Here is a 144,179-nt window from a genome sequence, read left to right as displayed (position 1 = left end):
GTGTGTGTGTGTGTGTGTGTGTGTGTGTGTGTGTGTGTGTGTGTGTGTGTGTGTGTGTGTGTGTGTGTGTGTGTGTGTGTGTGTGTGTGTGTGTGTGTGTGTGTGTGTGTGTGTGTGTGTGTATATATTATATAATATTTTAAAAATTAAAAAAAAAGACATGTGCGAATAAATTATTTATTAAAATTGTACAACTTTGAAAAATATATGCACGCCGACACATGCATACGCATACACATGCATATGCATACACACACACATGCATACACACACACACATGCATACACACACACACATGCATACACACACACACACACACATGCATACACACACACACACATGCATATACACACACACACACACACATGCATACACACGCATACATGCATACACACGCATACATGCATACACATACATGCATACACACATGCATACACACACACACACACACACATGCACACACACACACACATGCATACATGCACACACATGTGCACACACACACATGCACACACATGTGCACACACATGCACACACACACATGCATACACACACATGCATACACACACACACATGCATACACACACACACATGCATACACACACACACATACATGCATACACGCACACACACATGCACACACATATACATGCACACACGCACATGCACACACACACATGCATACAAACACACATGCATACACATACACGCACACACACACACACATGCACACACACATGCACACACAGACACACACACACAGGAGACATGGATCGGGGCAGAAGGGGGACAGGGATCGGGCAGAAGGGGGACAGGGATCGGGCAGAAGGGGGACAGGGATCGGGCAGAAGGGGGACAGACCGTCAGGGGGCGGGCCGGGGGCGGGCGTGTCACTGGCCGGGGGCGGGCCAGTGACGTCACGGAGCTGGTTCGCCCTCATTGGGCGAACCGCTCACGTGACCGGCCTGTCTCGCCGGCAAGCGGGGGGATTTTAAATTCCCCTAAGACCTGCGCTTGCGGAAGCGCAGGTGAGCCCCTACTAAAGCCGCTCTAATTGCGGCTGTAGGGGCTCAGTGCTGAGCGGGAGCGCGCGTCAGCACGCTTCCGCCAGCAAGCGCCAAACATGGCCAAGGCCTAAGATAGCAGACTTGTAATGTGATTTGCATGTGAGTTACATTTGTATGGCGGGACTCTGTGATTTAATCAGCTGAGGTTCCTGCAGAGAAATGAGTATTGAGACAAAGGCTGTGAGCATGGAGGTGTTACAGACATTTGGCGAGTGGGAAAGAGTGGACAATCAGGTCTGCTCTGATTGGCCAGCAGCCCCTGTCCCATGTAAAGGATAGCAACAGAGGGCTATATGAGAGGCACTGCGGATCTGAGAGACAATCTGTGTAGGAGTTTGGATCTTGACTGTGACCAGCTGGAGATACATGTCAGAGTGTCTGCTGTGTGATCTGCCCTCTGATATCCTGGACGAGAAGCGGACAGGGCTAGCCTTGAAGCAGGCCCCTGCACCTAGCAAGAATAAAGAAACAGATCGATGCCGCCGTCACTCCTAGGTACACAGACTCACCCGGAAGTGGTTGAAGATTAAAAAACACTCCTTGAGAAAGAGCAGTCTTGCTCGAAACGCGTGGAAGGAGGAGGTCTCTAGTCTGTTTGTCCAGATATCCATTTTATGTAGCCAATAAAGTTTTTTTTAATCATCAACCACTTCCTGGTGAGTCTGTGTACCTAGGGGCGGCGGCGGCATCGATCATATGTTTCTTCATTCTACTTCCGGATCGTGGCCACGCCAGGGGATACCGGTCACCAGCCGAGGTGCTCCGCTACGCGTCAGAGGAAGGGGAACTACGGTTAGAATAGTGAGTACTTGCACTCCATACCGTCACTCATTGCAGCCACATCCCGCATAGATCGGGCCTGCTTTCAAACACTCCCCTCACGGACAAGCGTTTGACCGTGTATATCCCTACATACTCCGCTTATGCCACATACTCCAGAGCAGATACAGCTCATAGGACGTGATTCCTTGAGTCACAGACGGCTCACACTACCCTGCATCTAGCGAGGCCCCCAGTCTCCCCGGGCCCCCAGTTGGTATTGTATCTTGTTTTGTACATCTTTGTTTTGTCTGCTGGCGTGCCAGAATGAACCTAATTTTATTCAACAACCTTGTCCTGCCTGGTGTTGGTGATCCCGGTGGTTTCGGTATAAAAGTACCGTGACAGGGTGATTTTAATTATCCAGACATACTGGGGCAATGAGATTAGCGTTACAACAAAAGGAAACAGGTATTTGGGGGTGCTTAAAGACAATTAAATGACCCAAATTATTGAGGAACCAACCAGGAGAGGGGCAATGTTGGATTTGGTAATATCAAACAATGTAGAAGTAATAACCAATATTCAAGTCCTGGAACATTTGGGTAACAGTGATCATAACATGGTCTCATTTGAAATAAATTATCATAAACCAGATTACTTGGGTTCAACAAATACTTTAAACTTTAGGAAGGCAGATTTGAATAAACTGAGGTCTAATCTACAAGTAATACACTGGGATGGTGTTTTTACAGGGAAAAATATGGAAGATAAATGGTCAGTCTTTAAAACATTGTTAGAAAAGCACACTTATCAGTGTATAACCCTTGGGTAATAAGTATACAATAAACAAGTCAAACCAATGTGGTTAAATAAACAGGTAGGGGAGGAAATGGACAAGAAGAGGAAGGCGTTTAGATTCTTTAAGTCAGAAGGGACAGAGACATCGTATCAGAATTATAAGGAATGTAACAAAAATTGCAAAAGGGCAATCAAATTAGCAAAGATGGTTAATGAAAAAAAGGATTGCAATAGAAAGTAAGGTCAACCCTAAAAAGTTCTTTTAAGTACCTTTCATATCAAAAAAATTAGAAAATAAAATATAGAACCCTTTCAGTGTGAGATGGGCAGGCAGATTATTGGAGATAATGAAAAAGCAGAGGTATTAAATGTATGTATGTATTGTCACGGTAACTTATGACAAGATATAACAAATACCAAATATCTGGGTTGAACTGAATGAGGCTTAGATATAATAAAATATATTTATTCCTTAAAAAGGTGAACACAGCAATATAGTACAATTAACAGGCAAGAAGGTAACACTTACTTAGGGTTGGTGAATGGAGAAGTATCAGCTAGCAATTCTCCAGCAATTCAAGATGAAATCAGAAGAACAAAAAAAACTGTAGGGTTGACACAGTTTATATACCTTTGTAACCCTATTCTTAACATTGAATACAGACTATTGGTGAACAATTATCTGTATCCAATCCCTAACGTGGAAACATAGTTTAACCCATGCCCCCCAGCTAGTTAGCCCATGCGTAATGGGACTCTGAGGGTCTTATTTCTGTAGCCCCATAATTAAATCAGGGGCGACGACCAGTCTACCAGATGAAGTATCTGGCAGGATCTTCATTGTTTGTAGGTGTAGATATAACACTTACAAACCACTCCAGTTTGATGCTTCTCCACCCTCAGGTAACAGTTAGAGTGGCAGAGTCTTTTGATCAGTACTTGGTTCCTAGTGTAAACAATCAGGGCAGTTAACTTTTGATCACAGGGCTTATGCTATATCATCCGGCTGCCCTTCCTGACCTATTAGCATAGCAGATGGAGTCTGCATTTTCAGAGCAGATTCAAAATACCATATATAAACTTTAATATCTTCACATATTAATAAGTTCCGTTCTGATGGGCTCAGTGGGTCGAAATTTGCCAGTTTTTAATTCCTACAGTGACTCTACATATTGGCCAAATTTCAACTCTCTGCGACCTCCAGAACCGGAGATACAGAAATGCACTTTAAAACATTTTTAAAATACAGGATTATAATGAAACATGGGGAACATACATTTTCCTGACATGACAAGGTGTAAGCCACATACCTGGACCACAGTCCAGTTAACCTCCCTGGTGAGGTCAGGGGGTGGCCATATGGGGTGCAACCCCTTTAATACCGGGCCAACCCCCTCTCCCTCTACATGTATGTATGTCTTTTATTTATATAGCGCCATTAATATACATAGCGCTTCACTGTAGTAATACACGTGACAATCATATAAATAACAAATAATACAAATAACAGATCATGGGAATAAGTGCTTCAGACATAAAAGCCGCAGAATGAAGCCACAACGTCCATATTAAAGAACAATTGGCTACCTGAGGAAGAAGCTCATAGGTGGCTTGATAAAATGAAAGTAAATAAGGCACCTGGCCCCGATGGCATACATCCAAGAGTTCTCAAGGAGTTAAGTTAAAAAATAGCCAAACCATTACATTTAATATTTAAGGACTCCATTTCCACAGGCTCAGTACCACAAGATTGGCGTAAAGCAGATGTGGTACCTATATTTAAGAAGGGATCTAGGTCACAACCAGGGAATTACAGACCTGTAAGCCTGATTTCAATAGTGGGGAAACTACTTGAAGGTTTAATATGGGATAATTTTCAGAAATACATAATGAAGAAAACAAAATTATTAGCAATAGTCAGCATGGATTTATTATTCAAGCCAAACTAACCTTATTTCCTTTCCTGTTGTCTGATTTTGCTGCGCTTAATGTATTTTAATTCCGTGTGCTGTATTCTTTGTGAAGCGCTGAGTACACTTTTGGCGCTATATAAATAAAGACATACACTTTGTTTCTTTGAGGAGGTAAATAGGAATTTAGACCAGGGTAATGCAGTTGATGTTGTCTACTTAAATTTTGCAAAGGCTTTTGATACGGTTCCACACACGAGGTTAGTGCAGAGGGGCGCAAACTTTTACCCGTGCGCACCCCTGTCTGCTCTCGGCGCCTCGCACCCCCCCCTGCTCGACCCCGGCGTCAATTGATGCGTGGGGGTCATGTGATGTCACGTTGCCATGGTAACATGCCGTCACGTGACAGATGACGCCAGGTTACCAAGACAGCGCGTCGCTGGAAGCGAAGTCAAGTGTTTTATGAAGGCCTCGCATGGTCCTCCGGCATCTAATTTAATTAAATGCCTGGGGGGAGAGCGGGGGACCTCTATAACTGCTGTGTTCCCTTCCCCCCCCCAGAAAATCTAGCGCCCCCCAGTTTGCACACAGCTGGGTTAGTGTACAAAATAAAGTGTGTGTATGTATGTATGTAAGCGCCGCCTGCTCAGCACTAGCGGGTACGCAGCCTAAGAGGGGATATGATAACTATATACAATATATATTCAGGGGACAATACAAGGAGCTTTCAAAATAACTATTCATCCCCACGGGCAGTACTAAGGACTCGGGGGCCATCCCTTAAGGTTGGAGGAAAGGAGTTTTCACCAGCAACAAAGGAAAGGGTTCTTTACAGTAAGGGCAGTTACAGTGTGGGATTCATTACCCATGGAGATTGTGATGGCAGATACAATAGATATGTTCTTTTTAGAAAGGAGAGGTATACAGAGATATACCTAGCAGTGGATTTCCAAATTTGCCGTCCCTAGGCACTTGCCTGTGTCGGCTGCCTCCTTTCTATCGCCCCCTGCTCCTTTGGAATCCCGGCATCAAATGACGCTGCGACGTCAACATCATAACGTCATACGGTGTCACGTTGCCATGGAAACGCGACGTCATTTGGTGTCACAACGTCATGTTGCCATGGCAACCTCATGGGGGTGTCCGCAGTGTCATTTCACGCCGGGACTCCAAAGGAGCAGGAGGGCGGCAGAAAGGAGGCGGCCGACACAGGCAAGAACCTTCCCATTAGATCTGATATGCCCGAGAGCGCGGCTAAATTATATAGGGGTGGAAAATTTTGCCGCCCCCTTAGCCCCGGGCCTAATGGGAAATCTGACACTGGATATACCAAATAAGTATACATGGGAAGGATGCTGATCCAGGGAGTAATCTGATTGCCAATATTTGCAGTCGGGAAGGAATTTATTTTCCCCTTATGAGATTATTGGATAATATGTCACTGGGGTTTGTGTTTGCCTTCCTCTGGATCAATATACTGTAAGTATGTATATAGGATAAAGTATCTGTCGTCTAGCATAGGGTAAATTTGATGGACGTGTGTCTTTTTTTCAACCTCATCTACCTTGTGGCACTGTGTATATATCTATATCTCGGATGGGAATAAATAAATTATACAAATGAGCTTGTTAGCCTGCTGTAAAGAGCATCGCTTTCAAGATGGGTATATATTTTTTTGGCTGGGGGGCTGCATGCGTTGCAGGTGCTTCTGGCATTAAAGGGTTAATCATGCAATCAGACATTTGGTTGCGGCCGTCTCATCGCGTTCAAATCTCCGCCGGTGTTTGGCCGCCGAGGGACCCTTTGTCTCAGCCGTTCCGCGCTGGACACACCGCTGCCAGCCGTTTCTCCAATTAGGTAAGTTAAGGGGGTTTAGCTGCTGGGGTAAGGGGTTAAGGATAGGGGTTTTAGGGTAAGGGGTTAAAGTTTTTATGATAGGGGGTAGCGTTGGTATTAGGGGTTTTTAGGTTAAGGTTAGGGGCTTACCTTGGAGTCGAATCGGCCGGCGGAGGTGTTCCGGCGGCGAGGTGAGTGGTGACTAAATGCTGGTGGCGTTTTGATCTTGGCAAAATGGCCACGACCAGATGTCATAGACCAGTTTAATCGTGTCTGTGTTTTGGTTCAGTGGTCGCAAGTGGTGTCTGCACAGACCGAGCAAGGTGACGGGTGTCTGTCTCCCCACCCAGATCTTCTCCATAGTGGTCTTCGGCTGCATAGTTAACGAGGGATATATAAATCGTTGGAATGAGGGGGAGGCACACTGCATCTTCAACCGGAATCGCAGCGCCTGCACCTACGGGGTGACGGTTGGGGTGCTCGCATTCCTCACATGTCTGCTGTACCTGGCGGTGGATGTGCACTTCCCACAGATCAGCAGCGTCAAGGACCGCAAGAAAACCGTGCTGTCTGACATTGCTGTGTCTGGTGAGCACCGACGGTCCCCAGCTGTCTGCTGTGACTTTCCCACCCTCTGTCCACTAGCACTGTCTGACCGCCACCTCTTGGCTCCACTTGACCTGACCTCCCCTGAGGCTGCCTGACGGGTTTCCTTTGATGTTCAAGTTTTCACCTCGGCCTGACTCGACTCAACCAATAATTTATCCGTGACCAATTTCCCCTCTCGCTCTCTTCTTCTCCTCTTCCTCTCGCTCTCTTCTTCTCCTCTTCCTCTCGCTCTCTTCTTCTCTTCTCGCTCCTTCTCCTCCTCTCGCTCTCTTCTTCTCCTCATCCTCTTCTCGCTTTCACCTCTTCACCGCTCACTGGCTTTGTCTCCTTCCTTTCCCACTTGCTCTCTTTCCACCTCTCCTTGTAGTCCTGTGGGCCTTCTTTTGGTTTGTCGGCTTTTGCTTTTTGGCCAATCAGTGGCAGGTCTCGAAGCCAGAGGACAACCCGCTGAATGAAGGTGCAGACGCTGCCCGTGCGGCCATCGCTTTCTCATTCTTCTCCATTTTCACCTGGGTAAGTAGCTCTTTCTTGAATCGCTCTGACCTGGGACTGATGCTCCAGGGAGACAGAGAGCTTATGGACACTAACAGCTGCGTGAGACACCAGATGTCGCAGCACTTTGTATGACATTAGAGGTAATGTTCTGAGTACCCTTTTTTATGACAAGTTGATCAACAGACTTTCTATAAACAGCGTGGTGGTAGAAGTGGGATCCTGCTGTTTATTTGCTTGGCCTCTCAGTCAGAATTCGAGTGGCTTCAAAAATAATTTATTTTTTACTGTGCCCTAGTATCATCACAGTTTGACCACCGGGGCACTCAATCCTGCTCATAGACTTGCTCTTGAGCTCTGAACGTGCTGTTTCTAGTGGGATCCTGCAGTACGATTGCTGTGGGGCACTCAGAGTGGTGTGAGAATTGAGATTCTGAGGTCTTCCTGCTCATTTTTACCACTGGGGAATTCCACATTTATTTATTTAGTTATAAAATGTTTTACCTAGAAGTAATACATTGACGGTTACCTCTAGTTTTCAAGTATGTCCTGGGCACAGTTATGATAAAAATACACGGTCACATTAAATGAACAGGGTTACACGTTATATTTTAAAGATGTTTCATGAACAGTTAAAGATAATATATGTTATAGGCGTATGTAACAGTTACAGAAAATAATAAAATGTGAGACATGGTCTTAGAACCAGGATCCCGCAGCCAAACTGCTCAGTGTAACCATCCCGATTGGTGTTTGAAGGGGGATCTCACTGTCTCATAACTTTATCCTTCTCACAGGGCATCTTAGCAGTGCTGAGGTTCCAACAGCTGAATGAAATTGCTTTCCAGGAAGAGTACAGCAGACTTTTCCCCACTGTACCCCAGCCTTTTCCCTAACGTCTACGTTAAACACAAGAATGGCAGAGGATATGACTCCATTCCTTAAAACACTCTGTCCTATATGTGCCAGACTTGGTTTCCCTGTGCCAAATGTCATAGAGCATCTAGGCCATTGCGGTTCCAGACTCTATATCCGAGTGCCATAGCCTTAAATTATCCAGCCCTAGAGATGCCAGTCTTTTTATATCCTGGTATCCTGGAGGTTCCAGTCTCTATATACTGGTGCCAGAGCCTTACGCGAACTGTCTAGCCTTGGAGGTGCCTGTCTCTATAGCTGGACAGTTTAAAAGTCATTGGTATCAGGATATAGAGGCATCAGTCTCTATCCTAGTGCCAAAGCCTTAAACTGGCAATCCCTAGAGGTACCAGTCTCTATGTCTATGCTAAAGTATCTTGCCATTCTTGTAACATACTCACCATATTAACCCTTGAACCATCACACCCCAGTTTGCTTTCTCACAATCTTGCCCTCTCCACTGCCCATCTCCTGGTATATTCTTGGGCCTGCCCAGCACGGAGGTGACAACGGCACCTCTGATATTTATACAGGCGCACTGCTTTTTGTTTGTTTTTATCTGAGCCACCCATGTGAATCCCAATGGAAATGTTATATTATTACAGCTACTGTTGCTTCTTGCTTTAACAGCTACTAACCACGGTGATTGGTGTCTGTCTCTCTTTGTCTCGCCCTCCCCCCCCCCCCCCCACCTCTGTCTCTTTCTCTCACCCTCTCTCACTCTCTGCCTTCTGCCCTCCACCCTGACCACATACCTCAATCCATCACCTTTCCAATGACCCAAGGCTGGACAAGCCCTGCTGGCCTTTCGACGCTATCAAGTGGGCTCCGATTCTGCACTATTCTCCCAAGACTACATGGACCCTAGCCAAGACCAAGGGCCTCCTTACCCTCCCTACGCCGGCAATGAAGACCTTGATCCTGCTGCGGGCTACCAACAGTCGACCACAGATGCCTTCGAGGCTGCCCCACAGGGCTACCAGACCCAGGATTACTAAAGGCCTCCTCAAAGACCCTTTCACTGCCAGAGTGGCTACCAGCACATTGCTTTGCATTGTGTGACTGTCTCTCTGGCAGCCAAAGGCCCATGAAGCCTGTCCTTTATTTTTTTATGACCAGGGGTCCGGGGAAGTGTCTGTTTTTTTTACTACTTCAGTTGGTTTATGATTTCTTGATATTTTGGCATTACAGGTATTTGCATTTCTGTCAAGCTGACTCCCATGTCTTTTCAAGAGACTCGTGGAGTCTCTGTAACTTTCAGTGAGTCTGACTTGTTGGGAGAGATCTTTAGTTTCCTAGACTTCAGTCTTACTCTTTAAAGTCTGGACGTTTCCATTAAAATATAAGTGTTTTTGGACTCATCCCAGTGTATTATGGGTCACAACAGACCACAATTTCTATGGGAAGAGCCACAAAGATAACCCATTAGTGTGCATTTCTTCCACAAGTCCCCACACCTGCTGTATTCAACTCATTGTCTTGTCACCCAGTGTTTACGCTGCGGGCATGGATTCTGGGTAGCAACATGCCAATAATCCCACTGTGCGGGTCACTTTCAGCTTCCTTCCAATTTAGTAAGCGGATTTCCTACAGCTTTTGCACAGCTAAGGAAGAATAGAACCAGATGAACCACATTCTGTTGGATATTATTACCCAGAATCCCTGTGTTCAGCATTAGTGACGTGACGATGGCGTGAATGAAGCAGCTATGGTTAGTAGTAGTAGAACACACTCATGGGTTCTGTACAGCGGAGAGTTTGTTGCCATTTTTTTTAACCCACCATAAACTAATTGTGTCTGGTATTGAGAGCCCGAATCTCTTGGTGACATGAGGTTTTGTTGGCAATGCTGTAATTAGCTATAATCCCTGCTGCCTTCTGGGCAATGAGTAGGACAACCTCACTATGTGGCTTATCCATGAAGGTCTGTTAACGCGTCCGAACCAGCATTGACTGCCATTGAAACGCCGCCTTTGGTGCGTTAACCAGCAGTGGACCTTTTTGTGGATAAGTCCCTAGGGTAGAGGAAGCCAGGTCCTTCCCATTAGTGAAGAGATGAGCCAAACAGGCCCGTGCAACTGGTCAGGTTACGTCACATGACAGAGTAGGGGAAGAAGCAGATCGTGGAACCGCAATGCATTCTGGGAACCGTAGTTTTGCCAAAGCGGAGTTTGTAATAGGTTAAAAAAAATTACTTCTATAACGCAAAACCATTCTCGGGTGCGTTACTTGGTGGAAACTGAAGCAGCAGTACTAGATACATGTAGTACATTTCATATATACAATGTATATATTTAATATATTTTTTCTTTTTGCTCTCGATTATTAACATTTTGAAGTTGTGTTTTTTTCTTTAAGTTATTAATGTTTACATAATTACATTTATTAATGTTTAAGTTACTGCGGTTGAATAAGGCGATTACGGTTGTAATAGCCTTTTCCCCAAGTATATTGCTCCCGGACTTCTGAGAATCAGGCAAAATTATCCGTTTGACTTCCTGTGCCCGCCCTGGAAATTGACTGCACAGGAAGTGAGGTCATCGGTACTAGCAGGAAGTTGACAAACACAAATAACAGAGCAGTTTTGTTTACATGTAAAACTAAACCCCAAAGCGTAATAAAAAGGAGATTTAAACTTAATGTGTGTGGGGCTAGATTTATTTGTAACCCTCACTAGTACTGCTAAATTGATCCACAATTAAGGGGTTAATGTGCCGCAGGCACCTCTAAACTGCTGCAAATGAAATTAACTGAGTGTATTATGATAATTATAATTTATAAATGATCCCCTGGAAGTTTTTTTTTCCCCCTTCACTGTAGGATGTCTAATTTCACCTACGCCTAAATTAATATGGCTGCTACGCCTCGCTCAATTAGCGACAGCATTGAATTTCAAAGATAAGTCACTTTGTAGTCTGCATTGAAAACAGTGCTGTGCTGCCTGGTGAGAATAAAAAGCAGGAGTTGCCATGTGAATAACTACTGCAGACTTTGGGCCTTTTTAAATATAAATATACAAAGTCGGTGTTAAAGAGGCAGGTATGTTTATACGCATATGGAAAGTGGCACGGCATCCAGGAGCAATTCATGGGCTTGTAGGATTAATGCTGCGCTTCTGTGTAAGGGTTTGCTTTTGCTCTGTTAGGCCATTCTTAAATACGATCTATTTATTTTTCATACTTGAAACCTGGGCGAAATGAAGGATGAATCGCGAGACCTTACCATGGTTTCGCGGAAATAAAATCCATACGTCCATGCACTGAAATGGCTGTTCCCGGTGAAAGAAAGATGGTGACACAAAGCAGCCATCGGCTGCATCTCTGGGGCATCCAATGTTATGCATTTTCTGCCCTATTTCCAGCAGTTCCATAACCTCTGTTTTATAACCTCTGGATTATTTACGTTGGGTTTTCATTTTCTTGTGTTATTTTTTACCTTTGTTAGCCAATCTGGATGGAAGTGATAGGAACATCCCCCCTCCCTCCTCTCCCCCCACCTCTCCCCTCCCCCCTCCCCACACAAACAAACAAATACTGCCTGTACATTGTGCATTTTCTGTATATATCTGCTTTATATCACACGCCATCTCCAGAATCCACACTGGAATGTTTTTAAAGGATTCATTTAGAATGGGAACCTGTTCTCATTGGCTACTCAAGTTGTGATGTCATTGGTTTAGAATAGAAGCCCCTCTCTGCCGGCGACGGAAGGACCGCATTGGTTGATGTGCAGTGACATCACTCAGGCGCACAACCTTGGTGCACAAGCGTTGCTACTAAGATACTCTGCAACATGTATGTTGGAGCAGGGTGGCGGTTTCCCAGACTGCACTGCAACAGACGCTAAGCTAACCAAGACTTTTGCCAATGGACTCCCAACTAAAACTTAAATGAATAAAGAGATGCTTTTGGGTCTTTGGTGTGTCTAAAAAAATGTACAAACCCTTTGTCGTTGTCCTTTAAGCAATATTGTAAATACGTAATTGTGTTGTGTCTGTGACGGGGTCGGAAATGCCTCTTAACCTCCTCACTGCCAGATCTTATACGCAGTGGGGGGGGGGGGGGGGGAGAAAGTGTCCCAATTTTAGCTTTATCTGCAAAAACACGGCCCAACTTCCAGTGTACAGAACATACCTGGTTCATACTTGCTGCAATCACTGGGTGGCGCTCTTTACCTTTGTAATGCTAGTGGCAGCTACTAGTTGAAGTTCCTCTACCTTTGTAATGCTCATTGCGGCCAGTAGATGGAGCACTTTACCTTGGTAATGCTCAATGCAGCCCATGCAGATGCGACGCTTTACCTCGGCAATGCGCACTATAGCCACAAGATGGAGCACTTTACCATGGTAAATTTATACTCCAGGCGCTAGATGGCGCACTTTACCTTTGTAATACTAATTGAAACCACTAGATAGAGCTCTTTCCTGTTTTGTTGCACATTACAGCAAATAGAAGGTGCTATCTAACTGCCAGAGTAATAGTGTACATTCCCCTGATAACTGCCGAATATATTCACAATGGTCTGCAACCCCCCCCCCTAAACTTCGACTTCACCACCTGTGCTGAAGCAGGAATATCCTGAATACCTGACCTGTTGGTGGCCCTTGAGGACAGGACTTGGCCACATCTGCCCTAGAGGATGCTTCTCTTGTTGCTCTTCCCAATCCAGCCATAGGGACACTGATTCAGATAGTCCCACTGGTGGCATTTAAACGCGCCCCTTTATTTTCACTGGTAATAAAGTAATACCGTGGGCTCTAAATAAGCCATGTGCAACACTCGTTACAAGCAAGAGGTTCCCCCCAATGTCACTGCCTATCAAATGTATTTACACATAAATATATATCATGTATAATATTGCTTAATATGTTCTGCGTTTACATACATGTATACATGTGTGACATGGTTTATCCTGATGGTGTGTATTCTCAATAAATATATTGCACATGAAGTTGACGCTGTGTTTCTCTGAAGGACTGGGGGAGGTTTTGCTATTGCATTTATATCAATTTATTTAACGTCAATAATAAGTTTTCATTTTTTTTACGTTAAAAAAAAAATGTCCCCGATCAATAAGAGGAGCTCTGTTTTACTGTAACGAGGACCACGCTGTATATATTTAGTGCGTGCTGGTTCCTGCTGAATCCCAGTATGTTATCTGCTGTAGTTGCTTTGAATTACAACATAAAACGTGATGTTCAACAACAAAAAAGTTCACATTTTCCTCAATTGTATTTTGTTCTGTAGAATGTCGCTTTTTATTATTATGAATAATAACTTATTTCATGTCGCGCTTTTCTCAATGAAACTCAAAGCGCAGCACAATGACAGTATAGCAGGAGATCCGTGAAGGTAAAAAAACCGGAACCCAGCAGCGAGAATTCAAAGGGCTACAATACCACAGCGACATTAAAAACCCTCTACTGAAAAGAGTGCCAACCTGCAGTAAGCAGAGAAAGGTTACTTCCAACGCGTTTCACGCATTTTCCAGCGCTTCGTCAGAGTATATTACAGGCAGGGCCGCCAACAGCGGGGGAGAAAGGGTACTGTCGTGTCGCGGGCCCCGTGGGTCAGGGGTGCGCAGCCGGGCACCAGTTAATTAGATAAATTAAAAAGTAAAACAAAAATGGCGGCGATTTTCCCTCGGTCCCGGCGCGCATGCGCAGGGCCCACTCCCCCCGCGGGACGGAGGGGGAAGTACCAGCTCCTGCGGACTGCTTCCCGGCTCCCCCCGCGGCCAGATTCCTGAGCTCACCTTTCATGCCCCCCCCCCCCTGAGCCCACCTCCTTTGCTCCCAAGCCCACCTCCTCTTCCTGACAGCTGCCGCGGGGATATCGGGGGCAGGAGGGGAAAGAGTCCGGTGGCAAGCTGCACCCACCCGGTCAAGGTAAGTCACCGTCACCCACCCAGTCACTGTCACCCAGTCAGTCTCCCACCCACCCAGTCACTGTCACACCCAGTCACTGTCATCCACCCACCCACACAGTCTCTGTCATTCACCCACCCAGTCACTGTCTCCCATTCACCCACCCACCGTCATTCATCCACCCACTGTCATTCACCCACCCACCCACTGTCATTCACCCACCCATCCATTGTCATTCACCCACCCACCGTCATTCATCCACCCACTCATTCACCCACCCACTGTCATTCGCCCACCCACCGTCATTCAACTGTCATTCACCCACCCACCAACCCAGGCAGGGTGTCACCTGTCTTTTGTTGAAAATATAAAAATAAACAGGTTGCATTGTAATGTTTTTTTCTATCACAATAAGAAAACAGTTAAGTAAAAGTTGCGCGCTAAAAGATATTTTTTCGTGGTAGGTGCGTTATGGGTTCGGAGGGGGGGGTACGCTATGGGTTCGGGGGGGGGCGGCTCCTTTCATTTGTCCCGGGCCCCATGATTTCTGTTGGCGGCCCTGATTACAGGTATATATAGCCCACCCCCCCACCCGGAAACAAGGTAACGCCAGGTGCTATAGCGTAAGTGATATCAGCATGGCCAGCACCAAGAAACCAACTCCCACCCGCTGATCACAGTGACCCCCTCCGGATGGAGCATGAGGGGGGCGGTCCATAGGAAGAGAACCAGCCAGTACTGTACAATCACAGGCACTGACTGCACTATCAGACACCTGGACCTCATGGTCACACACCTCCCCCATGTTTTGAGCATTCCTTGTTCAAGTTTATAGCTTTCTCTGATGCATTTAAACTCAAATTCTTCAAGCAAGTTTAGACACTTCCATCTATTACATCTATTACAGACTGTCACTTTGTGCTCATGATTTGGAAGCAATGAACAACTTGTTTCTATTTTTGTTACTATTTGTATACAATTACAGTATAGCGCACGATACACAGAACATAGGAATGTTACACACACCGTCACTGCCCCGCAGAGCTTACAATCTGTTTTGAAGTGTCTCACTCGGAAGATTCCTTGAGATATTACAAGGCAGTCTCGTTCAGTGGAAAACCATTACACTTATTTGAAATCAGTCTAATTTATTAAGAGGTAGTCTCATTCATTAGAAGGGTCTCGCTCATCGGAGGCAGTCTCATTCATTAGAAAGGTCTCGCTCATCGGAGGCAGTCTCATTCATTAGAAAGGTCTCGCTCATCGGGCTGTCTGTATACCAATGGATACCTATCTAAATACATTGGGAACTTGAACCCTAAAACTTGGTCCCTAGAAATTGAACCCTAAAATTTGGGCTCCGCAACTAGGTTCTGAAACAGGCTCCTGCACTGTCTTTTAAAACCCAATTGCAGAACTTGCTGGCGGGGCAAAAATATCCCATAGAGTTACATTAACCCTCCATACACACAGCGTCTTTATGTACAGACGCGTACCCGCAAATCATACACTATTTGCGGGTAAAATATCAGTACATGCAGTCCTCGTTTTACAACGAATGGCTTATCCAACGCTATGCAATGCATACCTATATTCATTTTTACAGCCCCAAAACGGCTTATCCAACGCTCTTACGACGCTTTGCAATGTTGTTTATGTGTGTGTATATATATATATATATATATATATATACACACACACACACACATAAACAACGTTGCAAAGCGTCGTAAGAGCATATATATATAATATTATATTATACTATATAATATTATACTATATAATATATTATTTATTATGTTATATTATATATATAATACAGTATATACACCAAGCATGTCAAACTCAAATGCTAACAAGGGCCAAATAAACAAGGTTTAAGTCTAGGTGGGCCGCAAAAAAACAAAAACTTAAATTTTCATAGAAACGTAGGTTTATTTCGAAAAGTACAGTGTGTGTGTGTGTGTGTGTGTGTGTGTGTGTGTGTGTGTGTGTGTGTGTGTGTGTGTGTGTGTGTGTGTGTGTGTGTGTGTGTGTGTGTGTGTGTGTGTGTGTGTGTGTGTGTGTGTGTGTGTGTGTCGGATGACCTCAAAAAAAAAGCCAGATGTGAATGATTCTGAACGCATTAACCAGTGTCAGGATGTCCCCGCTTAACAATTTCCAAAGCAGCAATCCCACCTGGGATCTTACCTGATCCGCAGTCTCTCAAGGTACTATACTGGAGGGGAGGTGTTCCTTACCTGTCTTCTAATGTCCCCCGTGTGAAACTTGAGAGTCAGATCTGGAAGAAAGCAGATTAGGTTATTTCGGTGTAGGTATAGGGCAGTTAAGATAAAAATGAAGAGAGTGGGTGAGGGTGACAGACAGAGAGAGGGTGACACAGAGAGAGAGAGAGGGTGACAGAGAGAGGCAGACAGAGAGGGAGGCAGACACAGGGGGAGGCAGACACAGGGGGAGGCAGACAGAGAGGGAGGGAGGCAGAGAGGGAGGGAGGCCGACAGAGAGGGAGGCAGACAGAGAGGGAGGAAGACAGAGAGGGAGGCAGAAAGAGAGGGAAGCAGACAGAGAGGGAGGCAGACAGAGAGGGAGGCAGACAGAGAGGGAGGCAGACAGAGAGGGAGGCAGACAGAGGGTGGGAGACAGAGAGCGGGTGGGAGAGTGAGAGCGGGTGGGAGAGTGAGAGCGGGTGGGAGAGTGAGAGCGGGTGGGAGAGTGAGAGCGGGTGGGAGAGTGAGAGAGGGTGGGAGAGTGAGAGAGGGTGGGAGCGTGAGAGAGGGTGGGAGAGAGAGGGTGGGAGAGTGAGAGAGAGTGGGAGAGTGAGAGAGGGTGGGAGAGTGAGAGAGGGTGGGAGAGTGAGAGAGGGTGGGAGAGTGAGAGGGTGGGAGAGAGAGAGAGGGTGGGAGAGTGGGAGAGGGTGGGAGAGAGAGTGTGGGAGAGTGAGAGAGGGTGGGAGAGAGAGAGGGTGGGAGAGTGAGAGAGGGTGGGAGAGTGAGAGGGTGGGAGAGTGAGAGAGGGTGGGAGAGTGAGAGAGGGTGAGAGGGTGGGAGAGTGAGAGAGGGTGGGAGAGTGAGAGAGGGTGGGAGAGTGAGAGAGGGTGGGAGAGTGAGAGAGGGTGGGAGAGACAGAGAGAGTGAGAGAGACAGAGAGAGTGAGAGAGACAGAGAGAGTGAGAGAGACAGAGAGAGTGAGAGAAACAGAGAGAGTGAGAGAAACAGAGAGAGTGAGAGAAACGGAGAGAGACTGATGGCGAGTGAGAGAGACAGGGAGAGTGAGAGAGACAGAGAGGGGGAGAGAGGGTGGTTGACTGACTCACCGGGCCCGGGACGTCAACCCCGGCAGACCCCCTGTTGGCGGCCTTGTCCCTCATTCTCTCTCTACTTCCCCCCCATTTTCTCCCCCCATTTTCTCTCCCTTCCCTCCCCACCCCCATTCTCACAATCCCCTCTTCTCTCTCCCCACCCAACTCCCTCTCCCCCCCTCCATTCTCTCCCCCCCTCCATTCTCTCCCCCCCTCCATTCTCTCCCCCCCTCCATTCTCTCCCCCCTCCATTCTCTCCCCCCCCTCCATTCTCTCCCCCCCTCCATTCTCTCCCCCATCCATTCTCTCCCCCCCTCCATTCTCTCCCCCCCTCCATTCTCTCCCCCCCCATTCTCTCTCTGACCTGCACAGACGCACACAGCCACTGACCTACAGACACACACAGACAGACCAACAAAGACACTGACCACACACAGACACCCACACAGTCACTGCTGGCCTGCACAGACATACACACACAGCCACTGATACACACACACACTCTCCCCCCCCCCCCCCACACACACACACACTCTCCCCCCCTTACACATGGGCAGGGGGTGACAGGGGCAGGGGTTGACAGGGGGTGAAAGGGGCAGGGGGTGACTGGGGGTGACAGAGGCAGGGGGTGACAGGAGCAGGGGGTGACAGGGGCAGGGGTTGACGGGGTGACAGAGGCAGGGGGTGGCAGGGGGTGACAGGGGCAGGGGGTGAAAGAGGGTGACAGAGGCAGGGGTGCCACGGGGTGGCAGGGGTTGGAAGGGGGTGACAGAGGCAGGGGGTGAAAGGGGCAGGGGGTGAAATGGACAGGGGGTGGCAGAGGGTGACAGGGGCAGGGGGTGACGGGCAGGGGGTGACAGGGGCAGGGGGTGACAGGGGCAGGGGGTGACAGAGACATGGGGTGGCAGGGGTTGACGGGCAGTGGGTGACAGGGGTCGGGTGGGTGACCCCAGGCTGGCCCCCATGCCCCATCAGCATCTTGTCCTTACCTTATTCCCAGGCAGGAGGCAGTCCCACAGACGTCTCTGAAGCTTTCTCCGCCGGGGAGTTGGCTCCGCCCCTGCTGTGCTCTCCACATCCCACACATGGCGCACACACACACACACACACACACACACACCACCCCCCCCTCTTCCCCCCAGGTTTAACAGGCTTCAAGGAGAATGTCCACACGGGGGTTTTGACTCCGCCCCCGTGTCCTCCCACACACGGCTGCACACGGCCACCGTACGCCTCCAGCCCCTGCAGGCCAGATTTTACTTCCGCCCGTGCTACTCTCTTCCCCCACACCCGCGCTCGCCTCTCCCGCGGCCAAAACTTTTAACCGCCGCCCACGCGCTCGCCGACACACACGACGGCTGCGCTGGTTGTGAGCGGGCCGCAAAAATATCCGTTGCGGGCCGCATGTTTAACATGCCTGATATACACTATATAATTTATGTGTGTGCTGCATATCTTATTGCCTGCATAAAATATTTGGTGTATTTTAGTGTTAAAAATGCCTTCAGGAACGGAACCTTTCATTTAAACAGTGTTCCTATAGGAAAGCGTGTTTCGCTTTAGAACGTTTCGCTATCCAACGCCATTTTGAGTAACGCATTGCGTCGGATAACCGAGGACTGCCTGTACTCCCGGTATAACCGGTCAGCAACATCTTACACAGTTTTTAACCCTATTTGCCCCCCAACATCCACCCTTAAACTCCTGTTCCCAAAGTCCTGGTCCTGCAGCTATTTCCTATGAGGGTCACTAACCACACATGGCAACCCTAGCGTATAATGCTACAGGGGACAGTATAATGGGAACATGGTTACAGGGAAACATTAATATACATCACTGAGCCCAAGAGCTGACATTCATGGCCCATTACACACGGTTTCAGGGGCAGCAGGTGAGGGAGTAAGTGCTGTAGATGGCAGTGCTCTTCCTCTCCCCTCCTTTTCCTCCCTCTCCCTTTCTTTTCCTTTCCCTCCTTTGCCTCTCTCCCCCTCTTTTCCTTTCTTCCTTCCACCTCCTTTTCCTCTTCCACTTCCCCCTCCATCTCCTCCCTCACCCTCTTTTTCCACTTCCCCTCCTTTTCACTCCCCTCCATCCTTTTCCTCTATCCCCTCCCACCCCTTTTCCCCTCCCCACACCCTATCCCCTATCCCCTACCCCTCCTTTCCTCCCCCTCTCTTCCCTCCTTTTCCTCCCACTCCCCCTCACTTTCCCCTACTCTCCTTTTCCTCCACCCTTCATTTCCCCTCCCCACCCTTTCCCCTCCCCAAACCCTATCCCCTCCTCTCCCCACACCCTACCCCCCTCCTTTTCCCCACCCCACACCCTATCCCCTCCCACTCCTTTTCCCCTCACCCTTCCTTTTTCTCTCCCCTCCCTCGTTTTCTTCTCTCCTCTCCTTTTCCCCTCCACCCTCACGCCTACTTTTCCTCCCCCTCCCTTCCCCTCCTCCTTTACCCTCATCCCCCTCTCCTTTACCCCACCCGCTCTTTCCCCCCCCCTCCCCTCCTTGTCCCACCCTCTCCCCTCCTTCTTCCCCCCCCTCTTCCCTCCTTCCTCCCCCCTCCTTTCCCCCCCTTCCCCCTCCTTCCTCCCCCCTCTCCCCTCCTTCCTCCCCCCTGCTTTCCCCCCCCCTCCTTTCTCCCCACTCTCCCCCCCCTTTTTACCCCTCCCATCCCATCCCCCCTCTCCCTCCCCCTCCTTCCCCCCCTCCCCTTCCTTTCCCTGCACTCCTCCTCCTTTCCTCCCCCTCCTTTCCACCCACCCTCCATTCCCCCCCCTTTTTCCTCCCCCCCTCCTTTTTCCTTCCCCCTCGTTTTTCCTTCCAGCTCCCCCTCCTTTTTCCTCCCCCTTTCTCCCCCCTCCTCCTTCCCCCCTCCTTCCCTCCACCCCTTTCCCCCACCTCCTTCCCACCTTTTTCCTCCCCCCCTCCATTCCCCCCCTCCATTCCCCCCTCCTTTCCTCCCCTCCTTTCCCCCCCCTTTTCCTCCCCCTCCTTCCCCCCCTTTCCCCTCCATTTTTGCTTCCCCTCCTCCTTTTTTCTCTTCTCTCCGCCTCCTTTGCCCCCCCGCTTCCCCTCCATTTTTGCCATCCCTCCTTTTTCCTCCCCCCCTCCTTTTTCCTCACACCCTCCATTCCCCCCTCCTCCCCCCCTTTTCCTCCCCCCCACTTTTTCCTTCCCCCCCTCCTTTCCCCTCTCCATTCCCCCCCTCCGTCCCCCCCTTTCCCCTCCATTTTTGCTTCCCCTCCTCCTTTTTCCTCTTCTCCCCCCTCCTTTGCCCCACCTTCCCCTCTGTTTTTGCTCCCCCCTCCTCCTTTTTCCTCTTCTCCCCCCTCCTTTTTCCTCCCCTCTCCTTTTCCCCCTCTTCCCCCCTTCCTTCCCCCCTCCTTTTCCCCCCTCTCCTCCCCCCCCTCCTTTCCCCCCACTCCTTTCCCCACCCCCTTCTTTCCCCCCCTCCTATTCCCCCCTCCTTTTCCCCCCTACCCCTTCTTTCCCCCCCCTACCCCTTCTTCCTCCCCCTACCCCTTCTTCCCCCCCTACCCCTTCTTCCCCCCCTACCCCTTCTTCCCCCCCCTACCCCTTCTTCCCCCCCCTACCCCTACCCCTTCTTCCCCCCCTACCCCTTCTTCCCCTCTCCCTACCCCTTCTTCCCATCTCCCTACCCCTTCGGGGAGTCTTGTAAATAAAAGTCTTATCTGTTCTTTGTGGTTTGGAGGGAAAATCTACTCTGTCCCTGGTTGCTACCTTTTCTTCAGGGTTTGTCAGCATTCAGGTTTTAGAACTTTCCCCTGTGTCTTGAAAGTAGCTCTGCTGTTTCTTCTGGCAGGGCTCAAGACAAGTGTCTCCAAGTTCAGCTCAGGTGTGAGCTAAGGAGTCTCACTTCCTGTGTCAAAAGACAGGCTTTTCTAAGCCATCTAATCAGGCAGGTGGTGTTTGTTAATTGACTACCAGCAGTTAACCACCACACTGCTGGATTAGAGGCACATTACCTGAACAGGGATAACTCCCCTGTTACATACCTCCCCTGTTTGTGGGAAGCTTGGGCTTGCCACGGCAAAGCCCATCCTTCCATTCTCATTCTAGATATCTCTGTGACTTGAATGAGAGTGGATGGAGGAAGAGAACCCTCAGTCCTGCTGGGATTGGAGCCCTTTCTCCAGTTTATTCGTGTCTCCTCCCGAAGGTGCTTGAGATCAGCACTCCTCAGTGGCTCGAGGAGGACTTTTTCTAAGTATAGTCTTTTTGCTATGTGCGCGGTCATGAGATTTCCCTCGCGTCGGATGCTCGTCTTATTGTAGGCATACTGTATGGTAGCAGTTGCAGAGCGTTTAAAAACAGCCCTTTGAGTTTTACGCTCTTGAAGCTGTCTCTCTGCCCTTTTCCCACTCAATGGGGTTGCTAGTTCAGCCTCTTTGGGATTAAGTTGCAATTCCACACCCACCTCCAGAGAATGTCCCATTTTTTCAGCTTCATCAGCTAAGGATTCTTCTGGTTTTGATTCAGCACGTGTACCTTCTTTTGTTGCCTGTTGGGCGGCTGAAGGTTTTGCTAGTGCTTGTTTAGGTGGTTCAAATTTTGCAACCTTGTCTTTCAGATGAGCAGTGTTCCCAGCTCTCACTGTACCCTTGTCTTCATGGGTTTTTGTGGCTGTGGGATACTGACGCTTAGTCAGGGTCAATACTTGTCCTTGTAGGACTGTAATCTAATCATCGAGAGATCCCTGTTTTTTGAGTGCGTCTTGCAAGTCTCTTCTCAGGGAATTTATCTGCACACTTTGCTTTCTCTGAGCTTGCTTCCACATTTTTATTGCATTGTATAGCACTATGAACTTCTTTGCTTGGGCCACAGTTACTTATTTCAGTTTCTGTACCTTCTTGTGCTCCCTTTTATGCTGCGTCACCTGGGTTCTAAGCTTGGCCTTCAGCGTTGCTTTGGTGATGCTCAGGGTAGCCTTCCGTTTCTCATGCTGCTTTGCGGGGACATACTGGGTCATCAGACGTTCCTGCAGCACTTGAATTTCTTTAACAGCCTGCAGATTGTCTTCCTGCAGAGTTCGCTGCTTCTCCTCGGCCTTCTCGAGGTGCGTACGCAGACCTTGCAGTTGGTTCTGCAGTCGGTACTCTGCTTCAAACTTCTCACCTTCCAAAAGTCTATTTATTTCTTTAAGCTCGTGCAGCTTTTCATTTTTTTCCTTGACGTCGTTTGTGAAATTAAAATTTTCTTCTTTGAGTTTTAATTTTATTCTTTGTAATCTTAAATTTTCTCCTTTTTCAGTCTCTGTACTATTCAGGGCCTCCTTGCAGTCCTCCTTCCATTTACGCACATCTGCTTTGAGAATGACAGTCCCCTGGCGTGAGACTTCCTTCTCTAGGTTGAGGGTCTGAAGCTCCTTCTTGGAGACTTGGAGATCTATATTAAGATTGACAATTGTTTCTTTAGAAATGTCCAGGTCCTCAGTGAGACTGTGTAGTTCCTTTCTGGAAACTTCCAGATCTGTGCGGCAGCTGTTGGTCTCATGATGTGAGGCATCCAGTGCTCTGCAGAGTGTCTGAACCTCTTTCTGAGATACGTCCACCTCTGTCCGGACATTGTTGACCTCCTGTTGTGAGGCATTCAGCTCTACGCGAAGAGTGTGAACCTCTTGCTGAAAGACTGTCATCTGCTTTAATGCCTCCTCATACTTCCGCTTCAGCTTAGTCATCATTTTATCAGATTGGCTTTGCTTTTCATCCATGCCGGAAATAGTAGTGTTTGCAGTATCTAGGTCAGTCTTGAGATCGTCCAATTCTGTTCCAGATTCAGAGTACATTGCGAGCACCGTCTTCTGTAACTCAGCATTATCTTCTCTCCCAAGTTTCAATTGTTCTCGAAGTAGATCACAGTTACGCCTGGCAATTTTCAGGGCGTCTTCAGGGCTGGTCAAGGGATCATCACTCACTGGTTCCGGCTCCGCTTCCCTGGGATGACTGGTTGAGGGTTCCTCACTGTTGGCACCGGACAGACACTTCTTTGGGGTACACGACTTCTGCCTTGGGCCCTCTGGATATTCGGTTATCCGCGGGACGAATTCTCCATTTTCTCTTGGCTGCAGGGCATCTCAGTCCCCCTTTTTCTCCACAGGATCTACGGACGTGTCTGTTCCTTCCACGGTACATGAAGAACCGCTTTTCTTTTTTCGCCTTTTTGTTTTGGATGACACCGTCCCTTCAGGGATCCTGGGGTCTCCATCTTCATTTGAAATTTTAGCAGCGTCACTGGATCCACCTGGCTTTTCTTGCAACTGTAATAGCTGACGGAAATATTCGGTGATCCACTGCTCCCGCTCTTTCTCCTGCTGATCATATTCATCAAAGGGAGCGGTCTTTTCTGTTCGTGCTGAGTTCAGGCACCCCCACCATTCTTGGGGTGTTTTGTGGGTGTGACTCGGTTCGGGTTCCCCGTAAGAGATGTCTTCCTCTTTATTGGACAGGAAGGGCCACTCTTCTGTGGGGTAGGGTTCATTACAAGAACGCTGCATCTTGTCCTCCGTTTTTAGGCTATCAGGTGTAATTTTCATCCTGACCTCAGGAGGCGCTATTGCAGCTGTTGCCACTGTATTTGCTAGAACCCCCAATTGTGGTACTCCTACAGGTGGGCATATTTTGCTTGTAGAGGTCGTAGCTCTCACAGGCATCTCTGTAGACTTTTTCTTTCTTGGGTAAGTTTTACAATATCAGCAGTACTGTGCATGCATTTTCTCTCATCAGGTATACAAGATGTGCAGTTGCTAGGTAAAAATGTCTATTTGCTTTACACCATTTACTTGCTAGGTATAATCTCTCATTAGGTATGCTGAATGTGTAGTTGCTAGGTAAAAACTTCTGTTTGCTTTACACCATTTACTTGATAGGTGCAATCTCTCTGCTTCAGCCAAATAATGTGGTTTTCTGCTTGAGTTCAGTCTCAACTTTGGGTATTATGACATTCACTCTTCACACTTTGGGATACCTTTTACACCGTTCAGCAATTCCTTTTTTTCTAGTAGGCAATTTTACCCTCAGCACTTGTTTACTGAAAATTCTCCTGCTTCAGCACAGTCTTGCATCAATTTTCACATTTTTCTGAATATACTCCATTCACAACTGGTAGTCCTATGCGGTGTGGCAGCCTTTACTTGCAGAATCAGTACCGCTCATGGGTCACCATCTGTATTCACTGCTTCAGCTAAACATTTGAAAATAACAAATGCCTATCCCTTTCAAGGGCTAACTTACTTCTTGAACCCTGACTAAGGCTGGAAGGCAAATCCCCTATTCAATGACCATATTACACTTTATTGTGATAGGCAAATAAGGTTTTACCTGCTTCAGCAGTCTCTCTCTCTCTCTCCTCTTGGGATTGGGGAAAAGAGTCCATCTGTGGTTTTGTAAGTTTCAGTGCAGTGTGTGTATCACTTTAACTGTGATCTCTGCTGAATGAGATTTTTTTTTAAAGTTGCTCAGACTGTTTGTAGGCAAAAAGCATAAAAATTTTTTTCACAGAACAAATCTCCGGTCTTTTCTAACTTCAAAGACCACCTCTCATCCCACTTCTGACACCATATGTAGGCGGACACTCACAGAGGTATGCAAGAGAGACTGATTATAGTGAAATTAAATAAGCCTTTTATTGCGCCTTTTCCTTAACATCAGGAAACCATCCAAACAAGGGGTAAACAAAGCTTCTATTCACTTGGGAGTATTTCTAGTGAAATACTATGCGGTTCACAACTCCCTTAGATAAGCATGTCTCCAAGCCCCAAACATATAGCATGAAATGAACAGATATAAAAAGTCTTGTAAATAAAAGTCTTATCACTTCCTTGAGGTTTGGAGGAAAATCTTCTCTGTCCCTGGTTGCTACCTTTTCTTCAGGGTTTGTCAGCATTCAGGTTTAGAAGTTTCCCCTGTGTCTTGAAAGCAGCTCTGCTGTTTCTTCTGGCAGGGCTCAAGACAAGTGTCTCCAAGTTCAGCTCAGGTGTGAGCTAAGGAGTCTCACTTCCTGTGTCAAAAGACTGGCTTTTCTAAGCCATCTAATCAGGCAGGTGGTGTTTGTTAATTGACTACCAGCAGTTAACCACCACACTGCTGGATTAGAAGCACATTACACCCCCCCTCCCCATTCTTCCCCCCTCCCCTTCTTACCCCCTCCCCCTTCTTCCCCCCCTCCCCCTTCTTCCCCCCTCCCCCTTCTTCCCCCCCTCCCCCTTCTTCTCCCCCTCCCCCTTCTTCCCTCCTCCCCCTTCTTCCCCCCTCCCCTTCCCCTTCTTCCCCCCTCCCCTTCCCCTTCTTCCCCCCTCCCCCTTCTTCCCCCCTCCCCCTTCTTCCCCCCTCCCCCTCCTTCCCCCCTCCCCCTTCTTCCCTCCCCTCCCCCTTCTTCCACCCCTCCCCCTTCTTTCCCCCCTCCCCTTCTTCCCTCCTCCCCTTCTTCCCCCTCCCCTTCTTCCCCCTCCCCTCCCCCTTCTTTCCCCCTCCCCCTTCTTTCCCCCTCCCCCTTCTTTCCCCCTCCCCCTTCTTCCCCCCCTCCCCCTCCTTTTTATTCCTCCCCTCCTTTCCCCTCCCCCCATTTCCCCCCTCTTTCGCCCTCCCCCTCCTTTCCCTCTCCCCTTACTTTCCCCTCACTCCCCCTCCTTTCCTCCCCCTCCTTTCCACCCACCCTCCATTCCCCCCTCCACTCTCCCTCTCCTTTTTCCTCCTTCCCCCCTCCTTTTTCCTCCCTCCCTCCTTTTTCCTCCCCCCTCCTTTCCCCCCTTTTCCTCCCCCCTCCGTTCCCTCCCCACCTGCTTCCCCCCTCCATTCCCCCCTTTTTCCCTCCCCCTCCTTCCCCCCCTTTTTCCTCCCCCCCTCCTCCCCCCCTTTTTCCTCCCCCCACCTCCCCCCTTTTTCCTCCCCCCCTCCTCCCCCCCTCCTCATTTTTCCTCCTCTCCCCCCATTCTTTTTCTTCCCCCCTACCTCCCCCCTCCCCCCTACCTCCCGCCTCCCCCCTCCTTTTCCCCCCTCCCCTTCCCCTCCTTTCCCCCCTCCCCTCCTTTTCCCCCTTCCCCACCTTTCCCCGTACCCCCTTCCCCTCCTTTTCCCCCCTCCCCCTTCCCCTCCTTTCCCCCCCTCCCCATTCCCCTCCTTTCCCCCCCTCCCCCTTCCCCTCCTTTCCCCCCCTCCCCCTTCCCCTCCTTTTCCCCCCTCCCCCTTCCCCTCCTTTTCCCCCTCCCCTTCCCCTCCTTTTCCCCCTCCCCCTCTTTCACTCCCCCCCTCCCCCCTCTTTCACTCCCCCCTCCCCCTCTTTCACCCCCCCCTCTCTTTCACTCCCCCTCTCTCTTTCACTCCACCCTCTTTCACTCCACCCCTCCCCCCTTTTTCACTCCCCCTCCCCCTTTTTCACTCCCCCCTCCCTCTCCTCTTTAACTCCCCCTCTCCTCTTTCACTCCCCCCATCCCCCCTCTTTCACTCCCCCCCTCCCCCCTCTTTCACCCCCCTCCTCTTTCACTCCCCCCTCCCCCCTCTTTCCCTTCCCCCTCTTTCACTCTCCCCTCTCTCACTCCCCCCTCTCTCCCTCCCCCCTCTTTTACTCCCCCTCCCCCTTCTTTCCCTCCCCCCTTTTCCCTCCCCCCTCCCCCCTCTTTCCCTCTGTCACGGTGACTTTATGGCAGGCTGTAATTTACACCAAAATATATATAATATATAATATATATTTATAACTGGGTTGAACTGGGACGAGCCTTAGATATGATAAAATATAATTTATTCCTTGATAAAGGTGAACACACGAGATATACAAATAACAGGCAAAATATGGACACTTACTTAAAGATGGAAATGATGAAACAGTCACATCTGGACTGGCAGTTCATACAGCAAATCTTCATCATCCCAAGACACGAAAAGACATTTGCATGAAGACATTCAGACATGAAGCCTTTGCATGAAGACCCTGAGTAAGGGCTGACTCTGACTTATATATCATTTTAACCCTTCTCTACACTCACGGCGCCGAGCCGTCTAGCAAAAGTCCTTTTGAAGCTCTTTGAAGCTGATTTTGGACTTGCAAGATATCACACTTAAAAACCAAACAGTTCCTAGTTCCTGCCTCCAACATAAACAATTAGGCACTTTAGCCTTTGATCACCAGGCTATGTAAATTCTAGCAAGACGTTCTTCCTGCTCATTATCATAACAGAGGGAGTTTGCAGTTTTCACAACAGAACCAAAATTCCATATACACTTTAAATAACTTCATAACTTCAGTTCAGTAATACATACTGGCCCGCGAGCCATATTAATACATTCCGCACACATGACGCTCCCAATGAGACCACATATTACCGTGTAGTAATATCTGGCTCTTAGTATCTGTTAGATATCAAGATTTTAGAACCATTAGTTGGGGATTGGTCCCACGAATACACATATGTAACTCTTAGCATGTTCAGCCAAGGACATCTCATAATATTCTTATATTTAATAAGGTCACACATTCTGATTTTCTCCTTGGGTAGCCCCACCCCTTGCCCCCATCAATAAATCCTTTGAAGCAGGGACCCCTGGGTAGGGGACATTGGTCACCTGGCTTTTGATTACACACTCAATGCCCCAGACCTCTTGAAGCAGAGGCGTTTGTAAGTGTGAGTTATAACGCTCACCCCCCACTCTAGCTTCCTGCAACCAGGCAGTGGCTGGGCTTTTGATCAGGCAATATCCCCTTGGCCTGCAAATTAGGTATTAACATACTGTGCACCAAAACCCCCATGTGTATGTTTCACACCCAACTGCAATCAAGCCTTTGATCAGGGCTGTTTCCTAAACATTTGGTCGCTCTCCTGACCATTTGCAATCCTTAGAAGGCAGGCATCTTTGAGAGTAATTTAAACAAAGGGCTAGAATCACTGTTTTAACTTAACCCTTTCCCTCCCGCATCAACCCTAGTGTATGTGTGAGTGCAAACACTAGGATAACATAATACAGTTACACAGGGGAATATACATTTTCATGTTATAACAAAGGTTAAATCACATTTCTGGACCTCAGCCCAGTTAACCCCTTGTCTCCCTGGTGAGGTCAGGGGATGGCCAAATGGGGTGCAACCCCTTTAATCCCGGGCCAGATCCTCACGACCGTCACACCCTCCCCCCTCTTTCACTCCCCCTTCCCCCTCTTTCACTCCCCCCTTCCCCCTCTTTCACCCCCCCACCCCCCTCTTTCACCCCCCCCACCCCCCTCTTTCACCCCCCCTCTAACTCCCCTCTCTTTCACTCCCCCCTCTTTCACTCCCCCCTTTCACTCCCCCTCCCCCCCTCTTTCACTCCCCCTCCCCCCTCTTCACTCCCCCTCCCCCTCTTTCACTCCCCTCCCCCCTCTTTCACTCCCCCTCCCCCTTTTTCACTCCCCCTTTTTCACTCCCCCCGCCCCCCTTTTTCACTCCCCCTTTTTCACTCCCCCTTCCCCCTTTTTCACTCCCAACTTCCCCCTTTTTCACTCTCCCCTGCCCCCTCTTTCACTCCCCCTTCCCCCTCCCCCCTTTTTCACTCCCCCCTTCCCCCTCCCCCTTCCCCCCTTCCCCTTCCCCCCTTCCCCTTCCCCCTTCCCCCCTTTTCACTCCCCCCTTCCCCCTCTTTCACTCCCCCTTCCCCCTCCCCCTCCCCCCTTTTTCACTCCCCCCTTCCCCCTCCCCCTTCCCCCCTTCCCCCTTCCCCCTCCCCCTTTTTCACTCCCCCTTTTTCACTCCCCCCTCCCCCTTTTTCACTTTCCCCTCCCCCTTTTTCACTCCTTTTCACTCCCCCTTCCCCCTCCCCCTTCCCCCTCCCCTTTTTTCACTCCCCCCTCCCCCCTTTTTCACTCCCCCTCCCCCCTTTTTCACTCCCCCTCCCCCTTTTTCACTCCCCCTCCCCCTCTTTCACTCCCCCCCTCCCCCCTCTTTCACTCCCCCCCTTCCCCCCTCTTTCACTCCCCCCCTTCCCCCCTCTTTCACTCCCCCCCCTCTTTCACTCCCCCCTCCCCCTCTTTCACTCCCCCTCTTTCACTCCCCCTCCCCCCTCTTTCACTCCCCCCTCCCCCCTCTTTCACTCCCCCCTCCCCCTCTTTCACTCCCCCCCTCTCCCCTCTTTCACTCCTCCCCTCCCCCCTCTTTCACTCCCCCCTCCCCCCTCTTTCACTCCCCCCTCCCCCACTCCCCCCTCCCCCCTCTTTCACTCCCCCTCCCCCCTCTTTCACTCCCCCCTCCCCCCTCTTTCACTCCCCCCCTCCCCCCTCTTTCACTCCCCCCTCCCCCTACCCCTTTTTCACTCCCCCCTCCCCCTACCCCCCTTTTTCACCTCCACCCCTCCCCCCTTTTTCACTCCCCCTCCCCCTTTTTCACTCCACCGCCCCCTTTTTCACTCCACCTCCCCCTTTTTCACTCCCCTCCCCCTTTTTCACTCCCCCCTCCCCCTTTTCACTCCCCCCTCCCCCTTTTTCACTCCCCCCCTCCTCCCCCTTTTTCACTCCCCCCCCTCCTCCCCTTTTTCACTCCCCCCTCCCCCCTTTTTCACTCCCCCCCCTTTTTCACTCCCCCCCTTTTTCACTCCCCCCCCCTTTTTCACACCCCCCCCTTTTTCACTCCCCCCCTTTTTCACTCCCCCCCCTTTTTCACTCCCCCCTCCCCCTTTTCACTCACTCCCCCCCCTTTTTCACTCCCCCCTCCCCCTTTTCACTCACTCCCCCCTCTTTTTCACTCCCCCCTCCCCCTTTTCACTCACTCCCCCCTCCCCCTTTTTTCACCCCCCCTCCCCCTTTTTTCACTCCCCCCCTCCCCCTTTTTCACTCCCCCCTCCCCCTTTTTCACTCCCCCCTCCCCCTTTTTCACTCCCCCTTTTTCACTCCCCCTCCCCCTTTTTCACTCCCCCTTTTTCACTCCCCCCTCCCCCTTTTTCACTCCCCCCTCCCCCTTTTTCACTCCCCCCTCCCCCTTTTTCACTCCCCCCTCCCCCTTTTTTACTCACCCCCTCCCCCCTTTTTCACTCACACCCTCCCCCCTTTTTCACTCCCCTCCTCACACCCCCTCCATCCACGGGGTTTCCTCCTGTGGCCTCCAGGGGTCGCTGTGATTTCCCTGTAATACTCCGGTCACGCGATCCCTCTGATTGTTGCCGGTCGCCTGTAATCGAATTACGTCATTTCCTGCCCAATATGGCGGCGCCGAGGAGGCGTCTACTGAAGACTGTAAGTGGCGAAGGGGGAGAGGAGTGTTGTGAGGGTGAAGAAAGATATGATGGATGGAGAGGGGAGACTGTTGTGATGGGATGGAGAGGGGAGAGATGGGATGGGGTGGTACTGTTGTGGGATGGGGAGGGAGAGAGATGGGATGGGGGAGAGATGGGATGGGGGACTGTTGTGATGGAAGGGGGGGACAGTTGTGATGGGATGGGGGACTGTTGTGATGGAAGGGGAGAGGGGGGGATGGGGGGTGGAGATGGGATGGGGGAGAGATGGGATGTGGGGGGACTGTTGTGATGGGGGGGTGAGATGGGGGGTGGAGACGACTAGTGTGATGGGAGGGGGGACTGTTGTGATGGAGAGGGGAGACTGTTGTGATAAAGAGGGGAGAGATGGGATGGGGTGGTACTGTTGTGATGGCAGGGAGGGGGTCTGTTGTGATGGAGAGGAGAGAGGGGGGAGATGGGATGGGGGACTGTTGTGATGGAAGGGGGAACAGTTGTGATGGAAGGGGGAACAGTTGTGATGGGATGGGGGACTGTTGTGATAAAGAGGGGAGAGATGGGATGGGGTGGTACTGTTGTGATGGCAGGGAGGGGGTCTGTTGTGATGGAGAGGAGAGAGGGGGGAGATGGGATGGGGGACTGTTGTGATGGAAGGGGGAACAGTTGTGATGGAAGGGGGAACAGTTGTGATGGGATGGGGGACTGTTGTGATGGAAGGGGAGAGATGGGATGGGGAGGGGGAGAGATGGGATGGGGAGAGATGGGATGGGGAGGGGGAGAGATGAGATGGGATGGGGGAGAGATGGGATGGGAGGGGGACTGTTGTGATGGAGGGGGAGAGATGGGATGGGGGAGAGAGGGGGGAGAGATGGGATGGGGGAGAGAGGGAGAAGGCTCTTTGAATGGAATATCTGATCACAAACCCCCCTCTCCTGCTGCTCCCATCACAAACCCCGTATTATGTGAGAAACACTTGAACAGTCAGGTGACACAATACAGTACGTTCAGTATTTCTGCGTCGCTCAGGCCTACTTTCTATATAAACCTGATTTTAATAAAGGCTCGGTCGCCACGATGTAAATTCTGATAGATTTCTGGGCCATGACACCAGCACGCTCCTAATCAGGACTGCCCCTTTACAGTATATACACATGCACGATAAGGTTCATTTTAGTATCTTTATATAGAAAAGAGCGAATACACATCCATAGATAAGCTGTAATAAACTGTGACATCTGTTTTTTTACATTTTCAATACACGTTTTTATTCTTTTCTATATAAGAAATTGCCTTAAAGAGGCAATGCAAGCAAGTGATGTTTTTTTAGCGCGTTTTGTTTAATTTTTAAGATTGAAGCAGAGGCTCTCGACAGCTGAACCCCATTAAGTTCAGCTCTGGGGATCCCCTGCTTCCGGAGCGGTTACCCGGGGGATGGGTAACCACTCGGTTAGCAGGGTTCACGTAATGGCGGCGTTTTAAAACTCCCGCACCCTTTTTGCCAATGGGAAGCCATGATGTCATCCAGTGCGGCTTCCTATTGGCCCATGTCACATGGGAGCTTTAAACTTTGCCGGCACCACCTTTGGGTTCTGTGTCTCGGGAAGCAGGGGATCCCCGGAGCTGGAATTAATGGGGTTCAGCTCCGGACACCCCCTGCTTCAAACCTATGTTAAAAAATAACTATAAAAATGGTATGAATTGCTCTTTTAAACGTACTCGCCCCCTTGGTTGATTGTGGGAGGATACAGAGCAGCACTGGGGATCGGCGAGGATCAGCGCGGGTTGGAACTATATGCTCTCTGTTTCTGACCCTTCCGTGCTTGTCGGCCCACCTTCACAGGAGCAGCAGAGCTGGACAGATGATCTGCCCCTGTGTCACGTCTCTGGGGTGGGATCGGCCCCAAACCGGACTTACAACTCTGAGGGCCTGGGGAAGGAGGAACACCCCTGGGAGGACAACTGGCTGAAATTCAGGTGGGGCTACCAGGCGGGTCCTCGTCCAAGTTGTATTTTATGAAGAACCATTCATGCGTCGCTTAAAGCAGCCATGTTATCTGTTATACTGTATTTTATTTTAATCAACTTTATATTTTATTTAATTTTTCAGAAGATACAGACATTTTTGCACATATTATGAGACCTTCAATATACTCTGTAGCTTGTCCACATCTTCTTAAAATAACAAACTCACATACAGAAAAACACACCAACCAGGTACAGGGGGGAAAGACACAATAGGAAAGAGAGGGATGGGGAGGGGGGTCACTGGAAATCTTCCATCCGGCGCCATGAGGGGTATATCTCTACTACTTCTTCTTGTATTTAGTTTCAACGTTGGAGGTCTCTGAAGCCTCTCATGCCTTCACAGGCTTCTATGTGTAAAAACTCCCCTGACTTCCTAACCCGGTCATCTCTTACCTAGGTCTGTCGCTAATATCCCTACCCCTCCCTTAATGCAGGTTGTCTCAGGAAAACTCATGTATTTCTATCATAGCCAAATGGAGGCATTGCTCACCCCTGGAATGTCTGTCTGTGGCAGCCACGGCAGCCAGACCTTTTGAAAATTTGAGCCAGTGTCGTTGACCAAACTCGTCAGCTTCTCCATCTGGCAGACAAACCAAATTCTGTGCCGAATCTTTTCAATCGTTGGAATCGTGTTCTGTTTCCACCATGCCGCGGTCTCACACCTCATCGCTGTCGCAAAGTGGACAATCAATTTGTTTTCTGCCCTTGACAGACCCTCCAGCGGCTTATTTAGCAGAAACAGCCAGGGATCTCGGGGAATTTCGAGGCCCAAGAGCCTCTGTAACCAATTCCGAATCTTTTCCCATATTGGGACCAAACGAGGGCAGGACCACAGCATGTGCAACAAGTCACCTGGCTCTCCACATTGTCTAGGACACAAGGGGCAGTAACCTGGTACAAATTTAGATAATCTGACTGGGGTGAGATACCACCTCATTAGTACCTTATATGAGTTCTCCTTTAACGTCGTGCATGTTATATTGTATTTTATAGCGTCTGGCACTCCAAGGACTAAATATGCTAATGGCAGTGACATGGTTAAGGGATCAGTCCCTCCTAGGGACATAGTGTACTAACGGCAGTGACAGGGTTAAGGGGTCACATCTGGGGGATGCTTTATATATAGATAGATATATATATATATATCTCAAAGTCTGACAGCTATAAGTATTTTAAAATCATGTTTTAAAGTTGTGTATAAACGTGTAGCGGGTATTTGGGAGGAGGTTTGATCTCTTGCTGCTCCCGTCTGTGTCACTGTGTGTTCTACAAGAGTTTGCACAGGCAGAGCACTTGAGCTGCTAGACTACTTTAAAAGCAACATCTATGCAGATCTCTGCTCCGCCGTGTCAGTGAGACATTAAGGCTGATTTATCCCAGATAGCGAATACTGTTACTGCCATTGAGACAACTCAATGAGCCAGTTACTGTGCCGCTACAGCAGGGCTGGCCAACTGCAGTCCTCAAGGTTCGTTTTTCAGGATATCCCTGCTTCAGCCCAGGTGGCTCAGCCATTATGACCTACAGTATCTCTATTTTCAATGGCCCAAAAACACGACCCCCTCCTCACTGAGATCTTAGAAAGCCAAGAGGATTTCAGCGATAGAAATAGGCACAACAGTGTCAGAATAAAGAATCTACAAGTAATACAATGGGATGAAGCTTTTGCTGGAAAAATGTAGAAGATAAATGGACAGTCTTTAAAACATTGTTAGAAAAGCACACTTATCAGTGTATACCCTTGGGTAATAAGTATAAAAGAAATAAGTCAAAACCAATGTGGCTAAATAAACAGGTAGGGGAGGAAATGGACAAGAAGAGGAAGGCGTTTAGATTCTTTAAGTCAGAAGGGACAGAGACATCGTATCAGAATTATAAGGAATGTAACAAAAATTGCAAAAGGGCAATCAAATTAGCAAAAATGGATAATGAAAAAAGGATTGCAATAGAAAGTAAGGTCAACCCTAAAAAGTTCTTTAAGTACATTAATAACAAAAAAATGGGAAAAGAAAATATAAGACTCTTTCAGTGTGAGATGGGTAGGCAGACTATTGGAGATAAGGAAAAAGCTGAGGTATTAAACCAATTCTTTGCCTCTGTGTTTACCAGGGAAGAATCAAGTTCAATAGTAGTGCCGCAGGAGGAAGCCACAACCTCCATATTAATGAACAATTGGTTAACTGAGGAAGAAGTTCATAAGCAACTTGAAAAAATTAAAGTAAATAAGGCACCTGGCCCCGATGGCATATATCCAAGAGTTCTCAAGGAGTTAAGCTCAGTAATAGCCAAACCATTATATTTAATATTTAACGACTCCATTTCCACAGGCTCAGTACCACAAGATTGGCGTAAAGCAGATGTGGTGCCTATATTTAAAAAGGGAGCTAGATCACAACCAGGAAATTACAGACCTGTAAGCCTGACTTCAATAGTAGGGAAACTACTTGAAGGTTTAATACGGGATAATATTCAGGAATACCTAATGGAAAACAAAATTATTAGTAATAGTCAGCATGGATTTATGAAGGATAGATCTTGCCAAACTAACCTTATTTGTTTCTTTGAGAAGGTAAGTAGGAATTTAGACCAGGGTAATGCAGTTGATGTGGTCTACTTAGATTTTGCAAAGGCTTTTGATTCGGTTTCACACAAGAGGTTGGTGTACAAAATAAAGAAAGTTGGACTCAGTAATAATATATGCACCTGGATTGAAAACTGGTTAAAGGACAGACAACAGAGGGTTGTCATAAATGGAACTTTTTCAGGTTGGGCTAAAGTCGTGAGTGGAGTACCTCAGGGATCGGTACTGGGACCCCTGCTTTTTAACTTGTTTATTAATGACCTTGAGGTTGGGATCGAGAGCAACATCTCCATCTTTGCTGATGGTACTAAATTGTGTAAGGTAATAGAATCAGAGCAGGATGTAATTTCTCTTCAGTAGGACTTGGAGAGACTGGAAACGTGGGCAGGTAAATGGCAGATGAGTTTTAATACAGATAAATGTAAAGTTATGCATTTGGGATACAAGAATAAAAAGGCGACTTACAAATTAAATGGAGATATATTGGGGGAATCCTTGATGGAGAAGGATTTAGGAGTACTTGTAGACAGCAGGCTTAGCAATAGTGCCCAATGTCATGCAGTAGCTGCAAAGGCAAACAAGATCTTATCTTGCATCAAACGGGCAATGGATGGAAGGGAAGTAAACATAATTATGCCCCTTTACAAAGCATTAGTAAGACCACACCTTGAATATGGAGTACAATTTTGGGCACAAATCCTAAGAAAAGACATAATGGAACTAGAGAGAGTGCAGAGAAGAGCCACCAAATTAATAAAGGGGATGGACATTCTAACTTATGAGGAGAGGCTAGCTAAATTAGATTTATTTACATTAGAAAAGAGACGTCTAAGAGGGGATATGATAACTATATACAAATATATTCAGGGACAATACAAGGAGCTTTCAAAATAACTATTCATCCCACGGGCAGTACAAAGGACTCGGGGCCATCCCTTAAGGTTGGAGGAAAGGAGATTTCACCAGCAACAAAGGAAAGGGTTCTTTACAGTAAGGGCAGTTACAGTGTGGAATTCATTACCCATGGAGACTGTGAAGGCAGATACAATAGATTTGTTCAAATAAAGGTTGGACATCTTTTTAGATGGGAAAGGTATACAGGGATATACCAAATAAGTATACATGGGAAGGATGTTGATCCAGGGATTAATCCGATTGCCAATTCTTGGAGTCAGGAAGGAATTAATTTTTCCCCTTAATGGGGTTTTTTGTTTGCCTTCCTCTGGATCAATAACTATATAGATATAGGATAAAGTATCTGTTGTCTAAATTTAGCATAGGTTGAACTTGATGGACGTACGTCTTTTTTCAACCTCATCTACTATGTAACTATGTAAGCTACTTGAGAGTACCCAAAACACTGACCGTGAGGATAACCTGTGGGAACTTGTTACCGGACAAGACCTACTTTCGCATCTGGTGAAGTTAGACAGGGTCCATCGCAGCCCCGCCGAGTCCCACAGTGTCTTTTACAAGATGTTATTGTCCAGATCCACGATTACAAAATCTGGCAATCTATAAAGCAGCAAATGGCAGTTCCAAATTACACTGTAAAGGTAGCAGCTGGATACTCTTCCAGGACCTTTTAGCTGTGACTCGCAGAAAGAGGGTCTTCTTTAAAATACCTTACGCAACCAGTGAGCAATGAGAGAATCCCCTACCGTTGTTGGGGGCATCTCTTCCGTCTCATTGCCCTTGTGGCTGCGGCCCCGCTGCACGCACGCCTGCCAGCCTGGCGGCGCGTGCAGCCGAGTCCCCCGGTCTGCAGGGGGTAAGACAGCGGGGGGAGTGACGGGGCGCGGCCGAGACGTCATCCGGCAGGTTCGCCCTCATTGGCTGAACCGCCGGGGGCGTGGCCTAGCGCTCCGTCGCGACTCCTGCTCTCAATTTTCTTGAGAGAAGGAGTTTCTGTCGGCGCAGCACGGCGGCCGCCCTTCGCAGCGGCCCCGGCCCCATTGTGAGGCGGCTCTTGTCCCTGCAGCGTCCACCACAGTGCTTGGTGGAGCTGGCAGCGAAGGCCTCAGATCCTACCTAGATGAGGCTTCGAGAGTAAACACAATGTCTACCGAGGACGCAGTCCCCACGCTACGTGGACAGCGCGCCAATTCCTTTCAGCTGAGCTTCTTGCTTTCCTGTCACTAGATTCAACGAGCAGTCTTCGCGTCAAGTACTGCACCCTTGTAAAGATCAAACGGACCATTTTATTTAATTGATATCTATACATATATATTTAGGCACTGTACCGTGTATAAGTTTCACTGGATGAGCACTGAGCTCTGTCTGTGTTTCATGTTCTGTCTCTGGTTTTAAAGATCAAACGGAACAAGATATGGTTGCCCACTGTCCCTGCTCCTATTCGCCCTGGTTATGGAACCTTTGGCCAAGCAAATTCCATTTAATCCTCACATCAAAGGCATTTGTGTTGAGAGGCAGTTTAAAATCTCACTTTTCGCCAATTATGTCCTCATGACACTGAGCCAACCACTTACCTCCCTAATGTGTTTGTGGATATCCAGGAGTTTGACTCTGTGTCATGTTTTATGATCAAGGAATTCAACTGGGAGGCAATGAATATCTGTCTGCCCTCTCATCATATAACATTACTTCGGTATATTTTTAACTGGGTTTTTCAATAAATTAGAGGGAAAGGTGTGTTATCACCATCTCTCTAGCTAGAAGCTCATTGATAGATGCACTCCGGGACTATTAAAACATAACGTATAATAGGTATTATACTATAAAAGTCTACACACATAAAATAATAGTGCTGATAATGTGTGTGGTGTATTAAAAATAGGGTGGGAGTGAGACAGGAGACCCGCCCCTGACGAATCTCCGCGTAGGAGGGAAACGCGTAGGGCGTTCGGCGTAGTGACGTCAATTGGGAGGAGACAGGGAGCTGTGTACCGTTGGTAACTGTATCCCTCACAAGGCAGCTACTAGCTTGCTGTATGCTGTTTGGCAATTGTGTGCCTCTAGAGTTCTCTATTACATCTGGCACCGCCGTGTGCATTCTCTATGTATTTGTGTTGATGGTTGTATTGTCTTACACTGCTATTGACCATATCTTATTTGGATTTGCATTGCATTTCTATTTGTACTGCTCCTTATATGCTCTATACATGTAGAGGTGAGTACATAGCCAGCACAGTGTGTCATGGATATTTCTGCATAGTTATTGGTCTATAGCTATGAACACACTAGCATATTTTATGACCAATTGAGCAGACATATATCACAGTGCACTGTGCAGTATTCGGCTTAATCTCCTTGTGGAGATACTATCGTCACACAATGGGATTGGGGACACCACCAATCTGCATTGTATTATTGCTGAGAAGGGTTTGCCACCCTTCTTATTCAGCTACAGCTATAGCAGTAACCGTTGTACTATACAGAGTACTTCACCATACACGCCAATGGATATTCTATTTGTAGATAGATATTGATGCATCACATCATTCCAGTGTATTGTCTGTTGTCCTGCACAGGCTCAATCCATATACCACCAACCTGTGATTATGTTGAACTTCTACCTGCATGCACTGTATTTTCAATTATTCATCAGTTAGGATTTACATAGATAACAGGTTACAGGTGCACCGGGGTTCTGCTGATTTCTATGTAGAACCCACTTCTGTTATTTTTACAATATCTGTATAATATCCTAGTATACTAGATCCAGCAGGTTGGTTCCATGTTTAGCAATCATAGGTTGGTTTGATCGGTATGCTGTGCCAGTGACTACATTCTATAACAGCATGAGCGGGCTATAAATAAGCAAACATCAGTGTAGAGGCACTCACGAGGTTCAGTTACCCTATCAATGGATAGGTTTCTTTAGGTGTTCAAATTGCACGCTTATCGCCTAACCAAAGCAGTTAGTACTCATTTGGCAATACACCTTTAGTTCAACCCGATCACTCCTGTCTCACTCCCACCCTATTTTTAATACACCACACACGTTATCATCACTATTACTTTGTGTGTAGACTTTTTTAGTATAATACCTATTAAACGTTATTTTTTAATAGTCCCGGAGTGCATCTATCAATGAGCTTCTAGCGAGAGAGATGGTGATAACACACCTTTCCCTGTAATTTTTTGAAAAATACTTCAATTAGCTCATTTGATGCACCCAATGCCAATCTAGGCATCTGTGGGCGCCTCTCATGATTACATATTACAGGAACTACTATTAGTGAGCAGAATATCTTTTTTGTGTTTTTATTTTTAACTGGAAGAACACCGGAGTTGGATACTTAGGTATTTTTCTAACTATAATCCTATTCATTTCTCCGTGGTCAGAATTATTTTCATTTCAAGATTTTTTTGCAGCTCCTTGAGCAATGGGTCAGATATGCAATTTCAGGGTATGGTTGTGGAGTTGTCTGTATTAAGATGACGTTCCTTCCTAAGATCGTATATCTGTTTCAGACCATTACAGTTTGTGTTTCTAAGCTTATCTTCAATCGTTTGCTAAACAAGATCTCCAAAGTCATTTGTGGGAAATAAACACATAATGAGATAAGGATATCGTTTTCAGCAGGGATATCCTAAAAACCTGACCTGTTGGTGGCCTTTGAGGACTGGGGTTGGTTATCCCCGCTGTAGCAGCTAACGAACATGAGACTTCTCGTTATATTTCAAAAACCAGAAGAAACTCCATTCTGGGCTGAGATTGAAAATTCAATTTTCCTCGCGCTGGCTGAGTCCTTTGGTCAAACAAATAGACCTTGGGCTCTCACAACATCCGGTTGCTATACACTCCCTAAACATCTAGGACAGCTTGGCTTCCTGTCATGATCTTTTCTCTTCCCCGTCTACGCTCCCCTTTTTAGCAATCTTGACGTCCCCGTCCCCCCAAGGAGTTTGCAGAGAGTCCTTCGAGTTTTGGTCAAGGTATCTCCAAATTGGAGCCTATGTTCGTTGTGGGCGCTTTTCGCTCCTATTGTAGGAGTGATTCAGTCTTCAGTACCCTCAACTCTTAGAGATTTCACTGTTCACAGATTAGGCATTAGCTTTTTGTCTCGCTTTAAAGACAAGAACAACCTTTGATCTAGAACCCACTCTGAGTACCTATTATTCTCCTCTAAAAGAGGGTCTTCTCATCTATGTAGGATGAGCTTGGTTGGGATTTGGATGAATCCCGATGTCTTGACATATTGGGAAATACTCGTCACATGTCCAAATTTGCTGCCATTTGTGAAAATCGTACTAAAATCAAATTTCAAACAAAACAAAAAAAGAAGGGCCCAAGTAATGCAACTGAATGCAACTGAATGCAACTGAATTAATAACGCATAAACATGTATAGAACGAAAAACAGGATAAGTTGCCTGATAAAAGTCGAAGCCCAATTCAGGGGGATGTGCCGTCCCTCATCCGTCTCCTGGAAGTTTTCCACGGGTCCCTGGGAAGCTGGTGCCAAGATATACCGCTACGCCGTTTACCTGCTCGGACGCCACTCCGTGCGCCGGACACCATGGGGTCGCGCTTGTTGCTGGGAAAGAACCTGGTGCTGTGGCCGGCGTGCTCCTCTCTCCCCTCACTGGAACCCGGATGCAATGTTACCTCAGCATGTTTCCAGAATGCCGTTTCTGGGAGTCCCCTGGGCTATACGCGGTGTCTAGCTGGCAGCAGTACCCGATGCAGACGCTGCTGCAGTCCGAATTACTCGCGTGACGTCAAAATCAAAAATTACATTTGCTAGCAATGTCCTAAAATTGCTAAATGTTGGTAGTTAATCCGTGGTCAGATTGGATACATAGTTACATAGTTACATTGTAGATGAGGTTGAAAAAAGACAAAGGTCCATCAAGTTCAACCTATGCTAAATTTAGACAACAGATACTTTATCCTATATCTATACTTACTCATTGATCCAGAGGAAGCAAACAAAAAACCCCAGTGTCATCTCATCCAATGATATCTCATAAAGGGAAAAATAAATTCCTTCCTGACTCCAAGAATTGGCAATCGGATTAATCCCTGGATCAACATCCTTCCCATGTATACTTATTTCGTATATCCCTGTATACCTTTCCCATCTAAAAAGATGTCCAACCTTTTTTTGAACAAATCTATTGTATCTGCCATCACAGTCTCCATGGGTAATGAATTCCACACGGTAACTGCCCTTATTGTAAATAACCCTTTCCTTTGTTGCTGGTGAAATCTCCTTTCCTCCAACCTTACTGCTGCATCCAGGGTGGCGCTGAGCTGGTGCGGGCGCTCACGCTGGCCGCGATGAGACACACTGCAACAATGTGTGTGGCCTGCGGGATCGCCCCCCCTGCGGGTGCCCGTGAGCTGTCATCGGCGCTCAGATTCAAGAGTTTAAAACTGCATTACCCTGGTCTAAATTCCTACTTACCTCCTCAAAGAAACAAATAAGGTTAGTTTGGCAAGATCTATCCTTCATAAATCCATGCTGACTATTACTAATAATTTTGTTTTCCATTAGGTATTCCTGAATATTATCCTGTATTAAACCTTCAAGTAGTTTCCCTACTATTGAAGTCAGGCTTACAGGTCTGTAATTCTCCGGTTGTAATCTAGCTCCCTTTATAAATATAGGCACCACATCTGCTTTACGCCAATCTTGTGGTACTGAGCCTGTGGAAATTGAGTCGTTGAATATTAAATATAATGGTTTGGCTATTACTGAGCTTAACTCCTTAATAACTCTTGGATGTATGCTGCATACTTCTCTATCCCTCTTAGGCCTAGGACATAGTGCAATTAGCGTCGCTGAGGCGGGCTGAGCCGCGCTGAACAGATGCACAAAGCCCCTGCATCTGTAATCAGCGCGGCTATAGTTTCTCCCTCCGCATGCGCGCTGATGCGTGCGGAGGCTGAGAAACTTTCCCGAGACAGGCAGTTTTGAAATTTGCCGCTCGGGGAAGCGGAGGAGCGGTCACGTGACCGCTCCCATCCAATGGGAGCGGGGGACTAGTCCCGCCTCCTGGCACGCCCCCGCCCGCCCACAGAGCGCGCTCACTGCCTCACCTGCAAGGACAGGGAAAAGCCCCATTTTCAGCAGGCGAGGCAGAGCAGGAGCGCGCCTCAGCGCGCTCCCAACACACTATGTCCCAGGCCTTAACTGCGACATTGTCCCCTCTTGCTCCACAATCCCGTAGGTCTCCTGTAACACTAATGAAATTGGCAAATGCTTTAATTGCAGCTGCCCTCTGTTGTACTGCAGTTAGACAGAGGAGGCCACCGCCGCCCTCACTCAATGTCTGGAAGGATCAAGTATGGGAGATAATGAGGTTGGGAAGATGTACGCGCAGAAACGTATTTAGATGATAAATGTGCTACAATATTACGGAGCGGTCTTGGCTTTAGCAGTATGGTGGGGATTTCTCTAACATCACAGAGAGTCCATTCCGTTTTGGACCGCGATGCCACCCACTTGATTGAAGTGGAGCTAGTCTTGGGCTCGGCCTGGGCGGCCCCCACACGTGTATCGGTGATACTGTCCTGGGCGACTCCCACACGTGTATCGGTGATATTGTCCTGGGCGGCCCCCACACGTGTATCGGTGATACTGTCCTGGGCGGCTCCCACACGTGTATCGGTGATACTGTCCTGGGCGGCTCCCACACGTGTATCGGTGATACTGTCCTGGGCGACTCCCACACGTGTATCGTGATACTGTCCTGGGCGGCTCCCACACGTGTATCGGTGATACTGTCCTGGGCGGCTCCCACACGTGTATCGGTGATACTGTGCTGGGCGACTCCCACACGTGTATCGGTGATACTGTCCTGGGCGACTCCCACACGTGTATCGTGATACTGTCCTGGGCGGCTCCCACACGTGTATCGGTGATACTGTCCTGGGCGACTCCCACACGTGTATCGTGATACTGTCCTGGGCGACTCCCACACGTGTATCGTGATACTGTCCTGGGCGGCTCCCACACGTGTATCGGTGATACTGTCCTGGGCGGCCCCCACACGTGTATCGGTGATACTGTCCTGGGCGGCTCCCACACGTGTATCGGTGATACTGTGCTGGGCGACTCCCACACGTGTATCGGTGATACTGTCCTGGGCGACTCCCACACGTGTATCGTGATACTGTCCTGGGCGGCTCCCACACGTGTATCGGTGATACTGTCCTGGGCGACTCCCACACGTGTATCGTGATACTGTCCTGGGCGACTCCCACACGTGTATCGTGATACTGTCCTGGGCGGCCCCCACACGTGTATCGGTGATACTGTCCTGGGCGGCCCCCACACGTGTATCGGTGATATTGTCCTGGGCGGCTCCCACACGTGTATCGGTGATACTGTCCTGGGCGGCCCCCACACGTGTATCGGTGATACTGTCCTGGGCGGCCCCCACACGTGTATCGGTGATACTGTCCTGGGCAGCCTCCACACGTGTATCGGTGATACTGTCCTGGGCGACTCCCACACGTGTATCGGTGATACTGTCCTGGGCGGCCCCCACACGTGTATCGGTGATACTGTCCTGGGCGGCTCCCACACGTGTATCGGTGATATTGTCCTGGGCGACTCCCACACGTGTATCGGTGATACTGTCCTGGGCGACTCCCACACGTGTATCGGTGATACTGTCCTGGGCGGCCCCCACACGTGTATCGGTGATACTGTCCTGGGCGGCCCCCACACGTGTATCGGTGATACTGTCCTGGGCGGCCCCCACACGTGTATCGGTGATACTGTCCTGGGCGGCCCCCACACGTGTATCGGTGATACTGTCCTGGGCGGCCCCCCACACGTGTATCGGTGATACTGTCCTGGGCGGCTCCCACACGTGTATCGGTGATACTGTCCTGGGCGACTCCCACACGTGTATCGGTGATACTGTCCTGGGCGGCCCCCACACGTGTATCGGTGATACTGTCCTGGCCGGCCCCCACACGTGTATCGGTGATATTGTCCTGGGCGGCTCCCACACGTGTATCGGTGATACTGTCCTGGGCGACTCCCACACGTGTATCGGTGATACTGTCCTGGGCGACTCCCACACGTGTATCGGTGATACTGTCCTGGGCGACTCCCACACGTGTATCGGTGATACTGTCCTGGGCGGCCCCCACACGTGTATCGGTGATACTGTCCTGGGCGGCCCCCACACGTGTATCGGTGATACTGTCCTGGGCGGCCCCCACACGTGTATCGGTGATACTGTCCTGGGCGGCCCCCCACACGTGTATCGGTGATACTGTCCTGGGCGGCTCCCACACGTGTATCGGTGATACTGTCCTGGGCGGCTCCCACACGTGTATCGGTGATACTGTCCTGGGCGACTCCCACACGTGTATCGGTGATATTGTCCTGGGCGGCTCCCACACGTGTATCGGTGATACTGTCCTGGGCGACTCCCACACGTGTATCGTGATACTGTCCTGGGCGGCCCCCACACGTGTATCGGTGATACTGTCCTGGGCGACTCCCACACGGGTATCGGTGATACTGTCCTGGGCGACTCCCACACGTGTATCGGTGATACTGTCCTGGGCGGCCCCCACACGTGTATCGGTGATACTGTCCTGGGCGGCTCCCACACGTGTATCGGTGATACTGTCCTGGGCGGCTCCCACACGTGTATCGGTGATACTGTCCTGGGCGGCTCCCACACGTGTATCGGTGATACTGTCCTGGGCGGCTCCCACACGTGTATCGGTGATACTGTCCTGGGCGGCTCCCACACGTGTATCGGTGATACTGTCCTGGGCGGCTCCCACACGTGTATCGGTGATACTGTCCTGGGCGGCCCCCACACGTGTATCGGTGATACTGTCCTGGGCGGCTCCCACACGTGTATCGGTGATACTGTCCTGGGCGACTCCCACACGTGTATCGGTGATATTGTCCTGGGCGGCTCCCACACGTGTATCGGTGATACTGTCCTGGGCGACTCCCACACGTGTATCGGTGATACTGTCCTGGGCGACTCCCACACGTGTATCGGTGATACTGTCCTGGGCGGCTCCCACACGTGTATCGGTGATACTGTCCTGGGCGACTCCCACACGTGTATCGGTGATACTGTCCTGGGCGGCCCCCACACGTGTATCGGTGATACTGTCCTGGGCGGCTCCCACACGTGTATCGGTGATACTGTCCTGGGCGGCTCCCACACGTGTATCGGTGATACTGTCCTGGGCGGCTCCCACACGTGTATCGGTGATACTGTCCTGGGCGACTCCCACACGTGTATCGTGATACTGTCCTGGGCGGCCCCCCACACGTGTATCGGTGATACTGTCCTGGGCAACTCCCATACGTGTATCGGTGATACTGTCCTGGGCGGCTCCCACACGTGTATCGGTGATACTGTCCTGGGCGGCTCCCACACGTGTATCGTGATACTGTCCTGGGCGGCCCCCCACACGTGTATCGGTGATACTGTCCTGGGCGGCTCCCACACGTGTATCGGTGATACTGTCCTGGGCGGCCCCCCACACGTGTATCGGTGATACTGTCCTGGGCAACTCCCATACGTGTATCGGTGATAAGGTCCTGGGCGGTTACTTGATGTATATGCAGAACTCTGGGCCACTTTCCTACATCACTTTCCGTTTGTTTGTTCTCCGCCTTTTCCCCTTGTTTAAACGGAACCGCCGCGGTCTTGTTCTCTGGCGCCGTGTGTTGAATGAATCAAATGCGGAGGAGGGGCTTATGCTGTATCGTTCTAGCTTTCTTCCTTTAATTAAGGCTGGTTTGTGTATTTTACTCTGTGGCAAAGTTCAATCAAATCTAATTTACAAAAGAAACCATTTGGGTAACCAACACTCCGCCATTACAGCAGCACCCAGGTTGGGGGGTGTCAGTATTTCCATTTAAATATCCTTCGTCAAGTGGGCCAATAGGAATCCGGATGGGATTACATCACGGCTTCCTATTGGTTCGCACGACGAGTGACATTTAAAGCTGCCATTATCCTAGCCCCAACAAGACCCGTTGGAGCTGCTGTCAGCAGAGATAACAGCACCCCCTACGGAGGCGAGTATCTCTGGAAGCAAGGGTCCCCATAGCTGAAATTCATGCAGTTCAGCTCAGGAGACCCCCTGATTCAATCCTCTAACTACTGTAAAACCTGGAGTACTACTTTAAAGCTGCAGTTCAGTCAATATCCTGCATGTGTGTTTTTTTTAATAAATCAGTTCTGTAGTAAGAAAAAATACTTTTAGCATTTTCTGTTTTTAAAAAAACAACTTTGAAAGACCAATTTTCTTGTATTCTAGTTTAACAGCCATTTGCTAAGGCACTGCCCCTTCTTGTCCGTTCACAAGCCCTGGCACACCCCTTTGTCAGCCCTGCCCTCCCTCTAGCATATGTCAGTGCAGGAGAGCTCATGAATATTCATGAGCTTCCACTGAGAGACAGAAGCAGAAGAAAAACATATGCCATCTCTAATTATGTCACCAAATTTCGCCGATCAATACATGGAGAACGAATTGACCTGCAGCTATACAGTTCTTTAGGTAATTAGAGATTGCACACACAAAACTATTGAAGTAAAAAAATAAATTAAAAAAAAAAAAAAAAAAAAAGACTGAACTGCAGCTTTAAGCGGTTTCTACGAACTGTATTTTAATTTCCAGATGAACAAAATAAACAGAATCTTTTCTTTTAGCACAGTTAGATTAGCTTATGGAAGACAGTTAGATATCAGGCCCCCTGGCACTGAAAAGCTAATCAGGGTTTTGCTGCGACTTCTCCCGCTCCTGGGAACCCACATGACAGGTCTGCTTTGCCTCCCGCAGGGGCGAAAATAACATTTATCTGTACGGGGTCTTCAACGGGTATGATGGGACCAGGGCCACTAACTTTGTGGGGCAGCGGCTGTCGGCGGAGCTCCTGCTGGGGCAGCTCCACTCGGACGTCACTGATGCAGAAGTACAGAGGGTCCTGCTTCAGGTGGGTGTATTGCATGGAAGAACGTAGTTTATGTTGGGGCCTGCTTGTGTCCTCCCTAGGGTCGTCAAGGTCTCCTTTTTTGTGATGCTTTAGATCAGGGGAGGCCAACTCCAGTTCCCAAGGGCCACCAACAGGTCAGGCTTTCAGGATATCCCTGCTTCAGCACAGGGGGTGCCGTCATAACGACTGAGCCACCTGTGCTGAAGCAGGGGCATTCTGAATCCCTTACCTGGTGATGGCCCTTGAGGGCTGGAGTTGGCACCCCTGCTTTAGATGGTCCTTCCTTGTCCTGCAGTTCCAACCCCTGCCTTGTTGTGTCTCTTGGAAGACCCTCTTCCTTTCTCTGATCGACCCTCCACGGATCTTCCTTCCGTGTAGTTTCCATGGTACAAGTTCCCGGGTTTCAGCGGCCTGGACCTCATGTGATGGTCTCGTTAAGTCCGCTCTTCTGTTTCCCCGTAGGCATTTGATGTGGTGGAGCGGAGTTTCCTGGAATCCATTGACGATTCGTTGGCAGAGAAGGCCAGTCTCCTGTCCCAGCTCCCAGAGGTAACTCGGCATATACACACTGAAACCCCTCCCCCCCCCACTCCTCCTCCTCCTCCTCGCGTGTCTGAGCTTGCACTTCATAGTGCAGATTGCGGATGCTAGTGATAATATCCGGAAACTCAAGGTTACCCCAATTAAAGAGAACTTCAGTCTGAATGTTTTCATATCAGGCAATAAATAACTTGTGTGCTTAAAGGAGCACTCCAAGCAACAGGTATGAAGCAGGGGGGCTCCCATGAGCTGAACCCCATTAATATCAGCACCGGAGACCCCCTGCTTCCAGAGATACCGACCTCTGAAGTGGGCGCCGGTATCTCTCTGCGTTTGAAAGCTCTCGTGGGCCAGTAGGAAGACACAAGGGATGACATCATGGCTTCCTATTACCCTGTGTGACGCGGGACATTTAAGCCGCCATTTCAATATCCCCCAACTAGCCCAGCCGGAGCTGCTGCCGGCGCCCCCTTCGGAGGTAAGTATCTCGGGAAGCAAGGTGTCCGTCCCCCTGCTTCACACCTATTTAAATGTGATGGACGTGGGGGTTTCCCTCTGTGTGTCGCTATGTTCAGTGCGCTGCATATCTCTGCTGTCCAGCTGCCAGCTCCTGTGACGTACAGTGACATGGACATCTGACTGTGACATGGACGGTAAGACCCGGTGTCCCATGCGAGCCTACACAACCTTTCGGACCACATCAAGCTCATCTTAAGCTGAAATGTTTTTCTGCTTTCTGGCGATTATTGGGTTAAATGCTGGAGTCTCCAAACCAGCGAAGAAGAGGAGCTCTGGACCAAGCGCCTGTGACCGTTGGAGACTGTGCATTCGTGATAAGAGCCTCAGGTGGCTCTGTGCCAGAGGCAGCTAAAGGCGGGTTTGGGAATGTAATGTGGGCGAGTTATTTATTATATGAGAGGCTGGTAAACCGCTACCCTATAAAAACATGCTTGTGTAACACGAGATCTCCATTTTATTAGCCTGCTTAGCACAAAAGCATTCTGGGAGCTGCTGAATTATAGAAGTACTCGGCTTCGCACAGGTTGCAGTGATCTAAATTTCTCTCCCCTCTTTTCTCTCTCCCCCATTCTCTCTCTCTCCTTCTCTGCCCCTCTTCCCCTTCTCCCCTTCCCTTAAATAGAAGATAGATTAAGCTGCAATTCTCCCCTCCTCCTCCCTCTTCTCCGCCCCAGCTTCTCCCAATCGCATCTTTCCTTTAATACCTTATGATGACCCCAATTCTTTCCGTCCTCTCTTCTCCAACATTCTTGCTTTCTCCTCACGTGCCAACTGACTAACGCTCTTTCTTCATCTGCTTTCTGTCTAAACTTAATAGCTATCTGACTCTATCTGCCACCAGGCTATGCACATTATCATGTCACATGCCAGATACATAGCCTAACAGGTACAACACCCACTGGCTTATGTATATAGAAAATTGTAATACCCCGTACAATTAATAGAATGAATTGATTGTATCCAAACGTAGACAAAAGCCTGCTTACGATAGTAAAAGAGGTGTCCCAATGCATAGCGAACCGACGAACAGCTTCCCAGAATATATGGTAGATACACACATTGATTATACGGTGTTGTCAGAGTCTGTGAATAAAGCGTTGGAACGAGGACACGGACTCCTCGCATTCCTGCCCTGGCGACCCTCGGTGGGCTCTGTATTGTAATGAGTTTGCAAATGGCTGTTACTTTGGCTTGTTGCGTCGCTCAACAGTCGTGCGCGTCTCCTTCACAGTGCCGGAGAGAAGGGAGCATGTACTTGGTATTCTGATCTGCCTTGATCGTTCCTGAGTGCAAATCTACCATCCTGCTGACTTGCTGAGCAGACCCCTACTCTTAATGTCTGTTACACAAGCGTCTTAATGGGAGTGTGTGGGGTCTGCAGTGTCATTTCTGGATAGTGAAAAGGTGAACAAAGTATAGGTGCGCAACTACAATATATAAATGAAGTGATAAAGTGATGTAATTAATAGGTGACCTTAAATGTGAATTGAAGTATAAGGAGCGTCTGCAGCTGTGACACCAGGGATGGCTCTGGTCCCCCCTATAAGCACACAAAAATACAAAAAACACAGCGCACAACGCTCATAGTGCATTAAAAGGTATCTTTAGTAACCAAAATAAGGAGGTAAGTATTGTGCGTACATTTAAATAAAATTAAACAAGCATTTCAGGGTTATTGTTACCCAAACACCAACGGACGCCCGTGATAGTCTCGTGGCTCTCTCCTTCTCACTCCATCAGCCTCGGTGTAGGGCCTGGACAATCTCCAATCCAGTCGCTGGTATTTCAGCTCTCAGCCTTGGGGTAGGGCTTGTACAGTCTCACGTTAGGTGAACAGCAGTCCAGATCGATCTCCGTTTAAATGTGCAATGCCCGTCACTGCACAGGTCTGGATTGCAACGGAGCAGCGGAGCGCACGCTGTTTGGCGTCCTGATCAAACACTTCCTGGTCTGTGACGTCATACAACCGCGAGAGTTCGTCGCAAGTCTACAGATCACCGGACCGGTTCTCTGGGGGTGCTGTGATGTAGAGGGTTCGCAAGTTCTTTAGTCCAACGCGTTTCGAGACCACATGGGTCTCTTCATCATCATTTCTGGATAGCCTACATTGTGACGGTTTACACAATGTTCTAACGTACTGCCAGTAGGATTTAACATACCCATCCTCTACAGGGGAGAGTATTTGAAGTATCCCTCTGATCGCCATTGTTACTCTCTTTCCTGTAGGAGTGCAGCTGATCATGGTCTTACCTGATGCATACAATTGCAGTGCAAAAAGGTAGCCCTGGATCGGGACTCTGTAGAGTTGGGGCTGCGACCAGTACTTTGTTCAATTGCTTTCTGATGCGACTGTAGCCTTTTGGAAGGTCGTACAGACTCCAGGGAGTCCTAGAAAGAGGCGTTAGGGGGCGGGGAAGCTGTTGAATTACCTGGCATTTGTTTGCTTTGGGAGCAGGGGTCTCCAACTCAGTCCTCCGGGGCCACCAACAGGTCAGTTTTTCTGGATATCTCTGATTGAGCCACCTGTGCTGAATCAGTGGCTCGGTCATTATGAGTGAGCCACTGATTGAGCCACCTGTGCTGAAGCAGGGATATCCGGATAAAGGGGTCCTTGAGGACTGGAGTTGGTCACCCTTGGTGTAGCGTACAAAAAGTGTACGGCTTGTTCTAAAAACCCAATGGAAACTTTTATTGGAAGAACAAATAAAGTCATTATGTCCAGAGTTGTGTAGTGGCTGTCTGTGATAATTGTGGTACAAGCTTTGGGATACTATCTACCACCAGTGTGATCAGGGAAGTTACCTTGTTTAAAGCATTGTGTTCTACAGTTAATCACCATTGGCCATTAAGGTTATGGGAAAATCCACAATAAAGGGACATTCCTTGTAAAGGCCTTTCTGCAAGAGGGACTCAATGGGGATCTGGGTAGTTGGCACTGCTGCTGCAGGGAACTTGTGTTGTCGTTTCCGAGGATCCGGTACCTGAACCTTAATTTCCGTATTGGAAACCCTACTGCAGTCCGATTTCGTTTGTGCCAATACTTTCCAATGGTGCCATACGTCTGCCAGATTGGGGTCTCTCGTTTTCAAACATGCCACCACATCAACGACATATTTGTGTGTATGCTGAATGCATATCTGTAATTGGAGGCAATTGCCAATTTTTACCGCGGGATCCCGTCCACAATATCATGTTACTCCAGTCGTTACACCAGTCTACCATTAGAACCATGATCTGGTTGGATGTCTGAACCGAGGAGGGTAACATTGAATGCGCCAGCTACCACCAATGAGACAGATATTTTAACAGTGCCTAGTTTAGACAAACAAACTAGAGCGTAGAGGTCAATTTCCCCTGCAAACGTTGTGATAAGAACCACTTGGCCCAATCAGTCTGCCCATTTTCCTATCCACTGGACAACCCCAGACCCCATCTGATCCTTGGCTTTCTTTTATATTTAGGCTGGTTTTAGGTCTATCCCTCCGCATTTCTGAATCCCCTTACTGTATTAGCCCATACCCCCTCTGTTGGGAGGCTATTCCATGAATCCAGCATCCTTTCCGTGAAGAAGTACTTCCTCTCATTCCCCAGAGTGTCCACTCCCCTTCAGTTGTTGAGCATGGCCTCTTGTTCTAGCGCCTCTTTCTCTGAAATATGCTTCCATCCTGTACTTTGTTGAAACACTTGGTATATTTCAAGGTTTCAGTCATAACCCTCTTCTTCATTCTCTCCCTCCCATCTTGTACATATTAAGTCCCATCAGTCTTCCCTGGTATGTTTTATGATGGAGAACATGTACCATTGCAATAACCCTTCTTTGCACAATCTCATTTATTTATGTCCTTGTGGAGGTATGGTGCCCGGAACTGGAGATCTGGGCTCACCATGTCTTGCGCGTCCACTCACCGAAACACCTCCACGTGGCGGCTCGCTGTGTCTTGCACGTCTACTCACTTGAGGTTGAAGCTGGAACCTCCCCCATACCACTCAGATTCCACCTGAATCAGGGTACTCACTTTCCAATTAATTAATGTAAGAAGTTGGAAGCCTTTTGTTTCAATGCTTTATGGTTACAAAATAGAATGAATATATATCTATATCATTCTATATTTTCAAAAGCTTCCTGAAAGCTTGTGTACTAAATGGAGATCTCCAGTTACAGGATCTCACGCATGTTTTTATAGGGTACTTGTTTACCAGCTTCTCATACAATAGATTACTCACACACATTCCAGCCCCAAACCAACCTTTCTCTTCACCACAAGTTTCCAGTTTGTTTTTTTTAGTAACTCAGGAGCTCCTGGCAAAGGGCCACCTGAGGCTCTTATCGCGCACGCATGCCATTGCTCTATTCTTCTCCACTTTGTTAGCTCTTCAGACACTAGCGTTTAACCCCACAATCACCAGAAAGCAGCCTCAAGCATTGCAGCTTAAGAAGGTGTTGATGCGGTCTGAATCTTTTCTTTGCTCCCATGGGGATTTGACACCAGATTTTAGCGACCGTTTGGTGACAAGGAGGTTTATTTGTATTTTTATACTCTTTATTCAGATTTCAATATGTGTAGTGGGGAACAGAGAGAAGAATGAAGGGGCGACATTGGGGACCACTAAAATATGAAAAGGAAAAAGACATAAATTCAAAAGTGATCTGTGAGCATCTCATCCTACCATGTACCCCACTGGTTTTGATATGTTGCATTCCACTGTGGATTGAGGTACAATTGTGTAAAACAGCCCTATATCCAATGCCCAACGTAGCCCAGCCACAATTGGTATCGCCAAGGGCCAATGGAGACCTCAGGAGAACTAAAGCTCCATCTAGAGAGGCGTCATTGATCTTTTTCAGCGGCAGTTCCAATACTCGAAGTTTCCACATCAATCTGATAGGGAGCTTGTGAGCCGTTCCATAGACACCACGTCCCATATATGCTTCATTGTCTAGACCAGGGGTGGTCAGGTTTTCAGGATATAACCGCTTCAGCACAGGTGGCTCAATCCGCCATGATTGAACCACCTGTGCTGAAGTAGGGATATCCTGAAAACCTGGTCGCCCTTGAGGACTGGAGTTGGCCACCCCTGGTCTATAGCATCCTCTGGGCCTCTGCCCTCCCCTGGTCCACCACTATATAACAATGTCTGGCAGTAAGGCTGCGAACCCGCTGCGGCCGGCGGGGCACGCGGCCGCGAACCACCAGACCCTTGTCCGAGTGGTCCCTGCCCCCGCTGCCTCCTTCTGACAGGGCTGACTACGTACTGTGACGCGTCAGCCGGCCGATGCTGCAAGAAACTTGTGAATTTTGGCGTTGACGCGTCACGTGGTACGCGAGTCAGCCAATGGGGAGGAGGGGAGGGAAGGAGCTAGGTGGGAGGCGCCTTGGGCGGGGAGCAGGGAAGGAGCTGCGTGTTATTACAGTGTGTGGGTGTGTGTGTGTGTGTGTGTATATATATGTATGTGTGTGTGGGGGGTGGACAGCACCACGATCGGGGCCCGCCCCACTCCCGCCCCCTTCCCTCTCCGGCTCCCTACAGACCACATATCGCGGTCTGTGTCTGTCAGTGCCCTGCCTGTCTGCAGTGCGGGCGCACTGACTGAGGGAGCGGGGCCTTAGCCTAAGGATGTGAGGAGCCGACTAGGCCTATTAAAGAGCGCCACCCAAGAGTCTGTGGTCATAGAGGTCCCCAGTGCTCTGTTTCAGGTTGCATATTTTGGATCAGAGAGGGGAAATGTTCGTCCAGTCCCACGCAGGAAGGTTTTTTTATTTTAAGGGTAATTTTATTATAAAGTATTTGAGTGTCTTTAGCGGTGACGTATGCCCGGTGTTACACAGTTACATAGTTACATACATACACAGTGGATGAGGTTGGAAAAAGACATGCGTCCATCAAGTTCAGCCTATGCTAAATTTATACGACAGATATTTTATCCTATATTCGTACTTACAGTATATTGATCCAGAGGAAGACAAACAAAAAAACCACAGTGACACATTATCTAATGATAACTCATAAGGGGAAAAATAAATTCCTTCCTGACTCCAAGAATTGGCAATCGGATTAATCCCTGGATCAACATCCTTCCCATGTATACTTATTTGGTATATCCCTGTATACCTTTCCCATCTAAAAAGTTGTCCAATCTTTTTTTGAACAAATCTATTGTATCTGCCATCACAGTCTCCATGGGTAATGAACCCCACACTGTAACTGCCCTTACTGTAAACAAACCCTTTCCTTTGTTGCTGGTGAAATCTCTTTTCCTCCAACCTTAAGGGATGGCCCCGAGTCCTTTGCACTGCACGTGGGATGAATAGTTCTTTTGAAAGCTCCTTGTATTGTCCCCGAATATATTTGTATATAGTTATCATATCCCCTCTTAGACACCCCTTTTCTAATGTAAATAAATCTAGTTTAGCTAGCCTCTCCTCATAAGTTAGAATGTCCATCCCCTTTATTAATTTGGTGGCTCTTCTCTGCACTCTCTCTAGTTCCATAATGTCTTTTCTTAGGATTGGTGACCAAAATTGTACTCCATATTCAAGGTGTGGTCTTACTAATGCTTTGTAAAGGGGCATAATTATGTTTACTTCCCTTCCATCCATTGACCGTTTGATGCAAGATAAGATCGTGTTTGCCTTTGCAGCTACTGCATGACATTGGGCACTATTGCTAAGCCTAGTGTTAGAAGTATCTCTGCTGCTAGATAATTTAGTTACATCGTATCTTCCCGTCATCTATGAACAGTTGAAAGTGATGTGAATTTACGTTCATTCCTATGATACCGGGAACTTCCTGTACCACAAAGAACATCATCCCAGTGGCAGCACAGAGACTTCCTGTTCTCCTTCTCAGATGTTCATCCCAGTGGCAGCACAGAGACTTCCTGTTCTCCTTCTCAGATGTTCATCCCAGTGGCAGCACAGAGACTTCCTGTTCTCCTTCTCAGATGTTCATCCCAGTGGCAGCACAGAGACTTCCTGTTCTCCTTCTCAGATGTTCATCACTTGAAAGCATCAATCCTGTTGAAAATGAATGTACATATCAGGGGTTCTCAACTCCAGTCCTCAAGGGCCACCAACAGGCCAGGTTTTCAGGATGTCTCTGCTTCAGCACAGGTGGCTGTCATAACAAGTGTGTATTTGTGTGTGTGTTTTATGGGATTAGAACCTCGGGAGATATCGGTGACGTTACCAGCATTACTTCCTGGTTTCTTCATGGGATTTAAATGGGCGACCAATAGGAAGCCACAATGGATGGCGTTGCATCTTCGAATCTCTGCTTAGTATGTACGACCTCTTAGTACCACTATTAAAACATTAAAAATAAATACAACTCTTTCCGTTCCTGTTTTAAGAGCGCATATATTGTTTACAGCACACCAGAAAAGCATTGTTCAAATATTCAACAATTTCAGATGTTCTCAAAAATCCGTCCCAGTAACACTACTTTCATTTGAAGACCCTGCGTTCAGCGACCATATCTTCTTCAATCTGTCCATTGTCGCGCATGGCGACATCTCAAAGCCATAGTCTAGTTGCTGCGTTGACGATGGCTTCAGGCTATGTAGGTGGTTCTTATTTCCTGGTCACGTTCTCCTCTCTCTGCTCCTCCTCTCCGGCAGGGAGTGATCCATCAGCAGCTTCCCAGCCAGTACCAGAAGATCGTGGAGCGGCTGAACGCCCTGGAGAAGGAGATTTACGGGGGAGCGACGGTCATCGTAGTGCTCGTCCTGAACAGCAAACTTTATGTCGCCAATGTCGGTGGGTGAGCCGGAGACGCTGGAACGGCCCGCCCTGAATTGTGACGTAGGCGTGTCAAATGTTAATGAGTCACTGGCCCCTGTGCTGTGAAAGAAGGTGTTACATGCCAAGTGCTTTCACTTAAGGGCTCATTCTATATGTGCTGAAGCGGTGAATGGGCGGCCGAAACTCCCCCGTTGGCTTCAATGGGGAATATCTGCAGAAAACGCTCCGATCGGCCACTTCGGCACATATAGAATCAGCGGCTTAATGGCAACTCGCATCTCTGCTTCTAAATGGGGTGACAACTTAAAGCAGCAAACCGCCCCACTGCACAGTGCTCTGGGGAGGGCCCCATTTTAACATCCCCGGGTCCTTGATATTCCAAATGCGTCGATCTCCTAAACGGAGCATCGGTTTACAAAAAAATGAATATGGCGTTGGAATAGGACGGAAAGCGTCTGCGAGGACGCCACTGCTTTCCATGCAAAGGAAAAGATGGCTGGGGGGGGAGACAGGCCGGGCCGCCTTTGATGTGAGGCCCATATTGAGGAGAGGAAGCAGCAGTGATGTTAGTTGCCATTTTAAGAGTCAGCACAAATATTCTTGCGTAAGGGTATTTCTCCAGGTGGGAGGGTGGGATTGGGGTGGAAATAAAAGAAATGACCGTGGAATTTGTAGGCAGGAAGTGCGCTGATAACGCCAGGTTTTGTTATTAGTAGAAAACGTTTTTTATTTGACCGGATTTCAGGCACAAACAGAGCCCTGCTGTGTAAATCCACGGTGGACGGACTGCAGGTCACGCAGCTTAACGCGGATCACACCGCCGAGAATGAGGACGAGATATTCCGACTCTCACAGCTAGGTAAGAAGCTCGGTGTATGAACAAAAGGGGTGGACGTATACGCACACAGACATACACACGCTTAGATGTATACGCACATACACACGCTCCGACGTATACCCACACAGACATACACACGCTCCGACGTATATACACACGCTCCGACGTATACGCACACACGCTCCGACGTATACGCACACAGACATACACACGCACCGACGTATACGCACATACACGCTCCGACGTATGCGCACACACACGCTCCGACGTATACGCACACACACGCTCCGAAGTATACACACACACACGCTCCGACGTATGCGCACATACACACTCTCCGACGTATACGCACATACAGTGGTTGACAAATCTCGCAAAAAGCTACTCGCCGAACAAAAAAATCTACTCGCCCCCTAGGCCCGCTTTTAAAAAAAAATGAATAAATTCCTGGTAAGAACAACATTCGTTTTTGACATAAGTTTATTTATTATATTACATTATACTACAATTAGTCCTTGTTTTGTGTGTGTGTGTGTGTGTGTGTGTGTGTGTGTGTGTGTCGGATTTAGAAAAAAAAGCCAGAATGACTACTTTCCTGCACCCCTTAACCAGTGCCTGGATGCCCCCGCTTCACAATATCTAAAGCTGAAATCCCACCTGGGATCTTACCTGATCCGCAGTCCCTCAATGTCCAGGTACCTCATTCCCGCAATGTTATACATTGGAGGGGAGGTGTTCCCTACCTGTCTTCTGGGTTAGGGGGGGTTCCGATGTCTCCCGTGTGAAGCTTGAGAGTCAGATCTGGAATAAAGAACTATAGGTTATTTCGGTGTAGTATAGGGCAGTTAAGATATATAGGGTAAATAAGATATCCAGATACAGAGAGAGAGCGAGCGTGAGAGAGAGCGAGACAGAGCGAGCGTGAGAGAGAGTGAGATAGAGCGAGCGTGAGAGAGAGTGAGACAGAGCGAGCGTGAGAGAGCGAGACAGAGAGAGCGTGAGAGAGCGAGCGAGAGCGTGAGACAGAGCGTGAGAGAGAGCGTGAGCGAGAGAGAGCGAGCGAGACAGCGAGCGTGAAAGAGCGAGACAGAGCGATAGAGCGAGCGTGAGCGAGACAGAGCGAGTGTGAGAGAGAGCGAGACAGAGCGAGCGTGAGAGAGAGCGAGACAGAGCGAGCGTGAGAGAGAGTGAGACAGAGCGAGCGTGAGAGAGCGAGACAGAGCGAGCGTGAGAGAGCGAGACAGAGCGAGCGTGAGAGAGAGCGAGCGTGAGAGAGAGCGAGACAAAGCGATCGAGACAGAGCGAGCGTGAGAGAGAGCGAGACAGAGCGAGCGTGAGAGAGAGCGAGACAGAGCGAGCGTGAAAGAGAGCGAGACAGAGCAAGCGTGAGACAGCGAGCGTAAACGAGAGCGAGAATGTTGTGGTGGGGAGGGTGACTGGGTGGAGGTGTGGGGGGGTGGTTGACTGGGTGGGTGATTGACTGGGGAGGGGGTTGATTGGGTGGGTGATTGGTTGGGGGGGTGATTGGGTGGGGGGGTGACTGGGTGATTGGGTGGGGGGGCTACTTCTGGTGTCCTACCTTCACACCCACACACACACTTTCTCTCTCATACACACACACACTTTCTCTCTCATACACACACACGCTCCGACGTATACGTACAGACACACGCTCCGACGTATACGCACATACACGCTCCGACGTATACACACACACGCTCCGACGTATACACACACACGCTCCGACGTATACACACACACGCTCCGACGTATACGCACACACGCTCCGATGTATGCGCACATACACACGCTCCGACGTATACACTCACACACGCTCCGACGTATACGCACACACACGCTCCGACGTATACACACACACTTCGACACATACACACGCTCCGACGTATACGCACATACACACGCTCCGATGTATACACACACGCGCGCCGACGTATACGCGCACACACACGCTCCAACGTATACGCACACACGCTCCGACATATACACACACATGCTTCGACACATACACACGCTCCGACGTATACGCGCGCACACGCTCCGACGTATACACGCACACACGCTCCGACGTATACGAGCGCACACGCTACGACGTATACGCACATACACACGATCCGACGTATGCGCACACACGCTGCAACGTATACGCACACACACGCTCCGACGTATACACACACACGCTTCGACACATACACACGCTCCGACGTACACGCACTCCGAGGTTGCGCACATAAACAAGCTCCAACGTATACGCGCGCACACCCTCCGACGTATACGCGCACACATGCTCCGACGTATACGCGCACATACACGCTCCGACGTATACGCGCACACGCGCTCCGACGTATACGCGCACATACACGCTCCGAAGTATACGCGCACACACGCTCCGACGTATACGCGCACACACGCTCCGACATACTGCACCGACACACTTTATTCGAGCAAATACCCGGTATGTACCTGGCAGATACCTGGAATGCGCCGCTCCTAACCTCTGACAAGCCCCGTTGCATTTGCCTTCCCAGCCTGGGTTCATGCCTGGCTGATGGGCGGCTGATCTGTTAAATGATAATGATTAGGATTTAATAGGCTGCAATGCTTCGCGTGTCTACCAGATGGCATAAATTCATGAATTGTAATGCAGTTTATATATATATACTGTGCAGTATTGCAGCCAGCGGGAATAAAATGCTTCAATCCCTGCTTGGAAAATAACTCAATGTACTCGGGCAGAAAACAGTCACAAACCTCAATACACCCGGGTATACCCGAATTCGTGGGACTAGCCAAGCTCAAATAAAGTGTGTCGCCAGTGTATACGCGCACACGCTCCGACGTATACGCGCGCACACGCTCCGACGTATAGCGACGTATACGCGCACACACACACGCTCCGACGTATACGCGCGCACACACGCTCCGACGTATACGCGCACACACACGCTCCGACGTATACGCGCACACACACGCTCCGACGTATACGCGCACACACACGCTCCGACGTATACGCGCACACACACGCTCCGACGTATACGCGCACACACACGCTCCGACGTATACGCGCACACACACGCTCCGACGTATACGCGCACATACACGCTCCGACGTATACGCGCACACACACGCTCCGACGTATACACGCACGCTCCTCCGTATACGCACACACACGCTCCTCCGTATACGCACACACACGCTCCTCCGTATACGCGCACACACGCTCCTCCGTATACGCGCACACACGCTCCTCCGTATACGCACACACACGCTCCTCCGTATACGCGCACACACGCTCCTCCGTATACGCGCACACACGCTCCTCCGTATACGCGCACACACGCTCCTCCGTATACGCGCACACACGCTCCTCCGTATACGCGCACACACGCTCCTCCGTATACGCGCACACACGCTCCTCCGTATACGCGCACACACGCTCCGACGTATACGCACACACACGCTCCGACGTATACGCACACACACGCTCCGACGTATACGCGCACACGCTCCGACGTATACGCACACACACGCTCCGACGTATACGCACACACACGCTCCTCCGTATACGCGCACACACGCTCCTCCGTATACGCACACACGCTCCTCCGTATACGCACACACACGCTCCTCCGTATACGCGCACACACGCTCCTCCGTATACGCGCACACACGCTCCTCCGTATACGCACACACACGCTCCTCCGTATACGCGCACACACGCTCCGACGTATACGCGCGCACACGCTCCGACGTATACGCGCGCACACGCTCCTCCGTATACGCACACACGCTCCTCCGTATACGCGCACACACGCTCCTCCGTATACGCGCACACACGCTCCTCCGTATACGCGCACACACGCTCCTCCGTATACGCGCACACACGCTCCTCCGTATACGCGCACACACGCTCCTCCGTATACGCGCACACACGCTCCTCCGTATACACACACACACACGCTCCTCCGTATACACACACACACGCTCCTCCGTATACGCACACACGCTCCTCCGTATACGCACACACACGCTCCTCCGTATACGCGCACACACGCTCCTCCGTATACGCGCACACACGCTCCTCCGTATACGCGCACACACGCTCCTCCGTATACGCGCACACACGCTCCTCCGTATACGCGCACACACGCTCCTCCGTATACGCGCACACACGCTCCTCCGTATACGCGCACACACGCTCCGACGTATACGCACACACACGCTCCGACGTATACGCGCACACACGCTCCTCCGTATACGCGCACACACGCTCCTCCGTATACGCGCACACACGCTCCTCCGTATACACACACACACACGCTCCTCCGTATACACACACACACGCTTCTCCGTATACGCGCACACACGCTCCGACGTATACGCGCACACACGCTCCGACGTATACGCGCACACACGCTCCGACGTATACGCGCACACACGCTCCGACGTATACGCACACACACGCTCCGACGTATACGCACACACACGCTCCTCCGTATACGCGCACACACGCTCCTCCGTATACGCACACACGCTCCTCCGTATACGCACACACACGCTCCTCCGTATACGCACACACACACGCTCCTCCGTATACGCACACACACGCTCCTCCGTATACGCGCACACACGCTCCGACGTATACGCGCGCACACGCTCCTCCGTATACGCACACACGCTCCTCCGTATACGCACACACACGCTCCTCCGTATACGCACACACACACGCTCCGACGTATACGCGCGCACACGCTCCTCCGTATACGCGCACACACGCTCCTCCGTATACGCGCACACACGCTCCTCCGTATACGCGCACACACGCTCCTCCGTATACGCGCACACACGCTCCTCCGTATACGCGCACACACGCTCCTCCGTATACGCGCACACACGCTCCTCCGTATACGCGCACACACGCTCCTCCGTATACGCGCACACACGCTCCTCCGTATACGCGCACACACGCTCCTCCGTATACGCACACACACGCTCCTCCGTATACGCACACACACGCTCCTCCGTATACGCACACACACGCTCCTCCGTATACGCACACACACGCTCCTCCGTATACGCACACACACGCTCCTCCGTATACACACACACACGCTCCTCCGTATACGCACACACGCTCCTCCGTATACGCACACACACACTCCTCCGTATACGCACACACACGCTCCTCCGTATACGCACACACACGCTCCTCCGTATACGCACACACACGCTCCGACGTATGCGCACACACACACTCCTCCGTATACGCGCACACACGCTCCTCCGTATACACCCAGACACGCTCCTCGGTATACGCACACACGCTCCTCCGTATACGCGCACACACACTCCTCCGTATACGCGCACACACGCTCCTCCGTATACACACACACGCTCCGACGTATACGCACACACACACTCCTCCGTATACGCACACACACGCTCTGACATATACACACACACACTCCTCCGTATACGCATTCACGCTCCTCCGTATACGCACACACACACTCCTCCGTATATGCACACACACACTCCTCCGTATATGCACACACACGCTCCTCCGTATATGCACACACACGCTCCGACGTATACACACACACGCTCCGACGTATACGCACACACACACTCCTCCGTATACGCACACACACGCTCTGACGTATACGCACACACACGCTCTGACGTATACGCACACACACGCTCCGACGTATGCGCACACACACACTCCTCCGTATACGCACACACACACGCTCCTCTGTATACGCACACACGCTCCTCTGTATACGCACACACACGCTCCGACGTATGCGCACACACGCTCCTCCGTATACGCACACACACACGCTCCTCTGTATACGCACACACGCTCCTCCGTATACGCACACACGCTCCTCCGTATACGCACACACACACGCTCCTCTGTATACGCACACACGCTCCTCTGTATACGCGCACACACACTCCTCCGTATACGCACACACACGCTCCTCCGTATACACACACACGCTCCTCCGTATACACACACACGCTCCGACGTATACACACACGCTCCGACGTATACACACACACGCTCCGACGTATACGCACACACACACTCCTCCGTATACGCACACACACGCTCTGACGTATACACACACACACGCTCCGACGTATGCGCACACACACACTCCTCCGTATACGCACACACACACGCTCCGACGTATACGCGCGCACACGCTCCTCCGTATACGCGCACACACGCTCCTCCGTATACGCACACACACGCTCCTCCGTATACGCACACACACGCTCCTCCGTATACACACACACGCTCCTCCGTATACGCACACACGCTCCTCCGTATACGCACACACACGCTCCTCTGTATACGCACACACGCTCCTCTGTATACGCACACACACACTCCTCCGTATACGCACACACGCTCCTCCGTATACACACACACGCTCCTCCGTATACGCACACACGCTCCTCCGTATACGCACACACACGCTCCTCCGTATACACACACACGCTCCGACGTATACGCACACACACACTCCTCCGTATACGCACACACACGCTCTGACGTATACACACACACGCTCCTCCGTATACGCGCACACACACTCCTCCGTATACGCGCACACACGCTCCTCCGTATACGCGCACACACGCTCTGACGTATACACACACACGCTCCTCCGTATACGCGCACACACACTCCTCCGTATACGCGCACACACGCTCCTCCGTATACGCGCACACACGCTCCTCCGTATACGCGCACACACGCTCCTCCGTATACGCACACACACGCTCCTCCGTATACGCGCACACACGCTCCTCCGTATACGCACACACGCTCCTCCGTATACGCGCGCACACACGCTCCTCCGTATACACACACACACGCTCCGACGTATACGCGCACACACACTCCTCCGTATACGCACACACGCTCCTCCGTATACACACACACGCTCCTCCGTATACACACACACGCTCCTCCGTATACACACACACACGCTCCGACTTATACGCGCACACACGCTCCTCCGTATACACACACACACACTCCGACGTATGCGCACACACACACTCCTCCGTATACGCACACACGCTCCTCCGTATACACACACACGCTCCTCCGTATACGCACACACGCTCCTCCGTATACGCACACACGCTCCTCCGTATACACACACACGCTCCGACGTATACGCACACACACGCTCCTCCGTATACGCACACACGCTCCTCCGTATACGCACACACGCTCCTCCGTATACGCACACACACGCTCCTCCGTATACGCGCGCACACACGCTCCTCCGTATACACACACACACGCTCCGACGTATGCGCACACACACACTCCTCCGTATACGCACACACGCTCCTCCGTATACACACACACGCTCCTCCGTATACGCAAACACGCTCCTCCGTATACGCACACACACGCTCCTCCGTATACACACATACGCTCCGACGTATACGCACACACACACTCCTCCGTATACGCACACACGCTCCTCCGTATACGCACACACGCTCCTCCGTATACGCGCACACACACTCCTCCGTATACGCGCACACACGCTCCTCCGTATACGCACACACACGCTCCTCCGTATACGCACACACACGCTCCTCCGTATACGCACACACACGCTCCTCCGTATACGCGCGCACACACGCTCCTCCGTATACACACACACACACGCTCCGACGTATACGCGCACACACGCTCCTCCCCCACTCCCCGCGAGGCTTACCGGTGATTCCCCCCTCCCCCACTCCCCGCGAGGCTTACCGGTGATTCCCCCCTCCCCCCCTCCCCGCGAGGCTAACCGGTGATTCCCCCCCTCCCCCACTCCCCGCGAGGCTTACCGGTGATTCCCCCCCCCCCCCACTCCCCGCAAGGCTTACCGGTGATTCCCCCCCTCCCCCACTCCCCGCGAGGCTTACCGGTGATTCCCCCCCTTCCCCACTCCCCGCGAGGCTTACCGGTGATTCCCCCACTCCCCGCGAGGCTTACCGGTGATTCCCCCCCTCCCCCACTCCCCGCGAGGCTTACCGGTGATTCCCCCCCTCCCCCACTCCCCGCGAGGCTTACGGTGATTCCCCCCCTCCCCCACTCCCCGCGAGGCTTACCGGTGATTCCCCCCTCCCCCACTCCCCGCGAGGCTTACCGGTGATTCCCTCCTCCCCCACTCCCCGCGAGGCTTACCGGTGATTCCCCCCCCCTCCCCGCGAGGCTTACCGGTGATTCCCCCCCTCCCCCACTCCCCGCGAGGCTTACCGGTGATTCCCCCCCTCCCCCACTCCCCGCGAGGCTTACCGGTGATTCCCCCCCTCCCCCACTCCCCGCGAGGCTTACCGGTGATTCCCCCCTCCCCCCTCCCCCACTCCCCGCGAGGCTTACCGGTGAATGTTTTCAGGATATCCCTGCTTCAGCACAGGTGTCTCAATCAGTGGCTCAGTCTTCGACTGCAACACCTGGGCTGAAGCTGGGATACCCTTTAAAGCCGACCTGTTGGGGGGTCACAAGGACTGCAGCTGACCCCCACTGACTTAACTTCTATTAAACATGTAAGTGACCTCCGCTCCGCCTGACATCACAATGCCACACCCAGATTAATGGTGCAGCGCGCCTTCGGTGACTGGTTCTTAATTAAACAGTCCCGCTGGGCACCATTAATCTGGGTGTGGCATTGTGATGTGAGACGGAGCGGAGGTCACTTACATGTTTAATAGAAGTTAAGTCAGTGGGGGTCAGCTGCAGTCCTTGTGACCCCCCAACAGGTCGGCTTTTAAGGGTATCCCAGCTTCAGCACAGGTGGCTCAATCACTACCTGCTTCAGCACAGGTGGCTCAATCAGTCCCTGCTTCAGCACAGGTGGCTCAATCAGTCCTTGCTTCAGCACAGGTGTTGCAGCCGAAGACTGAGCCACCTGTGCTGAAGCAGGGATATCCTGAAAACCTGACCTGTTGATGGGGTCTTGTGGGCCGGAGTTGAGCCCCCCCGAGTTAAGTGATTGGAACATTTTATTTTTATCAGAGCGAGACACGTGGAAGTGCGTCCAAACAGTTTCATTCAACAGCAGCGGGCGTATCTTACTCCCGCCAAAGCGGCCGCCATTCCCCGTTACAGTCGATGGGGAACGTTGTCCGAGAACCGTCCCAACCGGCCACGTATAGGACAAGTCCCGTATAGGACAAGCCTCTATCTGATCCCTCTGGCAATAAGGCGGCCATTGCATTTCCAAATCTTCATATTAAAGTCCCCCTTGATAAAGTCATTTGGCGCCGTCCTGGCGCGGTGAGAATGACAGGGGACCGGCGGTGTGCTCCAAACCAAATCACTCACCTTTGAACCCGATAAGACGGTTGAATTGTTATTGATTTGTTGTTAAAGAAGCGGGTTACATGAGCCTTTGGGGGGCTGGGGGTACGGCGGGGCTGGGGGTACGGCGGGGCTGGGGGTACGGCGGGGCTGGGGGTTACGGCAAGGCTGGGGTACGGCGGGGCTGGGGGTGCGGCGGGGCTGGGGGTGCGGCGGGGCTGGGGGTTACGGCGGTGCTGGGGTACGGCGGGGCTGGGGGTGCGGCGGGGCTGGGGGTGCGGCGGGGCTGGGGGTGCGGCGGGGCTGGGGGTGCGGCGGGGCTGGGGGTGCGGCGGGGCTGGGGGTGCGGCGGTGCTGGGGGTGCGGCGGGGCTGGGGGTACGGCGGGGCTGGGGGTACGGCGGGGCTGGGGGTGCGGCGGGGCTGGGGGTGCGGCGGGGCTGGGGGTGCGGCGGGGCTGGGGGTGCGGCGGTGCTGGGGGTGCGGCGGGGCTGGGGGTACGGCGGGGCTGGGGGTTACGGCGGGGCTGGGGGTTACGGCGGGGCTGGGGGTTACGGCGGGGCTGGGGGTTACGGCGGGGCCGGGGGTTACGGCGGTGCTGGGGTACGGCGGGGCCGGGGGTTACGGCGGGGCTGGGGTGCGGCGGGGCTGGGGGTACGGCGGGGCTGGTGGTTGCGGCGGGGCTGGGGGTTGCGGCGGGGCTGGGGGTGCGGCGGGGCTGGGGGTTACGGCGGGGCTGGTGGTTGCGGCGGGGCTGGGGGTGCGGCGGGGCTGGGGTGCGGCGGGGCTGGGGGTTACGGCGGGGCTGGGGGTTACGGCGGGGCTGGGGGTTACGGCGGGGCCGGGGGTTACGGCGGTGCTGGGGTACGGCGGGGCCGGGGGTTACGGCGGGGCTGGGGTGCGGCGGGGCTGGGGGTACGGCGGGGCTGGTGGTTGCGGCGGGGCTGGTGGTTGCGGCGGGGCTGGGGGTGCGGCGGGGCTGGGGGTTACGGCGGGGCTGGTGGTTGCGGCGGGGCTGGGGGTGCGGCGGGGCTGGGGTGCGGCGGGGCTGGGGGTACGGCGGTGCTGGGGTGCGGCGGGGCTGGGGGTGCGGCGGGGCTGGGGGTGCGGCGGGGCTGGGGGTGCGGCGGGGCTGGGGTACGGCGGGGCTGGGGGTTACGGCGGGGCTGGGGGTGCGGCGGGGCTGGGGTACGGCGGGGCTGGGGGTGCGGCGGGGCCGGGGGGTGCGGCGGGGCCGGGGGGTGCGGCGGGGCCGGGGGGTACGGCGGGGCCGGGGGGTTACGGGGGTGCGGCGGGGCTGGGGTACGGCGGGGCTGGGGGTTACGGCGGGGCCGGGGGTTACGGCGGGGCCGGGGGTTACGGCGGGGCCGGGGGTGCGGCGGGGCCGGGGGTTACGGCGGGGCCGGGGGTTGCGGCGGGGCCGGGGGTTGCGGCGGGGCCGGGGGGTGCGGCGGGGCCGGGGGGTGCGGCGGGGCCGGGGGGTTACGGCGGGGCCGGGGGGTTACGGCGGGGCCGGGGGTTACGGCGGGGCTGGGGGTGCGGCGGGCCTCCCTCGCATCCTGAGTCGTGATCGCTCCAGGAGAGATCACATGGCGAGAATTTCCATGTTGTCGCAGCTGGCCGGTCGGAGAGGTCACCCCCGTCGCCCCCTAGACAAGTGGTGAGTGCCCATCTGTCTAAGACATGTGGTCGCGACCAAATCGCCGCCGGAGCCTCTCACCGCCAAAGTAAGCCCCAAACTTTACCCCTTACCCTGAAACCCCTAATCTTAACCCCTAATACTAACGCTACCCCCTTAGCCCTAAACCCCCTTAGCCCCTAAACCCCCGTAGCCCCTAAACCCCCGTAGCCCCTAAACCCCCGTAGCCCCTAAACCCGATTACCCCTAAATCCTAACCCCTTACCCCTAAATCCAACCCCCTTACTCCTAAACCCCCTTACTCCTAAACCCCCTTACCCCTAAACCCCCTTACTCCTAAACCCCCTTACCCCTAAACCCCCTTAACCCTAAACCCCCTTACCCCTAAACCCCCTTAACCCTAAACCCCCTTACCCCTAAACCCCCTTACCCCTAAACCCCCTTAGCCCTAAACCCCCTTAGCCCCTAAACCCCCGTAGCCCCTAAACCCCCGTAGCCCCTAAACCCGATTACCCCTAAATCCAACCCCCTTACCCCTAAATCCAACCCCCTTACCCCTAAATCCAACCCCCTTACCCCTAAATCCAACCCCCTTACCCCTAAACCCCCTTGGCCCCTGAACCCCCTTGGCCCCTGAACCCCCTTGGCCCCTGAACCCCCTTGGCCCCTGAACCCCCTTGGCCCCTGTACCCCCTTGGCCCCTGAACCCCCTTGGCCCCTGAACCCCCTTGGCCCCTAAATCCAACCCTGTAGCCCCTAAACCAATTACCCCTAAATCCTAACCCCTACCCCTAAATCCAACCCCCTTACCCCCTAAACCCCCGTAGCCCCTTATCCCTAAAATCCCTATCCTTAACCCTCTCCCCTATCCCTGCTGGAGCGCCCAGCGGAGGAGGGTCCCTGTGCGGCTGGTCGCCGGCGGAGACTTGGTCGCGGAGAGACGGCCGCAGCCGCATGTCCCTTCCCGGGTGCCCACGGTATGCTCGGCACAGCCTTTCGCACACTAAAGATGAATGCCACATTGTACTCCGTGCCGTACTGCTCGCTGGCTGGAATCGGCGCGTCCTCCAGCGATGCGCCCGTCCGCAACGTGCCCGGTTCCCTGCGCTGCTCTGTTCGGGGCGCGCTGATCCCCGCTGTTTATCTCTGACTGATACGGCCGTCGTCATTACTTCGCCAAACAGATGATTGCGTCGGCGGCGAGCGCTCACGCCATTGTTCAGCTCTTCCAGTTGGGATTCCCTGCTGGGGCCATGCTTGATACTGATGTGCATGGTCTCTCGCTCTCACAGGTTTGGACACGGCAAAGATTAAACAGGTGGGCATGATCGGCGGTCAGCCAAGCACACGCCGGATCGGAGACTACAAGGTGAAGTACAGCTTTGGTGACATGGAGCTGTTGAGGTGAGCGGTGGCACAGGGCGGGCGATCGTTCCAGGGGGCATTTGATTTACCTTTAGCCGTCCAAGCTGCCGGTTTTTCCCCTTTAATAAGCGCATCAATACAGTCAGAGAATGATAAGTAATTAGCTAAGTTGCTGATCGATTGGTGAAGATTCAGCTCGGGGGCTCACTAAATGGCTGTCACTTCAGCAGAAGAGGACCAAAGATACAAAGGTCTGTGGGGGAGATCATGTGACCAGGCAGTCACTAGATACAATTGGTGCAAGAGAGGGCAGGGCTCAAAAAGGGGTGTGCCAGAGCCTGTTTCAGAAGAGGAAGGGGGTGTGACTGTAAATTGTTGCTATAGAAACAAAAAGGGCTTGTTACATTAATACATTAAACATGTAATTCAGAGTTGTTTAAAAAAATGCTACAAGTATTTTCTCATAATACAGAACTGATTTATAAAAAAACCACATGTAGGCTGTTGCCTGGTCTGCAGCTTTAAGGGAAAGGAATGCCCTCAGCTTTCCGAGCGATGCGTTCTCCTGTGAGTCGGCAAAGATCCGGCTCATGAAAGGGCTGATTTTGAAACTATCCGGCATTCAGTGGAACGCAACAACTACAATGTAACCTTATATTACTACGGCTACCATTGTGGCGGAGGTGAACGCTGTAATAGTAGACAGACAGTCTCGTGCTGGAAACACTGCAAGAGATGTTTGTGATCAGTTGTTGCCAAAGTTCGTGCTGGGGAGAGGGCAGGGTGCTGGGGAGAGGGCAGGGTGCTGGGGAGAGGGCAGGGTGCTGGGGAGAGGGCAGGGTGCTGGGGAGAGGGCAGGGTGCTGGGGAGAGGGCAGGGCTCTGGAAGAGCTGCGTGTGCTAAAGCAACCAAAGGGTGCTCGGTACATTACTCCGCATGTAACGGTGTTTCCCCCCCCCAATCTCACATAGGGTCTCCTAAGGGAACTAGCTCTCTGGTTACATCGCTCTTGTTGGTGCATACCTGCTGGTAACAGGGCACCCTGAGTCTCCCGCAATGTCATGGGGGATAACAGGACAGGCTTCTGGGGCTGTGCCCGAATTCTCCTTGATGGTGCAGCGCCTCCACCTTGTGCAGCCCGCAGTTGTGTGGGGTGGAGTATCTGCAAAAGAGTTATGTCCACCTCCTCCCAATATACTCCACTCTCAGGCAGGAGGTATAGATAAAAGCAGATGGCCTTTATTGATCCTTCCTGATTCAGCACAGTATGTCACAGCACACAGCACTCAGAGGCTGTCACCTTCAGGCTGTCCCTGGACACCACTCCTAGTCAGGGCCCTAGGAGCTGTCCTTGCTCTTCTCTTACTCCCTTGTGGAGTAAGAGGAATATCTCTCCCCTCTCCCCAGAGGGAGGGCTTCAAGCGTGCCAGAGCCCTGGCAGCTTGCTGGAACCAACTATCCTCTCTCTAAAGTGGAGAGGAACTCAAGAAAACAGGAAGTGGTCGTTCATTTAGTACAGTAGACCCACCCCTGTGCCTCTGATTGACACAAGGCCTGAGCACTACCTTCTCTGACCAACTAAATTACAGTGAGTAGGGAAAACCCATATTTACTCCTGGCGAACTGCCCTTACCAGGGATTATTGCACAGGAGGAGGACAGAATAATAGCCCAAACCTACCAGGGCTATACGCATAACAAATGGCATTAGGAGTTAGAAAACTAAAAGACGGTAATGCCGTATTATCTAATACTATCTTTATAAAAGAAAACGTCTGTATTGCACGGGTCGTCCCTCCTAGGGCACGTGCCATAGCTTAACTGGTTGCCACGTTTTGATGCTTCAGCACAGGTGGCTCAATCAGTCCCTGCTTCAGCACATGTGGCTCAGTATCTGCTTCAGCACAGGTGGCTCAATCAGAGGCCCAGTCTTCGACTGACCCTCTGATTGAACCACCTATGCTGAAGCAGGGATATCCTGTACACCTGAACCCCTCAACAGAAGGCCCTGTCATTTTTCTTGCTTAAACAATACTGCTGTGCACCATTAATCTGGATTTCGTATTTTATTGTGGCTCAAGCAGTCCCTACTTCAGCACAGGTGGCTCTATCAGTCCATGCTTCTGATTGAGCCGCCTGTGCTGAAGCAGTGAAACCATCTCCCACTTCTGGCCTCTTTGGGAACGATGAAAACTTTCATGACCTTAAATGGGGGGGGTTGGGGGGGAGGGGCCTCGTAGGAAACACTGAATGTCAGCGATCCCAAGTAACAATGTAAGAGAGTAACGGGCCTCTATAAGGGATTCTAACCATGCTAAATAGCAAAGATTTGCATCTTTCATTTGGGGGGAATTACGAATTGTATTTCCTCTGAATGGGGGGAGCGTTTGTTAATCAAGTGTTTTCTTTCTCCTTATCCCCCCCACCCCCGTCCTCACCATTGAACCAGTAAAGATAAGGGGAGGGGAGAGAGGGGGGATCTGCCTGTGCAAACTCTTGTTGAACACACAGAGACATGAGACAGAAGGGAGCGGGAGGAGATCACGCCCCCTCCCAAGTCTCAGCTCCCTGTGTTTACAAACTAAATTTAAGGAAGAAAAAGTCAAAATAAAAGATTGGGGTAAAAAGGCATTAATCACCCAGATGTGACCACTTAACCCTGTCACTGCCATTAGTACACTTTGCCCCTATGAGGGACTGACCCCTTAACCCTATCACTGCCATTAGTACACTTTGCCCCTAGGAGGGACTGACTCCTTAACCCTGTCACTGCCATTAGTACACTTTGCCCCTAGGAGGGACTGATCCCTGAAACATATCACTGCCATTAGTACACTTTGCACCTAGGAGTGACTGACCCCTTAACCATGTCACTGCCATTAGTACACTTTGCCCCTAGGAGGGACTGACCCCTTAACCCTGTCACTGCCATTAGTACACTTTGCACCTAGGAGTGACTGACCCCTTAACCATGTCACTGCCATTAGTACACTTAGCCCCTAGGAGGAACTGACCCCTTAACCATGTCACTGCCATTAGTACACTTTGCCCCTAGGAGGGACTGACTCCTTAACCCTATCACTGCCATTAGTACACTTTGCCCCTAGGAGGGACTGACTCCTTAACCACGTCACTACCATTAGTACACTTTGGGGGGGGTGCCTTTTTTCGGGCGAGTGGCATTTTGTATCACTTGTCCAGCCCTGCTCCTGTGTATTCCGTTTCCCGCGCTCCCACTGCACTTCCTGCTGTCTCTGTTCGGTGGCTGAGTGTCGGGCCTGAGTTAGCAGGCTTGGTTAGACCAGGTAATCGGGTTGCAAAACTCTATCTTCAGGGAAGGTCGGTTCTCCACGGACCTCGCGGTATTGAAAGTTCGCTGCAGCTGTATTTGCCGGTATCTTGATAAGATCATCTTTCTGATCTTCACACTAACCCTATTCTGCATCAAACATTAAAGCCGTCCCTTGCCGGTTCATGCATGCACAGTTTCAGCATTGTACTCGGTCCCTCTTTGGGGGGGTAGCGGGGCAGAGAGCGAGAGATAAGGGGGCTTGTTTGGGGTAGCAATGTGTAAGACTTGTTCGGCTGACGTGCGGAATAACGGGGGGACGCAGCGGATGCTCAGCAGGAGGATGATCGGGGATGACTGGGAAAGGGACTGGCTCGAAGATCCGGATTAGTGAGGCAGGATAACGTGCAGCATCGAGAGGTCTCGCTGCCCGGCTCTGTATGGCTGCGATCATACCGGGTATCGGCAAACGGTGGCACACTGCAGCTGCTCATTAACGGCTATTTACGTGAATAAAACGTTAACGAGGCTGTTTAATAAACTGTAAATAGCAAGTTTTTCCCTCCTCTCCTCCCCCTCTCTTTTCTCCTTCTCTCCCCTTCTGTCCCTCCTTCTCTATCTCCTTTTTTTCCTCTTCCTCTCCTCTCTCCCTCTCGTCTCTCCTCATCCTCTCTCTTCCTATCCTCCCATCTCCTCTCTCCTTAACTCTCTCTCCTCTTATCTCCCTCTCTTCCTTTCTCCCTCCTCCTTTCTCCTTTCCCCTCTCCTCCGATCTTTCTTCTTATCCTCCCCTCTCCTCTCTCCTTAACTCTCTCCTCTTCCTCTTCTTTCCCTCCCCTCCTCTCTCCCTCCCCTTCTCTCTCCCTCCCCTTCTCTCTCCCTCCCCTTCTCTCGCCCTCCCCTTCTCTCGCCCTCCCCTTCTCTCTCCCTCCCCTTCTCTCTCCCTCCCCTTCTCTCTCCCTCCCCTTCTCTCTCCCTCCCCTTCTCTCGCCCTCCCCTTCTCTCTCCCTCCCCTTCTCTCTCCCTCCCCTTCTCTCTCCCTCCCCTCCTCTCTCCCTCCCCTCCTCTCTCCCTCCCCTCCTCTCTCCCTCCCCCTACACATTTTGCATTACCGGGAGCCCTCACTGTCTAACCGCACTGGGATAATTTGCTTCCACTGACCTCATTTCTCCTGCCCTTTCCACCCCAGCACTGCCAAGTCCAAGCCAATCACAGCAGAGCCAGAGATCCACGGTGGTCAGCCATTGGACGAGGTCACCGGCTTCCTGGTGCTTATGTCAGAAGGACTTTACAAGGCTCTAGAGTCGGCGCATGGACCCGGACAGGCCAATCAGGTGCCTTGTTATAGGACGCTAGGACGCGGGATTGAAACAAGATGGTTGCTTGACACAGGAACCTGTCACCTACTGTGTTGTATCCAGGAGTGCTCAGCTCCAGTCTTCAAGCCCCCCTTCCCACCGCCAACAGGTCAGGTTTTGAGGACTTCCCTGCTTCAACACAGGTGGCTCAATCAGTCCCTGCTTCAGTACAGGTGGCTCAATCAGAGGCTCTGAGGCTCATGAGCCTCTGAGTGAGCCACCTGTGCTGAAGCTGGAATATCCTGAAACCCTGACCTGTTTGGGGGGAGACTTGTGGGCTGGCGTTGATCCCCCAGCTGTAATCCACCTGCAATATCTTCCACAAATCTACTTCCTCTCCGTGTCTTTCTTTTTGTATTTTTACCTTTTTCTCCATTATTCTTCGTTTTTCTTTCCCTCTCATCTCCTCGCTCTCTCCGTCTTTTCCCCTCTCTCTTCCTTCCTCTGTTTATCTGGATTTGTCTCTCTCTTTTCCTCCATCTTTTCCTTCTCTTCTCTGGATCTCTCTATTGCGCCTCTCCTTTTCCCCCCTCTCCCCCTCTCCCTCTCTCCTTTCCCTCTCTTTCCTTTCCCCCCTTGCTCTTACTCTCCATTACCCCCTCTCTCTCTCCGTCCCCCCCTCTCTCGCTTTCCCCCCCACTCTCTCTCCTTTCCCCTCTCTCCTCCCCCTTTTCTCCTCCCTCCCCCCTTCCCGCTCTCTCCTCCACCTTTTCTCCTCCCTCTCCCCTTCCCCCTCTCTCCTCCTTACCCCCTCTCTCCTCCTTACCCCCTCTCACTTTTTTCCTCTGCCTTGCTCTCTCTCCTTTCCCTCTCTCTCGCCCCCTCTCTCTCCTTTCATCTTTTTCCTCTTACCTGGAACCCCCCCCTCAACCCCCCTTTCTCCCCCCCATCTTCCTCCCCCCTCTCCTCCGTCCCACGTCTCCTCCCTCTCCTCGCTCCACTCCTCTCCTTTCCCTCTCTCTCCCCCTCTCCTTTAATCTTTCTCCTCTTCCCTGCGCTCTAACTACTTCCCCTCTCTCCACCCTCTCCTTCCATATTTCTCACTCTCTCCCCCCCTCTCTTTCCTCTTCCCCACTCTCTCTCCTTACCCCCCCCCCTTTCCTCTCTTCTTCCCTCCCCCTCAGGAGATAGCAGCGATGATCGCCACAGAGTTTGCCAAGCAGGTGTCTCTGGACGGGGTGGCACAGGCGGTGGTGGAGAGGGTGAAGCGGATTCACCACGACACCTTTGCCAGCAGCGGGGAGCGCGCCAAGTTCTGCACAAAACACGAGGACATGACGCTGCTCATCCGGAACCTGGGCTACCCGCTGGGCGAGATGAGTCACAGCACCCTCACCCCCACCCAGGGTGAGACTGTGCGCCGTGTCGCTGTGCCGTGTCACACTGTCCGTGTCACACTGTCCGTGTCACACTGTCCGTGTCACACTGTCCGTGTCACACTGTCCGTGTCACTGCATGGTGCCGTGTCACACTGTCCGTGTCACACTGTCCGTGTCACACTGTCCGTGTCACACTGTCCGTGTCGCTGCATGGTGCCGTGTCACACTGTCCGTGTCTCTGCATGGTGCCTTGTCACACTGTCCGTGTCTCTGCATGGTGCCGTGTCACACTGTCCGTGTCGCTGCATGGTGCCGTGTCACACTGTCCGTGTCTCTGCATGGTGCCGTGTCACACTGTCCATGTCGCTGCATAGTGCCGTGTCACACTGTCCGTGTCTCTGCATAGTGCCGTGTCACACTGTCCGTGTCGCTGCATGGTGCCGTGTCACACTGTCCGTGTCTCTGCATGGTGCCTTGTCACACTGTCCGTGTCTCTGCATGGTGCCGTGTCACACTGTCCGTGTCGCTGCATGGTGCCGTGTCACACTGTCCGTGTCTCTGCATGGTGCCGTGTCACACTGTCCATGTCGCTGCATAGTGCCGTGTCACACTGTCCGTGTCGCTGCATAGTGCCGTGTCACACTGTCCGTGTCGCTCCATGGTGCCTTGTCACACTGTCCGTGTCTCTGCATGGTGCCGTGTCACACTGTCCGTGTCGCTGCATAGTGCCGTGTCACACTGTCCGTGTCTCTGCATGGTGCCGTGTCACACTGTCCGTGTCGCTGCATGGTGCCGTGTCACACTGTCCGTGTCTCTGCATAGTGCCGTGTCACACTGTCCGTGTCGCTGCATGGTGCCGTGTCACACTGTCCGTGTCACTGCATGGTGCCGTGTCACACTGTCCGTGTCTCTGCATGGTGCCGTGTCATACTGTCCGTGTCGCTCCATGGTGCCTTGTCACACTGTCCGTGTCTCTGCATGGTGCCGTGTCACACTGTCCGTGTCACTGCATAGTGCCGTGTCACACTGTCCGTGTCACTGCATAGTGCCGTGTCACACTGTCCGTGTCGCTGCATGGTGCCGTGTCACACTGTCCGTGTCTCTGCATGGTGCCGTGTCACACTGTCCGTGTCTCTGCATAGTGCCGTGTCACACTGTCCGTGTCGCTGCATGGTGCCGTGTCACACTGTCCGTGTCACTGCATGGTGCCGTGTCACACTGTCCGTGTCTCTGCATGGTGCCGTGTCACACTGTCCGTGTCTCTGCATGGTGCCGTGTCACACTGTCCGTGTCGCTGCATGGTGCCGTGTCACACTGTCCGTGTCTCACTGTCCGTGTCTCTGCATGGTGCCGTGTCACACTGTCCGTGTCTCTGCATGGTGCCGTGTCACACTGTCCGTGTCGCTGCATGGTGCAGTGTCACACTGTCCGTGTCTCTGCATGGTGCCGTGTCACACTGTCCGTGTCACACTGTCCGTGTCACTCTGTCCGTGTCTCTGCATGGTGCCGTGTCACACTGTCCGTGTCTCTGCATAGTGCCTTGTCACACTGTCCGTGTCGCTGCATGGTGCCGTGTCACACTGTCCGTGTCACTGCATGGTGCCGTGTCACACTGTCCGTGTCTCTGCATGGTGCCGTGTCACACTGTCCGTGTCACTGCATAGTGCCGTGTCACACTGTCCGTGTCGCTGCATGGTGCCGTGTCACACTGTCCGTGTCTCTGCATGGTGCCGTGTCACACTGTCCGTGTCGCTGCATGGTGCCGTGTCACTGTCCGTGTCTCTGCATGGTGCCGTGTCACACTGTCCGTGTCGCTGCATGGTGCCGTGTCACACTGTCCGTGTCGCTGCATAGTGCCGTGTCACACTGTCCGTGTCACTGCATGGTGCCGTGTCACACAGTCCGTGTCTGCATGGTGCCGTGTCATACTGTCCGTGTCGCTGCATGGTGCCGTGTCACACAGTCCGTGTCTGCATGGTGCCGTGTCATACTGTCCGTGTCACTGCATGGTGCCGTGTCACACTGTCCGTGTCGCTGCATGGTGCCGTGTCACACTGTCCGTGTCTCTGCATGGTGCCGTGTCACACTGTCCGTGTCTCTGCATGGTGCCGTGTCACACTGTCCGTGTCACTGCATAGTGCCGTGTCACACTGTCTGTGTCACTGCATGGTGCCGTGTCACACTGTCCGTGTCACACTGTCCGTGTCACTGCATGGTGCCGTGTCACACTGTCCGTGTCACACTGTCCGTGTCTCTGCATGGTGCCGTGTCACACTGTCCGTGTCACACTGTCCGTGTCTCTGCATAGTGCCGTGTCACACTGTCCGTGTCGCGGCATGGTGCCGTGTCACACTGTCCGTGTCGCTGCATGGTGCCGTGTCACACTGTCCGTGTCACACTGTCCGTGTCGCGGCATGGTGCCGTGTCACACTGTCCGTGTCTCTGCATGGTGCCGTGTCACACTGTCCGTGTCTCTGCATTGTGCCGTGTCACACTGTCCGTGTCTCTGCATAGTGCCGTGTCACACTGTCCGTGTCTCTGCATTGTGCCGTGTCACACTGTCCGTGTCACTGCATTGTGCCGTGTCACACTGTCCGTGTCACTGCATGGTGCAGTGTCATACTGTCCGTGTCGCTGCATGGTGCCGTGTCACACTGTCCGTGTCGCTGCATGGTGCCGTGTCACACTGTCCGTGACTCTGCATAGTGCCGTGTCACACTGTCCGTGTCGCTGCATGGTGCCGTGTCACACTGTCCGTGTCTCTGCATAGTGCCGTGTCACACTGTCCGTGTCACACTGTCCGTGTCACTGCATGGTGCCGTGTCACACTGTCCGTGTCGCGGCATGGTGCCGTGTCACACTGTCCGTGTCTCTGCATAGTGCCGTGTCACACTGTCCGTGTCGCTGCATGGTGCCGTGTCACACTGTCCGTGTCTCTGCATAGTGCCGTGTCACACTGTCCGTGTCACACTGTCCGTGTCACTGCATGGTGCCGTGTCACACTGTCCGTGTCGCTGCATGGTGCCGTGTCACACTGTCCGTGTCACACTGTCCGTGTCGCTGCATGGTGCCGTGTCACACTGTCCGTGTCGCTGCATGGTGCCGTGTCACACTGTCCGTGTCGCTGCATGGTGCCGTGTCACACTGTCCGTGTCACTGCATGGTGCCGTGTCACACTGTCCGTGTCGCTGCATAGTGCCGTGTCACACTGTCCGTGTCGCTGTATTGTGCCGTGTCACACTGTCCGTGTCACACTGTCCGTGTCTCTGCATGGTGCCGTGTCACACTGTCCGTGTCGCTGCATGGTGCCGTGTCACACTGTCCGTGTCTCTGCATAGTGCCGTGTCACACTGTCCGTGTCGCTGCATGGTGCCGTGTCACACTGTCCGTGTCGCTGCATGGTGCCGTGTCACACTGTCCGTGTCTCTGCATAGTGCCGTGTCACACTGTCCGTGTCACTGCATGGTGCCGTGTCACACTGTCCGTGTCGCGGCATGGTGCCGTGTCACACTGTCCGTGTCTCTGCATAGTGCCGTGTCACACTGTCCGTGTCTCTGCATTGTGCCGTGTCACACTGTCCGTGTCACTGCATTGTGCCGTGTCACACTGTCCGTGTCACTGCATGGTGCAGTGTCATACTGTCCGTGTCGCTGCATGGTGCCGTGTCACACTGTCCGTGTCTCTGCATAGTGCCGTGTCACACTGTCCGTGTCGCTGCATGGTGCCGTGTCACACTGTCCGTGTCGCTGCATTGTGCCGTGTCACACTGTCCGTGTCGCGGCATGGTGCCGTGTCACACTGTCCGTGTCTCTGCATAGTGCCGTGTCACACTGTCCGTGTCGCTGCATGGTGCCGTGTCACACTGTCCGTGTCGCTGCATGGTGCCGTGTCACACTGTCTGTGTCGCTGCATGGTGCCGTGTCACACTGTCCGTGTCTCTGCATGGTGCCGTGTCACACTGTCCGTGTCGCTGCATGGTGCCGTGTCACACTGTCTGTGTCGCTGCATGGTGCCGTGTCACACTGTCCGTGTCTCTGCATGGTGCCGTGTCACACTGTCCGTGTCTCTGCATGGTGCCGTGTCACACTGTCCGTGTCGCTGCATGGTGCCGTGTCACACTGTCCGTGTCGCTGCATGGTGCCGTGTCACACTGTCCGTGTCGCTGCATGGTGCCGTGTTACACTGTCCGTGTCTCTGCATGGTGCCGTGTCACACTGTCCGTGTCGCTGCATGGTGCCGTGTCACACTGTCCGTGTCGCTGCATGGTGCCGTGTCACACTGTCCGTGTCGCTGCATGGTGCCGTGTCACACTGTCCGTGTCACTGCATAGTGCCGTGTCACACTGTCCGTGTCGCTGCATGGTGCCGTGTCACACTGTCCGTGTCACTGCATGGTGCCGTGTCACACTGTCCGTGTCCCTGCATGGTGCCGTGTCACACTGTCCGTGTCTCTGCATGGTGCCGTGTCACACTGTCCGTGTCGCTGCATGGTGCCGTGTCACACAGTCCGTGTCTGCATGGTGCCGTGTCACACTGTCCGTGTCTCTGCATGGTGCCGTGTCACACTGTCCGTGTCACTGCATGGTGCCGTGTCACACTGTCCGTGTCGCTGCATGGTGCCGTGTCACACTGTCCGTGTCGCTGCATGGTGCCGTGTCACACTGTCCCTGTCACTGCATGGTGCCGTGTCACACTGTCCGTGTCACTGCATGGTGCCGTGTCACACTGTCCGTGTCACTGCATGGTGCCGTGTCACACTGTCGGTGTCTCTGCATGGTGCCGTGTCACACTGTCCGTGTCACTGCATGGTGCCGTGTCACACTGTCCGTGTCACTGCATGGTGCCGTGTCACACTGTCCGTGTCACACTGTCCGTGTCTCTGCATGGTGCCGTGTCACACTGTCCCTGTCACTGCATGGTGCCGTGTCACACTGTCCGTGTCACACTGTCCGTGTCTCTGCATGGTGCCGTGTCACACTGTCCGTGTCGCTGCATGGTGCCGTGTCACACTGTCCGTGTCACTGCATAGTGCCGTGTCACACTGTCCGTGTCACTGTATAGTGCCGTGTCACACTGTCCGTGTCGCTGCATGGTGCCGTGTCACACTGTCCGTGTCGCTGCATGGTGCCGTGTCACACTGTCCGTGTCACTGCATAGTGCCGTGTCACACTGTCCGTGTCACTGCATAGTGCCGTGTCACACTGTCCGTGTCTCTGCATAGTGCCGTGTCACGCTGTCCGTGTCACTGCATAGTGCCGTGTCACACTGTCCGTGTCGCTGCATGGTGCCGTGTCACACTGTCCGTGTCACTGCATGGTGCCGTGTCACACTGTCCGTGTCACTGCATAGTGCCGTGTCACACTGTCCCTGTCACTGCATGGTGCCGTGTCACACTGTCCGTGTCTCTGCATTGTGCCGTGTCACACTGTCTGTGTCTCTGCATGGTGCCTTGTCACACTGTCCGTGTCACTGCATGGTGCCGTGTCACACTGTCCGTGTCACTGCATGGTGCCGTGTCACACTGTCGGTGTCTCTGCATGGTGCCGTGTCACACTGTCCGTGTCTCTGCATGGTGCCGTGTCACACTGTCCGTGTCACTGCATGGTGCCGTGTCACACTGTCCGTGTCGCTGCATGGTGCCGTGTCACACTGTCCGTGTCACTGCATGGTGCCGTGTCACACTGTCCGTGTCACTGCATGGTGCCGTGTCACACTGTCGGTGTCTCTGCATGGTGCCGTGTCACACTGTCCGTGTCTCTGCATGGTGCCGTGTCACACTGTCCGTGTCACTGCATAGTGCCGTGTCACACTGTCCCTGTCACTGCATGGTGCAGTGTCACACTGTCCGTGTCACTGCATGGTGCCGTGTCACACTGTCCGTGTCACTGCATGGTGCCGTGTCACACTGTCCGTGTCACTGCATGGTGCCGTGTCACACTGTCCGTGTCTCTGCATGGTGCCGTGTCACACTGTCCGTGTCGCTGCATGGTGCCGTGTCACACTGTCGGTGTCTCTGCATGGTGCCGTGTCACACTGTCCGTGTCACTGCATGGTGCCGTGTCACACTGTCCGTGTCACTGCATGGTGCCGTGTCACACTGTCCGTGTCGCTGCATGGTGCCGTGTCACACTGTCCGTGTCGCTGCATGGTGCCGTGTCATACTGTCCGTGTCTCTGCATAGTGCCGTGTCACACTGTCCGTGTCACTGCATGGTGCCGTGTCACACTGTCCGTGTCACTGCATGGTGCCGTGTCACACTGTCCGTGTCGCTGCATAGTGCCGTGTCACACTGTCCGTGTCTCTGCATGGTGCCGTGTCACACTGTCCGTGTCTCTGCATGGTGCCGTGTCACACTGTCCGTGTCGCTGCATGGTGCCGTGTCACACTGTCCGTGTCGCTGCATAGTGCCGTGTCACACTGTCCGTGTCGCTGCATGGTGCCGTGTCACACTGTCCGTGTCTCTGCATGGTGCCGTGTCACACTGTCCGTGTCTCTGCATGGTGCCGTGTCACACTGTCCGTGTCGCTGCATGGTGCCGTGTCACACTGTCCGTGTCGCTGCATGGTGCCGTGTCACACTGTCCGTGTCGCTGCATGGTGCCGTGTCACACTGTCCGTGTCGCTGCATGGTGCCGTGTCACGCTGTCCGTGTCACTGCATGGTGCCGTGTCACGCTGTCCGTGTCACTGCATGGTGCCGTGTCACGCTGTCCGTGTCACTGCATGGTGCCGTGTCACGCTGTCCGTGTCACTGCATGGTGCCGTGTCACGCTGTCCGTGTCACTGCATAGTGCCGTGTCACACTGTCCGTGTCGCTGCATGGTGCCGTGTCACACTGTCCGTGTCGCTGCATGGTGCCGTGTCACACTGTCCGTGTCTCTGCATTGTGCCGTGTCACACTGTCCGTGTCTCTGCATGGTGCCGTGTCACACTGTCCGTGTCGCTGCATAGTGCCGTGTCACGCTGTCCGTGTCGCTGCATGGTGCCGTGTCACACTGTCCGTGTCACACTGTCCGTGTCGCTGCATGGTGCCGTGTCACACTGTCCGTGTCACACTGTCCGTGTCGCTGCATGGTGCCTTGTCACACTGTCCGTGTCACACTGTCCGTGTCGCTGCATGGTGCCGTGTCACACTGTCCGTGTCACACTGTCCGTGTCGCTGCATGGTGTCTCATTTTGAAGAGGAGGGTATTGGATGGGGAGGAGAGGCTGGGAGAGGAGGGTATTGGATGGGGAGGAGAGGCTGGGAGAGGAGGTTATTGGATGGAGAGGAGAGGCTGGGAGAGGAGGGTATTGGATGGAGAGGAGAGGCTGGGAGAGGAGGGTATTGGATGGAGAGGAGAGGCTGGGAGAGGAGGGTATTGGATGGAGAGGAGAGGCTGGGAGAGGAGGGTATTGGATGGGGAGGAGAGGCTGGGAGAGGAGGGTATTGGATGGGGAGGAGAGGCTGGGAGAGGAGGGTATTGGATGGAGAGGAGGGTATTGGATGGGGAGAAGAGGCTGGGGGAGGAGGGTATTGGATGGGGAGGAGAGGCTGGGAGAGGAGGGTATTGGATGGGGAGGAGAGGGGGTAGAGAGAGGGTTGTCTGTTGATGCCCGCCTCACGTCCATGGTGTATATTTTCAGGTGGCCGTATATACCCAGTGTCTGTGCCGTATTCCAGTGCTCAGAACACCAGTAAGACCAGTGTCACTCTGTCTCTGGTGATGCCGTCACAGGGGCCGATGGTGAATGGGACACACAGCAGCTCAACCCTGGATGGAACAACCCCGACAATGTAACTATGTCCCCCGACAATGTAACTATGTCCCCCGGCCCCCGTAACTATGTCCCCCGGTTCCTGTAACTATGTCCCCCGGCCCCCGTAACTATGTCCCCCGGCCCCCGTAACTATGTCCCCCGGCCCCCGTAACTATGTCCTCCGGCCCCCGTAACTATGTCCCCCGGCCCCCGTAACTATGTCCCCCGGCCCCCCGTAACTATGTCCCCCGGCCCCCGTAACTATGTCCCCCGGCCCCCGTAACTATGTCCCCCGGCCCCCGTAACTATGTCCCCCGGCCCCCCGTAACTATGTCCTCCGGCCCCCGTAACTATATCCCCCGGCCCCCGTAACTATGTCCCCCGGCCCCCGTAACTATGTCCCCCGGCCCCCGTAACTATGTCCCCCGGCCCCCGTAACTATGTCCCCCGGCCCCCGTAACTATGTCCCCCGCCCCCCGTAACTATGTCCCCCGGCCCCTGTAACTATGTCCCCCGGCCCCTGTAACTATGTCCCCCGGCCCCCGTAACTATGTCCCCCGGCCCCCGTAACTATGTCCCCCGGCCCCCGTAACTATGTCCCCCGGCCCCCGTAACTATGTCCCCCGGCCCCCGTAACTATGTCCCCCGGCCCCCGTAACTATGTCCCCCGGCCCCCGTAACTATGTCCCCCGGCCCCCGTAACTATGTCCCCCGGCCCCCGTAACTATGTCCCCCGGCCCCCGTAACTATGTCCCCCGGCCCCCGTAACTATGTCCCCCGGCCCCCGTAACTATGTCCCCCGGCCCCCGTAACTATGTCCCCCGGCCCCCGTAACTATGTCCCCCGCCCCCCGTAACTATGTCCCCCGGCCCCCGTAACTATGTCCCCCGGCCCCCGTAACTATGTCCCCCGGCCCCCGTAACTATGTCCCCCGGCCCCCGTAACTATGTCCCCCGGCCCCCGTAACTATGTCCCCCGGCCCCCGTAACTATGTCCCCCGGCCCCCGTAACTATGTCCCCCGGCCCCCGTAACTATGTCCCCCGGCCCCCGTAACTATGTCCCCCGGCCCCCGTAACTATGTCCCCCGGCCCCCGTAACTATGTCCCCCGGCCCCCCGTAACTATGTCCCCCGGCCCCCCGTAACTATGTCCCCCGGCCCCCGTAACTATGTCCCCCGGCCCCCGTAACTATGTCCCCCGTAACTATGTCCCCCGGCCCCCCGTAACTATGTCCACCGGCCCCCGTAACTATGTCCCCCGGCCCCCGTAACTATGTCCCCCGGCCCCCCGTAACTATGTCCCCCGGCCCCCGTAACTGTGTCCCCCGGCCCCCGTAACTATGTCCCCCGGCCCCCGTAACTGTGTCCCCCGGCCCCCGTAACTATGTCCCCCGGCCCCCGTAACTGTGTCCCCCGGCCCCCGTAACTATGTCCCCCGGCCCCCGTAACTATGTCCCCCGGCCCCCGTAACTATGTCCCCCGGCCCCCGTAACTATGTCCCCCGGCCCCCCGTAACTATGTCCCCCGGCCCCCCGTAACTATGTCCCCCGGCCCCCGTAACTATGTCCCCCGGCCCCCGTAACTATGTCCCCCGGCCCCCGTAACTATGTCCCCCGTAACTATGTCCCCCGGCCCCCCGTAACTATGTCCCCCGGCCCCCGTAACTATGTCCCCCGTAACTATGTCCCCCGTAACTATGTCCCCCGTAACTATGTCCCCCGTAACTATGTCCCCCGGCCCCCGTAACTATGTCCCCGGCCCCCGTAACTATGTCCCCCGGCCCCCGTAACTATGTCCCCCGGCCCCCGTAACTATGTCCCCCGGCCCCCGTAACTATGTCCCCCGGCCCCCGTAACTATGTCCCCCGGCCCCCGTAACTATGTCCCCCGGCCCCCGTAACTATGTCCCCCGGCCCCCGTAACTATGTCCCCCGTAACTATGTCCCCCGGCCCCCGTAACTGTGTCCCCCGGCCCCCGTAACTATGTCCCCCGTAACTATGTCCCCCGGCCCCCGTAACTGTGTCCCCCGTAACTATGTCCCCCGTAACTATGTCCCCCGGCCCCCGTAACTGTGTCCCCCGTAACTATGTCCCCCGGCCCCCGTAACTATGTCCCCCGTAACTATGTCCCCCGGCCCCCGTAACTATGTCCCCCGGCCCCCGTAACTATGTCCCCCGGCCCCCGTAACTATGTCCCCCGGCCCCCGTAACTATGTCCCCCGGCCCCCGTAACTATGTCCCCCGTAACTATGTCCCCCGGCCCCCGTAACTATGTCCCCCGGCCCCCGTAACTATGTCCCCCGTAACTATGTCCCCCGGCCCCCGTAACTATGTCCCCCGGCCCCCGTAACTGTGTCCCCCGTAACTATGTCCCCCGGCCCCCGTAACTATGTCCCCCGTAACTATGTCCCCCGGCCCCCGTAACTATGTCCCCCGTAACTATGTCCCCCGGCCCCCCGTAACTATGTCCCCCGTAACTATGTCCCCCGGCCCCCGTAACTGTGTCCCCCGTAACTATGTCCCCCGGCCCCCGTAACTATGTCCCCCGTAACTATGTCCCCCGGCCCCCGTAACTATGTCCCCCGGCCCCCGTAACTATGTCCCCCGTAACTATGTCCCCCGGCCCCCCGTAACTATGTCCCCCGGCCCCCGTAACTATGTCCCCCGGCCCCCGTAACTATGTCCCCCGGCCCCCGTAACTATGTCCCCCGGCCCCCGTAACTATGTCCCCGGCCCCCGTAACTATGTCCCCCGGCCCCCGTAACTATGTCCCCGGCCCCCGTAACTATGTCCCCGGCCCCCGTAACTATGTCCCCCGGCCCCCCGTAACTATGTCCCCCGGCCCCCCGTAACTATGTCCCCCGGCCCCCGTAACTATGTCCCCCGGCCCCCGTAACTATGTCCCCCGGCCCCCGTAACTATGTCCCCGGCCCCCGTAACTGTGTCCCCCGGCCCCCGTAACTATGTCCCCGGCCCCCGTAACTATGTCCCCGGCCCCCGTAACTATGTCCCCCGGCCCCCGTAACTATGTCCCCGGCCCCCGTAACTATGTCCCCGGCCCCCGTAACTATGTCCCCGGCCCCCGTAACTATGTCCCCCGGCCCCCCGTAACTATGTCCCCCGGCCCCCCGTAACTATGTCCCCCGGCCCCCGTAACTATGTCCCCCGGCCCCCGTAACTATGTCCCCCGGCCCCCGTAACTATGTCCCCGGCCCCCGTAACTGTGTCCCCCGGCCCCCGTAACTATGTCCCCGGCCCCCGTAACTATGTCCCCAGCCCCCGTAACTGTGTCCCCCGGCCCCCGTAACTGTGTCCCCCGGCCCCCGTAACTGTGTCCCCCGGCCCCCGTAACTGTGTCCCCCGGCCCCCGTAACTGTGTCCCCCGGCCCCCGTAACTATGTCCCCCGGCCCCCGTAACTATGTCCCCCGGCCCCCGTAACTATGTCCCCCGGCCCCCGTAACTATGTCCCCCGGCCCCCGTAACTATGTCCCCCGGCCCCCGTAACTATGTCCCCCGGCCCCCGTAACTATGTCCCCCGGCCCCCGTAACTATGTCCCCCGGCCCCCGTAACTGTGTCCCCCGGCCCCCGTAACTATGTCCCCCGGCCCCCGTAACTGTGTCCCCCGGCCCCCGTAACTGTGTCCCCCGGCCCCCGTAACTATGTCCCCCGTAACTATGTCCCCCGTAACTATGTCCCCCGGCCCCCGTAACTATGTCCCCCGGCCCCCGTAACTATGTCCCCCGGCCCCCGTAACTATGTCCCCCGGCCCCCGTAACTATGTCCCCCGGCCCCCGTAACTATGTCCCCCGGCCCCCGTAACTATGTCCCCCGCCCCCCGTAACTATGTCCCCCGGCCCCCGTAACTATGTCCCCCGGCCCCCGTAACTATGTCCCCCGGCCCCCGTAACTATGTCCCCCGGCCCCCGTAACTATGTCCCCCGGCCCCCCGTAACTATGTCCTCCGGCCCCCGTAACTATATCCCCCGGCCCCCGTAACTATGTCCCCCGGCCCCCGTAACTATGTCCCCCGGCCCCCGTAACTATGTCCCCCGGCCCCCGTAACTATGTCCCCCGGCCCCCGTAACTATGTCCCCCGCCCCCCGTAACTATGTCCCCCGGCCCCTGTAACTATGTCCCCCGGCCCCTGTAACTATGTCCCCCGGCCCCCGTAACTATGTCCCCCGGCCCCCGTAACTATGTCCCCCGGCCCCCGTAACTATGTCCCCCGGCCCCCGTAACTATGTCCCCCGGCCCCCGTAACTATGTCCCCCGGCCCCCGTAACTATGTCCCCCGGCCCCCGTAACTATGTCCCCCGGCCCCCGTAACTATGTCCCCCGGCCCCCGTAACTATGTCCCCCGGCCCCCGTAACTATGTCCCCCGGCCCCCGTAACTATGTCCCCCGGCCCCCGTAACTATGTCCCCCGGCCCCCGTAACTATGTCCCCCGGCCCCCGTAACTATGTCCCCCGGCCCCCGTAACTATGTCCCCCGCCCCCCGTAACTATGTCCCCCGGCCCCCGTAACTATGTCCCCCGGCCCCCGTAACTATGTCCCCCGGCCCCCGTAACTATGTCCCCCGGCCCCCGTAACTATGTCCCCCGGCCCCCGTAACTATGTCCCCCGGCCCCCGTAACTATGTCCCCCGGCCCCCGTAACTATGTCCCCCGGCCCCCGTAACTATGTCCCCCGGCCCCCGTAACTATGTCCCCCGGCCCCCGTAACTATGTCCCCCGGCCCCCGTAACTATGTCCCCCGGCCCCCCGTAACTATGTCCCCCGGCCCCCCGTAACTATGTCCCCCGGCCCCCGTAACTATGTCCCCCGGCCCCCGTAACTATGTCCCCCGTAACTATGTCCCCCGGCCCCCCGTAACTATGTCCACCGGCCCCCGTAACTATGTCCACCGGCCCCCGTAACTATGTCCCCCGGCCCCCCGTAACTATGTCCCCCGGCCCCCGTAACTGTGTCCCCCGGCCCCCGTAACTATGTCCCCCGGCCCCCGTAACTGTGTCCCCCGGCCCCCGTAACTATGTCCCCCGGCCCCCGTAACTGTGTCCCCCGGCCCCCGTAACTATGTCCCCCGGCCCCCGTAACTATGTCCCCCGGCCCCCGTAACTATGTCCCCCGGCCCCCGTAACTATGTCCCCCGGCCCCCCGTAACTATGTCCCCCGGCCCCCCGTAACTATGTCCCCCGGCCCCCGTAACTATGTCCCCCGGCCCCCGTAACTATGTCCCCCGGCCCCCGTAACTATGTCCCCCGTAACTATGTCCCCCGGCCCCCCGTAACTATGTCCCCCGGCCCCCGTAACTATGTCCCCCGTAACTATGTCCCCCGTAACTATGTCCCCCGTAACTATGTCCCCCGTAACTATGTCCCCCGGCCCCCGTAACTATGTCCCCGGCCCCCGTAACTATGTCCCCCGGCCCCCGTAACTATGTCCCCCGGCCCCCGTAACTATGTCCCCCGGCCCCCGTAACTATGTCCCCCGGCCCCCGTAACTATGTCCCCCGGCCCCCGTAACTATGTCCCCCGGCCCCCGTAACTATGTCCCCCGGCCCCCGTAACTATGTCCCCCGTAACTATGTCCCCCGGCCCCCGTAACTGTGTCCCCCGGCCCCCGTAACTATGTCCCCCGTAACTATGTCCCCCGGCCCCCGTAACTGTGTCCCCCGTAACTATGTCCCCCGTAACTATGTCCCCCGGCCCCCGTAACTGTGTCCCCCGTAACTATGTCCCCCGGCCCCCGTAACTATGTCCCCCGTAACTATGTCCCCCGGCCCCCGTAACTATGTCCCCCGGCCCCCGTAACTATGTCCCCCGGCCCCCGTAACTATGTCCCCCGGCCCCCGTAACTATGTCCCCCGGCCCCCGTAACTATGTCCCCCGTAACTATGTCCCCCGGCCCCCGTAACTATGTCCCCCGGCCCCCGTAACTATGTCCCCCGTAACTATGTCCCCCGGCCCCCGTAACTATGTCCCCCGGCCCCCGTAACTGTGTCCCCCGTAACTATGTCCCCCGGCCCCCGTAACTATGTCCCCCGTAACTATGTCCCCCGGCCCCCGTAACTATGTCCCCCGTAACTATGTCCCCCGGCCCCCCGTAACTATGTCCCCCGTAACTATGTCCCCCGGCCCCCGTAACTGTGTCCCCCGTAACTATGTCCCCCGGCCCCGTAACTATGTCCCCCGTAACTATGTCCCCCGGCCCCCGTAACTATGTCCCCCGGCCCCCGTAACTATGTCCCCCGTAACTATGTCCCCCGGCCCCCCGTAACTATGTCCCCCGGCCCCCGTAACTATGTCCCCCGGCCCCCGTAACTATGTCCCCCGGCCCCCGTAACTATGTCCCCCGGCCCCCGTAACTATGTCCCCGGCCCCCGTAACTATGTCCCCCGGCCCCCGTAACTATGTCCCCGGCCCCCGTAACTATGTCCCCGGCCCCCGTAACTATGTCCCCCGGCCCCCCGTAACTATGTCCCCCGGCCCCCCGTAACTATGTCCCCCGGCCCCCGTAACTATGTCCCCCGGCCCCCGTAACTATGTCCCCCGGCCCCCGTAACTATGTCCCCGGCCCCCGTAACTGTGTCCCCCGGCCCCCGTAACTATGTCCCCGGCCCCCGTAACTATGTCCCCGGCCCCCGTAACTATGTCCCCCGGCCCCCGTAACTATGTCCCCGGCCCCCGTAACTATGTCCCCGGCCCCCGTAACTATGTCCCCGGCCCCCGTAACTATGTCCCCCGGCCCCCCGTAACTATGTCCCCCGGCCCCCCGTAACTATGTCCCCCGGCCCCCGTAACTATGTCCCCCGGCCCCCGTAACTATGTCCCCCGGCCCCCGTAACTATGTCCCCGGCCCCCGTAACTGTGTCCCCCGGCCCCCGTAACTATGTCCCCGGCCCCCGTAACTATGTCCCCAGCCCCCGTAACTGTGTCCCCCGGCCCCCGTAACTGTGTCCCCCGGCCCCCGTAACTGTGTCCCCCGGCCCCCGTAACTGTGTCCCCCGGCCCCCGTAACTGTGTCCCCCGGCCCCCGTAACTATGTCCCCCGGCCCCCGTAACTATGTCCCCCGGCCCCCGTAACTATGTCCCCCGGCCCCCGTAACTATGTCCCCCGGCCCCCGTAACTATGTCCCCCGGCCCCCGTAACTATGTCCCCCGGCCCCCGTAACTATGTCCCCCGGCCCCCGTAACTATGTCCCCCGGCCCCCGTAACTGTGTCCCCCGGCCCCCGTAACTATGTCCCCCGGCCCCCGTAACTGTGTCCCCCGGCCCCCGTAACTGTGTCCCCCGGCCCCCGTAACTATGTCCCCCGTAACTATGTCCCCCGTAACTATGTCCCCCGGCCCCCGTAACTATGTCCCCCGGCCCCCGTAACTATGTCCCCCGGCCCCCGTAACTATGTCCCCCGGCCCCCGTAACTATGTCCCCCGGCCCCCGTAACTATGTCCCCCGGCCCCCGTAACTATGTCCCCCGGCCCCCGTAACTATGTCCCCCGGCCCCCGTAACTATGTCCCCCGGCCCCCGTAACTATGTCCCCCGGCCCCCGTAACTATGTCCCCCGGCCCCCGTAACTATGTCCCCCGGCCCCCGTAACTATGTCCCCCGGCCCCCGTAACTATGTCCCCCGGCCCCCGTAACTATGTCCCCCGGCCCCCGTAACTATGTCCCCCGGCCCCCGTAACTATGTCCCCCGGCCCCCGTAACTATGTCCCCCGGCCCCCGTAACTATGTCCCCCGGCCCCCGTAACTGTGTCCCCCGGCCCCCGTAACTGTGTCCCCCGGCCCCCGTAACTGTGTCCCCCGGCCCCCGTAACTGTGTCCCCCGGCCCCCGTAACTGTGTCCCCCGGCCCCCCGTAACTGTGTCCCCCGCCCCCCGTAACTGTGTCCCCCGGCCCCCGTAACTATGTCCCCCGGCCCCCGTAACTATGTCCCCCGGCCCCCGTAACTATGTCCCCCGGCCCCCGTAACTATGTCCCCCGGCCCCCGTAACTATGTCCCCCGGCCCCCGTAACTATGTCCCCCGGCCCCCGTAACTATGTCCCCCCGGCCCCCGTAACTATGTCCCCCGGCCCCCGTAACTATGTCCCCCGGCCCCCGTAACTATGTCCCCCGGCCCCCGTAACTATGTCCCCCGGCCCCCGTAACTATGTCCCCCGGCCCCCGTAACTATGTCCCCCGGCCCCCGTAACTATGTCCCCCGGCCCCCGTAACTATGTCCCCCGGCCCCCGTAACTATGTCCCCCGGCCCCCGTAACTATGTCCCCCGGCCCCCGTAACTATGTCCCCCGGCCCCCGTAACTATGTCCCCCGGCCCCCGTAACTATGTCCCCCGGCCCCCGTAACTATGTCCCCCGGCCCCCGTAACTATGTCCCCCGGCCCCCCGTAACTATGTCCCCCGGCCCCCGTAACTATGTCCCCCGGCCCCCGTAACTATTTCCCCGGCCCCCGTAACTATGTCCCCCGGCCCCCGTAACTATATCCCCCGGCCCCCCGTAACTATGTCCCCCGGCCCCCGTAACTATGTCCCCCGGCCCCCGTAACTATGTCCCCCCGGCCCCCGTAACTATGTCCCCCGGCCCCCGTAAATATGTCCTATATAGAGCCGAGCAGTATATAAGGGGGTGGGTATATCATTTGATATATGGACAAGTACATACAAAGGTTTTTATATTTAAAGCAGTGCAATACTGTGTGTGTGTGTGTGTGTGTGTGTGTGTGTGTGTGTGTGTGTGTGTGTGTGTGTGTGTGTGTGTGTGTGTGTGTGTGTGTGTGTGTGTGTGTGTGTGTGTGTGTGTGTGTGTGTGTGTGTGTATATATACACAAACACATACACATACACATATATACATATATACACACACTCTCACACACTCTCACACACTCTCTCACACACTCACACACTCTCACACATACATACACACACACATACAGGAGTGCAGAAGAAATGCTGTGTGTAATTTTGTATATAGAGATTTTCTTTTCTATATAAAGCAGTAAATACAGCTTATAAATCAATTTGTTTTGATGACCTTTTAAAAGACACTACACACTAATTGCAGAGCTTTTCCATGTACTTATAATAATAGCCTGCCCTCTCTCCTTCCTTCCTGCCCTCTCTCCTTCCTTCCTGCTCTCTCTCCCGCCTTCCTGCTCTCTCTCCCGCCTTCCTGCTCTCTCTCCCGCCTTCCTGCTCTCTCTCCCGCCTTCCTGCTCTCTCTCCCGCCTTCCTGCTCTCTCTCCCGCCTTCCTGCCCTCTCTCCCGCCTTCCTGCCCTCTCTCATTCCTTCCTGCCTTCTCCCGCCTTACTGCTCTCTCCCGCCTTACTGCTCTCTCCCGCCTTACTGCTCTCTCTCCCGCCTTCCTGCCCTCTCTCCCGCCTTCCTGCCCTCTCTCCCTCCTTCCTGCCCTTTCTCGTCTTCCTTCCTGCCCTCTCTCCCGCCTTCCTGCCCTCTCTCCCGCCTTCCTGCCCTCTCTCCCTCCTTCCTGCCCTCTCTCGCCTTCCTTCCTGCCCTCTCTCGCCTTCCTTCCTGCCCTCTCTCCTTCCTTCATGCCCTCTCTCCCTCCTTCCTGCCCTCTCTCCCTCCTTCCTGCCCTCTCTCCCTCCTTCCTGCCCTCTCTCCCTCCTTCCTGCCCTCTCTCCCTCCTTCCTGCCCTCTCTCCCTCTTTCCTGCCCTCACTCCTTCCTTCCCTCTCCTTCCTGCCTTCCTGCCCTCTCCCTCCTTCCTGCCCTTTATCCCTCCTTCCTGCCCTTTCTCCCTCCTTCCTGCCCTCTCTCCCTCCTTCCTGCCCTTTCTCCCTCCCTGCTGCCCTCTCTCCCTCCCTGCTGCCCTCTCTCCTTCCTTGCTGCCCTCTCTCCTTCCTTGCTGCCCTCTCTCCTTCCTTTTTGCCCTCTCTCCCTCCTTCCTGCCCTCCCTCCTTCCTTCCTGCACACTCTCCCTCTTTCCTGCCCTCTCTCCTTCCTTTCTGCCCTCTCTCCCTCCTTCCTGCCCTCACTCCTTCCTTCCTGCCCTCACTCCTTCCTTCCTGCCCTCACTCCTTCCTTCCTGCCCTCACTCCTTCCTTCCTGCCCTCACTCCTTCCTTCCTGCCCTCACTCCTTCCTTTCTGCCCTCTCTCCCTCCTTCCGCCCTCCCTCCTTCCTTCCTGCACTCTCTCCCTGTTTCCTGCCCTCGCTCCTTCCTTCCTGCCCTCCCTCCTTCCTTCCTGCACTCTCTCCCTGTTTCCTGCCCTCGCTCCTTCCTTCCTACCCTATCTCCTTCCTTCCTGCCCTCCCTCCTTCCTTCCTGCACTCTCTCCCTGTTTCCTGCCCTCGCTCCTTCCTTCCTACCCTATCTCCTTCCTTCATGCCCCTCCCTCTCCCCCCCCCCGCACTCTCCCCCCCCCCCCGCTCTCCCCCTACTCCCCCTCCCTGTCTCCCCCTCCCAGGCAATCACCAAGTGCTACTCTCCAGTCCACCAACACTCACACCCAGAGCAGCAGCTCCAGCTCAGATGGAGGCCTCTTCCGCTCGCGCCCGTCCTTCTCCCTGCAGCCAGACGAGGATGGCCGCGTGGAACCCTACGTGGACTTCACTGACTTCTACCAGATGTGGAACGTGGAGCACGGGGAACCGGCGGCTGTGCTGGCCGCGCAGTGAGCTGGGAGCGGGGCGATCATCTTCCTACAGGGACAATAAAAGGTGCATGCCCACCTCAAACGTACTATAACCCCGTCTCCTAACGCATCTCCATCACCGAAAGTACAAGAATTCACAAACTAAACCAGGTTTGGGACAAGTCCAGTCCTTCCTACGCTTCACGTAAAGCCCATGTTTACTAAGGCGCGTTCTTCCGGGAGCCACCATACAGCCCTACAAGTGAACGGGCTCAATGGTGTCTTCTTGGGTGACGAGATGACCTTTTGGGCAGAGCACCACTTATTAATGTCCTGCTAGAAAGTCCCTTGAGTAACATGGCAGATAGGCTCCGGTGAAGCTTTAATTCCAGTCTGATGATGTCACTGCCCTCACTTGGGAAGGGCAGCCAATAAACAGCGGGGACGAGACGAGCAAAGGATTCTGGGAGAGGCAATAGAAACTGCCGAGGCTGCCTGATGAGAGCAGCAATCGGTCAGCCGGTTCTGAGATCCGTTTGGAAATGATTGATTGGTAACTGACTGCTCCTTTCTGACACATTAAGCTGAACGTTGGTTTGCGATACAAAGGTTAATAGCCTAAGCCGGGTGGGGGGGGGGGCGGGCAGCTCCAGTCCTCACGGGCCACCAACAGGTCCGGTTTTAAGGATATCCCTGCTTTGAGTGAGCCACCTGTGCTGAAGCAGGGATTTCCTGAGACCCTGACCTGTTGGTGGCCCTTGAGGACTGGGGCTTGCCACCCTGGCCTAAGCCGTGGAACCCATGTACAGAGCAGAGTACTGGTTCTGTGCAGCGGCGGCCACACGTGCGGGGAGAGGGGCGGTGGCGGCGAAGTGATATGTATATATGTGTATACAATAAAGTCAATGTTATTCTCTTTTCCTACGCCGACTTTGTCCCGGGACCGGTCAGGAAAATGGTTATCCGAACGTGGTAGCATTGCAGGTTTCGCTGGTCACAAACAGGTTCAAAATTGTGCCGCTTTATAAAAGTTACGAAACAAAATCCTTTTCAGGACGTGGCCCGTTCCGCCGGGTGTCTGGAGCGCAACTCACCGCAGGAACCAAGATGGCAGTCTCATCAACTCAAAACAATGATGTTAACTTATTTTTTTTGGGGGGGGGGGGGGGGGGGGTTTGCCTCCATTGCAATTCTTTTGTATCCGTTCCCCCGCGGCCCTGTTTTTCACTGCTTGGTATCTCGGCAATGAAAAATGATTATTCCGTGAAGATGGTCCTTTAGATCAGGGGTGGGGAACCTTTTTTCTGCCAAGGGCCATTTGGATATTTATAACATCGTTCGCGGGCCATACAGACACAGACAGGCAGGCACACGGCAGGCATGCAGGCACACAGAACCCCGCCCCCCTACCTCTGGTAGTTGCTGCTGCTGGGGGGATCGTGTAGGGCGGATGCTGGGGTAAGTGCGGGGGAACTGCTGGGGAAGTGTGGAGACTGCTGCGCGGGGAGTGCGGTGGCTGCTGGGGCTAGTACGGTGGCTGCTGGGGATCGTGTAGGGCAGCCGGCGCCTCACACCACCTCCTCCCGATCGGGCGCGCGGCGGCCATTTTTAAAAAAAATAGCGTGACCCTGGTTATAGCAGTTGCCTTAGCAGGGCCTGACCAAATGATTTCGGGGGCCTTATACGGCCCTCGGGCCTGACGTTCCCCATCCCTGCTTTAGATGAATGAAGATTGAGGCAGGTCTCCTTCATTCTTCAGAGAACGCATGTTACAGGCAAAAATTATATTTATGTTATATGTCTAAACAAAGCCCGTATACCCGTATAAACAAAGCCCGTATACCCGTATAAACAAAGCCCGTATAAACAAAGCCCGTATGCCCGTATTTTTACCTCCCAGACATCTTTGTGAGATCTCTACTCATACTATCAGTCTCTGTCCTCACAAACCTCCCGTGTTTAATACTGATTAGCTGCTCCTCGTATCTAAAAAACAACTTTATTATCCTACAAATGTTGCCACTTTCTCAGATGCTCTTGTACTGATATAACGTCAGACGGAGGAATTTCAGCAACACTGAAAAATCCTAATTGTAATCACCACGTTTTATGCAACAGACAAAATGGAAGCCAGTAAGACAAAATGGATTCTTCAATCCCATGAGACATTTCTACATTCTGTTATATTATTATTATCTTCTTATTTGTAAAGCGCCAACATTCTGCAGCGTAGTACATCATGGGTGGGACAACAGCATTCAAAATGGAACAAAGATTCCCCCCCCCCCAAACAGTTCTTCAAGAGTGGGGAAAATGAACCAAAATACAATATTAATCTGTTAAACGTGAGCACTGCAGAATGTGCTTTTTTTTTTAATATATATTATTGTTTGTTATATGACAAGAAAGAAAAAAGGGAGAAGGGTCTTTTAATAAACCGTAAGATAAAAATACAAAATGGTGACGATTAGTATTACAAACACTGCATCCACGTCTGTATAGCGGCTCGCCCCCCAGCGCTGCGTGCTACTGTAATCGCTCCCACCTGCGTTCACACGCGGCTCTGACAGCGGGTTAAAGATCACTCTGGTGCGTGCGTGGGGGGAGGGGGTTTGGGTGCTGGGTAGCAGATGGCCCGATAATCCAATAAATGGTGAAATCTCATGAGCATCCTTAGACTAGAGAGCGGGGGGGGGGGGGGGGGGCGGCAGCTCCAGTCCCAAGCCACCACCAGGTCAGGTTTTCAGGATATCCCTGCTGCAGCACAGGTTGCTCAATCAAAGACTGAGCAACTGATTGAATCATCTGTACTGAAGCAGGGACATCCTGAAAACCTGACCTGTTGGTGGCCCTTGAGGACTGGAGTTGCCCACCCCTGGACTAGAGACATCACAAGAAGCGCGTCGGCCTCGTTGCGCACCGCGATAGCTGGCACACTCGTGTGTATATATATATATATATATATATATATACACTGTATATATATATTTATATAAAATGGTGATTAGCACAGGTTGCAGCTTTAACAGTTTGAATGAAATAAAGTAACAACATTCTATAGTATAAAGAATTATAATAGGACTATGACATTCAACAACCGTCCATTCAATCAAATGATCTAGCATAAAATAATTGGGTATTTAAGAGTATTATTTCTTGGTAAAACATTTTATTATATTTATTTATTGTAAATAAAGGAAACCTCTCCAGTGAATCAATAATGTCATATCATTAAATATGGCCGCCACGGTGAACAAGACACGCACAGCACTGTAACTACAGCGGGGAATTGTGTAGAAGGCGTTAAGTTATAACAGAGAGGTGGACTATACAGGCAAATGAAAGACGTTCTCCGATGCCTGGAATTCACGTTATTTGCCTGCGTGTGAATGGGAAATAACTGGCTCTGTCCTTGTCTTCCGAGCTGCACTTTGTACGGCGCGTGTCAATGCTTCTTATTTTAGGGTCATTTAGGGTCATACATTAACTTCCTCTCCCGCCTGCAAGCGGATTAGTGCCGAGCCGCGTTTTAAAGAAGGAATCCAAGTGGTTTTGTTTTGGGTTTTTTTAGCACACGTTTGAAGCAGGGGCTCTCCGGTGCTGAACCCCATTCATTTCAGGGGACCCCCTGCTTCCGGAGATACAGACCTCCGTAGAGGATGCCGGTAGCCGCTCCGGCTGAGCTAGCTGGGGTTTAAAGTTTCTGCGTCACACTGGCCAATAGGAAGCCGAACATGATGATGTCACAGCGTCGTATTGGCCCGCGCGAGCTTTGAAACTCCGCCATTACGTGAACCCTGCTAACCGAGCGGAGTGGGTACCAGCGCCCCCTACGGAGGGAAGTATCTCCGGAACAGGGGTCCCCGCAGATAAAATGAGTGGGGTCCCGCTCAGGAGACCCGCTGCTTCTATCCGGCTTAAAAAATGTAAAAAGAAACAGCGCGTGGGGTCCCTTTGTAATGACAGTGACATGTTTGATAGATTAAAATAAGGGGATCCATATCTGGCAACTGGAACTCGTCACTGAGGATGGAGGAGGATTATTAGGTCGGGTAATTAATACTAATATTTTCTTGTATAGCTCTAACAGTGCCCAGTGCTGCAGGCACAACGAGCCCCTGCCCCGAAGAGCTTACAATCTTATTTCTGTGCTTGGAATACTGATAATGACGTTCCCAAGGTCACAAGTGTACTAATGGCAGTGACAGGGTTAAGGGGTCAGTCCCTCCTAGGAGCAAAGTGTACTAATGGCAGTGACAGGGTTAAGGGGTCAGTCTCTCCTAGGAGCAAAGTGTACTAATGGCAGTGACAGGGTTAAGGGATCAGTCTCTCCTAGGAGCAAAGTGTATTAATGGCAGTGACAGGGTTAAGGGATCAGTCCCTCCTAGGAGCAAAGTGTACTAATGGCAGTGACAGGGTTAAGGGGTCAGTCTCTCCTAGGGGCAAAGTGTACTAATGGCAGTGACAGGGTTAAGGGGTCAGTCTCTCCTAGGGGCAAAGTGTACTAATGGCAGTGATAGGGTTAAGGGGTCAGTCCCTCCTAGGGGCAAAGTGTACTAATGGCAGTGACATTTTTTTTAACTTTAAAATGTAAAATATACAAATAACAGCCGTGCAAAATCGCCACATACTGCACAAAGGGGGAAGTAGCGGCTCAGTGAGAAAAGACACTGACTGGCACTGAGTGAGAAGCAGGGGAACCTGGTTAAATTCCCGGTGTCAGCTCCTTGTGACCTTGGGCAAGTTACTTTATCTCCCTTTGCCTCAGGCACCAAAAACATAGATTGTAAGCTCCACGGGGCAGGGACCTGTGCCTGCAAAATGTGTCTGTAAAGTGCTACGTAAAAACTAGCAGCGCTATACAAGAACATGCTGTTATGCATTTTATGTTTGTAATAATAAATAATATTATATGCACATATCAGGCGTATATATTATTGTATACATACATCAGGTAAACTATAAAGCCCTTTTTTTCTAGTAATTTCAATGTATTATTAATGTAATTGAGAAGAGAAGAAATTAAACTTTAGCCGCTGGGATGAAAATCGTTAGGGAGACTGGATCCCATCGCTAGGAGACTGGATCCCATCGCTAGGGAGACGATCCCATCGCTAGGATACTGGATCCCATCGCTAGGAGACTGGATCCCATCGCTAGGGAGACTGGATCCCATCGTTAGGAAGACTGGATCCCATCGCTAGGGAGACTGGAGCCCATCGTTTGGAAGACTGGATCCCATCGCTAGGGAGACTGGAGCCCATCGCTAGGAGGCTGGATCCCATCGCTAGGAGACTGGAGCCCATCGCTAGGGAGACTGGATCCCATCGCTAGGCAGACTGGATCCCATCGCTAGGAGACTGGAGCCCATCGCTAGGAGACTGGAGCCCATCGCTAGGGAGACTGGAGCCCATCGCTAGGGAGACTGGAGCCCATCACTAGGGAGACTGGAGCCCATCGTTTGGAAGACGGATCCCATCGCTAGGGAGACTGGATCCCATCGCTAGGGAGACTGGAGCCCATCGCTAGGAGGCTGGATCCCATCGCTAGGAGACTGGAGCCCATCGCTAGGGAGACTGGATCCCATCGCTAGGCAGACTGGATCCCATCGCTAGGCAGACTGGATCCCATCGCTAGGGAGACTGGAGCCCATCGCTAGGAGACTGGAGCCCATCGCTAGGGAGACTGGAGCCCATCGCTAGGAGACTGGAGCCCATCGCTAGGAGTCTGGAGGCAGGACATGATGACTGTAAGCTGAGGTTGTAGAGATTTTGGGAGATAATTCACAAGCTAGCAGGTGTTTAAGGTCCCCATATACTAGGGAGACTGGATCCCATCATTAGGAAGACTGGAGCCCATCGCTAGGGAGACTGGATCCCATCGCTAGGGAGACTGGAGCCCATCGCTAGGGAGACTGGAGCCCATCGCTAGGGAGACTGGATCCCATCGGTGGGAGACGAGTCCATCGCTAGGGAGACTGGAGCCCATCGCTAGGGAGACTGGAGCCCATCGCTAAGGAGACTGGAGCCCATCGCTAGGGAGACTGGAGCCCATCGCTAGGAGACTGGAGGCAGGACATGATGACTGTAAGCTGAGGTTGTAGAGATTTTGGGAGATAATTCACAAGCTAGCAGGTGTTTAAGGTCCCCATATACTAGGGAGACTGGATCCCATCGTTAGGAAGACTGGAGCCCATCGCTAGGGAGACTGGAGCCCATCGCTAGGGAGACTGGAGCCCATCGTTAGGAAGACTGGAGCCCATCGCTAGGAGACTGGAGCCCATCGCTAGGAGACTGGAGCCCATCGCTAGGAGACTGGAGCCCATCGCTAGGAGACTGGAGGCAGGACATGATGACTGTAAGCTGAGGTTGTAGAGATTTTGGGAGATAATTCACAAGCTAGCAGGTGTTTAAGGTCCCCATATACTGAGTTACGTGGTGTCAGGATAATAAAAACTAATATTAAATCCTCAGCATTTATAACCTAAAATATTATTTACAGTTAAACAGTCTCCAGAGCGGTGAGCTGTAGTGAGGCTTAATAACACATTTAACAGAACAATAAACAGATAAAGTGATCTTCTCCCAGAGTCTTATGTTTCACCAAGGTGAGCAGCCATGCGGAAGCATTAAGTAAACATATTATAACAGAATCAATATAACATTATGTAACGGTTCCCCCACCCTCGGGGAGATCACGCTGTTACACGGTGTCACGTGCTGGGTACCTGCTGGCTCACAGATACTCTCAGGTCCCGCCGTTGTTATTGGGGAAGACAGGACAGGTTTTTGGGGTGATAGCTGGTTCTTTCTCACTGCTGCGGCGCCTCCATCTCTTGCAGGTTCCAGGAGTGCTGGAGACAATCCCTGCAGGAGAACCCTCTGATACTCCCCCTGATAGATTGCAGACTCAGGAATGAGTATAGTATAAAACAGGAACGGCTTTATTCTTCATACAGCAACAAATACAGCCTTTAACTGATTCAACTCCATTGTCCCCCCTCCAGATGGTCCCTGGAATCAACCCCCAGGCAAGGGCCCAAGGGCCTATCCTAGCTTTCCCCTTCTCCCTGGTGGAGCAGGAGGTATAGTCCCCACTCCCCTAATGGAGGGGATGGAAGGTGGTGCAGCCCCTTAAGTACCCCGGGGGAGGGTCCAAGGTCTGAGCCCCTGATTGGACAGAACACCGACCTTAGTCCGTCCCCCCTGTCACTCAAGGGAGCTGCTTACTGCAGGGGAAAACCCACATTGGGCCTAACACTGCCTGCACTGATACCAGGGCTTATGTGTTAGGCCTCGTTCAGGGTGCCAGAGGCAGGAGTCTGAGGGCGGGCGTTCGCGTGTGCGAGCGGCAGTCTGCTGGGCGATGTGTGTTCATCCTCCCAGCAGACTTTTTCAGGAGTTGAGGAGGGGGCGGGGCTACCGACGGCAGGTTAGGGATCGGTGTTGCTGTCTTGAAATCATTCTCAAGAATGATTTCATTGGCTGCCGATGTCCCAGTGACGCTGCTGCAGCTTCAAAAAACGACTTGGGTTGTTTAGTGAAACTGTCGCCAACGTCAACTCCGAACTTCAGAGACAGGGCAGCTGCTACCCTGACAACCGCAATTAACTTTAAATACATTGTGTCGGACGGCAGCTCGCACGGCAGCACGCCCTCCCTCCGAAGCCTGCACCCTGAACGAGGCCTTAGGCAGGGCAGATTAGTAGCCAACAAGAACACCTGGCTACAATTATAACAGCATGGAATAGGAACACAACAAACCCAACCAGGTATTGGACCCTGCGTTAAGGAAACCTGTAATATCCACACAGACAGTGCAGCTCACACAGAGTTAAATGTTAACCCTTTAGCAGTGATGGATTCAATGATTGTCTATAATATAGGATATTATTCCAGAAGGAAAGAGGAACGTCCATAGCGAGCGGATCCACCATGAAGGGCTGCCCCCTCTGTATACCGGAATCAGGCGGTCATGTACCGCCATTACCACGCTGCCGGCGGTAATGGGGGGTACAGTGCGTCCTCTCTCGGGGGGCAGCTCTGGGGCATTTTGAAAAGTAAAAGTTTCTGGTCGAGGAGGAAGAGAGAAGCCTTTCTCTTGTAGGATTTTGAAGTGATCATTTCCCGGCTCAGTGACTTATACATGACTGGACGAGGGCTGAGCTGGGTGTGCGGCGATACGGCGGCGATATGTCGCGGCTCAAGATGGAAGTCGTAGTCTGAGCCCGCTGCTGGTAAAATGATCAGATGTGCCCGGTAAGGGAGCGCTTCTGCCAGACCTGTAAGCATTGGCTGGCTGACCGTTAGCTTAAGTAAGCTCATGCTACTAGGTCCTGTCTCAAAATCTTTGTCCAGAGGCTGAGCATTGATGCCCCCTTTCTGCAGCATTACCACCCTGGGGTATTCAGGGGTGAGTTGGGCTGTGGGCAGTGGCTGTTCTTGGCCATGTTTTGCAGGGGTTACCACCCTGGGGTATTCAGAGGTGAGTTGGGCTGCAGGCAGTGTCTGTTCTTGGCCATGCTTTGCAGGCACGGTCTCTTGCTGAAATAGTGGACACCTCCATTCAGCAATTTCTCTTTTCAGAGTATCAAAGTATTCCCTCATATTTTGTCTAAATTCTTGTACTAACTGTATAATGAGCATCAATTGTAATAACTTCTTGTTGCATCCTCCCGGTCTGCATGTACGTATCCTCCATATTGGCCGTTAAAATAGGCATTGTAGCAAGAATCTGTCATCTCTGAGGCAAGATGCTTCTGCTGGCAGGCGGCTTATTTCCTAAGCGACACTACTCTGGGCTCACCAAAAGCTCTGTCCACAGGTAGTAGGTCCCACAGCACGGGCGGCAGCACCCAGAGTAGATGTGATAGCGGAGATAAGGAGACCCTCACTCACAGAGAGACAGTTATGGAACAAGCCCTGAGCACGTGCTTCCCTGAAACTGCTACTGAGGCACAGGGTTAGGCCTCAGATTTTCTTTTAAGTATAGACTTCTGGGGAGATGACCGATCAGATCAATAATGGTCTCAGTAAAGCCGGCTGATGGCACACTCCCTAGCAATGCCTTTTAATCTGCACTTTTGCTGTAGAAAACCAGTGATGTCTGCGGATTGTTAATAGGCCGAACGGGAGCTCCTGAGAAATGCAGCCATCTTACAGCTCTACCTCCCGGAAGTCCGACAGTGACTTGTTTAAGGGGACAGTCCCTCCTACGGGCAAAGTGTACTAATGGCAGTGACAGGGTTAATGGGCCAGTCTCTCCTAGGGCTACAGTGTACTAATGGCAGGGGCATTTTGAAGGCGTTACATCTTGTAAAACACACAGATTCCCAACAAGCTCTGAGAAACCCCAACCATTACCACATAATTTATATAAATGCATATAAGTGTAAAAAGGAGTGCCAGTGGGCGTGGCTAAATGTATACAGCAAAAACAAAAATGCCCAAAGCTACTTCCATTGTGACAAAAATACACAGTGCAATACCTATATATCTCTTGTAAAAGGGTCATTTAGTTTAACCCTTTGGCCAAAGCGTCTTAAGCCTGCTGCCACTGTGGCGCTTTAGCCAAAGGGTTAAACTAAATGACCCTTTTACAAGAGATATACAGGCAGTCCTCGGTTATCCGACACAATGCGTTACTCAAATTGGCGTTGGATAGCGAAACGTTGTAAAGCGAAACACGTTTTCCCATAGGAACACTGTTTAAATGAAAGGTTCCGTTCCTGAAGGCATTTTTAATGCTAAAATACAAAATACAAAATATTTTACGCAGGCAATAAGATATGCAGCACAAACATAAATTATATAGTGCATATACTGTATTATATATATAATATTACATAAAATATAATTTATTATATAATATAATATATATATATTATATACACATAAACAACTTTGCAAAGCGTCGTAAGAGCGTTGGATAAGCCGTTTTGGCGCTGTAAAAATGAACATAGGTATGCATTGCATAGCGTTGGATAAGCCATTCGTTGTAAAACGAGGACTGCCTGTATATAGGGAGGACTGCCTATATAGGTATTGCACTGTGAATTTTTGTCACATTGGAAGTAGCTTTGGGCATTTTTGTTTTTTGTTGGTTACATGTTTGTAATTGATGTCCTGTATACCAATATTCTGACATATACAAGTATTTCCTCAATAATGTTTTGTATAATTAAATTTAGCCGTCAGTAAGTATAAGCTGGGAGGGGATACAGAATAAAAAAGGGACGGGACGAGAGGCAAATGCAGTGTTACAGGTCTTAATCATCAAAGACTGTGTAGCAGGGAGGGAGGCCGCCATTGTTTCACAGTTTGCATATCTGGACGGGGAAGCTAAGTTTATCAGAAAAGACAATAACCGCACAAAAGTTCTAAATAAACATTGGGACATATTGTTATGAGAGAAGAGGGAGAAGGGAGAAGAGAGAAGATGGAGAAGAGGGAGAAGAGGGAGAAGAGAGAGAAGAGAAGAGGGAGCAGAGAGAGAAGAGAAGAGGGAGAAGAGAGAGAAGAGAAGAGGGAGAAGAGAGAGCAGAGTGACCCAGTGATAACAATAACACTCAGGGGGATATGCACTAAGCAATGATAAATGGCTTTTAAGACCGATACAGCATGCTATGAGATTCACTAAGCAGTGAGAACAGCGCTTTATCGGCCATAAAAGGCATTTTTTCAGCCATGGGAAAAAAATACGTTCGATCAGGTAAAAAACGGCAAACGCGCCGTTTTTTGGCAATCAGCGGGATTCACTAAACAGTGATAACTGAATCGTGCTTTAAAAGCACACCAGATTTTTGCACCAGCTAAAGGCTTGCGCAAAAGAGCTGGAGACAGTCAAAAAAGCTTTGTTTACCTTTTTCTCAGCACACCAATAATACAACAGGCCAGCGGGTGTCCCCAGGTGAACCCCACAGGTGTCCGACTCCCTTCGGGTAATCCCTGCGGGAGTCCGGGGCCCTCGGGTGATCCCCGCGGGAGTCCAGGGCCCTCGGGTGTTCCCTGCGGGTGTCCGGGGATCCCCGCTGGCCTGCGGTACCAATCGTGTGCCCCCCAAAAAATAAACAATACTTTTTTTTTGTTACTTAAATTTTTTATTGAGCATTTTTGTATATACAAAATAAGGTAAACAAAACATACTTGGAGATATTAGTCATTGGTTTTCCTAGCAATATATATACTGGGTCATGTGGGACAGAGATTTCTAGTATCTTGTGTATTAAGGTGAACACTTCCGTCCATGTTTGTTGGATTTTGGGGCATTACCAGAATATGTGCAGTATGTTCCCCACTTCACCACAGCCACGCCAGCACAGAGGGGAGACGCCTGGGAGAAAGGAGTACAACCTGGCAGGAGTCATATATCATCTGAATATTAACATGTAAATATTCTCCTTAATTACAACACATGATGAATTTTTGGAAGCAGCTTCCCAGATGTCTGTCCAGATATCGAGATCTATACAGACGTTAAGATCCTTTTTGACAGGATACCATATAGTTATCAGGGGTTTGGTTGTTCTTGATAGAGGATAAACTGTGATATATTCTGGAGATGATGCCCTTTGTGTGGGGTTGGTGTAGACACCAGTCCTCATACAAAGTTAAAGCATGGGGTTGACTTGGCTTGTAGACTGATTGAATATAGTGCCTAATCTGGAGAAATCTGAAGAATTCGGAGGAGGGTATATCATGGTTTGTTTGAACCGAAGCGAATGGGGGGACTTTCCCTTGGGTGAGGATATCCTTTACTCTTGTGAGTCCTTTTTGAACCCAGGTATGGGAGAGCGGGTTTCCTGTGTAAAAAGGAAGGGAGGGGTCAGAGAATAGTGGTTGCATAAAGGAAGGGGAATCGGTTAGTTGGAACTTGGATTTGAGGGAGTCCCGGATATTACAGGCAAAGGATATCACCGGGTTCCTGTAGGTCTCAGGTGGTCTAGACTTTTTGTTGAGCCAGAGAAGATGTTTTATTTTACATGGGGAACAGATCAGGTCCTCTATCTTGACCCACCTCCTCTCGGTTTGGTTTGAATGCCAGCTAATAAGTTGCCCAGCTGTGCGGATCTATAGTAGCTTTGTAAGTTCGGGAGAGCTAAGCCTCCTTCTGATTTGGACTTATAAAGAACTAGCTGAGAGACCCGGCGTTGCCCGGGAGTACAATTTCCCGCTCCCCCCTCTCTCTCCACTCCCCCTGTCTGTTTCTTCGCTCCTCCCCCTCCTGTGCTGCTCCGTTCCCCCCCCCATACAGTGTTCTACACACACACACACACACACACACACACACACACACACACACACACACACACACACACACACACACACACACACACACACACACACACACACACACACACACACGGTCCCCCACACACACTATCTCCCCCCCCACACACACTGTCGTCACCCCACACACTGTCACCCCCCACACACACACACACTGTTCCCCCCACACACACACATACACTGTCGTCGTCCCCCCCCCACACACACACACACACACACACACTGTGTCCCCCCCACACACACACACTGCCCCCCCCCCACACACACACTGTGTCCCCTCCCACACACCCTGTCCCCCCCCCACACACACACACAGTGTGTCCCCCCCACACACACATTGTGTCCCCCCCACACACACTGCCCACCCACACACACCCACACTGTCCCCCCCACGCACACTGTTGTTCCCCCCCCACACACACACACACACTGTCCCTTCTCTCACACACACACACTGTCCCCCCCCACACACACATTCCCCCCCACACACACATTCCCCCCCCACACATTCCCCCCACACACACACACACTGTCCCCCCCCACACACACACACACCGTGGTCGTCCCCCCACAAACACACTGTCCCTTCCCCCACACACACTGTCCCCCCCCACACACACACATTTCCCCCCCCACACACACATTCCCCCCCCCACACACACACTGTCCCCCCCACACACACACTGTCCCCCCCACACACATTTCCCTCCCCACACACACACTGTGGTCCCCCCCACACACACACACTGTCGTTCCCCCCCACACACACTATCGCTCCCCCCCCACACACACTGCCCCCCCACACACACACACTGTCCCCCTCCCCCCCACACACACACACTGTGTCCCCCCTCTCTCCCCACGCACACACAAAGCCCCCTCCCCTCTGCCAGGACTCACAGCACCGTTCCTCTCTCCCGCGCTCCTCCGATTGTCGCGCGTCTAGCCCTTCTCTGCTCTCCCTCCTCCCGTCCGGGGAGCGCTGCGCATGCGTCCCCTATCTGCACCTTTGAGCGCGAGCCACCGGGAAGCTTGCAGCAGGGAAGATGCGGGGCCTGTCCGTGTGACGGGGGAGAGTGACGGCCACCAGGAGGGGGGAAGGTGAGCTGCGGTCCGGCTGAGGGGGGAGAGTGACGGCCACTGGGAGGAGGGGGGGGGGTGGTGTGTGTGTGTGTGTGTGCTCACGGTGTGCGGTGTTGGTCAGAGGCGCACGCGGTCACGGTGTGAGGAGAGTGTGCGTGTGTGTCTCTTCTCTCTGCCTGGCCCGCAGCCAATGAGCTGTCCAGCAGACATACACACACAAACATTATTTGAGTCTTATATATAGATATCTTTACGAACTCTCGGTCGCCTATTTTGCCAGACAAACTTCAACATTTTCTTCTGTATATTATTTAGGTCTTTCTGACAGATTTTAACCGGGAGAGTTTGGAAGAGATAGAGGAGTCTATGTAGGATATTCATTTTAATGGTGGTTATTCTCCCAAACCAAGATATTATATATGGATTCCAAGTGGTTAAATCCTTAGCTATCTGGTCGAAAAAGGGTTTAAAGTTTGCGTTGTATAAAGTTGAGTAATCTTTTGTTAATTGGACCCCTAGATATTTAATATGGTTCGAATTCCATTTAAAGTCGAAATTTAGTTGGAGTAATTTTACTAATTCTTTAGGGAGATTTAAGCTAAGGGCCATGGATTTGGAGTGATTAATTTTATAACCTGAAAGGGAGCCGAATTCTGATAGATCATGAAAAAGGTTAGGGAGGGATGTGAGAGGTTTTGAGAGCGTCATCCGCAAAAAAGAGCTATTTTTAATTCTTCCTGGCCAACAGGAATACCCGCAATATTGGGATTCATCCTTATCCGGCATGCTAATGGTTCTATGGCTAAGGCAAACAACAACGGTGACAGCGGGCAACCCTGTCTAGTTCCATTTGATATTGAAAAGGGATCAGACAAGGAGTTGTTCGTCCTCACCGTGGCTGTTGGTGTGGAGTATAGTGTGTTTATGCTATTTAATATTTTGGCTGTGAATCCCATCTGCGAAAGCATAGCTGACATAAACTGCCAGTCTAATCTATCGAACGCTTTTTCTGCATCTAAAGAGAGTAATAGAGATGGGCACTTTGTGAGATTTGCTACGTGTATTAGATTCACTGTCCTCCTTGTGTTGTCAAGGGCTTGTCTGCCCAGGACGAACCCCACCTGGTCCGGATGAACCAGTTTAGGGAGGATATTATTTAATCTGTTGGCTAAGATCTTTGCATAATGTTTTAGATCAGTATTTAGCAATGAGATAGGTCTGTAGTTAGAGCACAGCAGAGGACCTTTCCCCTCTTTTGGGATTAGCACTGTGGTAGCTTGGAGCATATCCCTAGGAGGGGGAAGGCCTAGTAGCATCTCATTAAATACTTTGGTAAGAAATGGGAGGAGCATTGCAGAATAATTCTTATAATAAAGATTCGAAAATCTAATTAGAAAAATAGTTTTTTCAAGATTTATGATATCGTTCGGATCTAGGGTGGGGAGTCGACATTCTGCTAGGTAATTTCGAATCTTTATTGCTCTTTTGTTTTTAGTCGAGTCTCCCATTGGGCCTGGTAGATTGTATAGGGATGTGCAATAATCCTTAAATGCGTCGCTTATAATTTTGGGATTGTGGGATACTGAGCCATTTTTAGTGTGAATGTTATGAATTTTAGCTTTAGCTTGTTTTTGCTTTAATTTGCGTGCCAGCATTCTATCTGCTTTGTTACTTTTTTCGTAGTATTTCTGTTGGGTCCATCTTATAGCTCTTTCCGCGTTTGATACTAACAAGAGGTTTAGTTCGCCCCTCACTGAGATTATCTGCCTGTAATTTTTCCGAGATGGGTTTGACTTGTGAATAAACTCTAGTTCTGATAGTTTTTGTGTTAGTGTTTCAATTTGTTTTGTTTTTTCTTTTTTTTTCAGAGAAGCCAGGGCAATCAGTTTGCCTCTTATCACTGATTTGTGGGCCTCCCAAATGGTAAAAGAGGAAACCTCTGGGGTGTTGTTTAATTCAAAGTATTGGGCCAGATCTTTTTCTATTAATTGGAGATTTTGTGGGTTCAATAGTAGAGACTCATTCAAGGACCACGACCTTGTTTTATTTTTGGTAGTGAGGCCAGCCAATTTGGTTATAAGTGTAGCGTGGTCTGACCAAGCAGAGGGGGCAATTACTGCAGAGGAAATATTATCGCTAATTTGTTGGTCTATTAGGATATAGTCAATTCGAGAAATCCTTTACTTTGTTATTAACTAATCTACAGGAGTCTACCAACAACAGCTCCTTGGTCATAGATACAAGTCCCCGAGTAGAGGGGACCAGCCATAGTGGGACCCGTGGTGCGAGTCTCTCGCTCTCACAGGTTAAATGAACATGAGGGGGGCAGGCAGTGGCTCAGCGTCGCAGTGCTCCTTTGTTCAGGAGCTAAGCCTTCGAAAAGGGAAAACAAAATCACCCCAAAGAGTACGGGGTGGGTTGTGTGTGTGATCTTACACATCAGGGAAATAAAAGCAAGAATGGGGAGTATTAAACGTTATAACTGTTTACAGAAACATATCCTTTCTCAATTTTAAAAGCATTGAGTAGGGTTGGCTGGCAGCTACAGTTTGGCGTACTCTGCGTTCGTAGTCTACAGGGGGAGAGGGGTAAATAACATGAAACTTTGGGAGACCAATTCTATTATAGACAGCATATCAGTCTAAGACTTATATTACAAATACACTTTATCTAGGAAACAGTTCCAAACAAACAATGTATATCAGTCCCTTTAAGTGTTCGGATTAGTTCAAACTGATTGTCAAACTTTGAATGTCTCGAACTTGTGGGTAATTTGGGAGAACAGTTTCACAGTGAACAAAGAAATAATCTGGGCTTTGGAACTTGTACGTTTTAGGAACGTAGAGACTAAACTCGGTAACTTCTTGATGTGCAGGTTGTCGTGGTCGTTGTGGCTTGATCGAGTTGGTCGATGTGTTCCAGGTACCGCGACCTTTGGTTAGTTTTTAGGTGGGTTGCTGGAGTGGGCCACGTCTCGATTAGTACCTTATGTCCAGACCCCATTTTGGCTTGCCTGCCATCTTAAATGGGTGTTAAGTAAGTATCCAGCTCTAGTTTTTCAAGTGGGTTGGGTCTTTGCTCGCCTAGAGGTTGGAGTTTTCACCCATGGCTGGCGTTGTGCTTTAGGTGAATGACGAGGCCATTGAGAGGCCTCCGGATCCTCTGGTTCGAGTAGACCCAATGATCATAGTTTTTCCTCACCTTCTTCTGGTGAGAGTAGAATGTACATAGTTTCTTGATAAGTGAACAATAGTTTGCACGGGAAACCCCAGCGATGGCGGATTTTATTGTTCCGCAGTGAGTTGGTGATCTGCGTGAACATTCACCGCTTATTCAGCGTGATTTGAGCCAAGTCCGGAAAGATGAGAAGTGGAACGTTATCCTGCTCTATCTTTGGGGTGGTTCTAGCGGCTCTCAATATTTCCTCTTTAATACGGAAATAGTGTAGGCGTGTGATCACGTCTCGTGGCTTTGCTGGGTCTAGGCCTTTCGGTCTAGGAAGCCTATGTGCTCTGTCCATCTGAAGTTTTTCATCCGATGTTTCGGGTAACAGGGACATGAAAAGCCGAGTGAGGTATGCGTCCAATTGGGCGTTGTCCACTTCTTCCGGGATACCTCTGATCCGCAGGTTATTGCGTCTTGACCGGTTCTCCGTGTCTTCTAGTTTTTCGGAAATTGTTTTGACTTGAGTTTTTAATTCCTCAATTTCTTGCGCTTGGGTCTCTTGTGCAAGGGCGGTGTTATCCACCTTTTCCTCCAGGTCCACAATGTGGTCTCCTATGGAGGCAATCTCCTCCCTGATGCTGCGGCGGAAACTCTGCATCTCGGAGTGGAAAGAGCTTTTTATTTCTTGAACCAACACCATCATTTCTTTGCGGGTAAGTGGAGCGTCCGTCTCTTCTCCAGAGTCTGGATCTGAATCTGCGTCTCCGCCTGCGGTAGACGCTTCTTGGTCTTTGGAGCTTTGTTTTTTGAAGAAGAGGGATGACTCGCGTTGGACCGCTGGTTTTTTTTGTTGTTTAGTGGGCGGCATATTTGTTGTTAGTCAGTCAATTTTTGCTGAAAGTAGAGCTGGGTTTGTTGGAGTGATGTAAACAGAAGGATTTTAAATTGAGATGAGCCCCCTCATTCTTAAAATGTCCCGATCACACACACATTGTTTACATTTCTTTACTTGATTTTGGTTGAGCCTTTATTCCTTGATAATTTGGTCCCTTCTTTCTCATCTGGGCTAAGCCTGCACTGGGCCCAGTGGTCAATTTAAAGGGGTAGTGGGGCTCAGAATAGGATTTACTTGGAGGAAAGATTGTTAGCAGGTCTTTGCTTGCTTTTAATTGAGCCTTTGTTTCTTGACACTTTGATCTTCCCCCTCTTATATGGGCAGATTTTAGAGACTGTTCTAGGCCCAGTGGGAAGTTTATAGAAGATGTTGGGGCTCACACTAAGGGTAAGTTGTAGGGGAGAGTGAGTGATTTTATTGACACTTTCTTCTAGCTCTTTTGCTTTCAGTTTGTCTGTCTTTTCTTTAATCAAATGCAGTTTATGTGCTGTGGGTGGACTAAGATGGCCGACGGCCGACCCTCAACACTGTTTATGCAGGCTGGGTGGACCAAGATGGCTGCCGGCATCCGGCCCCGGCAGAGCACGGGCACGCGGGGATGATTTGAGAGGGGCGACGACCCCCCCGCCTGCCGTAGCACACCCTGTCCGGCGCAGTATAGCGCGGGATCCCCCTTACCTCCTTCTGTTTGGGAGTGCATATCGGCAGGTATTAGTGCCGCCTCCCGGTCCCGGACCCACGAACGATCTAGCGGTCACGGAGCCAGATCCAGCTTCAATCGAGGGAGCCCAAAGGTACTATAGGTTGTACCAGTCTTTGGGAAGTGTTTTGGGGTGCTTTTTTCTCCCATCCCGAGGGTCTTTCCCTGGTTTCGTTTGCGGATTCCTGAGGAGCAGAGCAAACTGCGACCAGCACGCTCAGCCTCCTAGCCACGCCCCCAATAATAATACTTTTAAATAAATACACCCCCCCGTCCCCCTAACACATACAGTACAATAATGGCCAAAATGAATATTATCCACATATGGATAATAGTGCATGTGTCCATTTAAAAGACAATAATAAGCAGTAGAAATAAAGTAAATAAATCTTGCACTCATCCTCATCACCATCCATGTCCTCCGTTGCAACAAACAATACAGTACATTAAAAAAAATCTAATGCCCCCTAACCCCTTAATCACCTTAGCGGTTAGTAACCGCTATAGTAATTAAGGGGTTAACCCACCCTCTGCCACTACCCACCCAGGAGGCTAATCACCCTCCCCAGGCAATTACCACCACCCTTCACCCATTCATTGGTACAGTGGGTACATCATGCCCGTATAATGTGGGCATGATTTACCATTATAGCAAGAAATGGGAAAAGAATAAAAAACAGGCCCAAATCAAAAACATCACATAGTTAAATAAAACACAGCACATAGCAAAATAAAACACATCACATAGCCAATTAACACATGCCAATAAAACAATTGAATGGCACAGTGGGCACATCATGCCCATATAATATAGGCATCATTTAACACTACGACAGTGGTGGTCAACCTAAAAAAAATCAAAAACAAGATTCAATGCAATCAAAACAATGAGAAACTAAAAACAAATAAAGAAACAAATAAAGAAGTAAACAGAACTAAATTACTACCAATCAATTAATCCAATCCAATATAAATACCACAATTAACATTTAAAACACCAAAACAAAACCATTAATAAATAAATGAAAGCTCAAAGTAAACACCATCAGACAAAATCTAACTATCAAAAAGAAGCCACTATTATAAAGTAAGCAACACCCCCCCTCCCCCCGAAATAAACTATTTAAAAGACCACTAAATTTCGGGGTCTTCTGGGGTCTTCTTCATCTGTATCTTCTTCCAGTTTCCGTAGGCATGCCCTTGCAGTCCTATTGGAGGCGGAGGTCCTTCCTCCTCGGCTTCTTTCCGTAAACAAAAAAGAAAAGGCACATGATTTTCACTGGCTAATCAGAGCCATGTGAACCATTTGCTGAAAATGTGACGTCATAGGCCTATAAAAGACTATGCAGCCTCATTATACGGCAAAATGCCAAGGAGGAAGGACCTCCTCCTCCAATAGGATTACAAGGGCGTGCTTGCGGAAGCTGGAAGAAGATAAAGATGAAGAAGAAGACCCCCGAAGACCCCAGAAGACCCCGAAAGACCCTGAAAGACCCCGAAATTGGATTATAAATTACAGATGAGAAAAAACAAAAGTCCTCCAGCACGTGTGTAGCCCCCTGTAAACAGCACGGGCTATACATATCTTTCTCCTACTGTGGTAAGTCCTGTTAAGGGCAGGCGCCAGTAGTAATCATGGGTTTTCCCCCTTCACGCCCTGCCCTGATTGATAGATGCAGGTCCCTGACTTTGCTGCCGGCAAGAGACAGAGGGGAGGTCCTGCTGACATCATGAGGGGTGGGGCTGACCCTATTTAACAGCCAGCTCCTGTGAGTGTCAGTTAGTCTACTCTAGGAAGTCTGTCCTGGGAGTTGGAGGAGAGAAGTAGGTTGAGCTCTCTCCTGGGAGCAGGAGAGATACAAAGAGAACTTTGGCCTATGATAGTTGGCGAGTGAGCAGAGCTCCGGTGGGACCAATGCCTCTCACCCTGATGAGAGGGTGATGGGGAGGATCTACCCCCGCCCAGAGGGGACCCTCTGAGGTGGGCACTGGGGTATTGAGGCCCCGCACAGACCATCCTGTGGAGTACCTCTTGGAGGAAAGGAGAGGAGAGGAGAAAGGCTGTACACCTTGGGATTTCTGTGTGTGCTGCTGCTATTGCTGTTGTTGTTGCGGCTGTATGCTGCAAGGCTGCTGTGTGCCATCTAGAGACAATAAAGAGAGACATTGCTGATCTTACTAAAGACTGTTGTGTGATTCTGGAGCATCCACCCTGGGACCGGGGTCAATCTCTTCTATACGGGTCCTACCCCATACCCTGGGAAGGTATAGAGGATGGAGGTGCTGCACCACTACTAAAAGAATGAGGCAACTACCCCAGAAGCCTGCTCCTGTGTCCCCAACAACATCACGGGAAGCTGAGGCCCTCCTGTTACCGGCAGGTACGCACCACTCAAGCACGTGTAGCCAGCCCTCATACACCTTAGATATAGCACTTGTGTCTGGGGGGGGGGGGGGGGGAGGGAATATGGTGGTTTATTTTTTATCTCTTTTTTATTGTCATTAAACAGTATTATGCTATGCCTTTCTCCATTCCAATTTCAAAGTGCCATCAGGAATGATATAGAGGAGCACACACACTGGGAACAGAACACAGGCAAGTGTTAAGTTCTCTAGTTTAAGCTTTCAGTATCATTCAAAGTGATATCAACCCATATTACACCACCTGTATGTGGTTTGTTTTCTTCTGGTTTTTCTCCCTATATACCATGGAGAGGAAGCAGTGAAACCCCGCGCTGGAGGACGGTGTTTCTCTTACGTTTCATGTTGGGAGGAGTTTGAATAGCCTCCGGGGACTCTGGCTGCGGGACTACAAGTATTTATATATATTGTTTTATTGTTCAATATTGTGTTATTAGGTTGGCGTCGCTTTTTATCTTTTCCACAAATTACAGATGAAGAGAAAGAAAGAAGAAAAGGACTTTGGATTTTTTTACCTGTGGCCTGTTGCTGTTTGAGTTCGTGGATTGGTTCAAGAGCTTGCGGCGTCCCCAGGAATCGGAGGGTGAAGACATCTAAAGGTAAGGAAAATCATGGAATGTATGTTATTTTTCTTTTACAGGTTTTAAAAAAATGTTTTTATTGCGATTGCTTTTATTTTTTAATGCCCATTCATTGCCACTGTATTTATGTATGTCTCTTTATGGATATACATACATACAGGGGACAAGCAATGGTTGTTTTTGCAAATGCTTGCTTTTATGTATTTTAAATGTATTTTGTTTCTTTGTTTAGAAATGTTTGGCCAATTTAATTATTCGCTTTAATTAGTAAGATGTCATTTTTAGTGGTGTTTTAAATAGTTTCTTTCGGGGGGGGGGGGGGTTGCTTGCTTTTTAATAATGGCTTCTTTTTGGTAGTTTGGTAGATTTTGTCTGATGGTGTTTACTTTGAGCTTTCATTTATTTATTGATGCTTTTGCTTTGGTGTTTTAATTGTTAATTGTGGTATTTATTTTGGATTGGATTAATTGGTGGTTATTTAGTTTAATTTACATTTTTATTTGTTTTTAGTTTCTCATTGTTTTGATTGTATTGGATCTTGTTTGTGATTTTTTTTTTTAGGTTGACAGTCGTAGTGTTAAATGATGCCCATATTATATGGGCATGATGTGCCCACTATGCCATTCAATTGTTTTATTGGCATTTGTTATCTATTTAATTGGCTATGTGATGTGTTCTATTTAGCTATGTGCTGTGTTTTATTTAGCTATGTGATGTTTTGGATTTGGGCCTGTTTTTTTATTCCTTCCCCATTTGTTGCTCTAGTGGTAAATCATGCCCATATTATATGAGCATGATGTACCCACTGTACCAATGAAGGGTGGGGGTAGTTGCCTGGGGAGGGTGGTTAGGCCTCCTGAGTGGGTAGTGGCAGAGGGTGGGTTAACCCCTTAATTACTATAGCGGTTACTAACTGCTAAGGTGATTAAGGGGTTAGGGGACATTAGATTGTTTTTTTTAAATGTACTGTATTGTTTGTTGCAACGGAGGACATGGACGGTGATGAGGATCATGGCAGCCTGGCAGGGGTGAGTGCAAGATTTATTTACTTTGTTTCTGCTGCTTAATGTTGTATTTTAAATGGGCAAATGCACTATTATCCATATGTGGATAATAGTCATTTTGGCCATTATTGTACTGTATGTGTTAGGCGGCGGGGGAGGGAGGGGGGTGTATTTATTTAAAAGTATGTTTTTTGGGGGTTTTTTTAGGCACAGGATTGGTACCGCAGGCAAGACGGGAACCCCGGACACCTGCGGGGACCACCCGAGGGCCACCGCCGGCCTATAGTGTAATTCCTGTGCATGGAAAAAAAAATCTGTTATGTATGTTAGGGGGTATAAGGGTTGTTGAGGGTACAGGGGATGGGTATGTTGTGTATTGCAATTGTAGCCCCGGTCCCCTCTGGCTACCAGAGACTCCCTCCTTTGCCTTAGCACGGTCGCGGGTGCCGCCGGACCCAGCGACGGACCCGCCGGCTGTTTCCAAAGGTGGGGGCCAGAGCAGGGAGCGTTTTGAGTCTCGGGAGGCTCGGCGGCGCACCCGGCTAACGGGGGCCGCCATGATGGTTTGCACGCGCGGGCACAGTAATCTCGCATGTGAAGTGAAGTGCGGGAGTTGCGGCGCCATTCCAAAGTCGCGCATGCGCAGTGCAATTGCGCACGCGGCCCCAATGTTACAGCAGCATCCACGGGACTACAACTCCCATGAGGCCTAGGGAGGAAAGCTCCAGGTGACCCAGAACAGCCAATGGGGCTTAAGGATTCTCAGCAGTTGCTTTTAGATACAGTTGGCAGTTGGCAGTTAGCAGTTGGAGCAGGGAGCTAGTGAGTGAGGGTGCAGGGGAGCAGTAGCCCCTTGCACTAGGCCAGATAACCCCCCAAAGGCCCCAGATAACGATTACCCTTGCCCCAGTTTGTTGGTTGCTTCAGGGACAGGCCTTAGAGAAGGACATCTGCCCCTTTAGCTATTTGGTTAAGTAAAGATACACACTGTGGTGCGCAGCCTGATTTCTGGGTCTGGGTTCAGACCCTTCTATATATACAGACTATCTTACCAGAGACTAATATATATATATAGACTATCTTCACGGAGGCCACGCTAAGCAGCGACTGCGGCCTGCCGGCTGCAGACGGATCCCCTTCAAGGTACAGACGTTGCTGAGCCGCGGTGATATTATCCATGCCGGAATTCACTCCACGCGTAGGAGGACATCACGTCAAATCCGGCGGATCCAAACCCAGTTGAATAGCGGCACCCGTGGCCTGGAGCCCCGGGCAGGTACCTTTAGTAGTGCACTAACACTTAAAGGGATAGCGCTATCTCCAACACATTGAGTGGGTGTGGACATAAAGGGACATCAGGGGATTGGTGCCCAGCACCCAAGGTACTTTGGAGGAGGGAATATTTATGGTGATGTGTGCACCCAGTGCACTTCTATGTGTATGACTATATGCATTATTCTGTGTGGTACAGGTACCGAAGTTATTAGTATTAGCAATAGTAAACAGTTATTAGCATACACTGTGTGCGTGTTTTATTATTGTGGTTCCTGTAAGAGGACCATCCCATTAAGGTGGGAGCCCTTACAGGTGGAGGCGCTGTGTTCAACGAATGATCATGTAACCCCAGGCTCCCAGTGGCGGAGGTTCAGGCCTTCTGTGAGCCTATCAGGTAACGCACCACACCCGGTAACATAATTGTATTTCCCCACATGGTCCCCATCTGCGATAGGGGGGAGGCAAAAGGTGTTACATTTGGAGGCGTTGCTGAGATCTCAGACCTGGGGTGCTCTATTAAAGTCTAAATTGAGCTGCTGCAGTCACTACCATGTTGTCCCTGTCTAAGCAACAAGTGCGCGACTGGGCGCTGGAATTAGATGAATCCCCCCACCATGTGCTCGCGGTGGGGGATGTGCAAGCAGGAATCCCCTGTCAAGAAATCCTTAATCAGGTCAGATCCCTTCCCGGGTTCGCGCGAGCCCGCCAAATAGGGCGGAGATGGAACCCCACATACCGCTGGTACATTCTCCTTATAGCATCCCGTTCTGAAGTAAGGGACAATATCACCCCTGCCGCCCTACACTTTCCGGGAGCCTTGCCTCCGGGGTGTCCTCTCATTTTCTCAGAATTACCTAGGGCACTGCCGGCCCCCATACTCAATCCCGAAGCCACACCGGGACCCTCCTGCGGCCAAAGGAAATATGATGCGTTACTCTCAGGACAGTCCTTGCTATATTCAGAGCCATTGATACCTAGGGTAATCTTCAGTCCCGGACTCCCCGTGGAGACCCCTCTCCAGAATGGGCCCCCACCCTCCGTGTCCCCTGAAAGACAGACAAGTACTAGATGTCCAACCAGTATACCCTCCCAGGCCCCTAAGTACTTACAGGTGGACCCAGCGACGGGAGGAATCCTACCTCAGCTGATAGAAGCTCTGAGCCAGGCCTCTCATTCCTATCAATACCGCAAACTCAAGATATTCTCCGGGAATAGACCCACGCCGGCGGGCGAGGCAGAATTTGAGGAATGGAAAGACCACACGGAACACGTGCTCCCGGAGTGGACTTGCTCTGATATAGTTAAACGGCAAAGGATTGTCGAGTGCTTACGACCCCCTGCTACGCATATGGTGCAATTTTACGATAATAAACACCCTGACACGGCAGCCCTGATCCAGGCCCTAACCCGGACATATGGGGTTCCTAAGGACGCCGTGTCATTACTGGCCAAATTCTACTCGCTCAAGCAAGTCGAAGGAGAAGAAGTGTCAGAGTTTCTTCGTCGGATCCAGTTGGCTCTATGGCCTCTGGTAAAGAAGGAGGTTATTCCGGCAGCCCAAGCTGATGGCATGCGAGTCCAGCAGCTTCTGCAGGGCACCCTGCCCATGCATCCTGTGGCGATACGAGTCAGCTGTACTCTCTTTCCAGATCAGCCTCTAGATTTCGAAGAGTTGATGGATAAAGTACTCGCTCACGAAGGTAATCTGCGATTGCACCGGCCAAAGCTACCGAGTGACTCTACAAGATGAGAAAAGTCCGCTACTTCGACCAAAGGACATCCTCAAGATGAACTAAAGAGAGCAGCGATCGCAAAGGCCAAAGAGATCGAAGGTGAGGAGGATTCCCCTGTTCATAAAACTCCTATTGCTGCACTACACTTCCCCAAGAGGGAGTCGGCGGCATCCAGGACTGGGACCTCTCCGGGGGGTCAAGCTTGCTTCAGGTGCGGCCAAGAAGGGCACTTCGCTAAGACTTGCACAGGGACAAGAAAGGTAAGGACTGACCCACCCAAAGCCATGACCTGCACGGCGCAGACTGAAGAAACTCCTTCTCCGTCCGAGGGCTCCACCCCGCCGGGCAGTGGAGAAGCCGTAACCACAGACGCCTACATTCGGGTGGGACAAGCTGCTCTTATACTCATCCTCGTAGAAGGCATTTACGCAACTGCCTTGTTGGACACCGGATCTCATGTGACCATTGTGTATCGCTCGTTCTATGATCAACATCTGAGTCACCTGCCATTGCAAACTGCGGACGCAATGAAACTCTGGGGACTTAGTCAGGAGGCCTACCCCATTGACGGCGTGGTGAAACTTCGGCTAGCCATACTGTACTACAATTGAACACTGGCAAGTCCCATCCAATGGAAGTGGAGGTGCTAATATGCCCTGAACCTCAGGAGCCTCCCAGTGCCCCAATTATCTTGGGAACAAATACCGATGTGGTACGGGCAGTGTTCCGAGCATACTTGGAAGAGGCTTGTGAATTACCCCTCTCGGCTCTACTCATACAACCCAGTATGAAGGAAGACGAGCCGCCGAGTCCGGATGAAGTAGAATACGGCGACTTATTCAATACTCACAATGGAGTGACCGTGATTCCCCCAGGGGGAGTAGAAGTTATGTGGGCGGAATGCTGCTATCCAGAACGAGATGAAGCCAATCAGCTCTTCTCCTTAGAGAGTGCGCCCGAAGAGGATGCCTATCGGGGTTACCGACTTGTGCCTGAGATCCGAGAATGGAAGGGCGAAATGCCTCTAAACGTCAAGGTATATGTTCACAACACCTCTCCCTATCCCATGCCCTTAGACTATGGGCAACGATTGGGACGGATATACGCGGTTACCTCTGTCAATATGATGTCCGCCCAAGTAGATGATGCAGCCTCCATGGAGCAGCCCACAGAAATGGCCTTTGACTTCGGGGAATCCGCCTTGTCCGCAGCATGGAGGGCACGGCTGACTGCCAAGTTGGAACAGCGGAAGGACATATTTTCCAGAAGTGACATGGATGTGGGCTGTAGCCGAAATGCCCAACACACTATCCGGCTAAGTGACACTACTCCGTTCCGAGAAAGATCTCGTCGTATTGCCCCTCGAGTCGTGGAGGATGTGCGAAACGTGTTACGAGAGATGGAAGCAGCAGGCATTGTGACTGAATCCCGTAGCCCCTACGCCTCGCCGATCGTGGTGGTGCGAAAGAAGAATAGGTCAATGCGATTGTGTGTCGACTACCGGACCCTGAACAACCGTACAATTCCTGATCAGTACTCACTGCCACGAATTGAAGAAATTCTCAATGCCCTGGCGGGAAGTCAGTGTTTCAGTGTCTTGGACTTGAGGTCTGGGTACTACCAGGTGCCTATGAGTGCAGACGACCAAGAGAAGACGGCTTTCGTATGCCCTCTGGGCTTCTATCAATTGCCTCAAGGTATTTGCGGAGCCCCAGCAACGTTCCAACGGTTGATGGAAAAGACGATCAGGGACATGAACCCCCGAGAATGCCTCGTTTATCTGGATGACATCATTGTTTTCGGCAAGTCGTTGGAGGAGCATGAAACGCGACTCATGGAGGTGTTGGATCGACTGGGGCAAGGAGGCCTAAAGTTATCCTTGGATAAATGTCGATTTTGCCGTACCTCAGTGACCTACGTGGGACATATAGTATCCGCTGAAGGGATAGCCACGGATCCCGCCAAAATTGAATCAGTGATGGAATGGCCAAGACCCGGAAACGTCATGGAGCTACGCTCCTTCCTAGGATTCTGCGGATACTACCGCCGTTTTGTAGAAGGGTATTCCAGTAGAACCAAGGTTCTTAACAATCTTCTCAAAATATACCCAGAAGATACGGGCCGACCTGCTACCTGAGCGCGAGCGCCGTTCGATGACAAATGGACAGATACCTGTGAACAAGCATTCCTTGATCTGAAGAAATGTTTAACAGAGACACCCGTTCTCGCATATGCCGATCCTGAACTACCCTACGTCCTTCATGTGGATGCAAGCCTCAACGGGCTGGGAGCCGTACTCCATCAGAAATATCCGTCCGGTCTCCGACCAGTGGCCTATGTCAGCCGCAGTTTAACCCCCAGCGAACAGAACTATCCCGTCCATAAGCTGGAATTCCTTGCCCTCAAATGGGCGATTGTGGATAAACTCCACGATTACTTGTATGGGGTGAACTTTGAAGTGCGTACAGACAATAATCCGTTGACATACATAACGACCACCGCCAAACTGGACGCTGCCGGCCATCGATGGTTAGCATCTCTCGCAAATTACAGATTTACCTTGAAGTACAAGCCTGGGCCGCTAAACATTGGAGCTGATGCCCTATCTAGAAGGCCTGGACTAGGGGCCACCCCGGATGAAAACATTTGGGAGGAAATTCCTGGGCCAGGAATGCGAGCCCTGTGCAATACCGCAGCTATAGTGGGGAATAATGTGGCCTTCTCTGAATTACGTGTCGTGGATTCATTGGGATGCCAATCCAAGGCTCTACCTGCTGCCTACTGTGATCCTGATGGGCTGAACGTCACCCCTGATAAAATTATCTCATGACAAGATATTTTACAATATCAAATATGGGACGCAGTAGTGGGCCTTATCCGCCAAGCCGTGCAGAAAAACAAACTGGATATGCTGAAGCGTGCTCCAAGCGACGTGGTGGCGATTCTTATGCGGGAAGCTGACAAATTCCAGCTGAACAACGGCCTACTCTATCGGGTTGTACAGTACCATGACCATCCCGATAGGAAGCAATTGGTCCTACCCCGAAATCTACAATATATGGTCCTGAAAGCCTTACACGATGAACATGGCCATCTGGGTGTAGAAAAGACTTTTGGGTTGGTGCGTGATCGGTTCTTCTGGCCACGGATGCGTGAATCAGTGGAGCGACACTGTCGTCGGTGCTACCGATGTATCCAGCGCAAGACCCTCCCTACCAGAGCCGCCCCCATGGCTCATCTGAAAAGTTCGGGTCCCATGGACTTGGTGTGCATGGACTTTTTGTGTATTGAACCTGACACCCGAGGCATCAGTAACGTATTGGTCATCACCGATCACTATACTCGCTACGCTCAGGCCTTCCCCACCAAAGACCAGAAGGTCATCACGGTAGCTAAAGTCCTATGGGAACGGTACTTTATTCATTACGGGTTGCCAAACCGTCTGCACTCGGATCAAGGTCGGGTCTTCGAAAGCAACATCATTAAAGAACTGCTTAAGCTACTAACTATTTCTAAGTCTCGAACCACATCATACCACCCAGAGGGGGACGCCTTACCGGAGAGATTCAACCAGACTCTCCTGGACATGCTCGGCACGTTAAAAGGATCTCAGAAGAGAGAATGGAGCAAACATGTGGAATCTTTGGTGCATGCCTACAATTGCACCCGCCATGAGTCCACAGGGTTCACTCCTTATTTCTTGATGTTCGGGCGAGAAGCGAGACTTCCGGTGGATATACGTCTGCGGGTATCTACCGATGGGGTACCCAATATGACGCACTTCCGATACGTACAAAGGCTACAAGACCGTCTGCAAAACGCCTACCAGTTAGCCGAGAAAGCTTCTGCTCGTTTGAACGCTGATAACAAAAGACGTTATGATCATAAGGTCCGCCATCGGGAGATTCATCCTGGCGATGCCGTTCTACTCCAAAACCTAGGAGCCCCGGCAAACACAAACTGGCTGATCGCTGGCGTGACGGAGTCTATGAAGTCGAATCACAAATGCCAGTATATCGTATAAAAGACAGTGATGGCCGGGTAAAAAGCTGGCATCAAAATCACCTCCTCCCTATTCCACAAATGGAGGAAGGAGATACAGAGATACCGACTACATCTTTAGATGGAGAGTTAGAACCAGTAGAAGCTAATGAGGAAACTAGTCCGGTCAGAATGGAGAGCCCCTCTCACAGGGAACCACAACACTCCGCGGCACCTCCCGGCGGAGCTACGGGTAAAGGGCCTCAACAAACAACTTTTCATAAAGGAACTCCAATGAGTAGACCCCTGGATCCTCGAAGCCCATGCTTCATGCCCCAAACAGACTTTTCAGAGACATTTATACCCTCAATGGGAGAGGCTGAGCCTCAGGACTATGCACATTACTCTCCAGAAGAAGTAGAGCCAGAGCTTCGCAGAAGCCAAAGAATGAGGCACACTCCCAATCGGGTAGCTTACGATTCAGTTGGGGCACCCCACTATGAGGCTCAGCAGTAGTCACGGGCCAAGATACAGGCCATTATTGTGATGTTCACGCAATTGTGTAATCTCATGTAGAGCATTGCATGGTGTTACGTTATATAATTGTACTACATTTTTTTTTATTATATAATTTCTGTACATGGTTATGGTTGCTACCCAAGCGAGGTCATTGGGATTTTACCAGGGGGAGTGTGTAGCCCCGGTCCCCTCTGGCTACCAGAGACCCCCTCCTTTGCCTCAGCGCGGTCGCGGGTGCCGCCGGACCCAGCGACGGACCCGCCGGCTGTTTCCAAAGGTGGGGACCAGAGCAGGGAGCGTTTTGAGTCTCGGAGGCTTGGCGGCACACCCGGCTAGCGGGGGCCGCCATGAGGGTTTGCACGCGCGGGCACAGTAATCGTGCATGAGAAGTGAAGTGCGGGAGTTGTGGCAGCCATTCCAAAGTCATGCATGCGCAGTGCAATTGCGCACGCGGCCCCAATGTTACAGCAGCATCCACGGGACTACAACTCCCATGAGGCCTAGGGAGGAAATCTCCAGGTGACCCCGAAAAGCCAATGGGGCTCAAGGATTCTCGGCAGTTGCTTTTAGATACAGTTGGCAGTTGGCAGTTAGCAGTTGGAGCAGGGAGCTAGTGAGTGAGGGTGCAGGGGAGCAGTAGCCCCTTGCACTAGGCCAGATAACCCCCCAAAGGCCCCAGATAACGATTACCCTTGCCCCAGTTTGTTGGTTGCTTCAGGGACAGGCCTTAGAGAAGGACATCTGCCCCTTTAGCTATTTGGTTAAGTAAAGATACACACTGTGGCTCGCAGCCTGATTTCTGGGTCTGGGCTCAGACCCTTCTATATATACAGACTATCTTACCAGAGACTAATATATATATATTGTGACAAACGGCTTACTCCGGGGCTCCGTCGTTTGTCCGGGACTGTTTAGAACACGGTCTTTTAGGGTAGGTTAAATGATGAGGCGTCACGTACTGTTCCTTTAAACAGGCTATGCCTGGTTTATTCAGTCCCAGGCACTGAGACTGCCACAGTGCATACAACAGAAAACAGATCAAAACAAAAGCTGCTCACCTGAGCGATAACTTAACTTAGATATCCCTGACTCAGGGTTGGAAGTGGCTTTTCCACTCCCAACAACAAAACAAGGTACTTTTGCAGTCTTACACAAATGAACAGAAAGATTGAACCTGTTTGGGGAAGAGGCTTCTCCCCTCTGTAGTTCAGCAGCCTTCCAGCCTCCTGGCTCTTGTGGAGAGACCAGAGCAAACAGGAAATCAGTCTTTCATACCTGATTCCTAATTAGCATGACAGGTGACAGAAATCAGGCAGCAGACAAACTCTGGTCTGGATCTCTCATCCCTCAGTTCCAGCGCTTGCCAAACTGTGGGATGGAGTGTATGTATTATAAGGCTGCACTCCCAGGCCAAACAGGATAGAAACTGTCTAGTATCCTGGGAGCCCTATATACGGAATTTATTACCATCCCCTGGTTTCTGTCACATATCCTCCCCCCCAGCTCAGACCTCGAGGGATGAGCGACCATGGATATTAGGGAGTGCATCCTTGACAACCCGTCAGCATTGCCATGTTTGTGCCCTGACCTGTGTTCCACAGAAAATTTAAAGGGTTGTAGGCTTAGGAACCACCTGGTCACTCTAGCATTCTTTTCCCTGTTTTGACACATCCAGGTAAGGGGTGCATGATCTGTGACCAACCGGAATTTTCTCCCCAACAGATAGTATTTGAGCGTCTCTACAGCCCACTTTATTGCGAGACACTCTTTCTCTACTATGGAGTAATTTTTTTCCTGGGGATTTAGTTTCCTACTTAAATAAAGAATGGGGTGCTCCTCACCTTGAGACTCCTGGGAGAGTACCGCCCCCAGCCCTACCTCAGATGCGTCGGTTTGGACTACGAACTCTTTGAAGTCAGGTGTGACCAACACTGGTTGGGCACAGAGAGCTTCTTTCAGGCTTCTAAAGGCCTGTTCGGTTTCGGGGGACCACTTTACCATTAGCGGTCCTCTTGCTTTTGTGAGGTCAGTTAGTGGGGTTGCCTTAGTTGCAAAATTGGGAATAAACCTTCTATAGTACCCAATTAACCCCAAAAAGGTCCTTACTTGTTTTTTTGTAACTGGCCTTGGCCAATTTTGTATCGCCTCCACTTTGAGTGTTTGGGGTTTGAGTAAACCTCTGCCAATAGAATATCCCAGATACTTGGCCTCCTCCAGACCAATAGTGCATTTAGCGGGGTTAGCAGTTAGTCCAGCAGACCGGACTGCGTCAAGCACAGCTTGGACCTTTGGAAGGTGGGATTGCCAATCTTCACTATGGATTACCACATCATCCAGGTAGGCGGCAGCATACCGAGCATGTGGTTTTAAAATTTTATCCATCATTCTTTGGAATGTGGCGGGAGCTCCATGTAAGCCAAAAGGCAACACCTTATACTGAAAGAGGCCGTCTGGGGTTGAGAAGGCTGTCTTTTCTTTTGCCCTTTCTGTGAGGGGAACCTGCCAGTACCCTTTTGTTAGGTCTAGGGTTGTGAGATATCGGGCTTTGCCCAGTCTCTCTACAAGTTCATCTACCCTGGGCATAGGATAAGTATCAAATTTTGACACCGCGTTTAGTTTCCGGTAGTCATTACAAAACCTTGTTGTACCATCTGGCTTTGGGACTAAGACTATAGGGCTGTTCCACCCACTTTGGGATTCCTCAATTACACCTAGTTTTAGCATTTTTTTAACCTCTAAACTTATAGCCTTTCTTTTGGCCTCTGGGATTCGGTACGGTTTAAGGTTAACTCGGACCCCCGGTTCAGAGACTAGGTCATGTTCAATTACGCTAGTTCGACCTGGCCGTATAGAGAAGATTTCTTTGTTTCTTCTCACTAAATTCTGAACCTCTCGTTTCTGATGAACAGACAGGGTTTCAGCTATGCTAACCTCTGGGTCAGTTTCTTGATTCTCTGACGGACCTGGGGGTACTAGGGTTAACAAGACTTCTCTATCTTTCCAGGGCTTGAGTAGGTTTATATGGTATATTTGCTCAGGTTTCCTCCTACCTGGCTGTCTTACCTTATAATTTACTTCTCCCACTCTTTCCAAGACCTCATATGGCCCATGCCATTTAGCAAGGAATTTACTCTCCACGGTGGGAACCAGAACTAGTACCCTATCACCTGGAGAAAAAATTCTGACCCTAGCACCCTTATTATATGTATTCCTCTGTGCTTCTTGAGCTTTCTCCATGTGTTCCCTCACTATGGGTAGGACTGCAGCAATGCGGTCCTGCATCTGGGCAACATGCTCTATTACACTTCTGTAAGGGGTAACCTCGTGTTCCCAAGTCTCTTTGGCTATATCCAGTAAGCCCCTTGGGTGTCGGCCATACAATAGTTCAAACGGGGAGAAGCCTGTGGATGATTGGGGAACTTCCCTAATGGCAAATAACAGGTACGGTAACAAACAATCCCAGTTTTTCCCATCTTTATCAACCGCCCGCCGTAACATGCTCTTTAAGGTTTTATTGAACCTTTCCACTAAACCATCTGTTTGTGGATGATAGACTGAGGTTCTGAGATGCTTGATTTTTAGGAGTTTACATAGCTCTTTCGTTACTTGGGACATAAATGGTGTTCCCTGGTCAGATAGAATCTCTTTAGGAATCCCGACCCGGGAAAACAGAACTACTAACTCTTTTGCTATGTTTTTAGCTGAGGTGCTACGTAGGGGAACTGCCTCCGGATATCGGGTGGCATAATCTAATATTACCAATATATGCTGATGTCCCCTAGCAGACTTTATTAGGGGTCCTACTAGATCCATAGCAATCCGGTCAAATGGTACCTCTATTATGGGAAGGGGTACCAATGGGCTGCGGTACGCCTTGAACGGGGCGGTGATCTGACATTCTGGGCATGAGGAACAATAATTCGTAATTTCTGCCAGAACCCCAGGCCAATAGAAGCTTCGGAGAACCTTTTCTTTTGTCTTTTCCACCCCTAGGTGTCCCCCCAATGGATGACTATGTGCGAGGTGTAATACTACGTTACGGAATGTCCGTGGTACCAACAATTGTTTAGTTGTAACTGATTTCCTTTTATCAACCCGATATACTAGGTCGTTCTCTACCTCGAAGTAGGGGTAAGCAAGTGACCTATCTGGTTGGCCAGGAGTACTATTCTGGTCCCGTATATTTCCCCTTGCTACCGCTAATGTGGGGTCCTCCCACTGGGCCTTCTTAAAACTCCCAGGACTGACCTCTAGGTCAGCGAGGGTCTTATCCGGTTCTGGGGTGGTAAGTGTCTGCTCAACATCTTGATTTGGGGTATTCCCTACCAAAGTAGTGATGGGGAAGGGAATTTTACAGCACTCCTCCTTTTCCCCCTTCTTATTTGGGCCCTCGTCCACCTCCATTTCTGAAAAAGGGAAAGGATTTGTTTCTTCTAATACTTCGTTATGGTCCGCTATTGAACTCTGGGCGCTATTCTGAGCGGGGGACCACATTTTTAGAAAATGGGGAAAGTCGGTCCCTATTAACACATCATGTGCCAGTTTGGGTACAATACCCACCTTGAAATCTAAAGAACCAAACTCTGTTTCAAAAAAAACATCAACAGTGGAATATTCATGATTATCCCCATGTATACAACAAATTGACACTCTTTGTGAACTGTTTCTCTGTTTCTTCTTAATGGGCAAGAGGTATTCGGACACTAGTGTGACCATGCTCCCAGAGTCAAGAAGTGCCCGAACCCTCTTACCATTAACCTTTACAAATGCCCACAGATGGTTATTCAAGGGGTCCTCTGGGCTAGGGCCCATACATTGGGACAACAGCGAATAAGGTTCCACGCTGTTGCATTGCATGGGCTCATCATTTAGTGGGCAGATTTTTGCTGTGTGGCCCCTCTCATGACAATTTACACATTTAGGTACATAGTCTGTGTCCCACTTAGAGCCTTTTCCCGGCTCCCCATGTTGGCTATTGCCCTTAGTGTGCGAACCACTGTTGCTTGTGCTGCGTGAAGGGGGTCGCCGCTCTTCAGCGCCCCTTAACCCCGGTACCCTTTTACCGTCTCTGGAAGAGTCCTGGAACCTCGGGTAGTGGGGTTGCTCCACGACTGTGGGTTGCGGGTGCTCTTCTGCTGCATTGTACCTTTCTACGAGGGCCACAAGCTCATCCGCATTGTGGGGGTCACTCCGACTGACCCAACGGCGTAAGGCAGAGGGAAGTTTCCTCAAGAACTGGTCCATGACCAACCGTTCCACGATGTGGCTGGCTGAGTTGATCTCGGGTTGTAGCCACTTCCGGGCGAGGTGGATGAGGTCATACATCTGGCTTCGGGTGGCTTTATCCATCGTGAAGGACCATGCGTGAAACCTTTGGGCGCGAACAGCCGTGGTTACGCCGAGGCGGGCGAGGATCTCGAACTTCAATTTTGCATAGACGTTTGCTTCGGCTGGCTCTAGATCAAAGTAAGCCTTCTGGGGTTCGCCGCTTAGGAAGGGTGCGATTAGACCAGCCCACTCAGCTTCTGGCCATCCCTCTCTCTGTGCCGTGCGTTCAAACGTGAGAAGATAGGCTTCCACATCATCCGAGGGTCCCATCTTCTGAAGGTAGTGGCTTGCCCTGGTCATTTTCGGAACTGGGGCTGCCGCTGCCAGTGGAAGGTTACTGATAGTCCCCCTCAGGATCTCGAGTTCCTGCTGTAAGCCCTGAGCGAACCGCTGTTGCTCATCTCTCAGCAAGCGGTTTGTCTCTTGCTGGTTTGCATTCGCGTTTTGCAGGGCTTCATTCGTCTGTTGCTGGTTTGCATTCGCCTGTTGCTGGTTGGCATTAATCTCTTGCTGGGCTATTAGCAGCTGTTGCTGGGCTGCATTCGTCTGCTGCTGGTTTGCATTAGTTTCTTGCTGGGCTATTAACAGCTGTTGCTGGGTTTCATTCGCGTCTTTCTGGGCAGCGACATTGCGTACCAGCGCACCCACCACGTCTTCCATCTTGTTTGCAGAGGATGAAAAAAACTTTTTTTTTTTTTTTCTCTCAAAGTTCTTCAACCCGCAGACCCCCTAGTGCTCTGCCCGCATTCTCCACCATATGTGACAAACGGCTTACTCCGGGGCTCCGTCGTTTGTCCGGGACTGTTTAGAACACGGTCTTTTAGGGTAGGTTAAATGATGAGGCGTCACGTACTGTTCCTTTAAACAGGCTATGCCTGGTTTATTCAGTCCCAGGCACTGAGACTGCCACAGTGCATACAACAGAAAACAGATCAAAACAAAAGCTGCTCACCTGAGCGATAACTTAACTTAGATATCCCTGACTCAGGGTTGGAAGTGGCTTTTCCACTTCCAACATCAAAACACGGTACTTTTGCAGTCTTACACAAATGAACAGAAAGATTGAACCTGTTTGGGGAAGAGGCTTCTCCCCTCTGTAGTTCAGCAGCCTTCCAGCCTCCTGGCTCTTGTGGGGAGACCAGAGCAAACAGGAAATCAGTCTTTCATACCTGATTCCTAATTAGCATGACAGGTGACAGAAATCAGGCAGCAGACAACTCTGGTCTGGATCTCTCATCCCTCAGTTCCAGCGCTTGCCAAACTGTGGGATGGAGTGTATGTATTATAAGGCTGCACTCCCAGGCCAAACAGGATAGAAACTGTCTAGTATCCTGGGAGCCCTATATACGGAATTTATTACCATCCCCTGGTTTCTGTCACAATATATATATAGACTATCTTCACGGAGGCCACGCTAAGCAGCGACTGCGGCCTGCCGGCTGCAGACGGATCCCCTTCAAGGTACAGACGTTGCTGAGCCGCGGTTATATTTTCCACGCCGGAATTCACCCCACGCGTAGGAGGACCTCCGGGCAGGTACCTTTAGTAGTGCACTAACACTTAAAGAGATAGCGCTATCTCCAACACATTGAGTGGGTGTGGACATAAAGGGAAATCAGGGGATTGGTGCCCAGCACCCAAGGTACTTTGGAGGAGGGAATATTTATGGTGATGTGTGCACCCAGTGCACTTCTATGTGTATGACTATATGCATTATTCTGTGTGGTACAGGTACCGAAGTTATTAGTATTAGCAATAGTAAACAGTTATTAGCATACACTGTGTGCGTGTTTTATTATTGTGGTTCCTGTAAGAGGACCATCCCACTAAGGTGGGAACCCTTACAGGTGGAGGCGCTGTGTTCAACGAATGATCATGTAACCCCAGGCTCCCAGTGGCGGAGGTTCAGGCCTTCTGTGAGCCTATCAGGTAACGCACCACACCCGGTAACACAATTGTATTTCCCCACATGGTCCCCATCTGCGATAGGGGGGGGGGGGGGGGCAAAAGGTGTTACACAATGTTTACTGGGGACAATTGATAAACATGCTATTGTGCCTTAACCCCTTCATTGCCTTAACGGATAGCCGCTATGGCAATGAAGCTGCTTTAATGTATTTTTTTTAATACCGGTAGTGTGCGGGAGCAGGGGGTCTCCTGAGATGAACCGCTTTGATTTCTGGCTCAGGGACCTCAGCTCGCACGATCGGGCATATTTTTGCCCCCTGGACCAAAATGTGCCTCACTTTAGTGAATCCCGCGTTTGGCTTCACTTTGTATCGGGCAAGTAAAAAATTGCCAATCGACCGCAAAAACGCGCTGCTTAGTGCATAGCCCCCTGAGTGTGAAGCAGCGGAACCGGGTTCAATTCCCGGTGTCAGCTCCTTGTGACCTTGGGCAAGTCACATTATCTCCCTGTGCCTCAAGCACCAACTACATAGATTGTAAGCTCCACGGGGCAGGGACTGTGTCTGTAACAATCCTATGTGCTGCGTACCGCGCGCTATACTGTAATTGTGACGCGCTTTGAGTGCCGTAGGGAGAAAAGTGCTATATGAAATAGTTATTATTTATTATTATTATTATTATTATTGTTATTAAAAATATCTAATTTGACTCATGATGGGGGCATACCCGGGAATCACACATGATGTAGACACCGGTATTTGATGTGTAAACATATCACCCCGCAGGATTCTTTTACCTCCTGCTCCAGGGGTGTTTGCTGTTCTGCCAGCAGCTCTACAAACAGGTCGACTATATATGTAGTTTATTTACTCTCATGTTCATGTGGAATTCAATATATCGGACGTGTGAGGTCCCTTCCACATAGAAGGGCTGTCATCAATGGTGTCCTTACACCCAGTGTCTCGAGGCCTTTTCAGTCCAGTCTCTGGAGATCCTGCGAGCCTTAGAATGATGGGACTGGAGCATATTCCGCTCTCCCGGTTGGGAGGTGATATGTTCAAGTCCCTTTGCATTACAGCAGGGGTCTCAACTCCTGTCCTCAAGACCCCCAACAAGTCAGGTTTTAAGGATATGCCTGCGTTAGCACAACTGGCTTAATCAGTCCCTGCTTCAGCACAGGTGTCTCAATCAGTTCCTGACAATTTGACTGATTGAGTCACCTGTGCTGAAGCTGGGATAAAACCTGACCTGTTGGTGGGTTGAGGACTGGAGTTGAGAACCCGTCTGTTAGAGCAGGGGTGCGCACACTTTCTGCGCTGCGCCCCCCTGCCTTCTCAGCCCCAGTGCGCGCGCCCCCCTTACCTAGGAACCGGCGTCAGGTCATTTGATGCGTGTTGCCATAGCGACGCGTCACCCGGAGCCAAGGTAAGTAAGTTACAGAGGCCTCGCGCGCTCCCCGGCATTTAATGTAAAAGCTTTGGGGAAGAGTGCGAGGCCTCTGTAGCCTCCGCACCGCTCCAAAAACCTCTCGCGCCCCCAGTTTGCGCACCGCGCAGTAGAGAATCCTTCTGGGTGTATAATATGGGAACTGTCTCATTTTTCCGTCCTCCTATATTTTCCCATACTATGTTTCACTGATCTCTTTTCTTTGGCATTACTTTGTAACTCAAATGATCCATTATTTCCTTTTTAAATCATTCATTTATATTTTTCTACCTGTTCGCTATGTCAGTCTTACTTTTTAAGTATATTAATACATGTTTTGTTTATACTGTTGCCTAGCAAATAGGGGTATTTAAGCTCATGCCCGGGTTCAACCCATCATGCCCCCGACAAAGTCACGTGCTTGTGACGAAACGCGTAGGGCTACATACACTGACGCCGTCAGCGTCCGCCGCTACAGAAGTGGAGGATGTCGTCTCACGCTGATAGACACCTCAGAGATCCAGCAGCTGATCTTTACTTGGGAGAAATTGTTGTACTCGCTTTGCCATTTGATCCATCTGCTAGAAAGATATGTTCTGTCTACATCTAGACTCTGGTTTGGCCTCTGGACTTATTTCATCGATCCTCATCCACTCCGGGAGTCGGACGTCCTGTGTTTTTAGAGTTGTTACTCTTACATGGGCAATCAGTTTCTTGTGATCCTCTATTATTTTAGCAAACTCGTTTCTCACCGAGTTCTGCTACGGAGCATACGCTTCTTTTTCGTCCGTTAAATTATATATATATATATATAAAACTACACCCCTCATGAAGGGCCCATGGGGGAAGTTGGGTTTGTGTTTGATCTATGCACTAATAAAGTAAGATTTTTTTAATCACTTTCTCTCTGTTACTGGTGCTGGTAAACATCTCATTTTTGCGATTAATAATATATTTGTATTTATTTATGCATATACATTTATATATACATTAAGATTTATCACGTATATTTATCACCTGCATATGGGACAAGGGTTAATACACACCGCTATCTAGCGGATTTAACTTTTCTCGTTCGCCAGATACTTCAAATGAGTTCATATATTACCCGGACTCCCGTTACAATACATCTCTCCATACCACTGGCCACCACCAAAGACAAACGCAAAAATATTATATTTGTCAGGGTCTTCGGTCGCTATTCACTAAAGAAAATCTATGCACTTAACACACGAAAAATCTGTTGTAGCAAAATATGCCAGAAAATGAAAATTACCCTCTGCAAAGCGTGCAACGGTTCCATCATTCTGATTGAGCCACCTGTGCTGAAGCAGGGAAATCCTGAAAAGCTGACCTTTGAAGACTGGAGTTGGCCACCCGTGCTGTAGCGGCACAGTAACTGGCTGATTGAGTTTTGTCTCAATGGCAGTAACAGTATTCCCTATCTGGGATAACTCAGCCTTAATGTCTCACTGACAGCCTCGGGCGAGGCGAACCCGCCTGTGCAGCCAACACAACACAGACAAACAGTTTCTTCAGCGTGCAGGTCTCCTCTAAGGCCGCGGTCCTAGTCTGCACGAAGCACGCGCCCGGCGGGGGGGTCAGCGCGTGCACAGCGTTTCACCGCGATCTGCGGTCTGTTGAGATGCAGATATTGCTACAGGGGGCGTGGCGGGGTTTTGCAGGGGCGTGGCCATGACCTCACGCGGCTGGTTCGCCCTCATTGGCTGAACCAGATGGGGCCGTGGCCACGCCTCTGTCGCAAGTTGCAAATACAATTTTGTTGTATTTGGAAAACCCGTCATAGAGCGCGGCTGCCAAATGCGCGCCGAAGTACCTGGTGGGCCCAGCCCCATTGAGGGTCGGTACTTGTTCGTACAGCGCACGCCGAGCCGTGCGCTGCAGAACGCAGTGGGACTGCAGCCTAAGACAGAGATACAAAGTACATCTCTACTCACAAGTTCATCATGCAATTCTCATGCAATGTGGCAGCCAAGCACAGGGGAGAAACAATGTTTCAGGACTTTTCAACACCCGATGGAAGGTCCATATGAGACCTGAAACGTTGTCTTTCCACTGTTTCCCGGCTTTAGGCGGAGATTAAAGTAGGCACGCATCGGAGCGCATGGCGTCCTGTGCGCCTGTCGCCTGAGCGATGGGTGAACTGAGCTTCCAGTGATTGGGGAGGAGTGGCGGACGCGTCACCAGACTGGTTCGTCCTCGTTGGCTGAACCTGCTCACGTGACGCGGCCGGCGCACCAAAAAAACAAAATGATTTGTCTTTTGGAAAATCTGCAGCGCGATCGCTCTGCATCGCGCCCGCGCACTGTGGCCGGCCCCTATCAGCTGCTGCACTTTGTTCTCGCAGCGCACGAAATCGCCCGCATCGTTGCGCCCACTATAATCACGGCCTTAGAGGAGACCTGCACTTTGAAGACATTGAAGTACAGTCCTGCTCTACAATTTACTATGAAAGTCTCTAAGTAAAGTAGTCCTATATTCCGGACACATCCCCCGCCAGACGGGCTTTATCACAACAGCCACGTCGCGGCTTGCTTTATTCAGGAATGCCGCTATAGAGCATCCTTCTGCTGTGCAGGTGTGAGCCGAGTTTCTTTTTGGAGATATCATGGGGGCGGGGGGAGGGGGCGTATTAATAACCTCTTTTTTATATATATATATATATTATTAAAAGGATAGTTCAATAATAAAACATTTTTATGTAACAACCTTTTGTGATTTAGTCACGGGGCTCTTCTCTGAGGTATCTCCCTGCTTGCTATGGAGTTAAGTGAGGTGGATTAGACGTCCCTCTCTCCTTCTCTATTTCCATGTCCCTTTTAGTAAATCCGTTTAATCATTCATCTCTGGGTTTCTCTATCTCACATGTATATAGGTAGAGGAGCACAGGTCCGGATTAAAATATCTAGAAGAATTCTACTTTTAGAGGGACATAAGCGCCCACCCAGGCCGTTCTCACCATGCGCTCAGTGTCTGCGTTTCTTTTGGGTTTACCCTTAGATGTAGCACAACATACATTGCAAGAGAAAAACATATTTAACTTATAACATTAAATATTGGGAATTTATCATATATATCCTCATCTCAATAAACATAATGTTAATACAACCTTAAGGCCTCTATTTGTATAAAAGATATATATAACATATGGGGTATATATATTTTGCGGGGACATACTGTTGTTTTATATCTAACAACAAATAGAATAGGGGGCATGGTGATATGTACAAATGGGACCTATTCATCCAACATGCCGGCCCCAGTATGTCCAGACGTTGTTTAGTAATAAGTACCCTGCATAGTTCCTTATGAAATGGTGTAGTATTTGTATCACTTATAACGTTGGGGTCCTTTTGATAGATTCAGCTAGGGGTTTTATGCAACGGGTCAAAAGTAGGGGGAGAGTGGACAGCCATGTAAGGTGCCATTTATGATCAGGATGGATTCAGACACACAACCAGAACACTTAACGTTAGTTGTAGGAAAGTTACAGATAACTCGGACCACTGATATGAAGTTTCCTTCAACTACTGTAAATGTTTATTTTGTTAAATATTTTATCAGCATCAAGTGTTAACATTAGTATTGGATTGTTTTAAATGTTAAAACTAATGGGATCAGATTCAGTGCTTTCCTAATATTATCCGGTGCCTGTCTATTTGGTGTGAAGCCAACTTGATCCGGGTGAATCAATTTGGGGAGAAAAAGATTTAGTCTCGTTGATAAAATATTAGCGAGTAGTTTCAGATCTGTGTTGATTAAGGAAATGGGGTGATAATTAGAGCAGATTGTTGAGTCTTTACCCTCCTTATATACAAGAACGATATTTGCTTGGAGCATTTCCTCCAGAGGCAGTTCACCTTTTAGATCAGATAAGGCAAAAAAATTATTAGAATGTTGTTATGTATTTTCTTTCTGGAACGAGTTCTTCTAGGGGCGATTCATTGTTTCATTCTCCCAGGGAATTTCTCTTCCGTCACGGACGTTTACACGAGGGGAAACAAAGTCTGATCTAATTTTAGTGACCTTTGAGAAATCATTGGCCTTCCTACTGCACAGCTATTGTGAAACTCTTGGGAGGAATAGCTAAGGCTTTTGGTAAGGAGTCTCATTGTGGGGCAAATGTTTTGCTTATTTTGTTTCTTAGTCTTATTTGCAAACACGGTATCTGGTTTATTTTAATTTTTTCTAGAATTGTTGATGCAACCATGTTAGTCCCAGATTCCCTAAGGAGTGCTAACCTTTAGCATGCCTCGGTTTAGTTTCATACGAGGAAAGGCGTGCTCAAACTTAACACCATTTAGTAGATCTGGGCCTTTAATGCTCTTCCTGTATTTTTGCTCACATGTAATGAAGGTGACCTCTAGGTTTGGTGATGTTATTTTAACAAGGCTGTGACGGAATTTCATGTGTGTCGTTTTTCAAGGGCTGCTCTTTTTTTATTTTTTATGATAGAGCCGGATATTAATTCTCCCGTCTGCCCTTTTCCCTCTGGGCTGCAGTGTAAGTTACGGATTCCCCCACCACCGCTTTGAGGGACGTCCAACGAGTGCCAGGAGACATATCCGGAGGATGGGTGATTGGGAAGTGCATAGTTAGCTCTTGTTTAATAATATCGATGATTTTTGACATAATTATGAAAGAGCTATTCATTTTGTAATAATTTTGCAAAGTTATTATGCAAACTCAGAGAGCTGAGACTTGGGAGGGGCGTGATCTCCTCCGGCTGCTCCCTTCGGTCTGACGTCACTGTGTGTTCTACAGGAGTTTGCACAGGCAGAGCCCCCTCGCTCCCCCTCCCCTTATCTTTACTGGTTCTCTGATAAGGACGGGGGGGGGGGGGTAAGGGGAAAGAAGAAATTGGACTGACAAACACTGCCTTATTCAGTGCCCCCAAAGAAATGCAAATTGTAATGTGCCTACACGTATCCGAAAATCAGACATGGTTCCCGGGTATATATTATGGGGAACTGACAACTCCGGACCCCGACTACCTAGGCACATTCTGACAAAATTCCTCCAAAAAATCCCCCTTGAAACTCGTCCCCTAGCGATCCCTGCTCGCTGACATGGCCGGAAACGGAGAACACAACAAACAGTTTTTTTGCAAAAGTACAGTTGAAACATACAATGTTTCTGGGCTCAAGAACTAACTCTGTTGAACCCTTATACACGGATCAGGGGTAACCAAAAACGGGCTTAACCTTTATTTGCGAGCCTGGTTACACCATCACATCTATGCTGATTTGGCTTCTTCCACAGCTCCCCTCATGTTTTGAAGCAAATGTTAGGCTAAGAGGTAAGGGTAAGGTTAGGGTAAGGAGGTAACATTAGTATTAGGGGTAAGGTTAGGGTAAGGTTAGGGTAAAGTGGTAACGTTAGTATTAAGGGTAAGGTTACGGTAAGGGAGTAATGTTAGTATTAGGGGTAAGGTTAGAGTAAGGGGGTAATGTTAGTATTAGGGGTAAGATTAGCGTAAGGAGGTAACGTTAGTATTGGGGTAAGGTTAGGGTAAGGAGGTAACGTTAGTATTAGTGGTAAGGTTAGGGTAAGGGGGTAATGTTAGTATTAGGGGTAAGGTTAGGGTAAGGAGGTAACGTTAGTATTAGGGGTAAGGTTAGGGTAAGGGGGTAACGTTATTATTAGGGGTAAGGTTAGGGTATGGTTAGGGTAAGGAGGTAACGTTAGTATTAGGGGTAAGATTAGCGTAAAGAGGTAACGTTAGTATTGGGGTAAGGTTAGGGTAAGGAGGTAACGTTAGTATTAGTGGTAAGGTTAGGGTAAGGGGGTAATGTTAGTATTATGGGTAAGGTTAGGGTAAGGAGGTAACGTTAGTATTAGGGGTAAGGTTAGCGTAAGGAGGTAACGTTAGTATTAGGGGTAAGGTTAGGGTAAGGAGGTAACGTTAGTATTAGTGGTACGGTTAGGGTAAGGGGGTAATGTTAGTATTAGGGATAAGGTTAGGGTAAAGTTAGGGTAAGGAGGTAACGTTAGTATTAGGGGTAAGGTTAGGGTATGAGTAGGGTAAGGTTAGGGTAAGGATGTAACATTAGTATTAGGGGTTAGGTTAGGGTAAGGAGGTAACGTTAGTATTAGGGGTAAGGTTAGGGTAAGGGGGCAACGTTAGTATTAGTGGTAAGGTTAGGGTAAGGGGCTAACCTTATTATTAGGGGTAAGGTTAGGGTAAGGGGGTAACGTTATTATTAGGGGTAAGGTTAGGGTAAGGTTAGGGTAAGGTTAGGGTAAGGAGGTAATGTTAATATTAGGGGTAAGGTTAGGATAAGGAGGTAACGTTAGTAGTAGGGGTAAGGTTAGGGTAAGGTTAGGGTAAGGAGGTAATGTTAATATTAGGGGTAAGGTTAGGGTAAGGTTAGGGTAAGGAGGTAACGTTAGTATTAGGGGTAAGGTTAGGGTAAGGAGGTAATTAGTATTAGGGGTAAGGTTAGGGTATGATTAGGGTAAGGTTAGGGTAAGGAGGTAATGTTAGTATTAGGGTTAAGGTTAGGGTAAGGAGGTAATGTTAGTATTAGGGGTAAGGTTAGGGTAAGGAGGTAACATTAGTATTAGGGGTAAGGTTAGGGTACGGTTAGGGTAAGGAGGTAACGTTAGTATTAGGGGTAAGGTTAGGGTATGAGTAGGGTAAGGTTAGGGTAAGGAGGTAACGTTAGTATTAGGGGTAAGGTTAGGGTAAGGAGGTAATGTTAGTATTAGGGGTAAGGTTAGGGTAAGGGGGCAACGTTAGTATTAGTGGTAAGTTTAGGGTAAGGGGCTAACGTTATTATTAGGGGTAAGGTTAGGGTAAGGGGGTAACGTTATTATTAGGGGTAAGGTTAGGGTAAGGTTAGGGTAAGGAGGTAATGTTAATATTAGGGGTAAGGTTAAGGTAAGGAGGTAACGTTAGTATTAGGGGTAAGGGGGTAACGTTAGTATTAGGGGTAAGGTTAGAGTAAGGAGGTAATGTTAATATTAGGGGTAAGGTTAGGGTATGATTAGGGTAAGGTTAGGGTAAGAAGGTAATGTTAATATTAGGGGTAAGGCTAAGGTATGATTATGGTAAGGTTAGGGTAAGGAAGTAACGTTAGTATTAGGGGTAAGGTTAGGGTAAGGAGGTAATTAGAATTAGGGGTAAGGTTAGGGTATGATTAGGGTAAGGTTAGGGTAAGGAGGTAACATTAGTATTAGGGGTAAGGTTAGGGTAAGGGGGTAACGTTAGTATTAAGGATAACGTTAGGGTAAGGGGGTAACATTAGTATTTGTGGTACGGTTAGGGTAAGGGGGTAATGTTATTATTAGGGGTAAGGTTAGGGTAAGGTTAGAATTAGGGGTAAGGTTAGGGTAAGGAGGTAACGTTACTATTAGGGGTAAGGTTAGGGTAAGGTTAGTATTAGGGGTAAGGTTAGGGCAAGGTTAGGGCAAGGTTAGGGTAAGGGGGTAACGTTAGTACTAGGGGTAAGGTTAGGGTAAGGTTAGAATTATGTGTAAGGTTAGGGTAAGGAGGTAATTAGAATTAGGGGTAAGGTTAGGGTATGATTAGGGTAAGGTTAGGGTAAGGAGGTAACATTAGTATTAGGGGTAAGGTTAGGGTAAGGGGGTAACGTTAGTATTAAGGATAACGTTAGGGTAAGGGGGTAACGTTAGTATTTGTGGTAAGGTTAGGGTAAGGGGGTAATGTTATTATTAGGGGTAAGGTTAGAATTAGGGGTAAGGTTAGGGTAAGGAGGTAACGTTACTATTAGGGGTAAGGTTAGGGTAAGGTTAGTATTAGGGGTAAGGTTAGGGCAAGGTTAGGGCAAGGTTAGGGTAAGGGGGTAACGTTAGTACTAGGGGTAAGGTTAGGGTAAGGTTAGAATTATGTGTAAGGTTAGGGTAAGGAGGTAACATTAGTATTTGTCAAGATCGGGCTTAGGCCCCGCCCCATGACGCATCTCGTGACATCACAAGTGACGCGTGTCAGCCACAACCTGCGTGCAGGCGCCGCACTGCCAGGAAGGAAAACACAGCAGGAACCGTCTCCGGGCTCCGCCTCCATGACGACACGGGCAACCTACGGTGCACGCTAGCTACGGGCAGACGCCGCGCAGACACAAGCAAACAAGGGGTTAATTCTCTCAATTATTCCTCAGCTGCTATGCACTCTACCTATCAGTGGACAGCCCATTTTTGATTGCGCATTACCCTGCAGCTGCGGGGTGTCCTGCATTTGTTACTGTGTACCTGTGTGCTGCCTTTCCATTGGCTGCCTGCCCTTTAAATACTCAGCCAGCCCTCCTACAAAGTGGCTGAGCATAAACCCTGCTCTTGTGACTTGTGCTTACCCCTAGCGTCTTGCTGCCCTGCCTTTGCTTTGTCTTACTCCCTGCATTTTGACCTCAGCTTGCACCCGGACTCCTGCCTTCTCTGACCCCTGGACCACGGCTACGGACATGACTATTCTACATTCTATACCCCTGGACCCCGGCACCGCACAACGACAATCCGATCTCTCCACTCCTAGACCACGGCAAGTACTTCGACCAATCTGACTTCTCCTACCCTGACCCAGCTACACGACCACCCCTCTGCACTCCGGACGTGGCTGCTCTGTTGTAGGTCGGTGGCTACCAACATCCCCATCTCAGCCTTGCGGTCCTGTCCTGTTTGTGGTGAGCACTTGTTACAGTATGCTCAGCCCCACAAACATGGACTCCGCTGAGGTGGGCCGACTTTTGCACGCCCATGCCAACATGTTTGGTAAGCTGGAAAAATACTTGGCACAAAATGACCAACATATGGAGCAACTCCACTGCTCAGTTCAAGCCATTACTGACCAGACCCCAGGTGGTTCCTCTCACTCTGCGCCCCCAGCGACTCCTGTCCCAGCACCCATTCCGAAGACCGCAGCCTCTGAACCACGACTACCTACTCCCAACCGCTACGGCGGCGATCCCCTGGGCTGTTGCGGCTTTTTGCACCAATGTTCTATTCACTTTGAACTATTGCCATCTCGCTTTCTGTGTCAGCGATCTAATGTGGCGTACATTGTATTCTAGCTAAGCCTTGGCGTGGGCTTCTCCCATCTGGGAGCAGAGGCCGAACCTCACCGGTGACATCACACGCTTCACTAAGGAATTTTGCAGGATATTTGATACACCTGAACGCAAGGTAACTGCTGCCTCTTCCCTTTTGAATATTTTTCAAGGTAACCGTCCTGTGGCCTGGTACGCGGTCGAATTCCGGACCATAGCTGCCGAGATCGGCTGGAACAAAGAGGCCTAGACCGCGGCCTTCTGGCAAGGCTTGTCCGAAAGACTCAAGGACGAACATGCGGCACAGGAACGCCCCACTGAACTAGAGGATCTCGTCGCACTTTGTATCCGGATGGACCAACGGCTTCAGGAGAGGAGAACCGAGAGAAGCCGGCGCCAACAAGGTACGCAGCCTCTTATTACGCAATCCACAGGAGTCATTAACCTTCCTCCCCCGGCTTTGGAGGAATGCAGCTTGGAGGTAACAGACTGTCAGCTGGCGAGAAACAGCGCAGAAGTAATGTCGGTCTCTGCCTCTACTGCGGCAACTCTGGACACCTGGTAATTGCCTGTCCTCTCAAATCGGGAAATGCCAAAATCCCCGTGAGAGCCGGGAGGGTCACACTGGGAACCATATCTTCTTCTCCTCCCACACTTTCAAATAGAATCTTCATTCCCAGCAAACTACTCGGGGACAACTTCAGGACCAGCACACGTGCCTTCCTGGACTCTGGGTCAGGTGGGAACTTCATTGATAGCACCACAAGTTAACTCAAGGTTAACACGAAGAAACCCATATATCTGCACTCAAAGAAATGAAACAGCTGTAGTAGCCGGGGATGTCAATTGTCCCACTAGCATCAACAGCCTCACTGGGCATTACTGGGTTAATATATCACGTGTACACAGCTGATGATTGGTATATGACAATTATATTATGTATCATATCTAGTGTGTTTACTCACCTTAAACTTGTACAGGTCATATGCACATCGGGCTCTTATCACACACTACGCTCTGCATCTTCCTGGCTGGGATTGATGTGAGTCACATATGTTTAGCCATTGATTATTCTATCTGTATCCTATTTGATAGTACCAACCAGTGACATTATACTACATTATCTGGGGTATTAATAGAGTACTATCTAACTGGTGACTTCATATTTGGTATTTCCCAGTCTAGGTTTTTTCATGAACCGCCCCCCAGGGGATTTTATTTAATTGTATTCATTTTAAGTCGTCGAGGTTACATTAATAACATGCCTTTATTTTGGTTTTGTGAGCTTTCACTCACTCTAGTGTGTCGTTAGGCAGGAATAATTATACTCCACCTAGTGGGACAATTGACATCCCCGGCTACTACAGCTGTTTAATGTTTTTGAGTGCAGATATATGCGTTTCTTCGTGTTAACCTTGAGTTAACTTGTGGTGCTATGTATGTTCATTACCCATTGCACCTTAGTGCATACTTTTTCATTGTAATAGGTTGAGCGTTGAGTTATTTATTTTGTTGGTTACATATTGGGAACTTCATTGAACAAGGGTTCGCCGAGAGAAACAAGATCCCTTTGATATACAAGGACTGTCCCTTAGGGCTGGAAGCCATCGATGCTCATCCCTTACAACCCGCCTTTATATCTCTGCAAACCATTCCTTTCTGTTACAGGCTGGAGAACGTCACACCGAGAACATTCAACTAGATGCCATTCATACGCCTTCAGTCAACGTCATTTTGGGATTACCTTGGCTCCAACTACATCACCCCCGCATAGACTGGACAGAGTCGCTGCCTCTCCAAAAGACACCGCTACATAGTGACATGGTGACACCGCTACATAGTGACATCGTTACATAGTGACACCGTTACATGGTGACACCGCTACATAGTGACTCTGCTACATAGTGACATAGTGACACCGCTACACAGTGACATAGTGACACGTTACATAGTGACATAGTGACACCGCTACATAGTGACATAATGACACTGTGACATAGTGACACCGCTACATAGTTACATAGTGACACTGCTACATAATGACTCTGCTACATAGTGACATAGTGACACTGCTACATAATGACTCTGCTACATAGTGACATAGTGACACCGCTACATAGTGACACCGCTACATAGTGACTGCTACATAGTGACATAGTGACATAGTGACATAGTGACACCGCTACATAGTGACTCTGCTACATAGTGACATAGTGACATAGTGACACCGCTACATAGTAACATAGTGACACTGCTACATAATGACTCTGCGACATAGTGACATAGTGACACCGCTACATAGTGACATGGTGACACCGCTACATAGTGACTCTGCTACATAGTGACATAGTGACACCGCTACATAGTGACAGTGACACCGCTACATAGTGACATAGTGACACCGTTACATAGTGACATAATGACGCTGTGACATAGTGACACTGCTACATAGTTACATAGTGACACTGCTACATAATTACATAGTGACATAGTGACACCGCTACTTAGTGACATAGTTACATTGTGACATAGTGACATACAGACACCGCTAAATAGTGACACAGTGACATAGTGACAACGCTACATAGTGACATAGTGACACCGCTACATAGTGACTCGCAGACACCGCTAAATAGTGACACAGTGACATAGTTACATTGTGACATAGTGACACCGCTACATAGTGACAGAGACACCGCTAAATAGTGACAGCGTTACATAGTGACATAGTTACATTGTGACATAGTGACATAGCGACACCGTTACATAGTGACATAGTGACACTGCTACATAGTGACATAGTTACATAGTGACAACACTACATAGTGACATAGCGACATCGTTACATAGTGACATAGTTACATAGTGACAACACTACATAGTGACATAGTGACACCGTGACACCGTTACATAGTGACATAGTGACAACACTACATAGTGACATTGTGAAAACACTACATAGTGACATAGTTACATAGTGACATAGTGATAACACTACATAGTGACATAGTTACATAGTGACATAGTGATAACACTACATAGTGATATAGTGACACCGTTACATAGCGACATAGTGACAACACTACATAGTGACATAGTGACACCGTTACATAGTGACATAGTGACACCGCTACATAGTAACATAGTGATACCATTACATAGTGACACTGCTACATAGTGACATAGTTACATAGTGACATAGTGACAACACTACATAGTGACATAGTGACACCGTTACATAGTGACATAGTTACATAGTGACATAGTGACAACACTACATAGTGACATAG

General features: G+C 51.1%; 2 protein-coding genes and 1 long non-coding RNA gene across 4 annotated transcripts in view; all 3 read left to right on the top strand.

Annotated features, from left to right (window-relative positions):
• Positions 1-11,028, top strand: part of SYNGR1 (synaptogyrin 1) — a 31,317-nt gene extending 20,289 nt beyond the window's left edge. Inside the window, exons 2-4 of one of the 2 annotated variants that reach the window (XM_075573753.1) lie at positions 6,724-6,961; positions 7,350-7,495; positions 9,175-11,028. In XM_075573753.1, the coding sequence (XP_075429868.1) occupies positions 6,724-6,961; positions 7,350-7,495; positions 9,175-9,387 (597 nt within the window). In that variant the 3' untranslated portion in view covers positions 9,388-11,028. Of the gene's footprint in view, positions 1-6,723; positions 6,962-7,349; positions 7,496-8,271 lie in introns of both variants that reach the window. The other variant, XM_075573754.1, reaches the window with a different exon arrangement.
• Positions 11,029-30,635: 19,607 nt separating this feature from the next.
• TAB1 (TGF-beta activated kinase 1 (MAP3K7) binding protein 1) lies at positions 30,636-94,478 on the top strand. Its single transcript, XM_075573751.1, has 11 exons — positions 30,636-30,758; positions 32,598-32,731; positions 47,115-47,268; positions 47,731-47,817; positions 55,946-56,084; positions 56,815-56,928; positions 69,187-69,298; positions 73,737-73,881; positions 75,030-75,252; positions 82,848-82,998; positions 93,391-94,478. Exons 1-11 carry the CDS (start codon positions 30,726-30,728, stop codon positions 93,599-93,601), a joined length of 1,503 nt encoding a protein of 500 aa, XP_075429866.1. The 5' UTR covers positions 30,636-30,725; the 3' UTR covers positions 93,602-94,478.
• A 41,350-nt stretch (positions 94,479-135,828) lies between these two features.
• The window catches only part of LOC142468449 (uncharacterized), a 14,788-nt gene continuing 6,437 nt past the window's right edge, over positions 135,829-144,179 (top strand). Inside the window, exon 1 of the long non-coding RNA XR_012788659.1 lies at positions 135,829-135,982. This is a non-coding gene — a long non-coding RNA (uncharacterized LOC142468449). The remainder of the gene's footprint in view (positions 135,983-144,179) is intronic.

Source organism: Ascaphus truei, chromosome 17 (genome assembly GCF_040206685.1).
Source record: "Ascaphus truei isolate aAscTru1 chromosome 17, aAscTru1.hap1, whole genome shotgun sequence".
NCBI classification, from domain to species: Eukaryota; Metazoa; Chordata; class Amphibia; order Anura; family Ascaphidae; genus Ascaphus; species Ascaphus truei.
The sequence above is the reverse complement of the archived record's forward strand: the minus strand, read 5'-3'. Positions and strand labels throughout refer to the sequence as shown.

What these genes read in the sequence shown, in the direction of transcription:
- TAB1 (XM_075573751.1), top strand. Translation starts at nt 30,726, where the DNA reads ATGGCGGCGCCGAGGAGGCGTCTACTGAAGACT. An exon ending in GGAGGCGTCTACTGAAGACT is followed by an intron (nt 30,759 to 32,597) that starts GTAAGTGGCGAA and finishes CCACCTTCACAG; the next exon opens with GAGCAGCAGAGCTGGACAGA. An exon ending in ACTTTATGTCGCCAATGTCG is followed by an intron (nt 56,085 to 56,814) that starts GTGGGTGAGCCG and finishes ACCGGATTTCAG; the next exon opens with GCACAAACAGAGCCCTGCTG.